The 144,179-nt window shown below is 42.9% G+C and overlaps 2 protein-coding genes across 2 annotated transcripts; both read left to right on the forward strand.

Annotated features, from left to right (window-relative positions):
- Positions 1 to 1,475: 1,475 nt before the first annotated feature.
- ascc3 (activating signal cointegrator 1 complex subunit 3) lies at positions 1,476 to 95,018 on the forward strand. The gene is made up of 42 exons (XM_028424792.1): positions 1,476 to 1,558; positions 2,641 to 2,783; positions 3,856 to 4,006; positions 6,509 to 7,074; positions 10,769 to 10,886; positions 17,525 to 17,729; positions 18,252 to 18,387; positions 19,136 to 19,261; positions 32,809 to 33,012; positions 34,373 to 34,513; positions 44,788 to 44,952; positions 54,778 to 54,954; positions 55,222 to 55,293; positions 58,700 to 58,834; positions 69,072 to 69,263; positions 69,917 to 70,141; positions 71,144 to 71,263; positions 71,386 to 71,550; positions 71,664 to 71,750; positions 71,925 to 72,101; positions 72,532 to 72,757; positions 72,870 to 73,024; positions 75,002 to 75,100; positions 75,179 to 75,347; positions 75,461 to 75,681; positions 76,048 to 76,133; positions 76,257 to 76,423; positions 76,502 to 76,647; positions 78,081 to 78,201; positions 78,363 to 78,505; positions 80,204 to 80,341; positions 80,420 to 80,540; positions 80,660 to 80,792; positions 82,043 to 82,168; positions 85,062 to 85,173; positions 85,249 to 85,383; positions 88,238 to 88,462; positions 91,847 to 91,998; positions 92,118 to 92,268; positions 93,471 to 93,677; positions 93,773 to 93,948; positions 94,628 to 95,018. The coding sequence occupies exons 2-42, from the start codon at positions 2,694 to 2,696 to the stop codon at positions 94,773 to 94,775; spliced, it is 6,609 nt and encodes a 2,202-aa protein (XP_028280593.1). The 5' UTR covers positions 1,476 to 1,558; positions 2,641 to 2,693; the 3' UTR covers positions 94,776 to 95,018.
- Positions 95,019 to 98,238: 3,220 nt separating this feature from the next.
- On the forward strand, positions 98,239 to 112,783 carry sim1a (SIM bHLH transcription factor 1a). Its single transcript, XM_028425457.1, has 12 exons — positions 98,239 to 98,377; positions 98,518 to 99,013; positions 101,905 to 101,987; positions 102,731 to 102,820; positions 102,904 to 103,012; positions 103,093 to 103,178; positions 103,849 to 104,048; positions 104,337 to 104,443; positions 104,634 to 104,781; positions 107,786 to 107,951; positions 109,104 to 109,509; positions 109,600 to 112,783. The coding sequence occupies exons 2-12, from the start codon at positions 98,839 to 98,841 to the stop codon at positions 110,289 to 110,291; spliced, it is 2,262 nt and encodes a 753-aa protein (XP_028281258.1). The 5' UTR covers positions 98,239 to 98,377; positions 98,518 to 98,838; the 3' UTR covers positions 110,292 to 112,783.
- The last annotated feature ends 31,396 nt before the right edge of the window (positions 112,784 to 144,179 follow it).

Consider the following 144,179-nt stretch of genomic DNA (forward strand, 5'->3'; position numbering starts at 1 on the left):
CCCCCCAAACCCCCCCCCCCCCCCCCCCCCCCCCCCACCAGTTTAAACCATACAAAACAAAAGGAAGCAATAACCTGGGCTTCACTGTAGATATGGAATTAAGGCAAAACAGCCTTATGAATAAATTCATACACTGGTCAAATCAAAGTGCTTTAAAAAGAGAGAAAGACACAGATTTACATGGAGGACAAAATAACATAAAAATAAAATAAAACACAGTATAAATTTAATTATTAAAATAGTGCAGGTAGAAAAGTTTAGAAGCCATTACTGAACAGTATAGGCAAGATTTTAACTCCGACTCGGGGAGTGTGGGGCCTGTTTGACATCATCTGGGAAGTTTTCTGGGTTTTTGCTGGAGCGCTGCTGCACCGTCTCTGGTTCTTGGGACAGCTAGCAGGCCTGTCCCACAGGTCCTCGGGGACTGAGAAGGCTGCCAAGAGGGTGCCTGGTACGATTAAGGTAGAAGGAGAAGAGTTATATAGCTCAGCTTACATGTCATGCAGTTTAACTCTTTAAAGTCATTGTGAATTCTTTCTGTGGAGGATACATCTGGTCATGTGACATTTATTGATATATTGTGAAATATTCAGACTATGGAGTAGACATATGTGTGTGAGTGCCGTGTGGGACTGCCACCACTTCACTTGATCACTAATGATAAAGTAACAAGTAATAATGTCTGTAAGACAAACTCTGTTTTGCAGTGCAGGGTTTTTAGAATATAAATAAACAGCCCATAAATTATGCTTTAATAAAGTGGCATAAATGTATTTTATGATTGTTTGCATATCATTATTCATATTAGATGTTAATCAGCAGTTTTGCAAAGCAGACTGATGCAAACAGTGGAGATATTTCTGCATGTGATTATTATCAGTGTTAGTTTGAACAACGAATCAAACTGCACATTAGGCTATAGTTTGTTTCTATTTTTATTCCTCATGACTGTATAATTATTATGTTTATTCAAGTTACTTATTCGCACTACACAAAAAACTGAAAGAACATAAAATAGTATATATTAAAATAAAATAAAATGTAAATAAATCTGGCTATTATTGATTATTATGTGAGTAATGCAGCATCAGAAGTGAAAGTTTCGTTTTATAATAAACCCTTACTGTGGTTCGCTCGTTATCCACACTGCTGTGTCCCCGGCTCGTGGAAGGAGTTTTAGCCGTGGGTTGTAAAACGCATCGAGGCAGCGAACAACCACACAACCCGGAAAAGTTGTGACAAACGGCGGATCTGTGTGTAAATGCTTCGATACTACAGGCTCCAACAAACCGTTATATTGGTTCCGTTACTGTCTCCACCTTTGCTGTGGTTCCGATGTGCGCCGGGTACATTTTGAAGCGTACCTATCATGGTGAAACTCCTTCCGTGTAGCTGGGTATTGTAGTTCTTTTCACCATACGCTTCCAGTTTCGTCTTTGGTTATGAAACTATAATACCCATAATTCCTTGCGTCACTTGTGTTGACATATGCCGGTAGAGTACACATCACGCACACACACACACCACACGCCTGTGACTTTATCAGGCGCTTTGGGAGGTACTGTAGTTAAAATGTACATGCATGTTGTGAATGTTGCTTCTTCACTTTGTCTTGTGGCGTCTTATATTCAGCGGGTAACGCATTAACCATGCTAACACGGCTAGGGAAGTGCAGTTTAGCCTGACAAGCTAGGACTAGCTAGCTAGCATCACACTCTACACGTCAGTTAATATTTTGTTTAAAACTCGTAAAAGTGGCGTGACATAGTAAAACGACTCTGAAATATAAAAGCTGTTTATAACACGTAGCTTCCGGTGCGTATCCTGTTTGTTTTATTGAGTGACAAGTTGGTTGAGGAGCTAAATACATATTTGTATGTCACTAGCAACACATTAAGAGTTAAACTAGCAGTAAAACCAATCTTCAGATCAATCTTCTGTTTCAGGGGACACTCTCCACCACCCGGGCATTACGTCCTTAAAAAGTTGATCTCACAGTTATCCCAGTTATTCTATTTTGCACTGTAAAACACAGTAAAACTGCAGTCAAACATTTGTTGACTTTCAGGATGTTCACTTTGGAGACAGGACATATTTCAATGTTTTAAAGTCATTGTCATCATTAAGTATGAATCAGTATCACTTGTGCGGTAGATATTTTGTGTTGAGTGTTTTCATATTTTGAATTCTTCAGTACTTTTACTTACTTTAAGTAAAGTCCCATTTTGTGAATAAATCAATATTGTCTTATTTATCTAAATATTTAAACAGTACTATTACTTTTAGTGTGGCTGCTCTCTGGCTATTAAAAAGTATAAACAGGAGAAAAGAAGACAAGACACCAATAGCATTAAATAAAACAAGTACCAGCCAAAGAGCAGCAGCATAAATAAAAAATGAAAACAGCATCAGAATCTAACTGTAATGTCAATATTGTATCATTAAGTAATTATTTTGTGAGACGTTCAGTTTTTCTGTGTGCTCACAGTTGCTATTCTGAAAGAGGGGAATGTTTGTAGTAGTTCTTCTTTATTTAAACAGTTTTTTAATAGTTTTTCTATTAACAGGAGAAGTGCTATCTGATTGAGAACCTTTCCTACCACGACTGTTGAGTTTACTGTTTTTATGTGTCCTTCACAGACGTCTGAAGAACCGCAGATCCAGCAGATCCAGGAGAGTGAAGGGGGAGGGCCATGTCTCCTCCTCGGCTCACCGGTGCACTGCGCTCCTTCTCTAATGTAACCAAGAAGGAAGACTATACTGAACAGGTCTATGATCTGAAGGTGAGGTGTGATTGTAAAGGATTCTCTGATTAGTCCAAATAGGAGGTGTAGCATAAGTACTGATCCACTAAAGCAAAACAAAAAACATCTCATGATCTGAGACATCACAACACACAACATGCCACAATAAAAGCCTTGATTCTGCATTATGGCACCAGGCTGTAAAAGTTTAGTTTTGTGTTTTAACATGACTCATGTTTTGCTGCCAGCCTAAAGTGGCCATCAGAGAAACTGTCGGCTCATGTGGCAGCACCACACGTTGCTGCTTGATGTCAGTGTGATGACAGCCAAAAAAACAAACAAACAAAAACACACGCACCAAATATTTATTATTCATTTTATTCTTAGTCTTCAAAACATTAATGAGCCTGGGGAGACGTGGGTGTAAACTTTACTGTATTACCTGTACTATTGATATATATCTATACATATTTCCTATATATACTGTTTTAGGGTTGGTATCTAAAAATAGCAAACACAAAAACACACCTATACACAGTAGAATGGTTTTAATAAGCTATTCTTTATTAAAGTCATTTTGTGTCTCACATCCATTTTGTTTTTCTGAGACCTAAAATAATATTTGGAGCAGCTTCCAAATGTTCACTCTTACCTGGCTCAGCTCTAGTTAAATCCTCTAAGCAGTGTTTCTGTAGGGAAAAGATGGCTGGAGTCACCACCATGAGATTATCTCTCTGCTGGAGTTTAAATGCTTAGTTTTAGAAGACACAGAGATGCTGATTGTAATGGATCATTGTGTTAATGCTTCTCCTGACCTCCGAGCCTGAACTGTCAGACCTGCTTAGATTTAATACCTCACTCCTCTAATGAGAAAGGCCTTTTGAAGACAAAAACGCCCACCAGCTCGACTTCTACAAAACTGCTGCGGATGCATGTGTGACTACAATGCTAAACGCACACGAGATTTACATCATTTCATCATCTGTGTTTTGACACATGTATCAAAGCCATCTAAAGTGGGAAATTAGAGCTCCTTGTCATTATTCTAGCAGCGAGTGGTGTTACTGTTGTCGTTAAAATGTAATTTTTTTCCCCTCATAATTCATGCTAGGCCAAGCGTTTGAAGAGACAGGAGTGGTTTGCCAGAGAGGGCCTGACATGGCAGAAGATTGTCCATTTCTGCTCCGAGCATCAGGACAAAGCGAAGCAGCAAGCTGCCAGTCAGGAACTGAAGGGCCTCCTCCTGGCAGCCAAACAGATTGGTAATTAACTCCTCAGCCATAAATCCTTTGTCGTGTTTTTCAATTTATTTTCATGTGTTTGTGTGTGTGTGTGTGTGTGTGTGGGGGGGGGGGGGTCGCACAGATTATGACATAATTATGATTATGACAATGTTTCTCATTTTCTGGCTTTTTAAAGATCACGATTCAAATTCAGCGTGAGTTTAAAGAAAAGAAAAAAAAAACCACTTTGTCTGGGTGTAATGAATAATCCGTTTAAAGGAGTGAATTTATGAGCAAAAAAAATTGGATGTTCTCTGTGCATCTGTCTTGTTTTGTAGTTACTGATGCACACATCTAAATTGTTGTGCTTCCTCTAGCACACCATAGCAAAGTCTGGATGCTTACAATTACATGCTGCTGCTAGGCTAACATCTGTATTTTCTTGTTGTCAAATCTAATTGCAAAGTATAATTTAATCTGCTCATCTAAATCCAATGCAGGCATAATTCCTGCTCATGAGGCCATGTGATTTTTTTTTTTAGTTTTGTTTTTAAAAGCGGGGCTTTAAACTCTCATGGAACATCCAATTGTTTTTCTTATAAATTGACATCTTTAAACTGTAAATCTGAATTACGGCTCGAGGGAAAAGCATGATGCATAATGAGGTGTAGGAAACGGCCCCAGCTATTCCAACCTGATGAGTCGATTATTAAGCGCTCTCATCTAAACCTCTGTTTAGTTTCCTTTTCAGTGTTTCTGCTTCTCATTCTCGTCTGTGTTTGTTGTTGTGATGCTCTCGCTGCCTCGTGTGTTGAACCTCCCCTCAACCTGTGTGACTGGATCCACATAAAAAAAAAGTTGCTGTTAAGCACACTCTGAAAGGATGAAAGCAACCATTCTGCTCGGCTACGTGCAGCCGCACGTCTGTGATGCTTTTAGACCATTTTAATTGGTTTAAATCCTTTTCATCTGTTTTCACTCCCCTCTCTCCAACCATCTTCACTCTATTCTCTTTCTGTCTCTGTCATTTTTTCCCCTCTAATTGGACTATTACTCTGTATTCCTTTTTTGTTAAGTGCAGGTCTGGTTAAGCATGAATTGTTTGGAATATTATTTAAATGAGGTGCAGGAAACTTACACAGTGAGCTTGTGATTTAGCCTTTACTGCTCAGAGAGTAGGCTGATTCTTTTCTGGAGCTATGAATTGTGCGGCGCTCAGATTTAATGGCCATATATAAAACAGCACTACTATCGAGGTACCACTAATGATAATAGAAAGGGTGAAGGTGATTGTTGCAGCAATCCTAATAATCATCGTCATTAAAAAGATGACCAGTACATCAATTTTAATTGTCCCTTTAGATGGAATTTCTCATTTCTGCTCCAATCAGGGCCAGAATCTGTCATTAAGCAGGGAGGGGTTCACAGCTATGAGGGCACCCAGTCACTGCAGGTTTATTCCATCTTTACTATGGCTTTTGACAATGTAATATTCATTATAATTCTTTTTTTATTCATGATATGGCCTGGAGGTTAACCCTACCCCATCTGAGTTATGGTGTGTGTGTGTGTGTTCTGTCATCGCCCATCTGTTATGTATGTATTAATTAATCGATTGCTTAATTAATGTCTTCAAACTTCAGAACCCCTCATCATAGGGTGTTCCATCTACCTTACTCCTGTGCATGGACTTTCTGAAAATGCATGCTAACATGTTAAGTTGGACCTCATTCATGTTTATATTTCCACAGAGGACTACAGAGTGTTGCCTCATTATTTTGCATGTTGTAGCAGTAATACATTCTTCTTCCTCTTCCTCCTCTTCTTCAACTTTCTTGTTTAATGGTAGCTAGCAGTTTTTAAGTGCTTTACTGCTACCTTTAGGGCTGCAAGGAGTAATCGAGTACTCGAGTAATATTGGAGGGTAAAATGCATCGACAACTAGTACTAGTACTCTAGTACTAGTACTCAATGACTCGTTAGTGATGTCATCGGGGATAATTCTCTCGTGGCGTAGCGGGATGATCAGCATTTTGGGCGCAAGAGGCCCTGGGTTCGAAACGCAGGTGAGCCGTTCACACACACACCGCACGGTTTTAGCACGGGCATGGAGGCGGTTGTGGGCTGAAGCAATGACACTGCAGCGGTCCAAAGCAGGTATCCACCTGCTGCTAGATTCAGCCGTATCTATGGAAAAACTATGACATTTACGTGTGATTCGAGTACTCGAGTAATCGCAAAAATAACCGGCGAGTATCAAGATACTCGTTTGTTGCAGCCCTAGCTACCTTGTGATGCTGCCGTATCACTTTTGAGACAAAATGGTCTTTTACTATTCGACATATATAATATAAAGTCATGACCCATCTCTTTTTGCGTCATATATCTTCCACACTGGTAAAAACGGTCCTGTAATTTACAGTAGTCATAGATTTATGTACTTGCCAACTTCCCACCAGTAAGCAAATCATCTAAATAGGCTTTGTGCATATTTTTGTATCATGACATGAAATTGTAAATGTGCTTTGTTTTCATTAACAGTGGGTGCTGAAGAAGGTCAGGAGGCCATCGAAAGCGCCGCCGTCTTTCTCTTTGAGACTTTCCACAACAAAGACCATGTGGGCACAGAGGAGACCCGTGCCATTAAACAGATGTTCGGCCCCTTCCCGTCGTCTGCAGCTGAAACTTCCTGTGCCTGTGTGTCTCGACTGGTGGCTCCTCTGGATAATGTACGAGTCGAAGACTTCATCCAGACCCAGAGCTCTCGTCACAACCCTCAAAAAGGCCCTACGTTCGGACGCAACATCGCCTTCTCATATGATTTCTACACACTAGACCCGCTGGAGGACCTGCCCTGCTCTGGCGTCCAAGATAAAAATGTGAACTTGTACTTAGTAAACTCTCTGAGTGGGAAGAAAGTCAGTAGTGAAGAGGATGTGCCCAGCTCAGAAAAATCTCTGAGCGCTGGTGATGGATCTGTCCTTCGAACTGAAGTAGAGCGGTATCTGAACAGAGGGAACCCCGTCCTCTCCAACCCAGAAGAGCTGTGCTCCTCCCTGTTTGAGATGTTGGCCTCGCACAGGAGCAACGATGAGCTGCAGAACGAGGTGTGTGTGGCAGATAATTAAAAATTAATGATGGCATTAATTAGAATCACCAAGCCAACAGTTTTAACTCTTTCCAGTCAGATAATCCCATTCTTAAAGACTCATTTGAACCTGTAGTATCTCATCAGCATTATGGTGTAGCTGTGACGTACAGATTGACCGGTCCCCATCAAAGATCTATGAGGAGCTATTGATTGGATAACCTTGACCTTCAAGAAGCCTTTGGTGTTTGTTCCTGATTCTGGGCTTATCATGTCCTGGCTGGGAGACCAAGTCACACTTGGCCTTTACCTCTAGACCTTTTTAGACATTTCCAACTTCCTGCATGGGCTTGACCTTCATTGGCAGTAAAGGCCCTTCGGAAATATTTGACATATTCTTTTATGGATGCAAGCTGAGTTGTTCATGTTCCCAAAGAACTAAGAGGTCGAACATTAATACCGATCCTTAAGAAACCTAATGAAATGGGGGCCTTCAGCATGAGTAGGGAGATGGATTAGAGTTCAGAGTGTCGGAGATGCCACACAAAGACAGAAGGTTACTCTGCCTCCACATCTTCCTGTGTGAAGCAGAGAAAGGATGTAAAGGTCTGGGTCAGAGTGTTCTCCAACACCTTTGTTGTCTCCCTACCCCTATAGATATTTGTCATTCTTTACATTATGAATCAGAAAAATGTTCCATCATTCTGTACCTCTGCATTCTCCTCCACATTCATTCTCCGTCTCGGTCTGGCTCTTGTCCTCTTGTCCATGTATCGCTGTCTTTCCCCTCTCTTTTCTATCAATTCACCACGGAGGCAGAGTTGTACAACTTCAGCTGGTTACAGTTGGTTCCAATGTTTCTCACGTAGTTGACATTTGGAAGCAAACTCTCCCACTGACATCTTTAGATGTAGAAAGCTGTGTGTGTGTGTGTGAGTGAGAGAGAGAGAATGGGAGAGAAAGGGAGAGAGGGCACCTGCAGGCTCTCTATGCACCTACCTCTGTGTGACTCCAAAGTCAACAGTAAAGTTTAAAGGCTCTGCACTCAGTGCCATTAAAGCTAACAATGGAGAGAACCTGCTACTTATTATTTCTCACAGGTGACCCTGGATTGCTGACATTTTCTGCTAGTTGCTAAGCCTGGGAGGGGAGCAGAGAAATAGAAAGCCATTTGGCTATACATCAGTTGGTTGTGAAGGTAGTTTTAACATTGTAGGTTCTGTAGTGTGATGGATTCCTTCCTTTTTATACAGATTTTTCCAGTAAGCATGCTAATTAGCTAGCCACAGCTCGTATCTTTGCATAGTACCACTTTGCAACACGAGGTCAGCAGTGTAACATCTATGTCACCCATATCCAGACTAGGATGGAAACTTTCCCGGCTATAAAAGGAGGGCGCTTCCACAAAAATGTAAAATTATCAGTACATAAACGGTGCAGGCAGACAGCAGCCAACTGTAAAAAGTTTGCAAAGTGTTGCCTTGTCCCAGGCCACTAATAGTCTTTCCTGCAATATGTTAAAAAGGCAATTAAAATCCAGTTTTGTGCTCAGATATCATTTACTCTGATGTGAATAATTATGTTTAATGCAGCAGAGTGGGTATTCATAATGTGAGGGATGTGTGCTGTTACGTCCTAAGACTTCAGCCCCATGGAAGTACATGGAGTTTTAGCAGTTTTATTCCTCACATGTCTCATAATGAAGTCAATTATTAGTGAGGATAATGGCTGCAGTGATAGCAGGACTCAGCCCCTGGAGGGGGGGGGGGCTGACGGGCACCTTGAAGAACTGTGTGGCATTTTTTTTAAAGCCTGAAACGGACAATGTAGCCCTGAAATGGGTTTTATTGGTTGTTGTTCTTATGTCAACTATTCTGACAATTGGATATCTGACATGCAGCAGGTCATAATTGCAGCAGAGACGTTTAATTTGACTTGAGAGGGAATATTTGGCACAGTGCCTCTCTGTCATTGCTTAGGCTAAAGTGCTCCCACTCAGCAAAGGTCTTCAAGGTACTTTAAAAATATGTAAACAAACTTACAAACAACAAGTTTTTCACATCAGGCCTGCAGTTAAATACAAATAAGAATAATTCTTAGTGGAGATTATTTAGATTTTTACAGAATCCTGTTACTGCAAACAATTAATTTTTGAAAGATTTTTTATATGTACATATGATGTATTGAATGCCATTCTTTATATTGTGTGCTAAAGTTAAAGGCTTAGGACATGTATTATTCCTGGTTAATACATGTACTGATGATCAGCACCCAGTGCCGACTCCTTTCCAGTAAAGCTTTAGATGTTCCATTTACCAGCTGAAAAATCGAGAAAGCAAGGCCGAACAGGAAGTAGTAAAGGACACAGTCATTTCCACCACGGACCTGTAGCCTTGCAGATGTTAGAGTTATTACACAGTTAATGCTTTAGAACCGGGCCTGCCTGTAGGATGGCCACTGCACAGAATCCATCTGAAGGAGAGGAGAGTCTGCCTCTCAGTCCCTGAGGAGCCCACACCTAATCAGTCAACTCCAAGGGCAGAATTCATGTGAGTTCATAAAAAAAAATCCCTTTGAGCAGGTGAAACCTCACTTCACCAACACCTCCCACTCACACTACACTTAACTCTAATAAAACACAGACATTCACAGGGACCAATAGAAGTTTAGAACTGATATAAAAGAGACCGCAGAGGGAAACAAAGTTGAAGTCGACAAAGATGATAGGTAACCCGACATCAAAGTGCATCTGTTGTTTTAGTTCCCTGCTGAGCTGACTATTGCCTTCCCCAGAGAGCAAAGACTGAAAGAGCACGTAGTCCCTCCATCCCGAAACTAATCCTTGAAGCAGAAGGGGGAAAGAATACTGCATTGTTTTACAGGATCAAATTGCATTCCCCGGGCCTCCCCGTCTGCTATTTTCCAATTAGAAAGCACAGCCTTTATCATCTCTTCTTCTTCACCCTCACAGTGATGACTGTCTGTGCTGCTTTTTTTCCCGGGCTATTCTTTTAATCTACCTTGAAGGAAACATGTTGCTGTTTTACATAATCCTTGACTGGAGGTAGAATTTTTGATGATATCGCTGGCATGCCCTGAAGGCCTTCTTTTCTTTGTGTTTTTTTATGTATTTATAACAGTTTATGTCTTAACTTGTGGAACAGTTTGCATGTGTTGCCATCTTGACCATGACAAGACTTTAGTTTTTTTATCTCCTGTGATGTTTCTATTGCTTTAGGTTTATTTTTCACTGCAGTATAAAGGTCCAGTACCTCTATATAAACACTGCAATCATGGCTGGATGCACATTTCTCCCCATGTTGCTGTTACCAGGAGTGGTGCAATGGTTGTAAGAGGAACATGGTGCATTCAAATGCCATCAGAAAGTCGGATTCTTTGTGCCAGTTTAACTAACCTGCCTGTAGGATTTTAGGTTTTGCTGGTTAGATAAAATAAAATAATGTACGCTCCTGCTGTGTACAGGATTCTGTTGTTTCTTTTCTTTCACCTGCTAAGTGCCAGGTGGCTATGATTAGGGGGGGCTAAGCGGCAGAGCGTATCCTGTACCAGGGGATGGTAATTACCAGGTGTTCAGTGTTGGCAGTAGCAGCAGTTTTGGGGAGCCATAGAACACGTATACAGGTTTAGGTATGTTTGCAGCTCTTCTTGGTGTTTGTAGCGACTTGATTTATCTTTTTGTCCTCTCCCTCTAGCTGTTTGAGCTGCTGGGCCCAGAGGGGCTAGAGATGAGCTCCACTCTCCTCCAGCGAAGGGCGTCCATCGTCGACTCCCTCCTCTCCATCCCGCCAGATAGGACTGGCTACCCACCAGGTGAGACAGCCCCCATGGCAACCAGGTCATCTCCATGGTAACACAGCCCACCCTCTACTGAGGGAGTGGAGTCACATCTGTCATGTCACATCAGACAAGAGCAGTTCATTCACCTGACAATTACAGTGTGTATCATCTGCTGGTGGGATGAGTGCAGGGTGTAATGATGAATCAGGGCTCATTAGAAGTCGACTGTTATTTTACCCTTCTCTCTGCCAATCCATTTTAAGATACTACCATGACCAAAACAAAGTCATCAAGAATCTTTATCTCAGCAGTGGTTTGATGTTGTAATCAGAAGACATTTTTCCACATCTGAAGAGCCTGGAGAAGATTACACTCCGCCCCCTCTGCTCTGGCTTTTCTAGATAAGACCTGCTGTTATTGTGTCTATGATTAGAGACTGTGATGAGTCAGATTTAATGCGGACACATGTGCTAAGATCATGTGCACATGAGATTGGATATTATCTGTCAGTGTCCTGTGATTTAACACAATCTATGCCAAGTGCTATGGTTGGTTATTTTTGATCAAATGTTCCCATGTATTTAATTGTTGGCATGCCAGAACCTTTCTCCTGTAGTTTGGTGGGGACAGATGTGGTCAGAAATACTATGTATTGCTATATCTTTGGACTGGCTAATTTGACACTTAACCCTTGAGAGCCCCCTCATTCTCTGGGGGCGCTGAGGGATAATTGTTGCTTCAGGTGTGAGAGGTCCAAGGTTCAGATCCCCGATGAGCGCCCATTTGTTGTGTTCCCATGACAACCATATTCAACACTTTGGTCAACACACTCCAGTTCCAATGGATAGAGCAACTGAAACACTATTACCTAAAGAGTGGCCCTTCACTTCAACTTAGGTCTTTATTACTTCTTTCATGTTGTCTACCAGGAAAGATGAAGACCAGGCCATAATCTCCTGCGTGCTATCAGAGAAATAATAGATTACCATCGCCACACTAATGGAGAAAATGCCTGACTTGGTCCTGCTTAAGGCCCCAGGCTACAGTGTGGAAGTGTGGACTAGACTTACACTGGGCTTTGCTGTAGTTATCTGGCTCTGCTGGCAGCTTAAACTTGAGTTCGTAGATTGTCTTTTAGGAGGCTTGGCAGTGAGCTGTAGTACTGCAGCCTTCTTAGGAAATGTACCTGCCTTCCATGCTGTGTTGTGGTCTCAACCACTTGCCGCCATTTCCCTCCTTAATGTGCAGGTTGGAGCTGTGTGTAGCTGAAGATGTCTGTATGGATAATTTATCACTGCCAAAGCTGTGTCCTGATCCATATGCAAGTTAGGCATCAAAGAGCAGCAGAAGATTAGAAGAGAGAGCTCCTGCTTTGTCAGTATAATCCCTGCGACTATTTTAAGTCAGGCAGACTCATCCTTTAAAGGCATCTCTTGGAGTCATTTGAAATTCACAGGTCCTAAATATAGATTTTAATGCTAGGTGTGACACAGTGTGTTAATTAATGCACACTAGTAACGCCATGTTTTCATTTAGCTGGTAAACTAATTGATGCATAAGTCTCATGCTGTATTAGACACTGTTAGAGAGTGGCTCCATTAAACACTGTCTAATATAGCAACTAAACTCCCAAATGTTGACAAATTAGTTGCTCAACAATAAGCTAATTATCTGGAATAATTTCTTCATCTACTGATCAAATACAATGTTCAATGGTTAATTCTCATTTGCATGCAAATAGCAGCTTCACAAACCAGACATGTTCAGCTTTTGTTTCCACGGCAACCTAACTTTGTCTTCTTTGTGAAGCTGCAGACCATCATAGTTTAGATTACTGACTGATTCATCACAGCGTCACAGAGTTGATAGTCACACAGTGACAGTCTCACTATATCAAATCTGAGTCTGGCCCACGTCGGCAAAGTTCTGCTCGATACGTGTCATCTTGCCGGGTTTATTTGGGCTACGTGCTCGTGGCTAAATAACAAAACTGGCCACACATTGTCACAGCTGAAGCTGCCTGCTTCTGGATATTAAATTAAACCAGCACATCAAATCATGTGATGTTTTTTAAATTGCTCAGCAAAACATGTTTCAGAAAATATAGGAGGTGAAAAATATGTGTTGGAATTTTTTAATTATATATATAATGGGATCTATGTGGTCCACCAGAAGGGATGTAACTTAAGCATGACCAGGAATCAGCTGGTAATCGAACCACCAACCTTATGATGGAGAATCAATTTGATTGGTTGATGTTATATTAGGATTAAGATTTACTTTATTAATCCCCGTGGGGAAATTAAGTTGTAGTAGCAGCAGCATGTCAAAGAACAATAAATACAATATACACAAGCAAAAACTCCTACACATACACGCACATGGTAGCAGAATATATACACACACATAGAAGAAGATCAAAGAGAGGATATAAACACAGTTAATGTAACTGAGCAGTTTGAAATGCACCTGTAATGATGCTTTACTCCAGGTTTGTGAGCACAGCTCTGACAGTCACAGTACAGGCGGACGGCAGGAATGACTTCCTGTACCGTTCCTTAGGGCAGCAGGAGTCTGTGGCTGAAGCTGCTTCTCAGTCTGTCCACAGTGTTGTGGAGAGGGTGGGAGGGGCTGTCCATGATGGACAGCAGTTTGGCCAGCACTCTTTCCCTCGCCACCTCCTCCAGGTTGGCGAGCTTAAAGCCAACAACAGACCCCGCCTTTTTGATGAGTTTGTCCACTCTGTTGGCGTCCTTTGCTTTAATGCCTGATCCCCAGCACACCGCAGCAAAGAAGATGGAGCTCTTTCAACAAGATTCATTTGGTCTTCACCTTTTAAACTATAAGAGTATTCCTTCGAGCAGACCAGTGTTTTGTGTTTTTACCTTTACATGTTTCGACTGCTTCCTGCAGTCTTCCTCAGAAGTCACGTGATGTTACCGGTGACGTGTCTGCCAGCTGATTTATGCAGGTTGTGGCGCCATTCTCCCACTACTCCAGGTAGTAGGGGAACAGCGCCACCTGTAGTCCGGCTTCTTCAGCACTGTGTCCCAGGTGTGGGACAGCAGTCTGGTCTCCTCAGTACAGTGTCCCAGGTGTGGGACAGTGTGAATGTCCCCTCGTCCCGCTCGTCACGTGACTTCTGAAGAAGACTGCAGGAAGCAGTCGAAACATGTAAAGGTAAAAACACAAAACACTGGTCTGATCGAAGGAATACTCTTATAGAAGATGGTGCTCGCCATGACAGACTGGTAGAACATGTAGAGCATCCTGCTGCAGACATTGGAGGACCTGAGTCTCCTCAGGAAGTACAGTCTGCTCATGCCCTTCCTGTAGACAGCTGTTGGACACCCAGAAACTTGTAAGATGAGACCACATGTCCACATCTTTCCCACTGATGCAGACTGGGGAGGGCGGGGGCTTACCCCTGCTGTAGTCCACCACCTTGTGATAATCTGATGATCCAATTACCTGCTAATAATTCACCCATAGATGTGGTTGAAGCTAACTCAAGTTTGAAATGATGTCTTTAAACTAGACAACTATCTTCCAGTAAATGTTTTGACAGCTGAGAGTAATAGATGAGCTTCTTGTAAATAAATGAATACAAACATTCGAACTAGTTGCTCTTGGATATAAGTGGAGAAATTAAAGTAGTTGTCATATATCATTGGATTAGTAATTCGATCTGACTCCTGCTTCTGTATTAGCTTCTTTCTAAAAGCATCATTAAAATCCTCTAACCTGGCACCATGCAGTTTAATGATCTGTTTCAGCATTCAGCATGAGATCACACCTCACCTGTTAACCGTGCAGAGTGTACCTAAACAATATATTTTTTTTTTTTACAATGGTCACACCCTTATGGTGTTTTTTCAATTGTTGAACTTGAGATCAGTGTCAAAAAAAGTCTCTTACCAGACAGCTTTGGAGATTAGTGTTGCCTTGACGACTGAGAGGAGAGTCAGGAGGGGTTAAAAAAAGGCTGATTAAATTTTCCACTATTTGCATGCCATCAGGAAGAGTGGGATTTAGTGGGAATGCCTGTCTCTTGCTGATTAGCTTTTTAAATTGCAGTTTGCAGCTTGGCACTTGCATGTTTATCAAAGAACAGATTCTCTTGGTGGCTCCTCTCCACGTTTCAAAGGCAGATAGAAGCACTGCTATGAAGTAGACAATTATAGAGACACACATCTGGAAAGTTTTTGGCAGATGTTAGATAAATCGGAGTAAATTTGAGGTGATTGAACAGTCACAGTTATATCTTTATGTGCTTTAATGCTTGGATTTAAATCTCATGTTTTGCTGTGCGTACATGGCAACACAAGTATGTAAACGTTTTTTTTTTTTTTGCACCAACTTATACATAACTTCTCTGTTTACTATAATGTCGCAGCTCTGTTGTAAAACTGTTGTCAAAATCAGAGCTATATCATCTAGCCTTCTCTAAAGCAGCATGGAGGCTAACCGTGAGGTGCTTGCTCAGTGGGACACTGACAGCTCCAACACTGTAGAAGTATCCTCCCATCGAGTTTGTTTTTGTGTGTACCGATGCCTTTGTCTGGGTCAGTAAGCATATTTATTTTTGTTAGGGCTGAGTAGGAAGCCGCTCCAAAATCAGATACGCAGACGGGGTGTACCTTAGCAGAAGGTTCTCTCATGAATTTTTTAAAAAAGGAAGATGATGCTAGTGTTTTCCTGGAGCCCACAATCCTAACAAAAGCTTTTTTTTCTGCTGTTCAGAGAGACAACTGTAGAAGACCACAGATGGTCTGACAAAAAGGCACTTTTTGACTGATTGACACATCATGACTGATTGACATTTGAACTAATATGTAAAGTATGTAAAGGCCTATGGAGCTGTGGAGCAGTGATTTATACATCGTTCATATTATATAATATTAATTTTTTTAATCTCAAAATCCCTGGTTTATTTCTTTTTTGTTATTTAACTTTTTGGAAAGAAAGAACAAAAAAATCAGAATACAGTACATGTTGCACTTTTTTGTACATATCTTAATGATAATCCAGATAATGTGGCAAAATAAAAGTAGACAATAAAATTATGTACATTTTTTTTATATAAAAGTCAAAGTATGGAAAGGAAAATAGAATTTATCATTTACAACATTATCTGACAGTCATTATATACTATGGTTATCAGAAAAAAGTATAAACAAGATGGATATGACCAAAAATATGAGTGAACACAGCGATAGAGATTAAAACACAATGGTGACAGATAACATAGATTGTAGATTGACATTTTGTGCATACAAGTATAGTTCGGAATGAGTTTTACCCTTTATTTTTTTATATGTTGCTATATAGGTCCCGGCCCATTTTTAGGAAAATATAAAATGTACATATTTGAAAAAGGCAGGTTCTTTAGTCCAGGTTATAACACTATAATCTGTGTTATAATCTCTTTCACTAGAACTCACCCAGAGGATGAGAGGTTAGCTGTTCTCATCTCGCTGCTTCAGCCAGCAGCTATACTAATAAAGACATATCATATCAGTATAAGTAAGATTAAAGGTCACTAAGTTAACTGTGAGACCTGCAAGTACTTCTCACATTATAATAAGATGAAACAACCTTACTGGATTCTTATAGTGAGAACACAGTGGCCTCCATAAATTCACTTTATGCATTTCTTCGTCCAAAACCGACAGGTAGAAATACACATACTGTCAATATATGAACACTTTTTTGGGATAAACATGTCATTAGTTAGTGCTAGTTGCCAGGTCTGTTACACATACATTGACAGTTCTACACATTCTGAAGGAGATGGTAAATATTTTCCATCTGTAGATGATACAGACGAGCATTGAGGGTGTTTCTGTGAATAGAGTCCTTATGAATCTTATAACGGTCACAAGGAGCTCAGTTTGAAGTGTGAAAACACCTTTAAACCATCTCGTAAACAAACACGATGTATCTTGGTGATGCCTCGCTGCAATTATAGCACCGCCATCGCTTGTGGAAATGAGAATCCTAAAGATTAGGAGGCAATCACTGTTAGAAACACATAACAAGGCATGATAGCTCCCAGAGAGAGGATGGGGGAATGGTTCAGACAGAGGAATTGGTGCATAGAGGGTGACAGGGAGTTAAAGGGGTTGGGAGTTAGAGAGGTAATGGGAGGCAGGTTAAGAGTGACAGGAAGAGGGGAGCTGTTAGAACGAAAGGGTGGCTGTGCAGCGGGCGGGTAGAGCCGCTGGACGAGATAAAGAAGAAATCATTCAGTCAATCAGCTCGGGCCACGGTGCAATCATCAGATCTCATCTGTTTTCAAGAGCAATTCTGCCTTTTATTGAGCTGTTGTGTCTCAACCAGGGAGACTGCAGTGGGGAACATTAACCCATGCAGCGCCACATGCACCTGACACCATTGAGCTTTCAATGAGTAAAGATGAATCAGTTTTACAACACGCTGCCGGATGTGATGGTGTTGTATTGTACTGAGATGCTTTGCATGATAGACATTTATATGTCAGCTGTTCTTGTAGGATCCTGCTGGAGTTAACCCCTTCAATTGTCAACAATTAAACACATGCTTTGTGTTAAAAAATACAAATGGCCTGACTTTTCAGTGGTACTTGAATGCATCATGTCTTATTAACAGTAAAGTATAATATAAGATCTTTGTGCCTGTATGTCTTGCAGATGCCGGCTGGAAAGTCAGCGGTGAAGCGACCAAGCCGGTCTATGGGTGCCAGGTGACCATCCAGTCAGAGCAGGAGAAGCAAATGATGAAGATGTACCGAAGGGAGGAGAAAAAAGAGAGGAAGAGAGGCAAAGGAGGAGATGACGGCGGCGACTCCTCAGATGCTGTCATAAACTTTGACCCCAGAGAGATGAGAGCCCAGCGGTACATCATCTCCTCCAACGTTCACTCTGTCCTTTCACGCTCGTTTTTTCCTTTGTTCTTTGTGTGTCTGTCTCCACCTGTGCTCTCAGGTGTCTACAGCAAAAACCAACAAGCTCCTGAATTTTTTATGACGATAAAAAAGAAAGTACAGCGGCTCTTCTGCAGCGTGTCACATCTTTTCTTTGTAAGAGATTCTTCTGAAAGTTTAATTTCAGAGGATCAGAGGATGAAAAAAAAGAGCAGCAACCTGTTTAATTAAAAAACTTAGCATGGCCAAATCCAGTGCAGTGTGAAGGGAAAGATTAGTGAAGAGGTAAGCCACTTTAGGAAGGAACATAATGCCTCTTCATTTGAATCACTCATCAATGGCTCTATTTATTTTTCAAGCAGAATTATGGAAGAAGATACAAATGGCTGCAGATGTGGCAGTTTTACTTTCTCATTACTTTTCTTTTTCCATCTTGAGTGCCCAGTTTTACTGGATAGACACCACTGTTCACTGTTATATTTCATGTTCTACAGAGAACAGGCCCTGCTGTATGCACAACGTGAACCTATACTGGCCAGAGAACGAGTGTACGAACGCATCCGATATCCTAACGTGTACGACAGCTACGCAGAAGCCACAAAGACACCAGCGTTTGTTGGAGGAGCCAGGGTAAGTCGATGGCGTAATGTGTCATGTCACATGCTTGGTTAATCATAGCAGTATAAAATAGAAGAAATATTGATGGCCACATGCTCTGACTTACTGAAAAATATGTCTGTGAGACAGAGGTAACAATCGCCACATAACTTTTATGTGTGGTGCAAGGAAATCTGGCCTGGAAACACTCTCTCACACACTCATTTGAATCATGCACTGCATACAGTGTGGAAGATCAATGATCTGATTATGAGTCTTTTATTCCACAAGTTAAACTGTAGGTGTTCCAGATATGTACATATTTGTTTAAAAAAGCTCAATTAGTTATGTACTGGCACCGTGGAAAGCAGACATTGATTGTAGAATTGGTTTTGAAGCTAAAACTTCTCTGAGTGTTTAAATGTAATTGTGCCATCAATCAGATCTGAGGTTTCAGGGGAAGTGCTTTGAATAGAATCTAAGGATGTAGAATAGCATAAATGTTTATGATTTGGTTTCAGAGCGAGTGAAGTTTGTGTTTAATGAACACAGTATTTACCCCAGGACAGCCCTTTGTGTGGTTGTGTAGTCTGTAGTTTTTTTCTTCTTCATCTTCCCACATTTGTTGTGTGTCCATTGAATTAAATAATCATAATAAAAAAAACTAAGGAGGTAAACAGTGATGGAACCCAGTTAAACTTTCCAGTTTGAGAAAAATAAAAAGTGAACAGGTTTTGGGTCTTTGTGATCATTTATGGGTTTGTGTATGTGTGACATTTAGATGCTGCTGCCTGAGGGAATCCGCAGAGAGAATACTAAGATGTATGAAGAAGTGGAGATCCCGCCCAATGAACCCATGCCTATCGGTTTCGAGGAGAAGCCTGTCTTCATCTCTGAGCTAGATGAGGTAGGAGCCACCGTGTTCTTGTCTTTGTTTCTGCTCTGTGTGTGTGTTTGTACACTAGAAACTGACATTCCCTGAATTAGGACAGGAAAACCTGATGGAAGAGATGCACAAAAAATGCTTCAGTGCCTCAAATTTGTGTCTGTAATTCAAATAACGTGCTTAAGGCTGAACGAGAAAATGTAAGGCACGGTCGAATCTCTGTCACGAGGTCATGATTTCATTGTTTCACAGCTATGTTTACGAATGAACACAATTTTCTCATTTGTATTATTGTTCTGTGGTTAAACAAACAAGGTAGTTACTATCATTTAATGTTGACAAGTACCTCAGGAGGCTGAACTTGTTGCTCATATCCTTAGTGTGGGTTCATTGTTCACGGCTGTATAGATAGATAGACGTACTTTATTGATCCCGCAGAGGAAAATTGTTAAATCACAGCAGCAAAGAACACAATAAATAAAGCATCAAGTCCTCCAGCTTCATAGAAAACCATAGAAAGTCATTGCTACGAGTAGAGAGGAGTCACCTTTCTTTGTGCTGTATCAACTAAATCATAAAAAAAAATCATTATTGATTTGACAATTTGAATCGTATTTGCATTTTGCAACAGAAAAATGGGAGCTCAGTGCACTATAGAGACTCTGAACATCAGCCTTCAGATCAGCCACTCAGTTGTGGTCATGACACTGGAGACGCGTGAATCTGATGTGGTTGTGCTGCGGCGTGCAGACTTTTAAATTAAGGTTTTTTATTTTTTTTTTAAATGACCCAGACGGTGTATTCAAACGTCAAAGCTCTAGTTTTCTGAGATCATTAATGTTGGGCACGTCTTCCTCCTCGCTGCCTCTACAACAGGTGCTCATTCAATATAAAGTGTCCTTGGAAGTTTGTTGAGTCTCAGCTTGTGCTTATCATGATCACAGATCTGTTTCAGGTTATTTGGTGTCCTTCCGATTTGTTCTTTTGTGTGATATAACCTCTGGCTCAGCTGTTGCCTCTGCCTCACCTCTCTGATCGACTTCTGATCAATTTTTCTGTTCAGTTCTGTGATTCTGTTATGTATCCACGTTGGGATACTCAGTCCTTTTAACATCAACAACTGTATCCAAGCAGCATTGATTGACCGATTGCTTTAAATGTCTGTAGGCTTTAGGCTGTTTTCTTTAAAGACAGTTAAGAGTTAGGAAAAGTCTTGCCCTGATGGTCTTCTCATTTGCCTTCTACATTTTGCTCGTAGAGACTAAAGAAGTTTACAGTTCCAGATTGAAGATTGTCTGTGTTTGGAGTATTGTGGAGTCTGCTTTCACATTTCAGTTACTTTCCTGGCAACATTTTAGTGTATCTGCAGGGATAACAGGAATTGTCTGCGTGTCTGTCAGCTGTCAGGAGACTGTGCTTCCTTGGATATTTATACAGTGGTCCCCGTTATCCTCCATCTGAGTGAATAGGAGAAGGACTGTGGCTCTAACGGCCAGTGAGTGATGTTCCTTCTTAATGGAAGTGCTGTAGCTCTCAGCTAGCTGTCAGCTGACACAATGACCCATCAGTCTGACTGACACCTCAAGCTGACAATCCCACACTCATACCGGTATGCACATTCCCCGCAGCCTCTGGGCAGGTTTTTACCCAGCCTCCATTGGGGCGTATTAGAAAGGAAGCAAGCTGGAAAACCACAAGTTCAGTTTGGGGCGGGCCCTTTGGGAGGAGGAGGACTCCAGCAGAGTCCACACACATCATTGTCTTTTAAAGCCTCTGCTCCCATGCTGTCTGCAGAAGTAGGCTTTGCAATCCATCATCACTGCATCACTAGTGAAGATGCAGCAGTGCAAAAGGTTACCCATTCCTCTCTCCGAGTTTGGCCTTTTGTTTATGAAGGCACTAAAGTACGACACCCGTAAACCTCAAAAGCAGTTTGTCACACTTCAGGAGATTTGTGTAACTGCTCACCTCCCTTAACCTTCCTGTCACTCATGCTAATAGACATCATAATAAACAGGATTCAGCTTTGGCGCATATGTGCGTGTAATTGAGTGTTTTTTGGATGAAAGTGTGTTAGAGCGTCTTGTGCCGTGACAAATTGATAAATGGATGGTTTAATCACATCTACACTGTTGCTCTTGTTGTTTTCACCGTTTATCAGACCGGCTCAGGTGTGTGTGTATGTTTGCACTCTGAGTGCCGGGGTCTTTTCGATGCCTGTCAATTTCAATCCTCATCAGGCTTGTCTTTGAGGATTTGACCATTAATCCTTCCATTAGCCACAGGGATGTGCCCACAGAGGCACAGTATTGTACAGTCACACACCACTTTGTAAATATGAACAGTGATGATTTGGTCCAGGTTGCTGTTTTTAGCTGTTTGAATGTTATGTTTTTCCCCGGGTAAGATGACTATAACTTTTTTATCAAGCATTTTCCTGTTTGTTTGTGGTCATTTATATTCATTAGTTAACAAAACAAAGACTTATCATTTAAGTATACTCCTATTAAGACTTAGGATAATTTCATTGGACACTCTTCTGTTTAAACCTTCATTAAGAGCATTCTTTGAGTCCTGGAAAACAGTAAGGACGTATTTCAGTCCTAGAAAATCTCAGGGAAAAGAGAAAAATAGTAAAATGACATAGAAAAAAAATACAATGATTTAACCTGCAAAGACATGTCAGAGAGCAACATGATGCAATTGTTATCCATGTGATCCTCATCTGTTAAAGCAGTATTATATCTTAGAATTGTCCCCTAAAATGATTCTCTGACAACAATGGGAACTGTGCTTAGGTTCCCTGGCCCCTTTTGCTGCATTGTTTGAGCCATTCACTGTCCTGTCAAATAAGATGCATGACCGCTCATCATCCTGTGGTAGTTACAAGTATGAGTAGTGATGGTTTAAGTTGGCCCATAATAGACAGATGCTTCATCACCTGCCATTCATTTTTGAAAGAAATCTGGCATTTCCAAACTATTTCCAATGATGGCTCCCCAGATGGTTGTGTTCATCAAACCATCTGGCACATCAGGTTAGATCTGAGGAGGAACTGTGGAAGAATTGTCATTCTGAATGAATTTCCATCTTAATTCATATTGGCATGTGGCTGCTGTGTATAAGAATAAAGATCCAGGATCCATGTAAACCAGTATCTTTAAGGAAGATTTGAATCTTCAGCCCCAGGACCCAGCTCTGCTGTTTATGTATTGTCGTTATCTCATTAATTCCATGGTGGTTTCCATTATTAAGGATGATTTAGGATGTATTAAGGAGATGTGTGCCTCTAGGCAGATTGTTTCCTGTAGACTGTGAACCTAAACATGTTAGCATCATTTACCTTTTTGAAGTAAGTTCCTGTCTTCCTGTCTTCTTCCTTAAAGGCTCATCTCTTGTTTTTCCTCCTCCCAGAGTTTCTCTCCTGCTTACTTGTCGTTGCTCCTTCATCTTTCAAAGTTCCTGTGTAACTGATACAGATTGATATGGAACCTTAATTAGCCTCCGTCAGACAGCAGCATCTCTATTCATTAGCTTAAGCCTGGGCAACTCTGGAACAAAGTGCCTCACTCCTCTTAAGCACCAGCGCACAATTCCTAATAAGTCTTTACGTACTATTAGGAGGGCTTTGAAAGGCAGGCTGAAAAGTCTGCCGCCCCTCTCTGTCTCTCCTCCTCCTCCTCCTCCTCCTCTGTACCGTTCACACTGAGTGCTGATTGTCATTTATTGAAAGCTGTAATAGTGAACAGGGATGTGCGATCCTCAGCGCGCCTTTAATAGCACTGCAAAACATTAAAAGTGGGGAATTTATTAGGATGCTTTTTAACTAATGAATCAGAGTCTGGGCATCCCGCACTCACCACAGTGGTAAAAGCCTTCCTAATTCATCCAAATAGATCTGTTACTGAGTGTGGTTTGAGTGCGAGCAAGTGCTTCTTTTTTTGTAGTACTGAGACGTCAAACAGGCGCAGAACTGCTTCTTGTACATGCTGATATATATTAAATAGTCCTAACAGCAGAAGAGACTTCTTCAGTATAGACAGTAGCAGTGACAGCATACACAACAGCACTTCCTGTGAGCTGGTGGACTAATTGATAGGGATCCACTCGGGCTGCTGACACACTCTGAGAAATGACACATTCCCACAGGAAAAACAGTCTGCAGAGGGAGGAGGATTAAGAAACACATAAAGCTTTGCTCTTTAGCAGATAGAAGAGACCCATACTGTGTGTGTGTGTGTATGTGGGTTGGTTAAAAGGCATAAGTAATGAATGACTCTTCACCCCCGCTTTGCTCTGTACATCATTCTGCTGCTTGACACTTAAACAGCTGCTATTATTGCTCTTCATGGAAGATGCCTCGTCATTAGAGACGGCCGGAGATGATATGTTTTTGGGTTGTCTGTTAGTTGTGTTTTTGTGGGTGTGTTGAGACAAATTTCCACGGTGGTAAATGGCCACATAAATTCACAAAACCCAGTATTTGACAGAAAAATGTAGTGGCCAAGGAAGGGTCAGCTGTCAAAGAGGGCTCCAAATGCAAGATGTTGGAAAGGACCCAGGCTAACCTCTGTGCAGCTAAAGGAGTCTTTCACACTGGCTAATGCTCATGAATCCACCATCAGGAGAGCAACCCCGGTGTGCAGAGCTGCAAGGAGAAAGTCATTGCTCTTCAAAAAGAACACTGCTGCCTGTCTGAAGAAGAGGAAGGCCAGAGGGGTTCTGGAAATATGTATCCTGGAGGGATGACAGCAAAATAGAATTGTTTGGTTTAAATAACAAGCACCAGTCCTTATCCCATCTGTGAGGCTTGCCGGTGGTAGTTTTATTGTTTGGGTCATATTTATGTAGAAAGAAGAGAAACATCCTCAAAGCTTCACAAAGTTTAAAGCAGCACTGTAAGACAGATTTGAGTAGTTCTACAACACACTGGGGAGCCATTGTCAAATTGAGTTCCTAAGAGCCACAGACCGACCGTACATACATACAGATGGAAGGTGTAGTTTCCCCCCCTAGCCATTATGCTTGTAAGTGCTGCCACGGCTTAAAAAGAAACCATTACTACTGTCTGCACAGTAGAGGTCAAGAGGTCGGCATCATTACTGCTATTACCCGCTGACCTCAGCGTGTTAGAGTTATAAAATGTAAAATGATTCGATACAAAGAATAGAATACAAAGCTTTTATTAATTGCATAGCTCTTCCTTTCCTGATCGGTTTAATACAACACACAGTGAGCAGCTACCGTGTCCTTCCATCCTCCATGTCCGCTCTGTCACCTACAACAGCCTACTCCTCGTGGGACCCGGTACCTTAAAGGTAGAGTAGGAGATTTTGAAAACTCAGTGAGAGTCAGCCAGATTTCCAAAGTAAACACACGGCCCTTTCTCTCGGAGCTCACCCCGAAGCCACGCCTCCCAATCACATGGACGCGCGTTACCTGAAGACGAGCTGCGGTCTGTGACTTCGGCCATCATGCACGTACCTCTCTGGTGTGCGCAGAGCAGGAAGAGAGTGACAACCAGCCAATACTCCGCGCAGGGTCCACCCGGAGGATTGGCTGATGTTTTTAGTGTTTTATAGCTTCCACAGATGATTCATATTCTTCATTTTGATGTGAAACTGCCGAACTAATCGGTTGCTATCGATTTGTAAAGAGAAGTTACACTAATTTAACAAAAAGTGCATCAGAATGAAATCTCCTACCCGACCTTTAATGCTCGACCGCCCGCGTCCCGCCTGAGGCAATGTTCATCTTGCATGTTCCCGCGAGATTTGCAGTTCCCGCCCACTGCAGGTCTCTACTGCAGAACCATCTTCACCAGCTTAGCATGTCTTGTGACGGTTAACACAAACCAATCTATATAAGAATGTAAATTTGCAAAGATGCAGCCGGACACGTCAGCTGAGGGTCTGCTCTCCTGTACTTCTACTCTCAGCTGTTGGTAGCAGGTGAGCAGCCAGCCCTGGTGCTGTTGTCACTCCTGTATGTTTTGCCAATGCTGCTCTCTCTCACTCAGCATCCTTTGATTCTCCACACTGTTGACAGCTTGCACTCTCCTTCCCTGTGCAGATACGAGCGTCTAAGTACAGTTCTACAAAGATGAGGCAGAACTGAACAACCCTCCATCCATAATTAATCCACCTTGATTGCATTTCCTAATCCAGTTTTGATGTGGTTCCCCCCACAGCACACACACACACACACACACACATGTGGCTCTCTTAGACTTGCTAAACAGTAACTGCCAGTCTTCAAAGCTTCTTCGGTGTGATGCAGTTACACCACCTAAACATCCTGTACCTTTTTTTTTTTTATCAGCCATTGTAACTTACATTGTGATTCTCTCAGTCTATGATTAAATTAGATCAAATTAGAATGTGTGTGCATGGTCTTAATGAGGAGCTTTGGCCTCCATTTAGCTAGCTGATTGTTGTTAGTCGCAGCCTAAGCAATAACATTTTATTTGAAAGAGCTATGATTAGCAGCCTTTTATCAAGTACCATTAAAGGTTTTGTTTTCCTTTTATATAATAGATAATAGAATAACCCGGTTGAAATGCATTTAAGTTATTTAAAATTTAAACGGTCCTGTCTTAAAAAAAATACAATTACTGTTTGTGCCTTGAGTGGTACTCAGGAGAGATTATTTTTCTCATATGAAAACAGAAATCTAGAGAATCATACCCAGTAATACAAAATACTCAGCCCAATTTAACCCATTCAACCCCACAGCTCCTATTTTTTCTGTTTTTGCATGCACCCAACAACAAAAACCATAAAACACTGCACTAACTATGTAAAAATATAATCATATTACATATCAAATTAAACAGGATAAACTCCACTACAAGCACATATAAGTCATATTTACACACATCATACATAACTCCAACACCATGCGAATCAATTATCAATCATCAAAATAAAACTCTCATATCAAAGTCGACCCTCTTGCCACATGGTTATTGCGAGCTCTGTGATACTTCAGGTCACACAAACAAACCAGGTGTCATATGAAAGCTGAGACTTCACCAATCGACACTGTTACATTTGTTTCGCTATATTATGAAGATTCGGCAATTTAAAATATAAAGAATATAAAATTAAAAAATTGCTTTTTACAGCGAGTAACAAAAAAATCTGTCTTCTGTAAATTTGAGATGAAAAGTCATATTGGAGATCAAGAAATGCTTGGTTCAGATCAACATGTCTGTGTTTATTCAAGACTAAAAACAACCACTGAATCACAGTCGGGTTTATGGTCAGTTATACACACATACAAGGATTTAGTTGCATGAATAACAGTAAAAGGTAAAGTAGCAGGAGTAAAAAAAAAAATTAAAACAAATATATAAACTAAATAAAATGTGCTTGTATATGACATTATGTTATCTCACAAGGTCATAGGATGTGATGGCGTCGCCTGCAGATTTAATTAGCCACTTATAATTAAGGTGCTAATTAAAACGAGTTAGCTGAGTTTTGAAAGAAATAAGCTCCACTGTGTCAGAAGGATGTTTGAAGTTTCTTCCATATGTAGGACTTGTGTGATTCTGGGCTCTACAGCTGGTAATTATACATAATATGATGGTCTGGGGTTATTTGCAATGTTATTTTGTGTTTGCTGTGAGATATCAGGAATTGGGTGATTAAAGTAAGATACAAGGATTTAGGCCTCACAAGGCTCTCTGCCACTTCAGCAGGTGCTCGTGGATGAAGTGATGGATTACCTCACTCTTTGCTATCTCCATCCCACTCCCAGCCCCACACCCCCCCTCTTCTTCTTCTTCCTGCTGCTGCTGCTGTTCTGTAGGGAAATGAATAGGTCTCCTGTTTGCTGCATCCGCATCTCACTCTGTAAAAACTCCACCGTGCATCTGGTGTGTGTGGAGCCATAGTCTCTAGGATTTATGGTGTGTTTGTGTGTTTGTGAATGTGTTTGGCCAGGTCATTTAGTACTCTGCGTGCAGGCTTGGAACAGGCTGATAAGTTGTTTGCAAAAACTGGCAATTAAAAGTTGATCAGGCTGTCAATTCAAATGGAATGAAATGGAACCAGAAAGTAATTAAAAGGATGGCATGAAAATGACAACAATTATATCTCTTAGCTTCCCATTACCGATGCACAGAGGAATTTAATTAGTTTAGAAGCTCATATAGTGATTCATACAGTAAACACACAATTATACAAAATAGTTGCCTCCTCACAATAAACACTGGTGGCTTTTTTTTGTCATTATACAGAGTGTGCCAGCTCAGTTTCACCATTAAACCCACACAGAAGAAGGCCAAAAGATATGGACAACACTATTGCTGTTGAATCATTAGTTGCAATCTACATGGGTCCAATTAGTGTGTTTTACGTGGCTGGTGGATTTGCGGGATATTCCCAGTTCTCCCAGTTTGCCCATATGGCTGTAGGCTGTGTATCCGCTGTGTTAATGAGCCTGTCACTTTCTATCCCACTCAGCATTGGACTAAGATGGGCAGATGGACACCTTCTTAAGCACAAACTACAGTATGTGCTGCTGAGAATGAATGGTTGTGCTTTATCGATAGCTCTGTGTACACACGCTTTCACTCTGGCAACACAAAGCTTGTTCGTTGCTGAAGGATCTTCATATTGCAGAATATCTTGAGCCAGCTGGGTTTTAAAGATTGGTTCTGCCTTGACTCATACAGCTCCTCTCATTAGAAACTTTATTTAACCCTCCTGCTGAAAGGTTGCCGACAGATGTTTATGGCTTCATATTAGCCAGCTGGGCTCTGCAGTGCTGCCTTTAAATGTCCGATCCTTGTTTTAAATGGGGTTTTAAAGTAGCCGGGGTCATTCATTTGCAATAATGCATGGTAGTTTAATGAAGCAGGAAGATGGTTGTTATGGTTCACTCTGTGAGGGCTGTATCTGGTGGAAAGAGAACAGGAGAGTGTGTTGGCTCCAGATGTATTTTTTTTAGGTCTTCTCAGCTTAATTAAGTTGCCATCTTTCCTGGTGATGTCAGCTTGACGGTCTGCCTTCTGTTTTTTTGTGACCTTATGTCACAGTGATGAGGTCTAGTCACTGATAATTTCACATTGTCCTGTATCAGGGAGTTTGCCAGAAGTCGTTATGGTGAAGGGATAATTTTTATGTCAGCCATCCACAAAAGCACCTCTGAGGAAAATATGTAATATAAACTTTATTAATGCAAAACTATTAAATACAACCTGGTTCGCTTGGTTTTTAAAGACAGAAGAAAACATATTTAATACAGTTTAAATCTGGTGTTGAGGTCGATAGGTATGGGGTTTCTATATATTCCCCATATTTGATGTTGATTTTATGTAGTTTGGCTGGTTTTCTTGACTTCCATATGAAAAAATATAAACATCACTAACTACAACACAAATTGGCTTAACTTGAACATTTATTGAACCTGTGTCTCTCCAGTGTGCGTCACATCTGGTAGACATGACACTGTTGCTTTAGTGAAATGCTGCTTTATGAATTAGTCTTATAGCAGTGTGAATACGCTACAGTGGTTAATGTGCTGTTGAGTCTGCCTATTAAATGGCTGCCCACAGATGTGCCCAGTCAATCTACTGACGAATAACTAATACAACTTTAGGTTCGTTTTTAAATGTATTTATTTTTTGTTAAAATAGGAAAATAAATGACATAATATGTAAATAATCTATTTCTTTTAACTTGACGTATGTTAAGATGAACTATATACACAGGGTATAAATGACATACCTGAAAATAATGAGCCTCACTAACATGTTCGTTGTAGGATGAGGAGAAAAAAAAAACAGCTGGACGCAGTTTTACATAAAGGCTCTGTGGCTGCTGAAATTCTTGATGAGCAAGTTTTCAGCAAAGCGGGACTGGTCCTATGTGTTAACAGCTGCATAATGCCCATTTCAGTACAGTAACTATCTCCCCACAACTCTGACATCACACCCTGGAGACAAGTTTTGGCAGGCACAGCTGGATCTCCAATTGGAAGATGTGTGTGCATACATTAACATAACAATGAAGCCGGAGAGTTTTTAAGGAGAGAATAAAACTGGAGATTTCCAAAGATCATTAAATGATGACACTTTTCTATTTACAACATGTATTCTTTACCTCAAGGTGAATTCTGGGGCAGGCATGCATTTGCATTAATTAGCATGTTTAAGAAGTGTGGGGACGCTGGATTTTCGTTACAAACAGACAAAGTCGATAAATCAAAATGAGGGCCGGCCGCTCCAGTGATTGTTGTGGCTCTCTGATCACCGCACAGATACGGGAATGAGTGTCAGGAGCTTCGCAAAACTGGGTGACGCTCAGTGGCCCATAATTCAAATATGAATATTTATAAGGAGGAGCTCAGTGGACTTAGCCTTTGGGGAAATGATTGGGCAGACAGCAGGAGACTGGGAGCACCATACTTCTACAGAGAGAGTAGAAGAAGCTCTAAATTCATTTTGATGTGCTTCCACACTGTACCTTCACTTGTTTTGTCATAGGAGGAGTGGAGTTAGTGGCAAAGCTGTATATGAAATTAATTATGTGTTCACACATGTAGCAGATGTATATTCCAGAGGTAAGGGAAGAGGTACAAACAGTTTGTGTCCTGGGTGGGTGGGGTCTGCAGCTATACGACCAGCCCTCCTTTGAATCTGGCTGTCGTATATGGAGTCCGGCTGTGGGAGAAGACTTCCCACAATCCCCTGTGCTGTCTTCACCACCCGGGCCAAGTCCTTTCTGTCCTTTGCAGTGCAGCTCCGGTACCACACTGTTGCACTCAGACAGAGGATGCTTTCTTTTGTGGCCCTGTAGAAGTTTGTCAGGAGCTGAGAGGAAGAAGAAAAAGAAGAGCCATTGTTGGGCCTTCTTCACCTGTTGGGACGTGTGCAGGGACCAAGACAGGTCAGATGCGATGTGGATGCCCAGGAACTTGATGTTGTCCACCCGCTCCACCTCCTCCCCATGAATGAGGAGAGGGGTGTGTTCCATCCTCCTGGATCTCCTAAAGTCCACAATGACCTCCTTGGTCTTGCTAGTGTTCAGGACAAGGTCCTGCCAGGTGCTGGATCTCCTCTTTGTAGTGAGTCTCATCATTGTCTGATATGAGACCCACTACGGTGGTGTCATCTGCAAACTTCACAACTATGTTAGTGGAATGAATGGCACAACAGTCATGTGGGAACAAGGCCTGATGTCCTCTGTCCTCTAAAAGTGTTCAGGCTAATGAGACAGCAACCTGTTATCAGCATAAAACTATGTTCCAGAATTGATACCCGGAGTAGTGTGTAGTCTGTAGGAGAAGCACTTGTTGGACTTGTTACCTGGTCTGCTGGGTTCTGCTTGTGCAGTTCTTCAGATACCTTCTGTGCCCAAACACAACACCTAACTAGCTGCAACCTGGGATGCCCTTCACTCCTTCCAGCTTAAGTGGACTCTAATAATAAAGTTGCTCTTCGGTGCATTAATAACCTCTTCCTCCCTACTGGGCTGTGGGGCCAACTTCCGAACAGCAACCCCCCCTCTGCCCCCCCCATCCTTGCCTGACATGCACTCTTTAATTATTTCTTTCTATGAGTGTTGGAGCGAAACGAGAGGAAGAGGAAAAGTGATGACATGCTTCTAATGAATCCTTGAATAAATAATACTGCTGTCTAAGCTTAAGGCATCCTGAAGCAGCCTGAGTCTGAGAAATCTGCAACATAGAGAACAGCAAAAAATAGACACATGGGCAGACAGTGTACTTGTTTTTGTATTTCCTCAGGTGGTCCCAAAGCTCATTTTGTTTTGGTCAGTTAAAAAGAAAGACCACCAGATTTCATTCTTTTGCTTGTATATATGCAGTTCTTCTCTTTTATTAAGCACAAAAGTATAAATAAATTCAGAGAAGTGTAAGAACCACAGAAGCCACTGGCAGGTTTCAAATGCATGCTATTAAAAACATCACCCTAAAAGTGAACAACAGGCAAAACAATCAGACTTTGTACTTTCCAATGTGTGCCATAATTGACTTAGATGACATTTTCGTCAGCATATATTTTGCCAAATGTTTTTCATTGAACAGTCGAAGGTGGATTACATGAAAGAAATGCTCACTCTCACCTGCTTTCAGTAGATGACAAGACTTTTCATTGTGTGCTCCATTTAATCCTAAAATGCTGACTCCACATTTGCCACTTATAATTTTAAATATTTAATTACTTAGAGAGACACTGGCTGATCATGTGGTGTGTTATCACGCGCTCATTTGCATTTTATAACTATGGTTTTTTTTTTGATGCTGAGGGGATTCTGTGCAGTGAGCGAACAGTGACTGAAACTATAAATACTTTGACAATGGGGAAAAAAAATCAAACCTTGTCACGATCTGAACTGTTTTATATGGACTCTAAGCTTTGAACTGTTCACAGGACACGTTTCACCTGCGTGTTTTCAGTCTACTGCATGTTTGTGTGTGTGTGTGTGTGTGGCACCAATTGTCCTTCACAGTGGCCGTCTCTCTGCTTATCGCAGCCAGTGTGAGATTGAGGGCCATCACCCACACTCTGTTGCCATAGCGAAGGCAGATGGAGGGCAGCTTGAGTGACAGATGATCCCGCCACACACATTTGTCCTCCCTCATGCTTTTTGATGCTAGACTCACACGCCGAGGCTCCGACTCCGACACCCACAGTAACTGATCACCTGTCTGCAGTATGTTACAGATTCTAAAGTGTAGTTTTTATCACAAAAAAAAGCTTAATACTCACGGGGGGCACTAAACAGTTTGACGTTTGCCTAAATCTAGTTGCCAAGGGAAACCAATACTGAGCTGTGTCAGTGACTCACTGGCCGATCAACAATGAAACTGATCCTGGGTTTTGTTTGTGCGAGTTGGAGCTCCTGAATCTGTGCATTCCTCCGTAGTTCACAGTTCTAATTAAATGAATTCAGATTGAAATGAGATTGTACAATTACTGTAATAAGATTTTACGGTTAGTGCTTGGAAAATAAGGGCTGCAGTAAAATGCTACAAATTGTTTAAAAGATTGCACAAACATCATCTTAACATAAAAAATACGGTTCAGATCTGGATTATCTTTACCAACAATGTGATTATTTGCACAAGCAAAATTAATCAAAATCAGCTTTTAATGCTTTTAATAGATTTATGGTGATGTTAGAGAAGCAGAGGTGGTTTGTGCAAAGGGTTATTGCCAGTGAAACCACATGTGCAATCCTCCAGCATGGCGACTGCACCTCTGTAATGACACTGCATGTAGCCGGAATGCTGATTGGATGAAAGGCTGGGTTTAATAGTGGCAGATGGAGCAGAGTTTAAAACACGCTAACACAAAGAAGCAGAGGAAAAAACACTCTTTACTTCAGTCTTTCTCACAGCATAGAGCATATGTTCCGTGTATGTTTGACTCTGTGGCAAAAAATAGCTACGACAGATTGATGTGTGTCTGCAAAATGGTGCACGGAGAATAAGCCATATTGTAATGTAATGAGTGCTGTAAATATTCCATATTCTTTTTTAAAGCTGACATTTCTTCGAGGTGTTGCATTCATTCTTTTCCTCTGCTTGTTCAGATCGGGCAGCTGGTGTTTAAAGGCATGAAGCGCCTGAACAGGATCCAGTCCATGGTGTTTGAGACGGCCTACAACACCAATGAAAACCTGCTCATCTGTGCTCCGACTGGTGCTGGAAAGACAAACATAGCCATGCTGACTGTTCTTCATGAGATCCGCCAGCACCTGCAGCCCGGTGGTGTCATCAAGAAGGACGAATTCAAGGTCTGATGCTGACACACACACAGACACACACACACACACACACACGCACACACACTCTCACACAGGGACTGGCTGTAAATATCTGTTACAGTCAGATTTAGGCGTTTCCCTGTGAGCTACTTGATGTTTGTTAGTCAGCTAAGTTTGTTCTTAACATGCCTCAGGGTGATTACATTTGCTGAAATTCACACACCCCATTTAGAGAATGTGATCGCTCAGATCATTGGCGATGCTTTAATGCGAACTTTCTGATTGTTTCCAGTTAAGGACAGCTGGATTTACTTGATTATGTTTCCTCTAGGAGATAGTTTGTTCTTTTTTCCAGCAACAACAATAATTTTTAACCATTTTTTTGGTGTAAAATTGATTAAACATGCCAGGCGTTGTGGTTTCAAGGTGTCCGTCAGTTCTCAGTAAGAACCAGGGCAGAGTCTTTGGTTGTAAAAGCTCCAAGATCTCTAAAAAATGTCCTGATTACATTTTATGTACCTGACAGTTAAAGGTCACGATATTCCTTTAAAGTCTGCATTATATATGAAGCTGGACAGACCTGAATGTCGACTGGTTGATTGGTCGATAAAGGCAAACAACTGGTACTTTATATTTTTATATTCTTTCATATATATAAAAACCACAACAAATGAGATAAATAAGTGCTCATCCATATATATTGCTTGAAGCTGCCAGTGTGTGTGTGTGTTCATGTATTCTTAATTAATCCTGATGAACTGATGTTTGACTACGTTTGACCTCAGTGGCTGTGGCAGGGACTGCCTTCAATGCAGCATTCAAAAGTAACATTCAGCCCGATCACAGTTTCACATTACAGCGTTCCTGTTTGTGTAATTATTTTTATTTTACATTTCTGAATGCTTGATGTTATATAAATATGAGAGATAAAAGTGGCTAAATACAGCAACTACAGTGAAATAAACACTCAGACCTGTTGGCCGCTTGGTCTGAAACCATCGGTGTGTCTTTCGAAATCCACAGTGTCAAACCCTAACAGTCAGATAAATAATTCAGACATCCAAAAGGCTTTGTTCTCTGTTATGAGGGCTCTAACACACACACACACACACACACCACACACATTCACTTCTTGCTGCACAGTACCAACAATAGTCACTTTTCATACATCACCATTAAACGTTACCCATGCAAGTGGCTGGCATAATATTTCTCAATAAATTGTGATTTGTGCTGGTTGCCAGAGAACAAATGATCCTGCCTCTGTTTGCTCATTTATCACCACGGTGTCCTTTCAGTCCCCCAAACCCCTACCTCCATCCTCTACCCTTCCTCACTCTGCTCTCTGTCCTATTTATTTCCATGCCCCCCCTCCCCTCTCTCTCTGTAGATCATATATGTGGCTCCAATGAAGGCCTTGGCAGCTGAGATGACTAATTACTTCAGTAAGCGATTGGAGCCGCTAGGCATCGCTGTGAAGGAGCTCACTGGAGACATGCAGCTAACCAAAGGAGAGATCCTCCGAACGCAGGTACTCACACACTGTCACACTCACGTTCGGGAGCTCCTATGTTTCCACAAATGTAGTTCAGCAAGTGAGGTGAGGAGACCTAAAGGAGGTTCTACACATGCATGTTCTCTAGCACCCCCAAGTGGTTTGGGTTGTGACATTTATTGGAGCCCCTTTTTTCAATAAAGTCTGCAGAGCACACCGGGAACATTGAATGTATACAGGAGTTGCCAAATAGATCATGTGTACATGCATGCCTCTGAGAGCTAACTAAATCAGGTATAAAAATAAAACTCTTACATCCTCAGAGCAGGTTGAAGCTCACGCTCTCATTACAATCACTGGCGCTCCATTAGAGATGAGCCCATTAAGCTCCATTGACTTTGTATTGAAGGAAGGTGCCTCCTTGTCATTTTGGTCATTTAGAGAAAGGACACTAGTGTCATGCATTCATTCTGCTGCTAAAATAATGTAAAGACACGAATAAAGTCATCACAAAGGCGCTGGTAACAGTGACTACATGCTGCATTCATTTGTTAATAAGGTGCTTTTGTAGTGTACAGAAATGGTTCTTTCTCCTATGTGTGGTTTTCTACATCCGGAGGTGTTTCCCAGCTCCTTTATTAAGATCTCAGTCTGCTCCTCAGGTTTGTTTTTCCCCTCGCTGACCACAGCAGTTTCTTATCTGCTGCTCCAGTTAGTTCTGTGACAGGACCTACAGAATGTGTTCTGCCAGCAGCACCACAGAGTCCACATGCTAATGATACAGCACGGCCTTCTTTTACTGAAAAGTGATCAGTCTCTCAGGGTGTCAAAGGTCAGCTGTCAGATATGTCTTCAGGGACTGAGAGAATTTCTTGACTTTAGTTTTGTGTCTGCAGTTAATAAATAATTAGAGGATCTGAGCAGTGTTGCACTGTTAGATTAATGAGCAGACTTGTGCAGTGAGTCATCTGTTTCCCCATGAAACCTTTTTCTCACTTTCTTTCTGTACACATATTGTGCCATATTCCTTCTTATTACTGCTTCCTGTGTGTGTGTGTCCCCTGAGAACCAGTAACTGTTGGTCCACTTAATCTTATAGATATTAGGCAATTTAATACATTTATTACAAGAAGAAAATGTAATCGTCAGTGAATTACTGGAGTTTATCAGGATTTAATGCACTGCATCCCAGAATACAACCTTCTGCACCTGCTACTGAATCATGAATGATGAAAGTCCATCATAAAAATGTTAAATTAATTCAGAAATGCCCGAGTCCACGTACCTCCTGGTGAAATAAGGAATAAGCAGGAGTGGGTGGGTGTGGTGTGTTTGCAGTCAGATATACACCAAACTGTAATACTAGCATGTAATATTGGTCAGAACCAGAATTGTGGATTCACATTACTAGGAATTTGCCTTAGTGATTGGTGCATACATAAAACGTATAATTATTAACATGAAATAAGATAAAACTAAGCTAAAAATAAGGTAAATAAGATAAAAAATAAGATAAATTAAGGTCATGTAAACAAGGTAAATAATGTAATCTAAGAGTAAAGCTATAAATTGACATGACATTACAGACATGCAATGAACAGAACAGGACATGAGTGGTGGTTGTAATTGCAAACATAGACCCTTGATATGAAAGAGTGTAACAGTGTGATAGGTACCACATGGATCGGTGAGGTGGTACTGGTGTGCAAAGTAGTGCACGATGGAAGTAAACCGTGCAGATAGTCATCATTGCGAGGTTATAGTCCAAAGTGTTCCTGAATGAATCCTTAATAAATGAAGGCTTCATATGATCTGACGCCGTGTGTAAATAAAGTACAGTCACAGATATGTTTATTCATCACTCTTTGTTCAAAGCAGCGCTTCGCCGTAGTTGCCATGGTTACAGTATAGTAAAGACAAAATAAAATATTCATTATTGATTAGAAGTTGTTTGTTTGTATCACAGCAGAAAAGAAAAGAAGAAAATCAGGCGCACACTAAGAATCTGTGCTGGTGGCAATTTGTTAAATTACACTCGCTTCAATATGGACATGAGAGATCTTCCACCTTCCCTGATGATTAAGGGAGAGGAGAAAGGAGGAGGTTTATGTTTGTTGTACCCCCTAATTGTTGACTATAAAAAGTAATGTTGACCAGTATTTCTATAAGAATCTCTCTAGAGTTGTGATACCACTCTGGGTAATGCAGTTGTGGTGTTATGTTTTTTAAGTGCAGTGCAACCATTCCCATCCCTGTCAGCTGTAGAAATTACTCTCTAATCTAATACATGTTTTATGATTAAATCTTCAGCAGTAGAATCCAGATACTAGATGAGACAGATGTAAATGAAACAAACTGCAGTTAAATAGCGCTGCACCCTTCCGCTGTAAAAGCAGCTGGATTCTCATGAGATTCATGAGATCACACATTAGCATAAATCAATTTTCAAACTACCAATGAGCCTGTAGCTGGACCACGGGTGGTCCTGACCACAATCGGTGATCTGTGCTGGTGCTGTTAGTCATAGCCCTCTTCATTAAATAGATTTTTCTTTCAGAGTTAGACAGAGATGGCCTATAGATGGTTTTAAAAATCCTCTGCAGCTCAGTGTATTTCCTCTTCTGTTACCTGAAAAAAATAAAAACAATAAAATAACATTAAAATGTTGGTTCTTCAGTCTAGACTATCACAACAGTCTATACTCTACAAGGTAGCATGCTGCTGCTATGCTTCTATTAGAAGACATCCCTAAACACATTTCTAATGCAGTTTATTTGTACAACCACAGGAGGGCGTGTGCTACATCAACACTTGTTCTCATCTCACATCGTCACAGTGATGCTGTGTTGAGTGGGGATTATGGAATTGATCATACTTTAACTATTGTTAGCTTGACATGAAGCATTAACTTGTGTTCTTGTGTCCTAGAGATGTGTACATTGTTAATGCGTTTTTTGTGAGGCGGGTATTTTAGCATTTTAATTCTATGTTTTATATGCTTGTGGAGGTACATAGTTTGGGGTTTACTGGTGGTACATTGTGCAGAGTGAGTTATTATAATGAGGCAGAAGCAAGTGTGAGTGTATGTGCCTCCTCCAGCTCAGGTGGAGGTTGGTGGATCTTGCCTGAAAGACAGGGACGGCTGGGAAGACGTGCATATCTGTTAAATCCAAAAAAGTTGGATTTCAGATATTGCACAGCTTAAAGTTTATAAGCCTTGTGGGGCTTATGAATACAGAAAAAAAGGAGGGTTGGGAGTTTGGTGTGTGTGTGTGTGTGAAATGAGGCCAATTCCAGCTAATCTGAAGGTGTTTTAAAGTTGCATTTCTCTCAGGTCATATGACAGGATTTCACAAAGAGAATGATTAGTCAGATTCTGTGCCGCACCCCCCACTCCCATCTCCCCTCCACGTAGCCTTGGTTACTTTCTCTCTCTGATCCCCGTGTTAGTTTTTCAGTCCATTTACACAAAGTGGTAGAGTGAACAGCAACAGTCCACATTTAGCAGGCCAGAGTGATGCCATGCTCCGTAACCTTGGTTGTCTTCTTTCTCCACCTCAAAGTCCTCGCTCTCGTTCTTTCATCATGGCCGTTTGATGTTCACAGTGGAGTGGGGCTGTGGCGTGGCTGCAGCAGTGTTGCATGCTGTGTGAGGACGGGAAAGTGATGAATACTCTAGCAGTACCTGTAGGAACCTTTTCATCGTGCTAGCCGTTAGCATTTTGTTGACGACCAATCAGATTCATGTACTTGGAGTGAGAGTATGAGAGACATCTCATCAGTAAAGATGTAGTTAGCATAGCATTTTTAGGGTAGCATAGCACATAGGATGCACACAAAGAAGTGCATCTTATGGAAATTTAAAACATCTAAGGAGGAGGTGAATGCACGTTTTTTTCTAGCTCAAGCCTAAAAATAGTGTTTTTCTTTGAATAAGAGGTTTTGTCTAGAGGTGGGGCCGATACGATCCAGTATAATATAATTAAAATGAGTGAACTATACAGCAATAAACCCCCTTTTAGTTGTCACTAAAATGGAACATATCAATATTTATTCCTGCTGTAAATTTGGACATTTTAACATAGATGTCTATGGAGACTGACTAACTTTTGGAGCCAGCCCCTAGGGGCCATGAGAGGAACTACAGGTTTAGACTTAATTTCTCAACCCCAGAGGTTGTTGCTTGGTTGTTTTTTTTCTGCAAGCTAATTTAATATCTGAAACAGCTAGCTGCTCTCTCTCTCTCTCTCTCATTCTTGTCTACCTGCGTGAGGCCATTGTTTTTTTTCTTTTTTGATCTCATATACAAAGCTCCAATTTGCTCAGTTGATTTTCTACCTGAGGAAATAAGCCAAAGAATGATGTACTACTTAATAAAGAGTTAGTTCTTTGTACATGCAGCCATGATCCTGCTTTATAGTAAAAATGTGGGTTTTATTCCTTCCTTTCTATCACCAATTTTTTTTTCCAAACAGAAGAAAAGAGCAGCTCTCATTGAACATAAGGACACACACACACAGTTGCACATGACAATGCAGCATTGAGGCTCTCATTACAGTTTGCCTTGACAGGCTGTAAGTTGTTAACATATGGCAATCCAGCAAATGTCTTTCTCTAACCTCCCCACTCCATCTTCCTCCCACCTACCTCATCCTCCCACATCCTTCTCTCTCCATGGCTGCGATAGTTACCATGGGAACAGAAAGGGTTTGGAGGAATGCTGCCATGTGGATGCCAGTAGGGGGGTGGGTGGCATCCTGGGACTTCCAGGCCGTCTTCTCACTCCGTCCAGAGAGGAGCTATCAGTTAATGACTTCCAAAGAGGCACAGCCAATGAGGCAGGGAGAACGGTGCGTCAGAATTTCCTGGTAAATCTCAGGTTATATGCAGGGAAAGTGGCTGCTGATGTTTTTCAGACACTTTTTACACAGTTGAGTGGTATAAAAAGAACAAAAAAGTTAAAGTGCATCACTTAAATGTAACTTAAAGTGAGTAATCGGTAGTTAAATGTTGGGAGGTGGCTGCACACAATGAGCACTGACTCTGACTGATTTAGAACCCATCAATGACTGATCAGACATGAATAAAATATGACAGCTCTGCCCTAAAAATTTATTATTATTTTTTTGCTAATCTAATCCAGACTGTAATAATAATAATATGAAGGAGAAATATTTTGTTGAATTGTTGAAACTGAATGCATGTTTTCTGAAAGAATATTTATTCCTAACAATAACCCAAATACTGATTGGTCTTAGAAAGTAAAGCCTAGAGCCACAAGGACTAATAAATGTCTCCATAGTGACACTGTCTCTCTCTACCTGGATGTTGCTGCACTGACAAAGGACTCGACAATAGAAGTCTGTTTCACCCAGCCGCACCTTTCTTCTCTCACAGTTTTGCTGCTGTAGTTTAAGCAGTTGGTAGTTGATGATAAAATACGGTTTCCACGTTTCAGAGTTAGACATTGTTAGGATGCAGCGTATCGATTTGTACGCTGCCTCTGCACACATCCAAGCTGACCTTACCAACTGAGGAAGAAGCTCATCACTCCTCTCACTACACTTATTAAATGGAAATAAATGATCAATACAAGGGCACATTTTTCTATCTGTGGAGAAGTGTTAGAATCAAACTCCACGTTTCTCCATTCAGTAACAAAACCAAAGTGCACTGGATCGATATTATCGTTCTCTATTCCCCTTTGACGAATTCTAGTTTCTAGTTTCCAATTATATTAAAAACATAAAAAGCACACTTGCTAGCTTGTTGCTAACGTTCAGAATGCTACTGACTGATGTCAGCATAGCACCTTTAGCTCCTGTTTTTGCTGTAAACAAAAAAGTGTGATGATAAATTTATTCACACTCATATGTCTGCAAGTAATCTGCCATGATAAATGCCTTACCTTAAAGTCTAGCCCCATAAAATATCTAACAAATCACATGGTAACAAGCCTTCTTAGAAATGCTGCAGGAAATGTCAGTGGTGTCTCTCATATGCTGAACAAGTCTCAGCCTAAGAATTAACAAGGGGGGAAGTAGACATTCATCTATACACCTGCCAGGCCCCGGCAGTGATGTAAAAAAAAATGTCTGACACAACTTAAATGTTTCCCACATCAACATAATGTAAAGACTGACAATATGTCTTCTTCATGAGGTTCATCCCTGAGACACCAGGAGATATTGACAAAAGTCTTATAAAACCCAGCTCAAAAAAAAAGTCGATGTTGTTTTAAAACCTCACACAGTCTCAGTACACCCATACCTCAGGCAGGTTCTCATATGCTAAAATTAAAAGGCCAGGATTGTGGTAATAAGCATATAAGTTGAGTTAAAGACATCTGTGCTTCCCCTTCCCAAACAAATGAATACTGATTCAACAGGTTTTCTTTGAGTTGACACTTTTGTAAGATTTCTGAATGAAAAACATTTTAGCTTTGCTGCTAGGTGCCTTTGAGTTGTGAGATGTCGGGTAGGACACAGGGGTTAATGTCAAGCGGCAACCTCCGGGCTCAGACTTGAAACCCATGTGGGAGTGTCAAAATTTGTAGTTCACGCCGCAACCACTGGGGGCTGGCTCCAGAAGCGTGTCATTTCCTATAGACTCCCATGTTAAAATGGCCGACTTCACAGCAGAAATGAACATGTTTACAGCCTGGTACAAAAAACCATTCTGGTCTCAAATGATAGGTTCTCTTCTAGTGCCAACTGTCCGGGAGGGTGAATTTTTTTTTACAACTCACTCGTTTTAATTATATTCAGACTTAAAATTACGCATAATTATGGGCGTTGCCGCTTTGAGTGACAGGCGGTTATCGTATCACAGCGCGAGTTTCCTGCTTCCACGATCGCCCGACCTCCTCAACTCCGCTCGTGCTCCCCCTCTTTGTCCATATTTGGAGTTTTGGTGGACTGTGACGCTGCCAACATGGCGGCGGTCAGAGTCAGTGTCCCGCCGAGCCTCAAAATGGCTCTTCAGAAACAAACGGGTGACGTCACAGTTCTGTCCATAGTTTTACTGTCAATGGTTATTGTATTACTCATGGTGTTGTTGCTAGAGACTGGTCTAAAGTTTCTCAATATATGATTTACCCATAAGTACCATATCAAAACATAGAAGCATACAATCTGAGGTTCTTTAAGGAGAATTTTAAGATAAGATAAGATAAGATAAGATAAGATAATCCTTTATTAGTCCCCCACAGGGGAAATTCACACATTCATTTTATGACCGACTTGATTTAAATTAAATTAATCTAAACTAAATCCAAGTCTAAACAAAACCAAAGATTGTAATTTTAATTCAGATTTAAAGTTTAAATGAAGAATTTAAAATTATGTTTAAACTTAGAATGTTGATTTAACTGATCACTGGTTTAGTGATGACTGAATGAATTTGAATTTTGACATTTCTTGCCTCTAGGCTTTATGGTTAATTGTATCAAAAATGGAATTTGTAGTGTCTGGCTGCAGTGTGAGTGATTACTAGTCTCGAAGTATGTTTGTATATTTAAAAGCTCATTGTCTGGCTCACTTCAATGAACAGTTGCAGGCTCCCACACTGATGCAGTGAATCCTAAATCTTGAGGGATGCTTTATAAAATAAGCACTCCTGTGCTTGTGTGACGCCCGCGTGCTCTGCTGTCCTCTTCATTTAATCATAAGCAGGTTTTACTGCGCCTGCTGCTCTTTAATTAAGCAATGAATTAATAAAAAGAGCAGTTTTTACAGGCTATTTAAGGCTTTTTTTATATGAAACTCATTCTCTATTATTTTCCCTGATATACTCAGAATCGGTGGTTTTTGGAGGATTGATTTCAGACCTGCTGCGATTATTTGATAAATAGGCTAAATAACATTATTCAGCCAAACAATGGTGTGCTTTCTCTGCACCTCCTTGTGTGTATTTGTGAAGCAATTAAAAAAGCACTTTGGCCTGTGCTCCATTTGCCAGAGCCTCCATTTAGATTAACCGGTAGCTCCAATTAGGAGCAGGCGCTTCTTTTTCTGTGAGCACGCCAGTCTCTAATGGCTGGATAGATTGATTTAAATGCAAACTAGAGGAGCTTTAATGAACTGCTTTTACTGGAAGAGTTTAATAGGAATGTGCACACCCCCGGACAGGTTGACAAACAGTTCACACACTATTAATTATGCATTGTGCGACTATTTTCTTGAAAAGAGGGGAATACAATTGCAGTATTATGGGCACTAAGCAACGTGTGTGCTGACATTTGCTACAGATAAATGTGTGATACTGTTGAATATAATTAGAGAGACACCAAAATAAAAGCACCACAGAATCAAATGCGATCGTTTCTGTTGAATAAATCGTGGACTGACACTGACTTACATCTGCTCCAGCGCTAATGTAACTTAGGACGCGAGATGTGAGTAATGTTCTACGTCTGTTATTATGGTGGTTATTATGGTGATTTGGGTGCTTCTATCTGCATTGTAATGAGCATAGCTACGGGCAATTGGGCATTGATGAGCCGTGAATCTAACATCATATTCCAGAGGGAGTTTGGTTGTGTTGCCCAGAGTTTTAAATTGTGTCTCATTCAGTTAAGTGAGCAGGAAATTGTTGAGAAAATTTGGCTCTGCAATAGTCTCCAAAGTAATGTTAATATTCTTGGAGTGACTGAGGAATCTTTACGTACTTCTGACGTACATAAATGTCTGAAACAAACAGTACAGTCACCATCCGTCCATCCATCCATCCATCCATCCATCCATCCATTCCTCCATCCGTCCATCCATCCAACCGTCCGTCCATCCATCCATCCATCCGTCCATTCCTCCATCCGTCCATCCATCCAACCGTCCGTCCATCCAACCGTCCGTCCATGCATCCATCCATCCGTCCGTCCATCCATCCATCCATCCATCCATGCATCCATCCGTCCGTCCGTCCATCCATCCATCCATCCATCCATCCATCCAACCATCTATCCACCCATCCATCCATCCATGCATCCATCCATTCAACCATCCATCCATCCATCCATTCAACCATCCATCCATCCGTCCAACCATCCATCCACCCATCCATCCATCCATCCATCCATCCGTCCGTCCAACCATCCATCATCCACCCATCCATCCCTCCATCCATCCATCCATCCGTCCGTCCAACCATCCATCATCCATCCATGCATCCATCCATTCAACCATCCATCCATCCATCCATTCAACCATCCATCCATCCATCCATCCATCCATCCGTCCAACCATCCATCCACCCATCCATCCATCCATCCATCCGTCCGTCCAACCATCCATCATCCACCCATCCATCTATCCCTCCATCCATCCATCCGTCCGTCCAACCATCCATCATCCACCCATCCATCCATCCATCCATCCATCTAATTTAGAGTTACTAAAAAGCTGCTTTAAGAACTGGATTATTGAGTTTTATAAAAATTTGGGTACTGTAAAGACAAAAGATGATTGTGCTCCGACACCAGTGCTGTTGACTTTTTTAAAAGACAACAAAGGCTCATTTTTTTTGTACAGACCTGTGTTCATAATCCTCTTCTTCTTTCTTTGATATTGTTACTTTTGTGAAGCACTCCTTGAGTTGGTGAGAGATGCTGCTGGGTGGGAGGAGAGGTTTGGAAAGTTTTGAAATCCAGAGAAGTACTGCAATCTTCTGAAATATCATTCCTTCCTGTTCCTTTAGTCATTCTATGCGCCTCCAACCAAAGTAATCAGACATACAGTTTAGACATTGTTAATGTGGTAAATGACTAAAGGCTGATTTTAATGGAACATATACAAAGGTATACAGAGGCCCTTTCCCAGCAGCCATCACTCCTGTGTTCTAATGGTACATTGTGTTAGCTAATTGTGTTAGAAAGGCTAATTGATGATTAGAAAACTCCTGTGAAATGATGTTAGCACAGCTGAACTGTTATGCTGATCAGAGAAGCTGTAGAACTGGCCTGGTGACCCCAAAATTTTGAACGGTAGTGTATGTCTTTCTGCCCAAACCCAGACTGATATAATGTTACCCTGGTTTTATGGAGCTGATCTCCAGGAATAACAACGGTTTGTTTTTGCAAAACTCCACCAGTCATATGTAACTGTATGACATCAAATATATAGCAGCACAACTCTTCAAATGAACCTAATTTCAAATTCTGCTTTGCATCATCTGATTTGATAAAAGATGTGATTTCACTTTCACCCACCAAGTGTACGGAATCAGAGTACTTAATCAGGACATTAAGTTATTAAGATTATCTGACCTCCTCCTTTGCTGTTATATATGTGACAGGACATTGTGTTTGTTTCCAGATGTTGGTGACGACTCCTGAGAAGTGGGATGTTGTGACCAGGAAAAGCGTCGGAGACGTGGCCCTCTCACAGATCGTGCGTCTTTTGATCCTGGATGAAGTTCACCTTCTACATGAAGACCGAGGGCCAGTACTGGAAAGTCTAGTGGCGAGGACCATCAGACAGGTCAGTCCCCCGTACTACTGCCTCTCTTACTTCACCGTGGAGCATGAAAGGAGCAGAATATAAATTAACCATGTTCAAAAAAAGGCCCAACATGTAAAATGACAAATATTCTATTGCCAAAGATGTCTACCGTTGTAGACCGAGTTCAGATGACACTCAGGTGGGTTTGATTGTCTCATCAGAGGCTTGTTCAAGTAAATCACCCATGTTCACCTGCTGTAAACATGACTCTGCCCCTGAGAGAAACACATTGAAAGTCAGGCTCAGCAAAGAGGCTTTCAGAGTCAAATCACGGACTGATGGATTCTGAAGGGGCAGTGAGTGGCACTTTAAAACACTTTGTGGAAACATGGATCCAAAAAGTGATCACACCACAAAAAGATAGAGCGATAGAAACACAACTTCATCACAGTTTCTGTTGATGGAGCCTGTACACAAAAGAAGCCAGTCTCAGAGGACAGGTGCTTAGTGTCTATGAACCACTTCTCATGAGGAAAAAACAAGGACAAAAAAAACAACATTTCACATGGATGATGTAAATGAGTTACAATTAAAGTGTTGAGAGTTGTGCCGGTAGCACAAGTGTGTATCTAAGAACACCAGCAGGAGAGAGAATTATCCACAAAGGCTTGGCCTAGGTCACATTGTTAAATGAGACAGTTTGTCCAACAGAAGATTTCCACGTTGCATCACCAGCTGTCATGAAGTTGCCTAGCAACCTGGACAGCCGCCATTGATGTTTTTAAATATGAATTCAGGCGTCACAGGCACGCAGTGAATCTTGGGAAGGTTTGGGTTGTGAAGAATTCACCTGCTGGATCCTTCAGTAGGAGGACATATCTGAGGTAGCCTTTGAAATGGGACAGTTTTGTCACGCTGCTGTGATGCAAGCGTGTTTAAATTTAGCCTTTAAAGGATGGACTGAGACTCAGCTGGTGTCAGACCCACAGTGAAAAGTGTCACATTGTGTTTATACCTCCCACAGCCCCCATAATTATATATATTATATTATGATAATAATTATATTCAATTATATTATTATTATTATACTGATCTTTATACTCTTCTAGTTTAAAATGGATGCTGACTTTTGGTAAATGATGCCTGCCACAAATACATTTTAGGACTTGTTTTTATGTGTCTGCTTGCAGTAGTGTACTGAAAATGGCTTATTTTTCAACACAACAAACAGACACAGAGCAGCTCACAGTTTTCTTTCTTCTCATCATCTCCCTGGTGCAGCAGTGCACATCAAATCCCGTATTTACCCGCATTTATCCACAAAATCGTCCTATAGGTCTTTATTAAACACTCTACAGAAGGCTGCAGAATGAGACACAAAGGGAGAGAGAGGAGAGACAGGGGTTTTTATTTAGAGGGGGAGGTGTGTGGTAGTTTAAAGAAGCAGGAGGAGAGAGCAGCTACACCTGAGAGTAATGTATAGTCGGCTTGTCAGAGTGTTGCTTTCATGTAGTGAGAGACTCAGCATCATGTCACTGTAATGGATTGTCATGTTTAAATGGGAAAATGTGTGATCCTCTTTAAAATAGTGACTATTTAAAAATAAATTGTCCTCCAACAAAATGCATTTATTTATTTCACTAAGGACTGATCAGTGACATAAAATAAGTCCACCCCCACATTTATGAGACTGTGGACGGCCATGAATAATAAAAAAAGTAAACAGTTTGTCCAGTACTGGCCAGCCAGAAAATTCAGCCAAAGACCAGACTGTCTGATGTGATAGAAACGTCCAGAATTTCATGAGGAAATAGTGATAACTCTGCAGCTGTTGGTGTCAAAGCAGATGTGTCTACAATCGGGAAGAGATTCCCTGACTTTGACATGCAAGTGGAGGTACGCCAGGAAGAGCAAACACACATGATAAGAACCAGAAATGACCAGGCTAGACTCGAGGCTAAAGCTACTGTGCTTGCTTGAATGTGATGGTCATGTGAGCCCATCTGTCTACGTTTACCCAGAAATACACCTATAGACACCCAGGAATCCCTCCAAAAAAGAACACATGGTTTACCAAAAAAGCTGGACTGTTTAGAGTTCTTTAAACCTGATGTTTCTGTGGGAGAAGAGAACTTCTTTCCTCATTGAAACACCAATTTATAGAGTATTGAGATCAAGAAAACTCCAATATCTGGCAACTTGTATGGGCATAAACATGGAGAGGGTGGTCAAACATTTCAGTGAGCTGATGTTGGCTGTCAGGATGTCAATACTAGCTACTCCTAACATGCTTAGTTTGTCCTCGTGGGAATTTTATGTCTTGGTCTTTTACAAAAAAAAAATCTGATGATGGTGATTTTTGGTTTTTGACCCTGACTGTATTGCGATGTGGTTGTAGTAACAGTCTCTGTGTCTCATTGGTTAATCATATATACGTGTTGTGGGGAAAAAGCAGGATACTCTTTACATGGACTGCATAAATCACATCCCACTGGCAGCATGAAGGAAAAAATAATCAGTGCTCTGTCTGCCGAGCTGATTTCCACTGATGATGACTGGCATGTGTCTGCGTAACCTGGACAATTCCCACATTAAAGTGATTATGTAAATTTAGACAGGCAAAGAGAGAGAGAGAGAGGACGAGCTGTAGTGTCCAATATCCCATCCTGATGAACTGCTGTCATGTCAGACGGTGCAGTCGAATCAATAGAGGAGATGCAAATGAATAATTTTAGAATGCACAGTCCACCGCTGACTGACTCAACGATGCATCATGCGCCGTGAATTACATTTTGATCCTGGAAATTCTTTCATAAATACAGTCCAATGTGTCCGTCCTTGGCACTGTGAATGATGTGACTCACTCTGCACCAGCAGCATAAAAGCCTTTTGGATGTGATGTTTTAAACACTAAAGAGTGTGTGCAGCACATGTAGGTTCATGAGTATAACCTACACGAAAATGTGCACACACAGATATATATGTGCGTTCTGCTTAACAAGCCGTAACACAACAATCAAAACAGGAACGATAGAGAGGTGCGCTTTATATAGATCACATCGGCAATAAGCAACCAGATTCTGCTGTTTATTGAGTGAATGACTCACCTGCATGACCTGTATACTGTTGTAGGCATTAAAATCTCACCATCAACTTAATGAAGATAAGAAATAAAGGTTTAGCTGCTGTATTGAAACTGTTTCACTATAAAGGATTAAATGAAATCAGGAAGCAAGAAGCAAACAACAACTGCAGGGAGACAAAGGAATAACTTCACTTAAAAAGTTTGACTGCGTGAAGCTAGAGGAGTGTAAAAATAAAACAATATGTTTGTGGTAGAATGTCCCACCTCAGTGTGATGAGAAAAAATACTTGGACAGCAGGTGTATACTCAGACCACACACAGGAAGGCTGAGTGAAACACAGAGGCGAGGATGAGCTGCTGTGCTGTGCAGCAGCTATAAGACCTCTTTGGCGAGGTTAACCGTAAGGTAATTGAAAACTGGTCTGTACATGTGACCGCTGTTTACTCGGTTCACAGCCCATTTATCTGCAGGTTTAGCTGATATTACTGAAGAAGGGCTGACTGGATGCTTTGTGTACCTTTACACCTCCAGAGGTTGTGCTGCACTGCACAAAATCTGAAGCTCCATGACTGGCTGTCAGTGTTCAGAACACAGCTGTAGAACTGGACCTATACATTAGCATATTGTAGTGGTTTCTGGGTGACATTCCAGTATAATGTAGGCACAGTCATGCCTGTTTAGACAGCACAAGATGATACGTTCCTATCCTTATGTCTCTTATGAGTTAAGTTTGCTGTATTCATAGTTTTTTCCCCTCATTGCTTGCTTTTTCAGTGAGGAGTGATGGATTACACAGGAGACCCCCACTTCCTTGAGATATTTAGAGTTGTGGGTCTAAGTGCACACATCTGTCCAGTGGTTTAATGTAGACTGTCATTTAATTTTGTAGAATTGGAGCTTTTCTTTTGATCTCCATGTCAGGTAAATGTCTTTACCTCTCTATGTAAAGCACAAAATCTGGTGTCTGCTCCTTATTTTTCTCAAATAAAATTCACAAGATCGACTTCACTTGTCCAAGCATGCAGCAAGTTAAAGTCATATGGATGAGCAGTCATTATATTTTGGATAAAAGGAGGTCTGTGTTAGATCACCCCTGTCTCCTGAAGCCAAGGGGAGCAGGGGTTACTTACACAAAGTTCACAAGGAGCCGTCGATTTGACAGACCTGCCTCCTCATCACGTGATCTTACATGAATAATAGATAATGATAGGTAACAGGTTACCACTCAATATGTGTTTTCAGTTAATAAGCATGAACCTGTGTATCAGTTTCTTTTCAGCAATGACCTGCTTGGTTAGCATCAGCTTTGAAACTGTACTGTAGGACCTGTCTGACTTCCTCACTCATTCAGTTCATATCACAAAAATCACAAAGCACATCAGTAATTAGTCATTGCCAGTACAATTACTTATTCGTTTGTCATACAAGCACTGTCTAAATTTGAACAATTTCATTAAACTGCGGATTAACTGCGTTATAAAATACATCAGCGAGTGTCAGTTTGATACGTTTTCAACTGCAAATCAGCGGTTTAATCCTTATTTTGACTGTAACTTAGTTATTTTATTTACAGATGAATATTTAAACCTCAGCTATAATTCAACTTTATCATCCAAACAGCAGTTTTTTTCAGGCCCAGGCTGACCATCATGACATCCCAATTCATGATTTATTTATTTTTTTCACTCAGTGTTTATCTAGTATCCAATTTACCTCCAGTGACCCCAGAGTGTTGGGATGTATTAAATCAGACATTTACCACCATTTATCACCAGTCAGAGCTGGTTAAAAAGAAGCAAACAGAAAAGCAGTCCACCTCTCTGCTCGGTAATACATGCAGGCAGGTTTGTGCTTTTCCTTTCACTGTGGCCTTGGTCTTTGGCACAGACGAGCATTGACAGCAAACACAGCAGAGAGGTGCGAGGAGGAGCGAAACGCTTTGATTGCATTAAAAATCACATTTTTCTGAGCTTTGAAGAGCCTTGGTTACACATTGATAACAAAAGAACAAAGTCAACAACAGCCTTCCTGTATTTATTAATAATAGAGATCGGTTAGAACTAGTGTGTAGAGAACAGGTTGAAAATGAATATGCGTCTTTATTGTAACAGCGCTGTGGGTGAAATGGGAGGACAAACGAAGGAACTGCGCCGAGGAAGGCACACAGAGACACAGAAAGTGAAACAAACAGGAGGAAAGTGTGAAGACGGAGCTATATATATGTGACAGCTGAATAAAGTAGAAAAATAGAGATTCCATTTAGAAAATAAATGGCTCAGTAAGTGCTTTTAAAAAGGAGACATCGGTGTAAATTAGAATCTCCAAAGCTTTGGTGCTGCATTAATTGCATGCATTAATGCATGGAAGGGATGATGTGATTATCATAATTTATTATGAAAGAATTTGGCATCAGTTGGGTGAAGTAGAAAGTAGTCTGACAGAAAAGTTCGACATGAAAGAGGAAATACTAATGTATTATATATTACTGGAAATAAATGACTTCATCTGGAGGTTTCTCAGTCGTCCTGTCTGCACGATCATTATGGCAGTACCTGCATGTACCACCAGGGTTAACGCAAGTTTCAAACTCTGGACTTTTAATAGCATGTGTGTGTGTGTGTGTGCATCCATCCAGTAGGCGAGATTGAATCACTCACATGGCTTTGTGTTGTTCTGACCATCAGTTGTTTTTTGGGTGTTTTTAGGTGAAAATTAGCCAAATATGTCGTTACTGTCTGAGGATGTCTGTCAATATGACTGCAGTCTGATTTCTCTGCTGGTTCATCATTTCAGCTGCATACTCTGTCAGGCCAGCATTACTCATTCTCATCTATGGCATTGTCTATTCTTGTGTAAAAGTTATGCCATTTATGCTTTTGGTAAATATAGTTAGAGTGTGAGATCCTGTCCATGACCACCTGTAGTCACAGGAGCTGTCACAGGATCCCAGAAGACCAGCAGAATGTGAAGCTCTAACCTGGAAAACTTTAAAATCAACTGTTATTAACACTGAAAGATTCTTTGCACTAGTGTGCCAAAGATTATTCTGACACAATGGCTGGTGTATTCAAAAGTCTTCCACTATTGATGATGGATATTATATCTCGGTTTGTTGCTTATTAGGCTTCATAGCTGCAGAGGATATGTCTTAACACTGTGTCTAAAGATCTATGAGCCTTTTTTATGTGCACACAGTACTTGTAAGGATCTTTTTAGTGTTGGTTTGGGTCTCTCTATTGGAAGAAGATAAATATATAATACCAATGCTCTGAGGTGCACTACATTGTAGCCTAGACTGTAAAATAAAATGTGGAAAAAGTATAGCAGGCAGCTCGGAACAAGCTGTAACAGAGGGTCAGTTAGTAACAACATAACATTTGAAACCACAGGATGGAATCAATCTGCAGAACTTAAATACAGCGTGTCTCTACAATGCATGCTTCCATCTATCTGTCTCTGTAAAAGTGTTTGTGTTTACAGCATATATAGTCACCCCTACAGAAGAAGAAGAAGCTGGCTGCCAGGCCAGCAGCATGCCTGGCAGACCCTCCTCCACCTCCTCCACCTGCTTCACCTCCTTCATATCTCTGCCCAATTATTGCCACACCTGACAGACAGCTATAATTGATTGTGCTGAAGGAATTACGGCGTCTGCTGCTGATGCGCTAGGTGCTTAAGTTCACATCCTCAGACGCATTAATATGGAAATCCTTGTAAACTAAATGATATTTGTCCCCCTTTTTATGCACATGTTTTAGAACCGAGCCAGTTATCACTTTGATGTTTTGCTTGGAAGAGCTTTGGTTTCACTGCATTTTCTTGGCTGGTGTACTGCTACCAATTACTGACTGTGTTCAAGACAAAAGTCCGCCTAACCTTTATGACAAAGCCTTTAATGGTGCTTTGTTGTAGGAGCCTCCTCTTCTTCTTACTTTGGTATTTAAGGAGCATTTCTGCTTCTCCCATAAGATTACAGGCATGTCTTTTTATAATTAGCTGCATTAGGTGATTGAGTATGCCCACAGTAGAATGCAGTTGGTTTATTGGTTAATCCAAAGAAGTATCATGTGAGCTGATGCAGTGACATCACATAGAGGATAAAGCATTCTCTCTCAGAACAAATGTGAATGTTTGGTTGGCTCAGCCACAGATTTAACAATTCTTTGTGAGTGTCTTGGCTTTTTGTTTTCATCCTGGTGAAATGGTGATCTTAACAGGACTACAGGAGCCACTGTTCAGTATTTCCACAGTAAGAGAACAAAAGGGGATTTCAGCAATAGCTAAGTTAGCTTGCAAATTCCTCATGCCTCAGCGGGACCATTGACAGTAAAAACTATGGACAGAGCTTTCGTGACTTCACCCGTTTGTTTCTGAAGAGCCGTTTTGAGGCTCCGGGTCCGCCAAAACTCCAAATGTGGACAAATAGGGGGAGCACGAGCGGAGTTTAGGGGGATGGGCGATCGTGAAAGCAGGAAACTCATGCTGTGATACGTCAACCGTCTGTTGCTCAAAGTGGCAATGCCCATAATTATGACTAGAATTATGCCACTAGAAGAAAACTTATCTTTTGAGACCAGAATGTTTTTTGTACCAGGCTGTAAACATGTTCATTTCTGCTGTGTAGACGGCCATTTTAACATGGGAGTCTATGGGAAATGACTCGCTTCTGGAACCAGCTCCCAGTGGTTGCAGCATGAACTACAAGTTCACTACAAGACACTTCCACATGGGCTTCAAGTCTGAGCCCTGAAGGTTGCTGCTTGAACTGGACACATGCCCATAATACAGGGATCAAAAACTGCTGGACCCAGGGGGCCACCTCTGATCCATGTTCTCCTCCTAAAACATATCATATCCTTTCATACAGATTTAAACTACCCACACTATATACACGATTAAGATCCAAAACCAAGACTGTCCAAGTGGTGTCAAATAATACAATTCAGTGCATACAGATAGAGTGACTGAAGTAACTTCAAGTGAAGTATTCCAAGCAAAATAAATATGTACTGGTTCCTTCAATACAAAACAAAATAAGTAACCTTCATACTTCACTGAAATAAAAACTGAGACTATCATTTCAATGTGTAGTACCTGTATTTCATAGCATCACACTGAATAGAGCGTTTTCCATGTTGATGGATGGCCTTGACCATTATTTCTTGGCAGTAAAGTAAGTCTGCAACTAGAGATAGTTGGAAACATTCAGTGAAAAGTGCTAAGTGAGAGAGTTAAGTCATCATTTTTCATTTTTAGGACCTTAGAACAATGCTCCTCCTCTGTAGTAAAGCAAGGTCAAAGAGTTGGCCCTCAAGATAATCGATGCAGGAGGGACCTTGAGTTAAAAGGCTGTTATTACATCCAACACGGCATCCATCATGAACTAATTCAAAAGGATTAAACATCTGACTTTACAAATGTAAATTAACCCTGCTCACTAAACAGAGTGGAAACAAGCCACAAGACAAAAAAGAGCCATGTGTGAATATTCGGGCACTTCATGTGTTAACAGGGGAACAGAAACCCACATCACAAACTCTGACTTATGCATGTATCGGCCTATTTTGGCAATACTTTATTGTTGAACTCATGGTAAATTCAGCCGTTCTACAGTGTTTTAACCCCCCTAACTTACCTGAACTTGAGGTTTTTTTTATCTCTTTGCACAGAGTGACTGTTAAATTAGTGTTGCTACTAGTTAAAGCTAACAAATAGTGCTTGAATCTCTGCATGATGAACATGATGCACACTGCAGCGTTGGTTTGAATGTGCAGCGAGGGTCTGGTCTGCCGGCAGGGATTGGTTAGGTGTTATCTTGATGGGATGCTTTGACAGGTACTGCATCACATTAAAGGCCTTACCAATCTTCCCTGTCACTTCCAGCAGGAGGCTCGCAGATAGCGCCGCTCGCCCTCTTCCCCCCAACACCCCCTCTAGTTTCTCTCCTCTCCCCCACATTGATACACAACATATTGAATTTTCTTGGAGTTTCAAAGACAATTTAAAGACAGTACAAGACTGAGCCAGACTGATCCCTCCAAAATGCAGCACTGAGCGCCGCAGGAGGTCATTCCTTCCTGTGGCCATCAAACTGTACAACCCCTGCCTCTGAGATCAGACAGTCGGATCTAACACTTTGTCTTATTAATGCTATCCATGTTGGATGTTGTTATAGTGCTGTTATATTTTACTTGCTTGCACTATTCCAGGTATATTATTTGTAACTACATTTTTCTTGACTGGAGTTTTTATTATTTATTGTATAATATTTTATTTACTTGCTAATTTACCTTACCTGATTAAATATATCTAACCTGTTATTATTTCTCATCATGCATGGAGCACCTGGAATGTACGCAGGTTCCCCCTGGGGTTCATAAAATATGTCTGATTCTGATTCAAATGAGCAAATGTTTTCTTCAAACTACTAGTGACCTATATATCCCAAATGTTCCGTCTGTAGGCAGACAGAGATGCTTAGTGCTCTGCTAATATGCTGCGTATCACACCTTCTGTGTAGAAACAGCAACAGCCCAGGCAGTGTCAAAGATACATGTAAAACATACAGTACATACATTAATCCCATAAATAGTTTTTAGGCATTTCTTTATTAGGTCAAAGCAATATTGTGATGTTAATGACCGGTGAACAGTGCTTTTATGGTTTTTTGGTTATCATCTAAACTCAGTCATGTAAAGAATAAGCAACTCCATCACTGATTTATTTTTAGCACAGAGTTTGGTCTAACAATTCATCACTGTTGTTTTCTGATGTTTAGGTGGAGTCCACCCAGAGCATGATCAGGATCGTGGGACTCTCAGCTACTCTGCCCAATTACCTGGATGTGGCCACCTTCCTCCATGTCAACCCCTACATTGGCCTCTTTTTCTTTGACAGTCGCTTCAGACCTGTGCCGCTGGGACAGACCTTCGTTGGCATCAAAAGCACTAACAAGGTAAAAGATCAATGGGATAAACCATTAGGATTATCATATGCAGAGTGTTGTTAGTTAGGTTGTTTCCCAAGAAGTTTGGGTTAAAGATCCAGAAGGGAATGCAAAGGAAGTAACAGCAGGTCAAACAGGGGAACCTTCACACTGACTGTAGTGTTAGTACCACTCAGAGAAACTTAACAATTGTACAAAGATAGAGGGGAGTCACAGGTTAATGCTTAAAATATCCATCGGTTAATCAAAATGTAAATGTAATTGTGTCTTACACAGGTCCAGCAGATGCATGACACGGAAGAGGTCTGTTACAACAAAGTTCTGGAACAGGTTAAAGCCGGACATCAGGTGAGAGCTTCTCTCTGTTTAAGCAGCCTTAATGAATGTATATGTTGTTCTTCCAAAGCTTGAGTTCTGGACTGTCAGTGTGCTCAGATTATTGGTAGATTCTGGTCAATCACACGTCGGTGTGTATTTTTACAGATTAGCATACGCAAAAAAATATTATTATTTTAAGCCGCTTTTATCCCCTTTACAATAAAGCAAAGGAGATTTTTTACCCCAAAAAAAACACATTAATCCCAAAGATGCCTGCTAGGTTCTACTATAATGACCTCATCTTTAAGAAAATCTGAGGTTTTTTGAAAAGACATACAAGCTACTTTCAAGCTGACCTTATGTCTTTAGTTAGCCGTGCTGAGCATTAGTGAACCTTCCTCTGATGTTAATATTCAGCTGTGAGTTGGTTGCTACTTTTCTGATGGCTTCTGGTGACCTGGATGAGCCTTAAAAGATTTCTTAAATATGCAAGAAGAGGCTCACAACCATGACTTAATGATAAAAGACAGGAATGACCTGCATGTAACAGCCAGTGTGTCCTCACATACTGTAGAGCCACAGAAGACAGGCAGCTAAGCAGCAATGTGACTGTAATGGCGCAACTTTGCAAATTCTTACTTCACATGATATTTTGGGATAATTTAGAGGAAAGTGAACAGTACATTCTGCTGCTCACTGATTTGGTAATTGTTAAAAAGGAGCAGCAAAAACGTCAAAACAGTAAATCTAGGTGGGAGCTCTCGGGTAGTAGTGCATCCTGACAGTGAGACTCAGATTGATTATTGCACTGTTTTAATTCTGATTAGCTAAACTCAACATTGTGACGTCTTTCTGCTCGAACTTGAAGGTAAACATAGACAATTGGCAGTGTTGTTACACTGATTTAAGGGTTAAATATGTGTGTTCTTGGCATACAAATGCAGTCTAATCCTGTAAAATGAGAGCAGGGCGGCCTAAAAGATGCAGAGATTCTACTCATTGTAACCCCGCCTCATTAAAGAGGGGCTTCAGTTCCCCTTGTTAGTTTTTCCTGAGCGTGGTAACAAACATGAACCAGACTGTGCTCAGTTTGATTGTTTCACTACCACCATACCTCTGTGAAATGTTCTCAGTACATCTATAACACAACATCTGTCTTCCTAGAAAATGATTTTTTGAACTTTTTTTTATGAATAGGAACTTCTGCAGTAAATATTTTTTTGTGTGAACCTTTCGGAATGAACACCTGCTATCTAACGTCTCTGAAGTCCTTATCTTCCCCACTGTTACCCTCCTGTTCCTTCCCCCTATCCTCCCGCCCACCCACTCACCCACCCACCGCTCATTCTGCTTCCCACTCTACAGCCTCAGAAGGCCTATTGGGAGAAGGAGAGCTGTGAATTCAGACTTTACCATTTAGCTCCCATCTGCTGCAGGAGTTGAGCTCCCTATTGAGAAATGTTGTTATCCCGTCTGCATCACTTTATTGCAAATGCGCACACACACACACACCTACACACCTTTTCTTGCTTTTTTTCTCCTCTCTTGCTTATTCTTTCCCTCAGAGACACACTTAATATGAGTCTTTCTGTAGCCCTTGAGAACTTGTAAGCCAACTTGATTCTGCACCACTGACAAGTTTTTTTTATTTTCTTTTTTTTTATCCGTGGTTGAAACGAGATGAGGCTTCAGTCCAGCTTGTAGGAGGAGGCCGTCGAGTCCACGGCTCAGCTCAGCTCAGCTCAGCTCAGGGAGGCCTCTCCTTCGCTCAATATTAAATTGTCAAGAAGTGGCTGTGACATATATTAATTTCAACTGGGAGGACGTGATGGATGAAATTTCCTTTATGATTTGCCCACCGCCCTCCTGGTGGGAAGCACGCTGCCAGAAAGAAGTTTAATAAGCTGAGAAGCCGGCGGTTACTGCCGACAACGTTTCCACACAGCTCAGTGGTGCTGATAAAACACCTTAGATAAATAACGCTTGCTGCAGTCGTCTCGGCGGACCCTGTGTGTTTTGCGCATATACACAGCTGGTTGCTGAATGCGCCTGCAGTCATGCAATACTGTTTGGTCTAATAATATTTTCCATAACAATGTTTTTAAAAAAAGGTAACTACTCAGGTCTTTTACTGCTATTTAAAGGAAATTATGGAATCCAAACAACTAAATGGTTTTTAAAATATACATACTACACTGTAGACTGGATACATTGGGTCACAGCAACATAAGCTTGTGTCAGAAGGTGCTGGAACTGTTGTTTATGCTCATCCTCTCCAGTACAGTATGCTTTTTTGCCAGTAAATGTAATCCCAAAGTCCAGCTCGACATCCTGCACCTTCTGGTGTGCCTGATTTTTCAGGTGACTGACTTCTGTTTATGCAGTTCAGCCTTCTTCTTGCCTCGTTGCGAAGTCATCCTGGTCCTTGGCCAGTCTTTGCTAGAAAGGGATTCCTCTTGTAGCCTTAATATTATGTGTTGAAACCACAAGAGAAGTCTCTCTCATGTTGACGCCATGTAACTGAATGAGTGAGAATTGTTTCCAGTGATATCTAGAGAAAGGTGGACAACTTTCAGTATCTCTGCATCTCGGTTGGGTGAAAGGTCCTTAGACAGCCGGCTCTTGCCTGGTGTCATGGCCCCCATCCTGGAAAAACATACTTTCTGAAAAATGGCTGTTGTCAAAGCATTCTAGGTCACAATGAAGCCAGATATTTACAACAGGTCACTAGGAGAAATGTCGACTACATGTGTGGGTGCCTGTCTTCTGCCAGTCCTCGACACTGGGCTTCACTCGGTTGTATGTAGGCAAACCTTTGGTCCGCAGCCTGACTGCTAGACTTATCCTCTCAAACATGGCTTTCTCTTTAAATGTCCACCACTCTCTGAAAAAAGGTCAGCCCACATACACATCTCCCAAAGTGTTGACAGCCCATATTCACTGACTAGAGGTGACTGTGTCATTAGATCTTAGCATAAATGACTCGCTGTGTTCCAGCTTGTTTTAAAGTTGTCTGCCTTTTATTCCAAAGTAGTTTCTTGTCTTGCTCCAAGTTTAGAGTTTGTCTTATAATTTCATATATTGAGCCTTGCACGGTCAGACGCCTGCATTCATCACTGTTATATTACCAACATATCACTCGAAAAACAAAAGGTGATTATCTATTCCTATAAACTCTACTGTTGTCTTTAAAAAGCGCCTGAAGACTCATTTATTCAGAGCGGCCTTTCTCTCACCTTTCTCAGATTGTGTTTGTAGTTTCTCTTGCTTGTATTGTATTGTATTATCCTTTTGTAAAGCCCCTTTGAGACTTTTCTTTGTGAAATCTGATAAATAGACTTTCTTAACTCATTGTTATTGTTCGCCCTGTTGTATTGTTATGAATTTTCATTATCATCAGAAGTGACCTTTTCACCCTCTGCCCTTTTTTTCTCAGGTGATGGTGTTCGTTCATGCTCGTAATGCCACGGTGAGGACGGCCATGGGGCTCATCGAGATGGCAAAGAACCATGGAGATTCATGCGTCTTTCAGCCAGACCAGGGTCCAGACTACGGCCAGTGTGAGAAACAGGTAAAGAAATCTTTCATCAAAGGCTGGTCTGGATGTGGAACGCTAACTTAGATTAGCGTGCTAGCTCTGATTGTTGCAGATTAGCTAGCACACATGCTTCAATGAGCATCAACAGATCAAATATTGACTCTGGTGATGAAGCCAGGCTTTACTTTATAGCCGCAGGTTTCAACCTTACATTTGGAGAGATTTTGAAAACTCAGTGAGAGTCAGCCAGAGTTCGAAAGTAAACACACGCCCCTTTCTCTCTGAGCTCACCCCGAAGCCACGCCTCCCAATCACATGGTCGCGCATTACCTGAAGACGAGCTACGGTCTGTGACTTCGGCCATCATGCACGTACCTCTCTGTGCGCGCTGAGCAGGAAGAGAGTGACAACCAGCCAATACTCCACGCAGGGTCCACCCGGAGGATTGGCTGATGTTTTTAGCGTTTTATAGCTTCCACAGATGATTCATATTCTTCGTTTTAATGCCAAACTGCCGAACTAATCGGTTGCTATCGGATTGTAAAGAGAAGTTACACTAATTTAACAAAAAGTGCATCAGAATGAAATCTCCTACCCTGCCTTTAACAGAGTTACCACCTCAAATAAACCTGCAATTTACTCCAGCATTTATGTAACAAACTATACACTTTCATCTCTGCAGGAGCATAAACTGCTCCACTAAAGGCATGGCAGGCAGCTTGAGAGACACTTAACTACATCTCTTGAATGTATTTTACTGTCGGAGACCTGGCTTGATTCAGTGGTGATCTGTAAGCGTAAAGTCATAAAGCTTTCAACCTCACATTGTAAATAATTTTTAAAGACAGTTTAATTTTTGGTAATTTATATACATTATATGTTTATTCAGATGTCTTTGGGTGTCGCTGACACAAAGTCTGTTTGGCAAAGACGGCATGTTTCATGATCCACAGCTCGTTATTGCTCCATGAAGGCAGTTTTGGTCCTATATTGCAAGTGTCGCAGGCATGAGAGCTGATAGCGAGTGTGCGTGTGTGTGTGTGTAATTAATGGTCTCCGCGCTGTGAGAGTACACAGAGGTGGAGCTATATTCTCCCTCAGAGGACGGTCAGTCAGGCTCCCAACTCCCATATTTAAATCTCCTGCAACAGAAGGCAGAGTGATAAATTTAGTAACCTTTTCCTCTGTTCCCTGGGGCTGAGCCAAGATTGATGCGCCTCTAATCTTCTCTCTATTTAAATGGGATATGTATACAAATCAGATCACTTTTCATGCTTTCTAAAACTGGAAATAGAGACGAGATTACGCTAAAAATGGTGCGTCGTGGCCTGGTTATTCTTTGAAACAGTACTTTTATAAGAGCAGTTGTTCCTGCAGTTTATGTATACATGAATGAATCTTCTTGTATATGCACTAACTGTAAATTAATTCACTGCCAGCTCTTCTGCCTGTGTCTCTACATAATGAGTATTATCCACTCCATTAGCTCATCTTTGAGTGTTTGTCAGTCCAGCCTGCTCCGGCAAAGGCAGGGGCATCAGGCTGACTCCACTCTAAGCCCACACAGAGATAATGCACTGCTTATTTGCACTCTGGAAATTGCCCCACATTAATATTTATAGGTGTTTTTTTAATCTCCAATATGCATATGCAGTGGAATAATGCCCCTTTAAGGTCAGTGATGTAATTTTGCTTTTATTTATCCAGCTTTAAAAGTCACTCTGTTTTTCTCACTCCTGTCCGTGCTATTAATTGGCTTTATCTTCCGAGTTGGAGAGGCTGTCAATCAAGCTTAGATATCTGAATACACCCCCACTAGAGTCAATTCTTGAGTCAAGTACAGTTTTTGGAGAGTCTGATTATAAAATGCACTTGAGTCTAAAATGAAAACATTTAGAAAAGAGGACATTTTACACAACAGCACTGCCTTTTAAACGGTGTAGGAAAACTGTGTGGGTGTGACGGAGGGACAGATGAATGAGATGCATAGGAAAGCCCCCTATGTTGTTTGTAATCCGTCTTTGCAATATATATATATATATATATATATATATATATACATATATATATATAGTTACAGCGTGCTAGGGTTATTACATATTTAAATATAAATGCTCGAAAGGGGTTTGATAACATAAAAGTGAGTGAAATCAAGCAGTTCCTGTATTAGATGTAGTTTAGATTTCCTCCATGGTTTACAGTTAATCCTCTAAAGCAACAACAATCCCATCTTTTCCCCTCCCTGTGGCATCTCATTTGTTTTATGGCTAAATTTAATTACGTAGATTTGCAAAGAATGCCTTCAATGTAAGGCTGTGCGGCCACTTTTTTTAGAGTCAGCCGCGCTGCCAGGCCGAGACACAGCACAAAAGTCTGTTTGGTCAGTTATCTAACTCGAGGAGTGTTCTGCCCGTCACTATACGTTGCTGCCTCAGACAAACAGAAGACAAATTTACAGTAAATGAATCATAATTTTCAGACTAATTAAGTGAAATTGGATAATTTCCCACAGCACACCTGATGATGTCTAACGGCACACTGGTTGGGAAACACTGCCTTAGCAGACAATCGGAATTTGTCTGTATACTGTTTCCATTTATAAGGATATTGCTGTAGAGTGGTTCAGCACAAGGCGAGAAAGTCCTGGTTCTGAACTTACCTATAGCACACAGTTGGTTGTTAGCTGTTCTGATGTTTGCCTGAATTCTTGTTCTTCAAGTGCAGTCTGACTGCTGCACTTGTGTGCTTCATACTAATGAAAGGAGTCATGTTGAGTTTTTCTAAAACCCTCTGATTCCTTTTGTTCCCTCAGTTTTTTATACATGGATATTCATATTTTAGTCACCACATAACACAGACTCTGAAGTGGTATATAGATTTCTTATGTGCTGCATCTTAACATATGACGAGGCACACACACTGTAACAGAGGTACTATTAAGCACAAGAACATTTGTTTGGGAAGATGCAGATTTGATTTATTTGCTATTGAGGGAATCCAGTTGTAATGAAAATAGGATGACATTTACAGTAATTGTAGTAAACTGCAGAGGCCTCCCTGCTGGGAGCCGATGGTGTGGAATTGCACGTTTGAATGTTAATCGTTTGTCTCATGCTTGAATATTTCCGTGTTTGACGAGGCGACAACAAAGAGCTTAAAAAAGAAAAGAAACAAACCTACAAACATACCGATAGTGACAGTGTTTATATAATCTTTTAAATGTTTTGATCAATTCTTTACCAATACGTTAAATGACAAATTAAGACATTTCATATAAGATATATTTTACCGTTGCAGCTGCAAACATACATTTTCCTACACAAATATATACTCTGTGTGAACCACAACATTATTATTGTTTTTCAGCCTTTCAGTGCTGCACATAAAGCGTACACATATTAAGTTTTATTCTTTAGTTTCAGTCTGTTCTTTATTTTGCTTTTAGTAGGGACTATTTTCCACAGCGGATTCATACACGTTAGATGCTGTAAGTGAGGGACTATGACTGTGTGGCCCTCTGATGTGCTTTAGTAGTTTGGGGAAAGTGATTTGATGAATACGTATAATGTAAATTTATCACGATTTGATACACAGAAGACATTTGGTGTCAGCTTGTAATTCTAGACTGTAAGAAAATCTAACTTTATGGCGTTCAGTCCTCACAGAGGTTCAGTTCCACTCCTGGCTCTTTGCTGCTGTTATTCCCAGTCTCTGTCTTTCTCCCTCTCTCCGGCCTTTCTCTACAGATCACCAATAAAGAGAAGGATATAAAATAATATGTATATATGTATCATAAATATATACATATATATGTATATGTATGTATATATGTATTATAAATCAGCTGAAATACATTGGCAGCCCTTTTACATACCTATTTTCTCAGCTACTCTCAGATGTGAGCGGTGTGACTGATAGTCGGGCGTCTGGCGTTTTGTCACTGTGTTTGTAATTCAGCTCTGTAGCATTAAAGAGGTTTTAAAACAACAGTCGTGTGTCGCGAAATGAAAATAAATGTGTGTTTGAGGCTGCAGATGTTTGTGATCTCTAACTAAAGCTAGGCACGGCGTAACCTCTGTGCAGGAAAGCTTCGCCTAAAGCTCTCACCTGAGAGTTTTGTATTCAAAAGGCTATTTGACTTTCATTTGCTCTGACAATCCAGCCTCTCCCTTCCTCATCCTCCTCCTCTTCTCCTCACCTCTCCCTCTGTTTTTAGAGCAGAGGAAAGGTAGATTAACTGAGATTTACTGTGGAGGATAAGAGACACCTTGTGGTCCCACAGGCACATTGCACAAAGCTTTTCACGGACTTGTCGTGTTTCATTGTGGAGCTGCACACCTCTGGCAGAATGTGAGAGGAGTGAAGGTAGTGATCGACAGTACAAATGTTCCGACGCACCTTCACTTTGCTTGCATGCACATCTTTTTCTGTAAACTCCTCATCTCTCTGGCCTTCTGATGTGCAGCTCTTGTGTCATTTTGTCTGACAAGATCTGCCAAATGCAGGCAACGCTGATGCCTCTGAGTGCGACGCCTCCAGGGACTCCACAGCAACACCAGACTAGGCTCATTAATGTCTCTGTTTTCTTTCATTTCTGAGCTATTTTTACATGTCTAGTCCACTGCAGGTCCTCTCATTGTGTCAAATCCATGACAGCAGCCTGTCACTGTGCCAAACCAGCTCCCCAGTGCACTGATCAACAACAATGAGCCACACCTCAAAGGCTGGTGGAAGCAGGAGTGACACAGTGGAGTGATAAACACGTAACACAGAAAAAAACAAAACACCTGCCTTAAATAGAAAGACAGCTTCGGAAAACAGTGGGGCAGTGTGAGGAAAGCTGCGTGGAGTGTGAAGTGCTTCTCCATCCAGTCTGGCTCTTCAGGTGCTACAGCTCATCTGCAGTCTCGTAGCCTCGGGGAGCAGCCTCGCATGTTATCATCATGGCGCTGCATAGCAAGTCCATTTCCCTCTTTAATTGCTTCTTCATCAGCATTAAAACAGCTGACTGAAGTGTTAACTCTTCGGCTTTGCCACCCACCACGTTCAAGAACAAAGGGCCAATATCACACACTTGATGGAAAGAGTGTGTCATTGTTGCTTCCTGAAAACTAGACAACAGAAACATGCCTTCTGTGTTTGACAGGGCTCATAGCTTCATCGCTTTCTGTATGCGTTTCAAATACACAGTCAATTTGTTTGTGAATCAGATGGGTTCATTATTTTTATAGCCTTGTCAGTGTCTTGTCTTTTGCATCTGTTGTTTTAGAATATTTGTGAGAAAATCACAACATCCTCTTCTCAGAATTATATTTGGCACAAACAAAATATTGAGTCACGACATTTATCCAAATTATGACTGTATGAGCAGGTTGTTACAGAAAGTATGACTAGGTGAATGCATTTAAATCTCTTAACATTATCACAAAGGACCAGCTTCAGTGGCCTCCTGCTCCACTGGTATTTTTCTACACAGCAGGCTCAGACTACTGCGGTATGATTAAAGCAGCTCATTAAATACAACTTTTTTTGTTGTTTCAGAGGTTTAAAACATTTAAGAGTTGGGCTGCACAGTCAGTATTAAGCACTGACACTGACTTGTACTGCATTCAGACTGCACTCCTTTGACACTGTACTTGTAAATAGACATCTTAATATGTAAATTACACCACAGGAAAGTCTGCATGATCTCTGGTGGAAGAAGTGTGTGTGTGTGTGTGTGTGTGTGCGTGTCTACTATTGCCCAAAAATGAGTTAATAAAACAATTCTGTCAAAACTGACTAATCTTTCCGTGTGAATAGAGTCCATTGCTGAGATGAGCAAAGCGGGCGTATGCTAATCATACAAACTCGTATCAGTGGTTTCAGGAAATGAGCCACTAAAATATAAAAATTGTGAAAATACTGAACAATTTTAGGCTTCATAGGTAGCGCTAAAATAAAATGGCATACTCAGAGAAAGAGGCAGATTGTAATGGAAAAGTGGATGAGAGTGGGTGTGAGTAGAATCTCACCCTCCTCCTCCTCTTCCTCTTCTCCTCTCCTGCCTACCCACCCAACATTAACAACACGCCTCTCAGAGGCTAACATTTCCAGTCGAGGGCCACTAAATGACATCAGCAATTAGACACTGTGGCTCATTTAAACCAAAAAATAAAATAAAAGTAAATGAATAGTGCAGAAACTAGAGTGGTTGTTAGTTGAAGTCATCCATGTTTGGCTCTTCAGGTATTATTTCCCCACATTTGTGGTGTGATTTCACTCTTTGAAATCTCAGCTTTGAAGCTGTAAGTGCTGCACAGGAACGCTGCTGCTTCTACAGTTCTAAAAATGTTTTTTGCTTCAGTCCTGTGTAGCATTTCTCAAAGGATGGGTGATATGGATAAGGCCCAATTGAGCTGTCAAAAATGTAAAAAGCAGTTAGTTCCACCAAGATGTATTTAGCGGTCTCTGAGAAGATTTGAACCTCTAGAATAATCTACTTTAGCTCTGCTGTTAGCTGATGATCTTTACAAAGTCACAACCACGACAGACGGTGAGTGGAGCTGGCAGCTGGCTGTCTGTGGGCCGAGTGAGCTCAGCAGCAGGAGCTGCGGTGAACAGCAGGGCCTAATGGGACCTGATCAGGAGCTTAGGTCACTGCCATCTCAAATACAGTCATGGCACAGCAGACATCAGCGCTAACTCACCTTAGATTAGAGGCTGGAAGCATGGCTGTAACACACCCTGACACCTCAAAGCAAAGCCTCAGCCGTAGCATTTCAATTACCTGCCCTCCCCTTGTTCACGTGGATCTCAGCAAGCACAGTGCACGAGCCGGTCCTGAAGACTCCCACCAGGCCAGAGTTTGCCCTGGTTTTCAGACACATGTGTCTTTATTCTGTGTAGCAGAAGAAGACTGCTCTTTTTACCGGCTGTGACAGTATGCTTTGTATTGCATTCAGATTGTGAGTGTGTGTGCGTGTGTGTGTGTGTGTGTGTGTGTGTGCTGAACAATTCACTCATGAATCTTTACAGGTGTGAAGGTCACGTCAAATTGAAGGCCGGGTTTGAAGATGGGTGCGGGGCGAGGACTCAGTTGCATGGTAGCTGGTGTTATGTTGCATCATTTTAATGGGATTTTTGTAAATCACATCACAAAGGATGGAACTGAAAGTAGAAGGGTACCTGCATAACAAATCGACTTCCATCCTCCTCTATCAGATGACAAGTGTTAAGAGATTATCCCACACATGTGTAAAAGATGCCAAAGTATACAGATTTAATTTTAATTATATAGCATTTATGACCTTTATGTGCCCTGAGCAACCAGGTATGGAAGGAAACCCTTAAATGAATGTTTCTTTTTAACCGTCTTAGTCTGACTTAATTCCATCTGAACGCCAGATGCTCCTGCACAAACAAGAGCCAAGTGTTCTTTAAGAAGGCAGACTTGGATATATGCTGAAATACATAAGGCAGATAGGTGGAGAGAATATTTAATTATCTGGGTATAAGGGACTTACCCACTGACATAACACCAGATTTATATTTCAAACTGCCAAGCAGCTGGTTAATGCTGTTCCTCCTGCTGTTCCAGTACAGTCATGTTACCTTGATTTAATAATAGACTCATTCAAAGATCTTATCCCTCCTATTCCACATAACCCTGAGCATCACCCACCACTGAAATACCTAAAGTCGTGTGTCCAGTGTGAGTCAGGTCTTTATGGCTGAAGGACTGCAAATAAACTGCTGAAAGAGGCAGATAAAGAAAAGAACTGTCCGGGCCTTAGTTCAAACTGACGGTGTCAGCAAAACACTGCAGACTCTCTAAGGGTCTAAAAAATCAAAGTCAGATATCAGATTGTGGCGACCTGCCATAAACATTCCATTGATATAAATGTTCAGACCCAGTCACAGCTTCCTTCATTCCCCTGTTGCCTTTTTTTAACAACATGTAGTGACACAAAACAAGATGGCTTCCTGAAATCTGTGCATGCACATACTTGGATTTTTGCTTTTTATTTGTTGGCGATCTCACAGTTGCTCAGTCCAAGTATGCAAAGAGTGGAACATAAACTGGGAGGCAGACCAGCAGACACGCAAGAGTAGCACATACAGAGCATCTGGAAAGTATTCACAGCACTTTACTTTTTCCACATTTTGTCATGTTACAGCTCTTATTCCAAATTGTATTAAATTAATATCTTACCTCAAAATTCTACACACAATACCCCATCAGGCAATGTTACAAAAAAATCACGTTTACATGAGTATTCACAGCCTTTGCTTAATACTTTGTTGATCCACCTTTGGCAGCAATTACAGCCTCAAGTCTTTTTGAATATGATGCCACAATCTTAGCACACCTATCTTCTTTGCCGTTCTCAAGCTCCATCAGGTTGGATGGGAGACAGGTCTCCCCAGAGATGTTCAATCGGATTCAAGTCTGGACTAGTCTGCCAGTTCCTGCTGCTGAAACACATCCCCATAGCATGATGCTGCCACCACCATGCTTCACTGTAGGGATGGTATTGGCCTGATTTCCTCCAAACATGACGCCTGGCATTCACACCAAAGAGTTCAATCTTTGTCTCATCAGACCAGAGAATTTTGTTTCTCATGGTCTGAGAGTCATTCAGGTGCCTTGTGGTAAATTCCAGACAGGCTGCCATGTTTGTTTTACTAAGGAGTGGCTTTCGTCTGGCCACTCTACCATACAGGCCTGATTGGTGGATTGCTGCAGAGATGGTTGTCCTTCTGGAAGGCTGTCCTCTCTCCACAGAAGAACGCTGGAGCTCTGACAGAGTGACCATCGGGTTCTTGGTCACCTCCCTGACTCAGGCCCTTCTCCCCCGATTGCTCAGTTTAGACAGCTGGCCAGCTCTAGGAGGAGTCCTGGTGGTTCCAGACGTCTTCCATTTATGAATAATGGAGGCCACTGTGCTCAGTGGGACCTTCAAAGCAGCAGAAGGTTTTCTGTGTCCTTCCCCAGATTTGTCCCTCAAGACAATCCTCGCAGGTCTATAGACAATTCCTTTGACTTCATGCTTGGTGTTTGTGCTCTGACATGCACAGTCAATGTGGGACCTTATATAGACAGGTGTGTGCCTTTCAATCATGTCCAATCAACTGAATTTACAGCAGGTGGACTCCAATTAAGCTGTAGAAACATCTCAAGGATGATCAGTGGTAAAAAGAATGCACCTGAGCTCAATTTGAGCTTCATTGCAAAGGCTGTGAATACTTATGTAAATGTGATTTCCTAGTTTTCTATTTTTAATAAATTCAAAAAATGTTGAAGAGATTCATTTAATACAATTTGGAATGAGGCTGTAACATGACAAAATGTGGAAAAAGTGAAGCTCTGTGAATACATTCCGGATACACTGTACTGGTGTGGACTAGAGGAGGAGAGGGGAGAAAGGAGGGAAGGAGGGAGCACATAAATGGGAGGAGACGAGGAGAGGAGCTTAGTGCAGGTGTGCAAGAGTGGCACATAAATGTGGGATAGGACCCGAGTAGGAGGAGAGGAGACGAGATGTTATGGCAGATAGCGGCTGAATTAAAGATCTTAAACATTGAAATTGTCAGACGGAGCTCTGCCGTCTCTCCAGATACAATAATGCAATCCTCTATGCAGATTTTAACCCACCTAAGATGGTTGGATTCAGAGCGGCACTGCAAAATGAAGGAGGAAGAAAAGCCAACAAATGCTAAAATACAGCATGTGTGTGTGTTTTTAGGCAAAAACAAACCTTCAGCAACAATTTAGCTGCTTGTCAGTCAGACAGCCGCAGACCTGCTGCGCATTTGAACACTTACGGTCTCAGTGCACTTTTCTCCACCAGGTTTGCATACAAATGCAGGCATTCATTGCAACCCAAACAGTCAGTGTGTGTGTGTGTGTGTGTGTGTGTGTGTGGCAGACAGCTGCTGGCTATAATGGGCTTTCTCTTTGCGGTGCAGAGGCCTGCTGGGTGCTGACCTCCATTTAGATGCCCAGAGAGAGAGATAAAGCCCTGTGATGAAGGCTCCCCCCAAGCCCGGCCAGGTCACGGGCCTGCTGTCAATCACAGCACACATCTCTATCTGACTGTGTGTGTGTGTGTGTGTGTGTGTGTGTGTGTGTGGTCTCTGTCTGCACCTCGCTAATGTCTGCTTCAATTCCTTTGGATGTTACCACATTATATTGTGTTGCTGGTCCTGTTTTTAATCATTGTTGGATCTGCATGTATTTCTTACTGTTAACATCTGAACCTAACATTCACCTCTGCTCTTCTTCCAGGTCCAGCGCTCCAGGAACAAGCAGATGAAGGAGATGTTCCCAGAGGGCTTCGGCATCCACCATGCTGGGATGCTGCGGTCTGACCGCAACCTGATGGAGAGCATGTTTTCCAAAGGCCACCTCAAGGTGCTGGTCTGCACCGCCACCCTGGCCTGGGGAGTCAACCTGCCAGCACACGCAGTTATCATCAAGGTCAGCATCTTTTCACTTTCTCTGCTTTGTTTTTTCTTTCTGGCATTTTGGTTTGTCACTCCAAAGACCCCAGTAACAGCTCAGTAAGCTCTTAACCAGCTGGATGTTGTTTTTAGCTACATTTAATCAGAGTGAACAGAGCAGGAGGAGTGTGTGTCCCTAAAAAAAGTCCAACAGTTAAATTAATGTGCAGTGTAAACAGCTTAAGTTTAAATATTTTGAATACAGTTCTGGAAAACATTAAAAGACTGCCTCTACTGACTGGTTTAGTTAGTGATTCAAAGGAAGAACGCTACTGTGGTTATGACTATCCTCTTGCTATGAAGTGAGCATGGAGAAGCTAGGGAGCACACCAAAGAAGGTGAAAATGAGGGTTTCAATCCTGAATTTGCTGGCATGCAGATACAGTTATAGAGTGAGCAGAATTTCCAGTGGTTCCTTAGAAAGAGGTTAAACAGCGGACACAGGACTGACGGGGGGCGAAGATGACTTTTCTCTGACAGGGATGGAGGCCAACTCGTTTGTGTGGGGATCCAGTTGAAAATAGAGCCTCCACAGAAAAACCAAAGATGTTACCAGTGTTCAGATATTTATTAATATGAATAAAATATTATATGAATATGACAAAATATTCTCTCACATTCTTCTCACAGGGGACCCAAATCTATGACGCTAAGCGCGGCACTCTGGTTGACCTGGGCATCCTGGACGTCATGCAGATTTTTGGCCGTGCAGGCCGTCCCCAGTTTGACAAGTACGGCGAGGGCACCATCATCACCACCCACGACAAGCTGAGCCACTACCTGACACTGCTCACACAGCAGAACCCCATCGAGAGTCAGTTCCTGGACAGCCTGGCCGACAACCTCAACGCTGAGGTGAGCCTCTGTCCAGAACCATGTTTCTTTATTTACTCTTCCAGGTCTGGAATTGCTCTTCCACTTTTTCTTCTTCTCTTTTGTGAGGAACATTTTGAATATGTAAAACTTTAAGTTTTGCTGCATCAGGAAGTGACAAAACAGTGGCAGGTTGCAGCAGGTTTCATCATCCCTCAGGATGTTGGAGGAAGCTTAATTACACACACAGATCCTTGTGTAACATTACACCTGTGTGGGTAACAACATGTCCGCCACTCTGCATCTGTGTTTGTGTACTATTTTATATTCCTGTTGAGTAAACTATTCTGCAATCTCCATATTCATATTCTAAGTGTTTTCAGCACATCCTGCAATTATGATCTCTTGTTCAGACCACATCATACCAACATGTGCTCAGACTTTTATTCACACAGAATGATTCAGTGGCAGCAGTTTCACTCTCATTTGGGAGACCTGCCGACTTCAGTGGTATGCAAAAAGCTGGTAATGAATGCTAATGAGTTTTTTTTCCAGTTGTGTGATACTTTATGCACACAAAATTCACCTGTTCCGATTTTATGTTGATTCCACTGCTCTGTATTTATAATGCAGCAGAACCAGCTTCAGTCAGTTGTTCTAACCTGAATGAGGGATACCACCACCGACCTTACAGTCACAGCTGCCCACTGCATCAATACAAAAGCACTAATCAGTCCATTTTATGTATATTTCAGAATCAGAATCAGAATTACTTTATTTATCCCCGAGGGGAAATTCTTGAAATTTAGATCAGTTTTCCATGTTGAAATGACATCTTCAAATCTGATGTCAACTAACCTTAATTAATAGAAAACACAACATTTAGAAAACAGTAAAGGCATTTCATCTGTTCTGATGTTGTTGTTGTTGGACTGATTGTAATATTATGACTGCACTTCTGATAAATGTCCACTAGATGGAGGCAGAGACCAGCCATGTTTTTAAGTGTCATTCAGGTGTTTCTCTCTCACTCTCCTGCTTCAGGTTGCTTTAGGGACAGTCACCAATGTGGAGGAGGCTGTGAAGTGGCTCAGTTACACTTACCTGTATGTCCGTATGAGGGCCAACCCACTGGCATATGGCATCAACCACAAGGCTTATCAGGTCGGTAACAGTCACATAAACAATATCCTTTTGCTGAGTACTTCCAAACCCCTGGATGCATTTGTATTGTGTGACATTTAAAAAATGCTGTTTTCATGTTCAAACCCTGGAATCTGTTTCAGATGGATCCAGGTTTGGAGCTGTACAGGAAGGAGCTGGTGATGGAGTCGGGTAGAAAGCTGGATAAGGCCAGGATGATCCGCTTTGAGGAGCGCACTGGATACTTCGCGTCCACTGACCTGGGAAGAACCGCCAGCCACTTCTATATCAGATACAACACCATAGAGGTAGACTCCGCCCCTAAATCACATGCAACACACATGCTGCATCATGTAGAGAGGAAGATAAATTACCACATGAGATTGAATCACTTTCTTTCTCCTTTCTTCTGTATGTGAAGACGTTCAATGAACTTTTCAACTCTCAGCGAACAGAAGCTGACATCCTCAACATTGTGTCTAAGTCCGAGGAGTTCGAGCAGCTCAAGGTGAGACATTATCAGACTTGTCTCGTCGCACTTGTCAAACCTCTCACGACTGTCTGAGGGCACTAAGATCTGCTTATCCCTGTTGATGGTTCTGATAATGTTTCAAAAAGGTTTGAAATGCCACTAAAATCAGTATGAAAACTGCTGAGTCTCACAGAGAGGATGTGTTGGCAGGTCCGTGAAGAGGAGATGGAGGAGTTGGAGCAGATGCTGTACAACTTCTGCGAGCTCCCGGCTGCAGGCGGCGTGGAGAATAGCTACGGCAAGGTCAACATTTTGCTGCAGACTTACATCGGCCGAGGCGAGGTGGACAGCTTCTCCCTCATCTCAGACCTGTCATACGTAGCACAGGTGAGCTTAACAGTGTCAGGCCTGTGTCCATCTCAGACCTCTCACTTGTCCCCCACCCAGAGAGCATGCACCAGACAATCAGAGTACATTAACACCTGACCAAATCAATCACATGCTGACCAGGCTTGAGCATCATCTGACCTCCCCTCCAGCACTGACTGGGCAATCCATCAGTGCGCAGCTGTGGCCAACCTGCACCCCTGAACTGCAGCAGACCTCCTCTTGATCACACATCATTAATCATCTGTACACAACATAAATGTACCATACAGCTGTGGCAGGTTTCCTCAGCCCCGTTACAAATGCCTTTTTGATTCCAGCTCTCATCACTTATTGTTAAAGCTGTCCGCAGATGCAGCAGCAGTGCGTGTAGTTCTGGAGTTGATGCTGATTCTGCTTATTTTTCTCCTGCTGCTGCTGCTTCTCACAGAATGCTGCTCGGATTGTGAGGGCTTTGTTTGAGATTGCACTGAGGAAACGCTGGCCGGCCATGACCTACCGACTGCTCACCCTCTGCAAGGTGATTGACAAGCGGCTTTGGGCCTTTGCCCACCCTCTCCGCCAGTTCCCCAACCTGAGCCATGTGGTGCTGAACCGCCTGGAGGAGAAGAAACTCACAGTGGACAAGCTGAAGGAAATGAGGAAGGATGAGATAGGTGAGAGCAGCAGAATCCTCCCTCACTGCTGTATCCAGGCTGTATGAACAACACTAAAACACACCTATAGAACAAATGTTTTAAATTTTTTTTTAATGACTGTTGTCCCCAGGTCACATGCTACACCATGTCAACATCGGGTTATCCGTCAAACAGTGCGCCCACCAGATTCCCTCACTCACCATGGAGGCCAGCATCCAGCCAATCACACGCACCGTCTTACGTGTGCGTCTGGCTATCACGCCCGATTTCCGCTGGAACGACCAGGTCAGTGAGAAATGCTGCGGTTTTCACTCAGCTGTGTTATTTTGTTCTTGCACACAACATCACCTCAATGTTGTTAGTTCTTACTTAAGTCTGGAAAAGCCCAATCCTGACCAACTTCACTCCTGTGCACAAAAAGCAAGACTCACCTTTGTGCACCTTTCGCCTTTGTGTGCATACCTTCTGCCTCGCTCAAACCTTCACATCTGTCTCAGTCACACACACAAGGATAAATCTTAGATTTTAAAACTTTTGTTTACATAAAAAACATGAAGCTGACGTCTATAAGGAGGCAAACATGATCTGAAAAATCTACACGTCTGGAAATTTGTGTCCGAAACTTTAAAATGGAAAATGTGTAGAAAACCTTTTGTGTCTCCTCTTTACAAAGTTTTATGGGATTTATACCCGATATGGGTTTCATATTTCAGCACTTGAACACGAGCATATGCGAGCCAAGCGGTGAAGCAGCCCTGTGTGAGCACACCTGTGTGGCCTTGAAAGCTTCAGCAGATGTGATCATGTGTTCGGTGTGGTGCAGCGTGTCTGCAGGGTGTCCTGTGCTCTACTGTGCTTATCCTCCAAAAAACCCTGACAGACCATGTCAAACCTGCAGCAGTACTTACTGTCCTAACATGTGTCAGTCAAGAAGTCACATAGTAAAGAGCAGAAAACCAAATTTAATTTTTCAAAAATTCAGTATTTCAGAACTAAAAAAATAAAAGTACATTCCAGTCTTGTCCTAAACTGTTTAGATAATAAAATATCCCAACACTGTGACTGAGGTCATAGAGTTGGTCACTGTTCATATTTGAAGCCATAGTGGTATCAGTAATGGTACTGCCAGGCATATTTATACCTAGGTGTAGCTAAAAGCGGCTGTACACTGCTATGCTAGTGCCTCATGATTCTGCTATAAGTATTAATAGGCATAGTACTGATTGTTTTGGACATACCTCAGCAGTGGAGGGGAGGATTACGCTGTGAATCCAAGCTGACTACAGCTGCTGCTCTGTAAAAAAACTAACAAAAAAAAAAGCGGCTGTGCACCTCCCACCGCCCATGTTCAGCCTATAGGGTGAGAGATATTTTTACACCAGATTATTTATCCGACTTGTGACACTTCTCAAAAGCAGCATATAGTCCAGAGAACTCAGCTGTGAACTCAGCTTCTTTCATCCCACATATTCTGTGCACCAAAACCACCCAAGCAGCCTCATTCACACGTTGGAGAAAAGAAGAGCTTCTGCTCCTACCTTATTCTTCCAGCCGTGGAATCTCCATCTGTCCTGGAGAGTTGAAATGCCTCCAGGACTCCCCAACATGTCCCACCTCAGCGGGCAGAGATGCCCTTTGGGATCTCTAGAAGCTTAGTCCAGAGTTTGTCATGGAATCTGAGTGGAATAGGAAGCTCATTGTAGCATGGCTGAATATGAAGATTAATGTTTATGTCCGATTAGCGATGCATGCTCCAATCATGGGAGAGTGGTAATGGAACACTAGCTGGCTTAGTTCTGATCCGGCTGCAGAGCCAGGACACATGTACCGACACATGAGCTGCCTCCCTGATGGCACCCAGGAAGCAGACCACACTGACTCTCTATGATACCAAGTGTCACAAGTATTATTCACTGTTCTTCTGTGCCAGGATTCAAATCTTTGGTGCTGATATTTAGCATACACTCTATCTTCTTTCCTAATGTTCACTGTTAATCAGCCAGAACTCGGCTGTAGTGATTAAAAATACACAATAAATTGGAAACGCGGAAAATCCAACAATAACTGTGCAAGCCCTGGAGACATTGCAGTGGTACTGTTGCCATTCTTTTGTTTTCTGCCACCTAGCCAAACGCAATTTGCTGTTTCAATAATGAACTGAAGAAGTGAGTCTAAATACAAAACTAATTTTATCATTGTCTTGTTGCGGATGTTAGTCCCAAGAAGCTGTAATTGTGTGTTTGTTTTTGTCTTGGTGTTAAGGTGCACGGCTCAGTGGGTGAACCTTGGTGGTTGTGGGTTGAAGATCCCATGAACGACCACATCTACCACTCCGAGTACTTCCTCCTGCAGAAGAAACAGGTGTGTTTTTGTATTTTGGGTTCCTTAGTCTTCCTCTGATGTGCTTCCTGACCTTTTGGACTGTGTTTCTCCCTCCAGGTGGTGACAGGAGAGCCTCAGTACATAGTCTTCACCATTCCCATATTCGAACCGCTGCCTTCTCAGTATTACATCAAGGTGGTGTCCGATCGCTGGCTTGGGGCTGAAGCTGTCTGCATCATCAACTTCCAGAACCTCATCTTACCAGAAAGACACCCGCCACACACTGGTACACACACACACACACACACACTGCAGGGATTTTGCTAACATTTAATTCAGCTTGTGGTTTACCTGTGAGGACAAGACAGTAAACCTTTTTCCATTACTCTCTCCTCTCAGAGCTGCTGGACCTGCAGCCGCTGCCTGTGACAGCTCTGGGTAACCGGGAGTATGAGAGTCTGTACAAGTTCACTCACTATAACCCCATCCAGACCCAGATCTTCCACACGCTGTACCACACCGACACCAACGTCCTGCTGGGGGCACCGACTGGCTCTGGAAAGACGATAGCAGCAGAGATGGCCATGTTCCGGGTCTTCAACCAGTATCCATCCTCTAAGGTCTGATTCCCTCTGTGCTACCATCGAATGTAAGGTGTTGGGTAAGAATAAACTAAAATGTAAGTGGGATTTGTAAAGACAGCTGAGTTACCATGGTAACTGACACTGCAGGTTAGCTATCGTTTGATTAGAAAATCCAGAGTTTCTTTCTTCTTTTTTTTTTGCCTACATATCGATTCCATTCGATTAAAAACTCACCATGTTCACCAGGTTAAGAAGGCGCCTTATAAACTGAGGCTTTATATGTTATCTCTCTTCACTGTCCACTCTATTAAAGGCATAAATGCCCCCAATAAAGACTCAGTAGGAATTCCCTGGCTCTGCGTCTTTCATGAAATGAGCTTTTATTCCTCTCGGTGTGTTCAGGTGGTGTACATCGCCCCTCTGAAAGCCCTGGTGAGAGAGAGGATTGAGGACTGGAAGATCAGGATTGAGGAGAAACTGGGAAAGAAGTGAGAACTCACAGTGGAAACATGTAGTCATGACTCTTTCATTCCTTTAACAATAAATGAAAGAGCTGGAGTCAAAGTCTAGAAATGATATGAAAGACTTTCCTTGTTCTTACGTGTGTGCAGGGTGGTGGAGCTGACGGGTGACGTGACCCCAGATATGAGAGCGATCGCGCAGGCCGACCTCATCGTCACCACACCAGAGAAGTGGGACGGAGTGAGCAGGAGCTGGCAGAACCGAAGCTACGTTCAGAAAGTAGCCATTCTCATCATTGATGAGATCCACCTGCTCGGTAAGAGGCCGGATAACTCCACTTCATCTGACTGATGACTGTGAGGACGCTGAAACAGCTGTCTGTGTTGATTTCCAGGTGAGGACAGAGGTCCAGTGTTGGAGGTCATTGTGTCCAGGACCAACTTCATCTCCTCTCACACTTCTAAGAGTGTCCGAGTAGTCGGTCTGTCCACGGCGCTGGCCAACGCTCGAGACCTCGCGGACTGGCTGGGAATCGGACAGGTCATACTCACTGTTTCTTCTACATGGCTTTGTCAGTGTGTCCTTGTTGCCTCCTGTCCCCCTTGTCCTTTAGAGCGTTTCCTCTCAACAAAGATCAAAGTGGCTTTGAACAGTGCTGCAGGAAGGCAGCCAGAAACCACAGTCTCTGTCTAACACTGTGTTTCTATGGTTTTCAGTGTCATCATATCAGATTTACTCTGCAAATTAATACTAATTGAGGAAAACAGATATGTTTGAGCTGGAGTTAAAGTGAATCTTCAGTCTCTTTGTGGATTGTTGAGCTGAAGGTGTAGAACATCAAAATGATGCATGATGTCATTGTTTACACACCTCTTTGCAGTATTTGTCAATTTTTCAACGTGAACTGTCCAAAAAAATGAAAAATTGGGCGAAATGTCCATATGTCACTTTGAATATTCCCATGGCCAATGGATGCATCACACTTCATATACCGTTCTATTAGAGAAAATAAACAAATCACAGTTGGATTTTGTTCTACAGGTTCTATTTAAAAAATCCTCAAAAAGAAAAAATGATCTCCAGATTTCTACAACAAAAAAATAGCACCTGATTCCAGTTTATTTACATTATTGTAGAACCAACAGTTAAAACTTCAAATGTTTTCTACTTTACTTTTTGACAGGAGGAAAAAAATGCCCTAAAACTGCTTGAGGTTCAGAAGATTAAGTTCATTTTATCAAGACTTTAAAAACAGACATAACACGGCCATCTTCCCACCAGTGATTACTCCTAAATGCTTTATTGTTTTTTCTCGTCCTGGCCTTTGCTGTTGGTAAATATATATTATGAAGGCATTGTTGTGTCTATTGAGATCAATCATATCTGCACATCACACTTGTCTGAATAGTGTTCCCTTATATTTGCTGTGCTGCAGAGAGAGAGAGAGAGAGAGAGAGAGAGAGAGAGAGAGAGAGTTCAGGCGCTCCAGATTGGCCGTCTGCCATCCATAAATCTGACTGCTGCTGGGACTGAGCTGCTAGATTTGTAGCAGTCCAATCCCTTATCCAGGCTTTTAAGATGTCTGTAGACAAGCAGCAGGCCTCAGCATGGTGACACACAACAATGGGACACACACTTTACAACACTTTCTATTGTTTTTTTTGTGTTTTTCAGAATATTTTTGATGTGTGCGCCAGTGGTTAAATTAAGTTTCACACAGTTTGAGTCCACTTGTGTTGACACAGTGGACCGTAACACCTTATCACTCTATAAACACAGTTGGCACACCACAGGCTACACAGGAGTCCGGCAGCGGCCTGCTGCCCTGTGTCTCCGTGACAGTGACAGACAGTTCACATTGCAGCCAGATGGGGCTTCATGTTGCCAGCTGCTCACATTAAATCTCTCTTTCTCCTCACTCCTTCTTTTCCTCTCCACCCTCCCCTCTCACCCTGCTTCTTTGTCTCTAACAGGTGGGATTGTTTAACTTCCGCCCGTCTGTTCGCCCTGTTCCACTCGAGGTTCACATCCACGGTTTCCCAGGGCAACACTACTGCCCCCGTATGGCCACTATGAACAAGCCCACCTTTCAAGGTACAGCTCCACATCCATGTTTAGACATTAATTGGGCAGTCACATTTGCACGTGTGCCACACAGTCTGGTACAGTTTAAGGTCAGATAGCGCTAGCTATTTTCTAAAACAAAAAAGAAAATGTAAAATGTTCAACAACCCTTTGTGTTTGACTCTTTGCAGCCATACGCAGTCACTCCCCGGCCAAGCCTGTGCTGATTTTTGTGTCGTCAAGAAGGCAGACCCGTCTGACCGCCCTGGACCTCATCGCCTACCTGGCTACAGAGGACAACCCCAAACAGTGGCTGCACCAGGACGAGAGAGAGGTACGCTAACACTGTGTCTGCACACAGAAGGAGGATGAGGCGTTCAGGGACGACACTGAGTGTGGGTCACTGATGTTTTTAGCACATAGAGCCCAAGTTAGGTGCGAGTATTACATCCTCACAGCACGAAAGGCCTGATGTGTCCTGTATTTCCTTCAACTCACAATCTGTTCCTTTTCTCATGGACACTGGTATAAGTATACTTACAGATGGCTTCCACCCAACCTGTGCCAGAAACGCCTGTTTCATCCTCCATTATATTGTCTGTGCATACCTTAGGTTTCAGATAGGGGCCTCAGAACGTTCAGAGAGGCTGACTCTGGCTTGTTGTTTTGTAGCTGCTTGTACAGGTAGGACATCAACATCTACTTAAAGCACCATTAGTAATTAGCTATCCATTTAAGTTTGAAATTACACAGCTGAAGCTGTTACAAAGTCCTGGATTTGCTTTCCTGAGCTTGGACTCAGTACAAATATGTAGTTTCTTATAACACAGGCCAAGTTCCTGTGTGTGTGCGCGCGCAGCGCCCCCAGACACTGTGTGTGTTCCGCTGATATATGCCGCTGCCTGCTGCTTCTCTGCACTGGCCCGTGTAGCGGCTCAGCCCCCTGCTGTTTGACTGACAGGCTTCTGGTGATAGCTGCTTAACTCTCGCCGGGGGTCACCCGCCGCCCCGTATCCCCTCTCTGACCTGACAGCTCTTTCTTCCCTCTGCTGCTGCTCAGTGACGCCCTCGGCGCCTTCTCTCACAGGGCTGGATTTTCAGCTCCCACTCTTTGTTATTACCTCATACACAGTGTTGTTTTTACACTCTTGGTTGTATATTAGGGTGTGTTTTTGTTCTTGATCTCTGAGCTTATCACTTCTTCTATGCAACTTTTTTGCTAAAAAACACATACAGTGATTATTTAGTTCTTTTATGTATTTTAAACACATACACAGAGATGACGTAGTCAGGTGCTCAAGCACATGAAAATATCACTTGGTATGTTTTGTGCATATTAACCCTTAAGAGACTCAGCCTATTCTGGCCCTTTCTGAATGCTTTTGATTTTGTCTTAATATCCCACATTGAAAATGTTTTCCATACATATGTTTGGTATCTTTTTTCTCAGCACAACCTCACCTATATGATCTGATTACTATTTTTTAACTTTAACCTACTCTATTAACATATTGGGCCCAAAAAAATACTGTTTATGACAATAATCACAAAAATGCTCAATGAACTGTTTTGGAACTTGAAAAAGTAACATATAGGTAGCAAATATGAACAAAGAAAGGTCAAATTGAAATTAGGTAAAAATATATACAAATATTTACCATATGTGTATTTACAGGCATTTTTACTGGGTCTATCAACATGCACTGTCCAATGATCAGCAGCACTACAGCTGGTGTAGTGTTTTTGTTGGAAATGTCAGGTGATCTTGTCACCGGCGTGATCAGGGACCCTTGTGAGTTAACAGATGGGTTTGAAAGCATTTATATAATAAATGTTTATTTGTTTCGCAGACAAATGTGGTGAACATTTTAAATCGTTGCTTCTCAAGTTTGTGTTGTGTATCAAAGGAATTCTATCTTTGTGAAGTCTTTTGCTAAAGAAGTCGTTCTGATATGTGCTGTAATATTGACTGAGAGGACATAAAGTGGCGTCACATGGACCCTACCGCTCACTGACGTGTCATTGTCTGCAGATTGAGGACATCATAGCAACAGTTCGGGACTCTAACCTGAAGCTGACGCTGGCCTTTGGGATCGGCATGCATCACGCAGGTCTGCATGAGAGAGACAGAAAGACGGTGGAGGAACTGTTTGTCAACTGTAAGATCCAGGTATGATCCCTTCTCCTGGACGCTCCTGTATACTCACTACAAACAAAGCTGCTCATAGATTGTGACTTGTGTTGACAGGTTTTGATCGCCACCAGCACTCTGGCCTGGGGCGTGAACTTCCCCGCTCACCTGGTGGTCGTCAAGGGAACTGAATACTATGACGGGAAGACCAGGCGCTATGTGGACTACCCTATAACAGGTACTCACACCACAGTAATTAGGAATCATTAACATAATTTTAAAACTGTTGCTATAAAGTTGCTGAATCATGCATGCCATGTAAAGGCAGTGATTTTTAATGGCGTGCTGTGCGTGTAGATGTCTTGCAGATGATGGGGCGAGCCGGCCGGCCTCAGTTTGACGACCAGGGCAAAGCTGTTATTCTGGTCCACGACATCAAGAAGGATTTCTACAAGAAGTTCCTCTATGAGCCGTTCCCTGTTGAGTCCAGGTAACAGACACCCATCTCAACTTTAAACTTAGATTACGCCACCATGTTTTTTTAGCTGCTTCTTCTCTTGACTAACCCTGTTTGCCAGCATCTTGGAGTGCTGAATGTGATGCCTTTAAACACCTTGCACATATGCATTAATGTTGTTGTAAAAGGTCATTAAGATTTTTCCCACTGTCTATTACATTAAAGGGCAAGACAAAGCTTTAAATCTGTACACCTGTGTGGACAAGGCAGTATGGATCTGTTCAGCCACATGTGAATAACAATGAATAACAATGAATCCCACCTGTTTGACATCTATGTGTTCCCTGAAGGAGTGTCCACCATATTGTGTAATACAGTAAACAGCATCCACTAGCACTGCTGGCACATGTACAGGAGGTTTATTGTAGGGAAAATAAAGACGTTTAAATGACTTCCTTCAAATTGTCCAGTATAAAACAGCACACAGAGAGAAGTAAGGATGTTGCAGCGGTGAAGAAAATGGTTAAAGAGTGACAAAAAAATAAGAAGAAGAAGAGTTCCAGATGATAGACAAGCAGTCACCATTGAAAGGATAATGAAGCTACTAATGCAGAATGAGTGTCATTAACAGGACAGAGTCATTTAGAACTCTTCACCTGTGGGCTTAATCTGCCCCATTAACCAAGCACTTTGTTTTGGATTATTCTATCTACGTTAAATGTCTCCAACCAAAACGTTCTCTAATGCCGCAGCAGCCCAGCTTCCATTTCAACCTGAGACTCTCTCTCCACCCTTCTTGTCTCTCTTCACTTTAAACAGTCAGATACAGGCAGAAATAAGGAAAAGATTGAAATCCAAAGGGACTCAAATCTAGGTTTCTCTCAGCTTTTTTGGAGTTTAACAAGGGTGAGATCCCTGCTGGTGAAGAGTGTTCCGACTGTTTCAAGTACACAGTTATTCAGGTCAATAATGTTTAACCTGAAGTTTGCTTCTGGAAAGAGAAATTATTGGAGATGTGCTTCAGCTGCACTCAGTGCAGATAATGCAATGTATATTTTAATATGAATAACCTGAAGGGGAGCCTTTTCAGTGATGCACACATGCTCATTTGTTGTCAACCTGGACTCCCTCTAACAGTAATTAAGAATTAAGAATACCTTTATTAGTCCCACAATGGGGAAATTGCGTAACAAGATCAAATGTGCTTGATGAGCTGGTGCGTCAATCTTCTTCTTCGATTACGTTTTATTTCATTTTGATTGTTTAATGTTTGTTTGTTTCAGCCTCCTCGGTGTCCTGTCAGACCATCTGAACGCTGAAATTGCTGCTGGGACCATCTCCTCCAAACAGGATGCCATGGACTACATCACCTGGACGTACTTCTTCAGACGGCTGATGATGAACCCCAGGTTAGAAAAGAAAAAACTGCACCACACTACATGTTATTACCAACTGTAACACACACTCACACACACACACACACCTGGCTCTACTTGCACAACCTGGGTAAAGCAGCGCCATGTCCTTCATTCAAACATCTGCTGTGTAGCCGGAGGCTTCCAGAACATTCCTGCCTGTTGGTATTTGCACGGCTGTCAGCCCACATTTACCATTGACTGACTGAGGCAGTGGGATTTACTAGCCTGTGAAACCTTACACTCATCATTTGGGATTCAAACCTGGATTTGGGTCATTGCCTGATCATCTTCACCAGAATAATGGCCCTTGAGGGGTGTACTGGCGGAACGCTTCAGGCAGCGTTTATCAGGCCATCTTTGGACACGATAAGTTGGAATATTTTCCTTCCTGTCTTGCTCTGGGTCTCCTCATGGTCTCCTCTAAGATTCATGGAAATCCTCCTCAGAGAACTGTCCTGTTCAGATGTCTGAGCTACCTCAGCTGGCGTCCTTTAAGGCATAGGAGTTCTACTCTAAACGCCCTCCATATGTTCCTCCAGCTCACCCCGTCTCCAAGGGACGAGCCCAGACAGCCCTGCAGACCAAGCCCAGGTCACTCACCAGAATCTGTGTGAGGGGTTGGAGCAGGCTTCGCCCCCTGTTCACCTCAGCAGGCAGGTGCTCCAAATTTGTAGCATCATAAGTTTTTTCTCTTCACTGATAATTAAATCAGTGTTGAGCATGAAACAAACTCCAACCACACAGTCTTCTAGAAAACAGGTTTCTGTCCAACTAAGACTCATGTACTGTATGATATTTGCAGCAGTGACATCGTAGGTTATGAACACACAGTGTGTTTGTATTTCCTCTCTTCTTTGAGATGTTTGATATTTGATATTCTAAAACCTTGAGACTTAACTCAGACTCAGCAAGATCAAACATGCTGGATCGACCACATCAGGCTCAACATTGGCTATCTAACATTAGCTTATTACTAGCTTTGTAGCTAAGGCATGTTGAGCTGATTATTAGTCATTACTCCTGTTAAGAAGTGTCCCATGTTCAAATCGATACAGCGGTTAGTAAGTAAATTAGCCCCTTTAGACTGATCCTGTACCAAACATCTGATCAATGCCGATACTGTAAACAAAAGAAACAGAGACATGAACATGTGTCCACCTCCAGAAGGCGTGAATGGAACCAGCAGCAGTCTTTGTATTACATGATGTGCACTTACAGCTGACAGTAAGTTAGACCCACAGGAGCTCCATTAAATCAAAACAATTTGGCTCCAGTATGACAAACATATTTGGCTGTTATTCCAGGCTCTTTAGCTGTAGATCATCGCTTTAAATTCAGTGTTGAATTACATGGGTTATGATGAGTTTATTTCCACGCAGCTGTGTTTTATATCTCCATCTATCACGGCAGCATTTGTGCTTTTGATTCTCCACAAACACACACGGCGGGGTCCCGTGGGAGTCATAAACAGCTGACATCAGAAAGCCTAATGGCGACGACGCTGATGGGCTGATTTAATCAGACAGGCTGTGTCACCGGGAAAGACCTGAGTGAAATGTGTTGGGTGATAAACACAGAACTGTGCGCTGTTAACATATGGAGCATGAAAGAAATATTTAACATTAAACACATCAAACAGACTGCTGCTTCCTGCCCCCCCCCCCCCCCCCCCCCCCCACTGCACCGTAAGCGACTGTGTATGATAATCCAGGAGATATCATTTGTTTGAATGTAGAGGAAGTGGGTGGTTTTATATGCATTATGCAGACAAAATGTAAAATGACCCTCATCTGATATCTGATCCTCCTCCACCTGATTCTTTAAGTGTCAACACAAAAGGCACAGGAGCTTCATATATTTATATCTACACACAATCACAGGAACAGATTTTTTCGTTAAGTATTTGTATTCGGTTTTATGTTTATATTACTCTTCTTCAATGGATTTGTCATTTATCATGAATATTAGTATTTAAGCACCTTTCCAGTCCCCATTTTACCACCCTGACTTCTGTGTCAGGGTGGTAAAATGTGCTCGGAAGGACATTTTTTCTCTGAATAACTGCAGACCTGTGTATTTTTTAGTACTTTATCACCGCCGATTTACAATAACCAGTTATTATTATTATCTATCCCAGTCTGTAAGAATGGCCATTTACAATGTATGACTTATTAATGTTCCGATGAAAGCATGAATTAATGATCACTGATTACCATGTGACAATAATGACCAGCTTGTGAACAGGCCTTTATGATTTTCAGCGTCTGTTTCCACCAGCCTGAATATTACCTTTTCACACACCATGCACAAACATTGAGCTAATGAAGATTGTCTATGATTACGCTTCTGCTGGGCGTCATGTGGTAGCTGTTACTTACTGTAGCGTGGTGTGTGGAGCATGGAACCCATTTCAGCCGCTGGTTGTCTTATTCCAGCTAATAATAGGGTAACCTGGGAATCATTTTCTGGCGCTGAATCTTTAGTGAGAGGGGACTTTGAGTCTGCAGCACCAAAGTATTGACAAAATTCTAACCGCTACAGTACGTAGCAGCAGCTGGACGGACCTGTCTGCACTAATGAGGCTCCATTGCATGTTTGTATCACTGCAGTAGTTGTACAGTGGAGCTTTTTTAGCACTTCTGTGGTGTATTATTAGTAAAGACTATTGTAAACATCTTTATTTCCAGTTTGGTGTGAAAGAACGTGCTGCTCCTGACCTCATCAGACTCAGAATATAAGACTCTTAACTAGCTGGCTGTCCACATATCTTTTTCCAAACAGAGTATGACCAACAGTATTGATTCTCTTAGTCTTCCTGTCCAATCGTTTTGATAAAGTCATCATGGAGCTGTCAAACTGTAACCACTCTTCGCTCTGTGTTCAGTTACTACAGCCTCGAAGACATCAGCAATGAGTCCATCAACAAATATCTGTCCCACTTGGTGGCGAAGAGTCTTCGGGACCTGGAGTGCTCTTACTGCATAGAGATACAAGAGGTCTGTGTGTGATATGTCTAAGAATGTCCCAGATGTCCCAGACGTGTTTAACAAGTTTTTTAACTTGCGCTTCAGGACGATCGAACCATCGAGCCGCTGACTCACGGACGCATCGCCTCCTATTACTACCTGAAGCACGAGACCGTCCGCATGTTCAAAGAGCGGCTGAAGGCGGAGCTGCCCATCCAGGAGCTGCTCTCTGTTCTGACGGTGAGTACCAACCTGCTGGTGCTGTGTCAGGCGCCTCTCCTTCTGTGTGACACCAGCCTGTGGGAGTTTAAGGACATTTTGTTTAAATACTTGTGGTAAATCTTTTAATTATGTGCATCTGCAGGTGAGTGTGTGTTATGTGGGAGTAAGGTAGGAATTAAACACTGCTCCCTGCGGTCACATGTGAAAATAGAATCTTATTAATTGCACCTATTTTATGTGGATGACTATAAATATTGATTTTTTTGTTGTAATTCTTTTTTGAACCAGTTCACACTTTGACAAACTTTGTTTTGTTTTCAGTTCTTTCTTCTGCATCTCTACCTTTAATATTTATGTGTGCTCATTGACACAGGATATAACACAGTGTTACATCCTTCTCCTTCTGTCTGAGTCTCATTAACTGTCCTGATTTTGATGGTTTTCATGAGACCTGACACCCGTTTTCTTTTTATTTGCTGCCCTCATGTGCGAGGTCATCCTCACCTTTGCTTCTGATTGGAGGGGTCAACTCATGACATGGTGGTTTTACACCTTTCAGTGAGGGAGGGGGGTGACATGTTGCTCTCCTCCATTGCTCTTAATGGGCCTATTTATACATTAGTAATCATTCGTAGTGGATTTGATCACCAAAAACATGTCAAACACTAAAAAAATCCACTACGTAGATGCTGATTGTTATAAATATTTCTATTCAAACAAAGGGACTATTTTCAGTGGCGGATTAATACACATTTAGTATAGAAGTAACTGGTTAAGATATTTATTTCCTGGTGTACCATCTACACACGGGGGAGTTACTTGTGTGTATTCAGGTTGGTTCTGTTCACCATGTAAGTCCAATAGTGGTCGAATAATGATGCTCACATATGGAGGGGAGGCTACTTTGAGACAGTTAACATCACTCTCCCTTACACACATGCAGCTGGAAGCAGACCAAAGCATGCTATGCCCCGCTGCCTCCCTCCCTCCCCAGCGAGCTGCGATACAATAGGCCAGTCACCCCGCCGCCCTCTCCACTCCCCTTCTGTTAGCTCCAAAGCACTGGCATGCTCCTTCAATTACCCCTAATTGCTGCAGCGTGGCCGCTAATGAGCGACACCCACACCATCACTTCCCACCCCCCCACCCCCCCACCCATCCCTCCTAACATGCGTATTTTCTCTCAGAGCTCTGCGGCACCGCTCAGCACGCCTTTGTCTCAGTTTCTCTCTGTATTTGTCCCCCGTTTTTTCTGAAGAGGGTTGTGTACTCACAGTGAAGACAAACTGCTGCAGTCACAAACTCCCAGAGCAGGGAGGTAAATGGCATCTCCAGGTGAAGTGTCGACATTTTGGGAATGTGATGCTAGATTGACATCTGACAAAGCAAAACCAGTGACAACAGAAGCGCTAGCTGGCAAACCTCTGTCAGTAGCAGAGGATAGAGGTGATTAAACGGTTATTTCATTTTTTAGTAATCCTCCCTTAAAATGACGTGCAGCTTTGATCTCATCCAGGCCCATTACCACCTTTCTCTTTCCCTTTCTCTACCACCCCTGGTTGTTTTCCATCTGCAGACTGTTTGAATCGATGGAAAATAATTATACATCGATTTGGAGAAGCATAGCTGGCATTGTAATCCTCTGTTACCGGTATTACCCGATCCTCTGACCTCTTTCCTTCTTGACCCCATTAACCTGTTGCTTTGCTCTCAGATCTAATCAATCATTTTTGAGTACATTACTATGTAAGTACAGTAGAATCCATGTTACAATAAAACAGAACTTTTTTAATCGTGAAACACAAAGCTAACTGACCCAGCCATGAGCTGTTATGGTTATGCTTAGGTGGAAAAATGACCTTTCCTTATTGATGAACTAACTATTGGGGCCTGTGCTTGCTAATTGATTGATTAAACGTGCAATTTAAACAGCAAACACCATATAGTTTAACTGTAAATCTTACACAAATGATGCTATAAAACCTGGTGGGTGCACACTGTCATAAAGCCAAACTTACCCAGCCTAGCTCAGGCTTTCTTTAACTGCAGGTGCCTGACTGTTTAACATGTTAACTACCTTCAATGTGTTCTTTTTCTAAACCATTCAGTCACAGTAAGTGTTATCCGTGTGTACACCTCCCTCCCCTTTGCCTCGCTTTGTGTTCCTGCTTCCAGTCTCCTCCTCCCCCCTCTGTCTCTGTGAATGTTAGGCAGTGTGTGGAGTTTTGTTCTTGTTAATGATGACTACTTAAAGATCTATAGTATTTCTCTCCTGCACATCCATTGCAGACACAATGGCACTAAAAGATAAATCACTCGGTGATGATCCCTGTTCCCATCCCTCACCCCCAGCCCCCCACACTCAGGTCCTAGCTCGAGAAACACTGGTGATGGATGGAGCCTTAACAAATGCCTCCAGCACAGCCTGTTGATGGGACTACATTAGCCAAAGTTGAGAGTGAATTAGAGTAGAGGAGCCATGCGTGTCCACGCATCTATCTGAACACTCACAAATAAAGCAGTGCACACAGCCGCAGCTAAAAAGAGGAGATTGATGGACCATCATCATCATCATCATCATCATCGTTTTACTCACCCAGAGGTCCACTGCATTTCGCTCTGGTTTTATTCAGCGTTTAAGAAATCTGGGTCAAGGAATTTGAAGAATTCCAAAGATCAATCAAACCCCTGGTTAGATTTTAAATGCAGGAATGTTTTTATCAGCAAGTCTGATGAAAAGATGTCTTTGTGGGGAGTGGAAAACCGAAGAAAAAAAGAAAAGCACAGGAGCTTCAGGCAGCTGTTGGAGTACAGATGCTTGGATTTAAGCGGCATGCTTCAGACTTCTTGTTTCACTTTTGATCTCTTTCAGGATGCGGAGGAGTACGCCGAGCTGCCAGTCAGACACAATGAAGACCAGCTGAACAGCCAGCTGGCTCAGCAGCTCCCCCTGCAGGTCAACCCCCACTCCTACGACAGCGCCCACACCAAGACCCACCTGCTGCTGCAGGCACACTTCAGCCACGCCCAGCTGCCCTGCAGCGACTACACCACGGACACCAAGACAGTGCTAGACAACGCCATCCGAATCTGTCAGGTACAGCAGAGTTATTACAAACATGACATAAAGGAACAGTGAGGGACGTTACATAAGATTAGCTTCCACGGCCTCTTTATGGCACATATTAGCCACAACATCAACAGACATGTGTGAGTGGTAGATAACTGCACTGATCTTCATTCTGCTTGTAAGCAGGTCATCCAGGTGTGGCTCTAAAATGAAAGAATGAGATGTACATTTTGCATTTTGTAAAAAGTGACGGGCAGCAGTGGCTCAGTGTATAGCATATATAGTGTATATTGGTGGTTGTGGTTCGATCCCAACTCCTCCCTAAGTCATTGTTGTGTGTCCTTGGGCAAGACACTTTACCCTTGCTGGTCATTGTATGACACTGCTTGGCAGCAGCCTTAAGCAATTTCCCTCTGGGATTATTAAAGTATCTAAAAAAAACCGGGGTGTGTCATTCAGTCTACTTGACACTATGTGGACACTCATCCAAGTTCTGGTTTCTTTTGCAGCCAGTTAAGCGTTTGTAAAGTCTGATGGAAAGGTGATGAGGTCCGGGGGACAGGCAGGTTATTTCACATCACACCAGGAAGATTTCCTGAAGTTTTTATAATGAAACAGGAAGCTGACAAACAAGGTTATCATCTAAATCCTCATTATCTGCTGCAACAATTTGGCAAAGAATGGAAACAGGAAGATTTTCAGGGTGTTTTCTACTGTTTATTTCTTTTTTATAAAACATTACAATACATCATGGACGATCAATAAACAATCATCACCTGCAGATCCAATAGATTGCAGAATTAGGAGATTTTAAAAACTCAGTGAGAGTCAGCCAGATTTTGAAAGTAAACACACGCCCCGTTCTCTCGCAGCTCACCCCGAAGCCACGCCTCCCAACCAGTCTGTGACTTCGGCCATCATGCACGTACCTCTCTGGTGCACGCAGAGCAGGAAGAGAGTGACAACCAGCCAATACTCCGCACAGGGTCCACCCGGAGGATTGGCTGATGTTTTTAGTGTTTTATAGCTTCCACAGATGATTCATATTCTTCGTTTTAAAGTGAAACTGCCGAACTAATTGGTTGCTATCGGATTGTAAAGAGAAGTTACACTAATTTAACAAAAAGTGCATCAGATTGAAATCTCCTACCCTACCTTTAAGATTTACAACTACACACAGACCAGCTGGAGTTACACATAGTGTATTTTAGTCAAGAATTGTCGCAGCAGTTAACTCTTCTTGTTCTCTTGTGCACTCTGTGTGGACAAGGAAACATCCAGTTGTGCTCTTATACACTAGCAGAGCTGAATTTTAAGTCCACACATAAGATCACTATTAATACTGTGTATTAAAGAGTTTTTATTGAAAGGAGTGTGCATGAAAATCCAGAATTCTGCCTGTTGTGTTGATGCCGAGTCTTTAGAGATGATACAGTGTAACTTATGTGCTGCACATGAAAAGAAAGCACACACTGTGAAGCTTTGCTGTGCCGTACCTAAAAGCAGAGGATAACGGGAATGTTAAACATTAGTAGGTGATTTGTAGTTGGACCTGCTGATCCATCCCATAAATAACAGGTTCAATCTAACAAGCAGGACTCTCCATAGACCGGCCGTCAGTGTTTATATGGAAAGAAGCTGGGTTTGAGCGGTGGAAAATTCAGCACCTGCTCAAAGTTATCACAGAGTCAGAATCATTGATAACAAACATTAGGAGTTCATGGATCAGGTTATTTAACCCTTGTGGTCGATGGTGTTTATTTAGCTCCTTCTTCTGTAAGCACTGTTTGAAGTCAGGACCATGTCTGAACGTCTGTAAGCCATTGTCCACAGCTCAGGAGGGCTGCCGGTGCGTCTCCATGTGTACATGTGCTTGTAATTTTCCATGCTGTGTATCTGGCAGCGATATTACATGGATCATGGATGTGGATACTTCTCCGGTGTCCTGCTGCTTCTATTTACTGGAATGGTTCTTGTCTTCAGTTTCTTTATGGCTGTTTTTATTGAACAAATGTACGGTTTTATTGATACTTATCGTTAACATGAAGCAAATGCCACAGGCTGACAGACAAGGCTACATTTTAATTGACAGGTTCTAATACTTGGTGGGTGACCTCAGCTTGGTGGGTGACGACGCTCCATTGTTTTGTGTGTATTTAGATTAGCTAGGACCCAGGTAGACTCATATGATGTTGAGGTGGTGATAGAGTCACCACCCTGATCTTCAACGGTGGAAGGTGTGGACATTTTGTAAAAAGTTTACAATTTGCAGGGTGCTTTATGTCTGTCAATAAGTTTGATTGATAACTAAAGAGTCGGATCTCAGAACAGTCAATGAAGCGTACTTGCACAGTGTTAAAATGTTTTCATATGAAAAATAAATGGATAAAATCCGAATAGAAACATACTAACAAGCTGTCACCCTCCTCACACCTCACACAAAGGGTGAGCCGAGCTTCAGTACAGACTAGATGCTACATCGGTTCAGTCAACCATCTAATGGTTAAAAGTGGCATAACAGCAGAGTGCTGTCTCACAGCTCTCTGCTCAAATTGAAAATTAATCACAAATTGCACTTTTTTAAGGAAAAACTGATAAATATAATAGTGGCAGAGTAATAGTTTAAAATCTTCAGTACACATCTTCTCCTCTGGGGGTCCCGTCTGTGAACCTTGAGTCCTTTGATTTGAGTTACATGCTGTGATTCTCATCAATTAGACCTGTTGCTGTTAGGCGCCAAGCGCCACTGCCATATTCTGTCATTCATTTGCTCAAGCAGCTACTGTGAAATGTAAATCACTCTGTTAATTTGTACTGCATTAGCATTTTGATTACCTCCACAAGGCCTCCTCTGTGCAGCCGGACTCCTTTTTTAGCCATAGTTACTCTCAGGAAATGACTTTTTAGATTAATGAAGTTTGAAACTCTGTTCAGCGAGGAGGGAATCACAAAGCAAGCAGGACCAGGGAGCTGGAGGCTGGCTACTGATGTTTTTATTCTAAAGCTGCTTTTTGTCCGGCGTCTATTTCTTCTTTTTATAGTTATGTCATGAATGTCAAGCCCTCCCTGCAAAGCTTGGGGCTCTTCATTTGAAATACTACCTCTGCTTGGCCTGCCATTCTGTTATCACTCTGAACCACTAGGTTGAATTTTGAGGATCTTTTAGTTCTGGAGGTGATATAAAGCTGCTGCAGGCCCCACAGCAAGGCCTTTACAAAGTGGACTAATCCTCAGGAACACATGACATCTGCATATGTTCAAAGTCTTGTGTCATGTGTTGGTTGGTCTCAGGTGAATCGATCACAGCGTCATCATTGCAATAAAATATGCAAAATATTGTTGGTTCATTAGGGTTGTTATTTTAGAAGCGTTGCTTTTCAGCCTGCTTCTTCTTCTCCTCCTCCTCCTCAGGCGATGCTGGATGTAGCTGCTAATGAAGGCTGGCTGGTTACGGCCATCAGTATCTGCAACCTGGTGCAGATGATCGTCCAGGGCCGCTGGCTGCACGACTCCTCCTTACTGACGCTGCCACATGTGGAACACCAAGACCTGTACCTGTTCAGGTAAGAAGCGCGAGTGCTGCTCATGTGTTCCAGTAGCAGATAGTAGTAGGTGGTGAAGCAAGCCGCCGATGAACTTCTTCTTCTTCTTCTTCTTCTTATTATTATTGTCCACACTGTAGGAAATGGGTCAACAAGAAGGGGAGGAGTGATGCAGGAGGCTTCAACCGACCCATCGAAGGACTTCCTGAGCTGATTGCTGCCTGCAATGGAAGAGAAAGTGTTTTCACTGCTATTGTCGGCCAAGAGCTTCAATCAAGTCAGATCGGCCAGGTAATAATACAGATACAAGATCAAAACCAGCAAATATTGATCTATTACAGAAATAATAGAAACAACAGGGACATAGATTACAAGCCCTTGAATTGTGTGGCTTTTATAAGAATTATCTTCTCACAGTTAGTGCATGCAGAACACACACATACACACACACGTCGTTATCAATGATGAGCCATGAGCAGCCTTGCCACTGTGGTCCCAGATACCTCCAGGATCCCCAATTACAGCTCCATAGATGGGGTTTACAGCTCCAATTTAAGTGCTAATTGCAGCAGTAATGAGAGTGTCCGGGCACTGCGACAGGCCCCGTGGCTTCACCCAATCAGTGTCCCTGCTTTCCCCCTTCCCCACCTTTACTCCCCCACAGTGTGGCGGCCTCTCTAATTAAATAATTAGATGTGCAGCAGTGTTCCTGTCTGACTTGCTCAGGGAGAGTAATCCTCACATAAATAGCTTTTGCTGGGTGAATCAGAGAGGCTTTTCTCTCCCCAGCCCCTCAATACACTGCTGCACAAACACACACCCTCTGCTACACCAGTGTGTGTGCGCTCTCTCTCTCTCTCTCTCTTTATCTGATGTTCTCCTCGTGGCGGGGCTATTACGTTGAACCAAATGTTAAATTCTTCATAAAAACTCTGAAGAAATGACTAAACCCAGAGAAGTGTGTCTGTCCATCTGAGATAAAACAGATATTTTTATCAGTCTCTCATTCATCCAGGTCATAGTCATGTCCAAGAGTTTAAATCGAGGCAGCTGGACTCAAGGATTGAAGATGTTTCGCCACATCTTTGAAACATCTTCAAGCTGTTTTTAATCCTGTATTCTAAATGGATTATTTGGCTTTTTTTTTAATTAAACGTTGTATAATAGACAGCATCCACTGGTGTCATAAGTATGTGCGACTGCATTACAACAAACAGTATAGTGTAATCAAATGTTGTATACATTTTGCATAAGTAAGGGTGTAATTGACTGTAATGACGAGTGGGTGTTTCGACCGCCACCCCAACCTCAGCTCCGCTCGTGTTCCAACTCTTTGTTTGTAGTTTGTTTAGACTGTGGTTCTTGGCTATAATCTATCATCAAACTTGCTGAGGTTCAACAACAGCTGCGACATGGCTTCCTTCCCAACAAATAGTTTTCAGGTTCTGTTATCTAAATTTGGGTTTGTCACCGTCGTCTTCCACCCTTATCAGGCGTGGTGCTTTCTGAGTCGTCTCCCGGTCCTGGAGATGGAGATGAGTGTGAAGGGCTGGTGGGAGGACAGCCAGGAGCAGACGGAGCGGCCTCTCCCTCCAACAGGTGCTAACCTGAGGGACCAGAGCAGCTGGCTGGATGTCCACGCCGACCAGGAGTACGTTCTTCAGGTGTCGCTGAAACGCATCAACATGGGCCAACAGAGGGTCAGTGTGCTCTTCACCGAGATGTCATCATTAAATAAACGTGACATATTGAATGTCTGCATAGCACAGCATGAAATGTGTGTCTGTCCTTTTAGAGGAAGCAGGACAGCAAGGCCCAGGCTCCCAGGTTCCCCAAGGCCAAAGATGAGGGCTGGTTCCTCATCATGGGGGAGGTGGACCGTCGGGAGCTGCTGGCGCTCAAACGGGTCGGATACGTGCGCAACCACACAGCTGTGTCCCTGGCCTTCTTCACACCGGAGAGGACTGGAAAGTAAGCTGCATGCAGAAGCAGACTCACTGACAGCAAACACACCTGAAGGCCAAACTGAAATGCAGCCTGAAACCCTGGATCACAAGCAGAGAGCAGTTCATGGGTGTAGCATACGTAACACAGTGGTGAGGCGGTGTACAGACAGGAACGCCATTTTCATGACTTCTCAGGGTGCAGTGACAGACATCTAGGTAAAAATGGACTGTGTAGCGTCTTAATGACTCGACTTAGTCGTCTTCTTTGTATCAATATAATTGATTGGTTGATATTAACCTTACAGCTGGTGATGTTTACTTGAGAAAAAGGAGCAGACATTTATTCTAACTGCCAAACACATGAATGGGAGTAAAACCCAGTCACTGAGAGGCTTTAGCCTCCAGAATAAAAAAAAAAAGATGAAGGAAAAATCTGGATTGTCTGCTCCAGAGAGAGAACATCAATATTGAGTCTGTTTCCGTGGTAACAAGACTAAAATTAAGAATTACTGATTGATTAATCAATAGTCATTGTTCACTGAGTGTCTATCCTGCTTGAAGTTGATACAGTCAAGATCTTTAAATGTATAAATTGATGTAATTAAAGTCTTCAGTTTACTGCACTTAAACTATCAGCAGCTAATTAGCTAATTAGCTTGGTTACCCTGTAGGTTTGACCCTCAGCTCCTGTCGTCTGCTTCCAGGTGTATCTACACACTCTACCTGTTGAGTGACAGCTACCTGGGCCTGGACCAGCAGTATGACATCCACCTGAACGTTAACCCCGCCAGCATCGCTGCCCAGGTCAACACCGAGGTGTCGGACTCCGTCAGTGACCCGCCCCTCCGCTGAGGAAGACTCAGCACCTTCAGGTTTACTGGTGTCGGCTTCCTCCTGGCTTATTTCTGGTTCAGTTCTTAGTTCTGAAAGTGGCCTTCGGTTCTTACTGCATCTCATTCTGGGCTGTTAAAGCTGCCAGAAAACTGTGCACCTCATTTTCCCAGGATTCACTCACTTGGCTCTTGGAAGATGGAAGGTTTTAGTTCACTCATTTTATTGATTTTTCCTGAATAAACCTCTTCAGTGCACCTCTTTCTGGGGCTGGAACTTTCTTTTCTTTGGTGTACCTGCTGAAGTCTCATTTCAGAGGGTGCAGTTCTGCTTCCTGAGACCAAATATGTTCTAACAGTCTAACAACACGGCTGCTCTGTTCCTCACGAGGCCATGAAATGAAGCTTTGTCCTGCCCGGGTTTGGAGGATCAGTTATTGCTCACATCTATTTAAGGATGCAGCCGTGAACTGGGACAATCTTTAATTTTTACCCCTCTGTAAACTGGGCTGCTCAGCATTTGCTCAAAAAAATCAATGCCAGTTCACATCCAGTGTGTGACAGAGGCTGATACAGTTATGTAAACAAGTTATAGACAGAGGAGCTCGGCTTTCCACAATATTTTTCTGACAGAGCCGAATCAATAAAAGTTGCTATAAGGAGCACGTTGAATCTCTTTGTAAAGTACAGACACACAGAGAGAGAAATTTGTCACATCTGTTTGGTCAGAATAAATCTTACCAGGAGAGAAATGTGTCAAAACAAACAAACCAAAAGCCCAAACTGCAGCATCCTCCACCTAAAACCGCTGTAAATCCATTCACTCAGTCCATTTGGGAAGATAGAAACAGAGACGGGAGCCAGTTTTGTAACGTGTGATTTGGTTGCCTTGAAGTGTGTAGATCAGTTTCAAAATAAAAGCATCATTTCACTGACGACCTGTCTGCACATGTGATTTTCACACTGTCCATCAATAATCAATCAATTGCACTTTACGCTTTCTAGCGCCTTTAAATTACCAAACTGAAAAGTCACCCCTCCCAAAAAACGAGGTAGCAGATAAGACGGGAACATAGAGAGTAAATAAATGAAAGCTTCACCAGAGAATCAAACATCAATAAGCTGATAAGTTAGTGGAACTTTCTTATCTACACCTGCAGCAGCTGGTTTACACCTGATGAATGCAATGAGTCCAATGTTCTCTTTGCTTTTCCAAGAAAGAAAAAACCTGCGCTCTAGCAGCTAAAAGTCTCCCTGTCTTCACCAACATGTCTGTCTGAACAAAAATAACTCCCCAAAAGAAACTTTTATCAAACATTTCCCATCATGACACACCTGCATCATATCTATCTATCTATCTATCTATCTATCTATCTATCTATCTATCTATCTATCTATCTATCTATCTATCTATCTAATCTACATCAGCTCTGTTGTATTGAGATGCTTCAGTGGGCCCTCACATGCACCCTGGCAGTCAGTCAAACGTGTATTTGGGTTTCAGCCATTATTCATGTATTTACACCTGTTTCAAGTCCAGATTGTGTCAGTGAAAAAGGCCTTTATTCAGCATAATGATAACTTTTAATGACTCCAACAATCCCGTCAAGCACTGACATGAAATGTTACATTTGAGCTGATTGTAACATTTCCCTGCATCAAACAGATGCAGGGAAAAGGCCAAGATGTCATTGTGATGTTTAAAACGGGCAACGTGTTAAAATAATAATGACAGAGTCATGGAGCAGCTGCAGGTCTTCATGTTGCCTCCTATAGATTCTTATATTTTAGAGGTGTAAATTTTAAATCAAATTATTACATGGGATCAAAGCAGTAATACATTTTTTTGTTTTTTTCTAAACATCTTTTCACCTCTTCTCATCAGCATGTATTGATCAGATTTAGAGTGCAGTGATCAGTTATTAATGGATCCTGTTTGATTTGATAGGCCTGGGTTAGTACCATAGAGTAAATGATGATTATTTATTTCTTCGATAAATGATTCCTTCTGGGAAATATGTCTGCCCAATCACGCGCCTCGTAAGCGCGCATTTATTTTTGGTTTATTCCAACCTGTTTGTGGGACGCCGGGGTCTTGTTGTGTGACAGACTGCGTGTTTATGTGGTCTCAGTCCGTCCAGGCTCCAGACTCCTTCCTATATGGAGTATTTTTGGTGCGCGCATTTTCCGCAGACGCAGCCTAATTATGCGTACATTTGGAGTTGAAGCGAAGGTTAAAGCAGCGTCAACCATTTCCGTGCGCCTCCAGCATCCCGGATGATTTCCCCACCGCAGGCTGGATCCCATTACCGAGCGGCCGCGCCGGCTCCAACCTCCAGCAGCAGCGCGCATGGAGCGAGTGCCCGCTCTGCCTCCACCACCACCTCCACCATCATCATCATCATCATCATCACTAGTATAGAATTTAAGCTCAGTTTGCAGCAGCATGAAAACTATGTAACACTCATATAATACTGTGAAGTCTAAAGATATATTCTCAGCACACTGAGGAAGATGAAGACTGCGCTTGTGTTGAATGAACTGGGCGCGTCACGCTGGCCCTCCGGCCCTTAATGTATCCAGCCTGCCGGCCTGTGCCGTGCCGTGCGCTCTGTGATCAGGATATATTCAGAGTTCTTCTATAATTGTTCTGTCGCTTTCTGGGATGCGCCTCATACAGATTGTAGCTTCATTTACTCCTGTGGCGCAGAATATGAAAATCCATCCTGCGTGATGCGTCACTTTCCCCTCTCCAAATCCCAGCCCTGATCACACCTACATTTAACACATTATTAAAAGATACCCCTGGATTAAAAATGTCATTTATATAAATGATATTTGTTATTTATCCTAAATGAATTATTAGGCGTAAACGACAGGATACATTCAGCAGACTACACCTTTATGTTGGCGGAGTCATTCATGCTGGAAGCTCACAGTTTAATACGTGCCAGATGAAATTAATTTATATAATTTCTGAGCACGCTTCATCTCAGATTATGACTTGATCTGACCCGAAAAAATACTCGAATTTAAAACAAATACATGGGTCAAATATTAAGACACCTTAAAGGCTTCTTGTTTTTATGCCGCTTACAACACAGCCTGAAATATGAATTGACTATAAACGAAAATAGAAAAAAAGTATAAAATATAATAATATACATGCCAAAATATTAAATAATTCAAAAAGTATTTTAAGCATTAAATTAGTAAATTATAATCTCTGACACAGACACGTTTTAAAGGAGTTCTGGTTACCGTTTTCTTCCGGAGGAGAGTGAAGCAGCAGTGCCGCGTTCTGACGGATTTTTCAGCCCAACTGGGGCCAGAGGTGAACAGCACCAGCAGCCAATCCCGTTCCTTCCGGAGCGGCGACCTTACACGGCCCAGCCAATAGCCATGCGTAAAGGGTTTCCGGTCGTCCAACAGGAGGCAGGGCTGCCGGCGGAGGGCGGGTCTTAGCGCCTGCAGCGAAAGGAGGCTCTAGACGCGCTGCTGTGATCCAGAAAATCACACAGGATGGCAGATAGCCTCCGTGAATGCTGGGCTCTGTGGAGGTTCTGCGTGGACACGGACACAGCCGGCGGGCACCAGAGAACTGAGCGGAACATCTGCGCCAAGGTGAGTGAAAGACGCGCAGGCTGCGTGGACCAGCCGCCAAATGTATGTAAGGCCAGTGTGTGTGTGTGTGTGTTTTATACATGTAAATGTGTGTATGTGTGGATAACCTAAACCCGCCCGGTGAATGTTTCATCCCTCAGGGCCTCCGTCTGCAGCGGTACCAAAGTCCAGTCCCCCAGCAGGTATATGTTGGATCCCAGGGCGCGGTGAGCCCTCCGCTGGGCTGACCCAAACCACTCCTAATCCCACAAATCCAGGAATTATCCGTGTGTTTGCCGCCAGCCGCCGGAACACCTGGGAATATGTGACAGTGTGGAGGCGGACAGCAGCTGTGGATTTTTCTTTTCAGGCCGAGCGGAAGGAGAAACGTGTACTTGGATGTTTGGAGAGCACCATGAGACACCTGGACAGGGACTGACGGGGTACACTGGACCAGAGGACCGGCACACGGAGGAGACAACATGAAGGAGAAGTCCAAGAATGCGGCCCGGACCCGGCGGGAAAAGGAGAATAGTGAGTTTTATGAACTGGCCAAACTGTTGCCGCTTCCCTCCGCCATCACCTCCCAGCTGGACAAAGCCTCCATCATCCGGCTGACGACGAGCTACCTGAAGATGCGGGTGGTGTTCCCTGAAGGTAGGAGGACTAAAAGCACGGAGGGCCCCATAATATGTGGTCTGTCAACACATAACCTGCAGCTAGTTACTAGTGTTTTATACTAATGTGTTTATCTTTTTAAAGCCTGTAGTATGAAGGTTATTTTATGTTATTTATTAGGGATTATTAGGATTAATTTATTGTTTTAATTTCCATAATTTTGCGCGTACATTTCCTTAATGTGCATTTTTTGTTTCGCTTAAAATACTTCCTAATTACTGACAGATTAATTTACATAAAATAAATTCTTTCGCGTTAGAACAGATTTTATTCACAGCGTCTTTTTTTTATTTTTGTTCGTTTATTGGAGCGAAAATAAAATTTAAAAAATGATCCACGTGGCCAAACGTGGACTCGTCAATCCGAAGCGTGTGCGCGCATTTTAAATCTTACATTTAGATTAAGGAATGATCAGAGAAAATCAGAGAACACTGTCCTGGGTCTGTGTGTGTGTGTGTGTGGAGCCTCCTGGGTGTGTGCGGGCCATCAGGGATGTGGGGTTCTCTCCGGGGCCCCTGGCGGCCCCTGCCAGCAGATTATAGCCGCGGTGAGGGCTCCATCCTGCGTGACTGCTGCAGAGCCGCGGATATTAGTATGATCTGCGCCTGATGCCTCAACATATGGAGCTCCTTGTAACAGTGAAGCAGGCTGCGGTGCTGGTGAAGGTGCCGCTGCTGAGGCTGCTTCCAGCCGAACACACTCACACTGAGGTCAGGTCAAAGTGCAGAATCACATCCACACACAGGTAGAATGAGGCCATGGTCACTGATACATCTGCCAGGGTCCACTCAGGATCCCTGAGGACTCTGTGAGAATGCTGAGTGTGAATAACAGAAAGAAAATGCAGGATATATTTGATAAGAAGTCTCCACAGCCAGCAGCACGTTAGGATTCTTCTTCCTTCCATAGTGTGGAGGTACAGGCCGCAGCACAGTACAGCAACACCAGCAGCAGTCTGCTGTCAGGGGCCGTCTGGCACACTCACCTACATCCATCCTGCCTGTCTGTGTGTCTGCCTGCCTGTCTGTCTGTCTGTCTGCCTGTCTGCCTGTCAGTCAGTCACACTGTGCCGTCTTACATGTGTAATGACAGGAGCAGGCGTGTGAGGCTCTGAATAATTGACGGGGCAGCGTGGCCCTCTGCTGTGAGCAGCAGTGGACCTCTTCACCCAGCCTTCGTTTTACTGACAGGACTCCATCATCCACTCCACCTGCAGCCACGTGTGATGATGCAGAAGGAGACGCGGTCTGAAAAGGCCTTTGCATAAGTGGAGAGGAGTTCTTAATCTTAATCGCTTTTAGTGCCGGGTTTTCTCCTCCTCTCCTTCTCTGTGCCTTGAGGAAGAGGCTTTTATTTATGGCAGGCTGAGTGGTCAGAGTGGTAGCATGACCTTTGACCCCAGCCATGTTATCCCTGTACTGGGTTAAATTACAGGACAGGACACACCACTGATATCTGAATTCTCTCCACTGGAAGAGATTAACAGGCGGGAATAAAAATCACTGCATTTAATTCATATTTTTTATTTTTAAAAAAACATATTTACACTTCTTTTAATGAATTTGTGTTGTTTGTTGTTTTTTTAAGTTACAGACCTAACAGGATTAAAAGAATGAATTTATTCAATTTGACATTTTAAATTTAGAGCCTTATTTGTGTTTTTATATAAACTCCATAAAAAATAATCTACATTTAAAATTCGTGTGAATTTAAATAATACGTCACTCGTTTTATTTATTGTATTTTGCTGATTTAACTGAGGACTTCTTTTCCTCTTACAGTAAATTAATGCGCGGCTCTTAATTATTATTATTATTATCATGATAATACGGCGCCGTTTCTTTCAGGATTGTATAAAACTGTTTAAACATAATTTCTTGAACGACTTTTTAATTTTTTTTAATTCTGTTGTTTTTTTATTCCGTGTGCGGAATGAAAGTGTCTCACAATGATACGAAACAACAACAATAAAATGTAAAAAATAAAATGTACATTTTGAATCTATTTTAAGCACTTTTCAGTCGAACGCGGACCAAATAAACCGTCTGGAAAACCATTAAATTCATAATGTATATATTTCTATGAGCTTGTTAGAGGGGTCACAGTAAATCTTAAATGTCTTTTCGTTCACAGGGCTTCATCGTAAGCAGAATAATAATTAGCACATCAACTCATTTACATGAAGCCTGCGCCTCTCAAACACGGTGACGCAATGACGCACTTGTTGCTCTCTGCGCTCTAAATGTGTCTGTCGGTGCGTCATATTATTATTATTATTATTATTATTATTATTATTATTATTATTATTATTATTTCTATGAGGAATCTTCTGGTTAAATCTTCCGGCGCTGTTTGCTGCTGTTTGCGCCTCCGTGTCTCTGCGGTCCGTGTTTTTGGCGTAATGTGATTGTGTCTTTTCGCGCAGACGTGGAGTCCATATTGGCTCCATATGAGGCGGCGCGGCGGCGGCGCGCTGTGATCGCTGCACGCCGCCTGTTTACTCTGCAGGCCCGGATTTACATGTTAATGCGCTGCTGCACAGAGCGCCTCTCTCTCTCTCTGGTGTGTGTGTGTGTGTGTGTGTGTGTGTGTGTGTGTATTTTCACGCTATTTTTACAGGGTTTGATAAAAAATATTATATGATAATAATATTAAATGTATACACTTTGCATTGTCACTAAAATATTATAATATTTTATATATATTATAAATGAACAAAAACAGTCAGTTTGTTTGTTACAGGAATCACATGTTTTTACTGAGGTGGTGAAATGTTGATTTTACAGCAGACATACAAACTAAACTGTAAAATCACATTAATGATATTTCTCCTCTGTGTGTGTGTGTGTGTGTGTTGACTTGTTTACCAGGCCTTGGGGAGTCCTGGGGTCATGTGAGCCGCAGCACATCTCTGGATGGAGTCAGCCAGGAATTAGGCTCTCACCTCCTACAGGTATTATTATTATTATTATTATTATTATTATTATTATTATTATTATTATTATTATTATTATTATTATTATTATTATAGCCGCCCAGTCAGAGCAGGTACAGGCTGTGTGTGCTGTAGTAGCTGCCTCCATCTGCCTCCTGCTGCCTTCATTCTTGTGCTTCGGGAGTGAAATGAGCTGAACACATTCCTGGTCACGCACAGCGCCTCAGTCAGTCCTGCAGCCCCTCTCACACCAGCAGACACACAATGGAGCGCGGCTGCAGGGCTGCAGGGCTGCAGGAAGGAGGGCGGCTGGTGCCTGCTGGACAGACGCGCCGGCACAATTCATGTCATTATAATAACCTCACAGGACAAGATCAGAAGCTGCATGCTAAGGAGCTAAGGAAACTAGCTGTTTGCTAAATAAGCACTTTCTTTAGTGGTTATTTAATAACATTTATTATTATTATTATTATTATTATTAATACAATTCTCAGCCTTCCTAAATGACCCCCAAGTGTATCATTATTATATAATTTGAGGTGGAGGACCCTGACTACTAGCTCAGTGTTTAACACACTTCTCTTCTATAAAGTACAATATTTATATGTATATTTTTAATGTATTTCATACTTTCCTTTTATTCCATCTGTTAATCTGTCTTCTTTTATCACAGCTCTACAGTTAAATAAGACACTGTTGGTGTTCAGCTCCAGATGAGATTATTTCTTGATGAAAATGGTCTTTTTACTTTTTTCTTTCAGGCTTTAGACGGCTTCATTTTCGTGGTGGCTCCTGATGGGAAAATAATGTACATCTCTGAAACGGCCTCGGTCCACCTGGGCCTGTCGCAGGTCGGTGTGTGACAGAGCTGACGTGAGCTCCCTCGTGGCTTCGACGCATCACATTTCTGAGCTGTCTGTGTTCATTTCAACAGGTAGAGCTGACGGGAAACAGCATCTATGAATACATCCACCCAGCTGACCACGATGAAATGACAGCCGTCCTCACAGCACACCAGCCCTACCACTCACACTTTGTTCAAGGTAATCAGACCCTCTCTGTTCCACGGTGACCTGCGCTCAGCCCCGCAGCCTGAGTAAAGTCCTTCTCTTTCCCTCTGCAGAATTTGAGATGGAGCGCTCCTTCTTTCTCAGAATGAAGTGCGTCCTCGCTAAAAGAAACGCCGGCCTCACCTGTGGAGGCTACAAGGTAACACAGCGGAGCTGTTTTTAACCCGTTAACTGACATGTTGGTAAAATCATCAGTTTATTTTTAACTCACATTAGAAGTGTTTTTGACACACTGCAGGTCAACAAGCAGAAGGTTTCTTGGTTTGGCCTTGAGATCATTTTGAAAATGTTCGGATCGTTCTTAGTGTCAAATTAAATGTCATCTTGTGTGCAAAATTCAATAAAAGAGTTGAAGCTGTGGATCATCCTCCTGGCATGAATGTCAAGACAACAAGCGGAATCAATGTGGAAAAATGTCTCATGTAATGAAATGTGATTATGTTACCAGAGTAATTATGTTTTATCATCTTCAGACTATGAATATCCAGCTGACATCATGTCAGTCTGTGTTTTGCTGTGTATCAGATGTAAACCATGATACTCACAGATTAGATTAGATCCTAGTAAATGCTGCCTGCGGCTTGCAGTCTTCATGGATCCATAGATGTTGCTGCTGATGTTGATGCTCTTCAAGGATCTGAGCTACTGAGCTGTTCATGTGTTGATAAAGATGATATAATTAAGTAGGTCAGCCTGGAGTTCAGTTGGTCATGTCAACCTCAAGCTGAAACCATCTGATGAGCATGCACACATCTCATTCTGATTCCTGCGGATTGACACTTTAACCCCCTCTCACCCTCGTGTCTCAGGTGATTCACTGCAGCGGCTACCTGAAGATCCGTCAGTACAGCCTGGACATGTCTCCGTTCGACGGCTGCTACCAGAACGTGGGCCTGGTGGCCGTCGGCCACTCGCTGCCTCCCAGCGCTGTCACTGAGATCAAGCTGCACAGCAACATGTTCATGTTCAGAGCCAGCCTGGACATGAAGCTCATCTTCCTCGACTCACGGTGCGTCCTCCACGCAACGCATGTCTGCATGAAGTCATGTGGCTGTGAGACAATTTGTTACACCTCAGTGACCCCTGATGGGGTGTGTGTGTGTGTGTGCCTTTGTATTGATATGTGGAGGCAACTTAAGGGTTAAAGGGACAGGTCCACTGAATTCAGTTATGAACTGTGGCTTCGAGACTTGGTTGTAGGGTTTAAGTTAGCCACTACAAAATGCATGCATGTTGAGTTCTCTGAATTAATAAACGTGTGTGTGTGTGTGTGTGTGTGTGTGTGTGTGTTACTCAGGGTTGCAGAGCTGACCGGCTACGAGCCTCAGGACCTGATAGAGAAGACTCTCTATCATCATGTCCACAGCTGTGACTCCTTCCATCTGCGCTGTGCTCATCACTTGTGTGAGTTAGGTTTGTTTTACCTTCCTACAAATTCTCTCTTTCTCCCCACACACACACACACACACACACACGCTATGTTGAATAATCCAGTCTGAATCCTGTGTATGTTATTTTACATGTAATATATCTGAGGTGCTTCTCCACAGTAATCTTTTGCCATTGTTTTCTTCTCGTCTCCTGGTCTCTGCAGTGCTGGTGAAGGGTCAGGTCACCACAAAGTACTACCGTTTCCTGGCCAAGCAAGGCGGCTGGGTCTGGGTTCAGAGTTATGCAACCATCGTACACAACAGCCGCTCATCCCGACCTCACTGCATCGTCAGCGTCAACTACGTTCTCACGTGAGTATTCGAAAATGCACAATCTGGTCTCCCATTGTGAGACCTTCAGTTTAAGAACATCCTTTCTTTTTCATGGTTGCTATGCACTCCTGGATGGAGGACAGTTGTGAGTAAATTAGAGAATCATCTGCGTGATATTCTAAAACGAGCCAAAGCCTGGTGTGCCTCCTTCTTTTGTGTGTTAAACAGAACATTTGATCTGCTGCTGTACAGATGTGTGGTGGTATAACTGGGCTGGAGGTGGGTTTTGGTGTGAGATGACGGACGTGTACAGCGGCAGAGAGCTACCGCTGATCTCTGCTGTGCTGTCATCGTGTGCTTTGATAAGATAATGAGTGTTGGTACTGGAGGTTTCTACAAACAGTCTCTGCGAAGCAATTAAAGTAGAGGTTAATTGGAAATATGACACGTGTTTGTGGAAGCCTGCTCTGCAGAATCTGGCTCTCTAACAGAAGTTCTGGCAGCAGACATTCCTGTACTATCAGCACGTCTGCTCACTGTGTGCTCGTTATGTCAGAACGTCTGAGCTCCTTCATAGTAAGTTTGCTAAGTGTGCTCATGTGGTGGCTGTAGGCTGCAGCAGCCCTCTGTGGTGGCGTCAGTCTCCTGCTGGGGTTTATTTAAGATAGTGTACAGTCTGTCAGGAGAGGGATTGCAAATCAGGGTTTTTGTTGGCCTAAAATAAGGCAACAAAAATCACAGAGGAGCAAACACACCTTCAGTCAGTGCTCGTTACCGGGGATGAGCGTGTCTGTGCTTCACTTCTGAAGTGTGTGGTTGTTACAAAGCAGCTCTGCATATGTTAAAGGACAGGAATCACTTACATGAATGCGAGCATGCAGTTGCTCCCAGTCACACATGGTGTGATTCACTCTGATTTCCAAAATAGTGTTTTTAACAACATTGCAGTTATGGAGATGGCAGAGAAGCTTGTTGCAGATGGATTTTACATGTGTTTTAACCCAAACCACATTATTTTACTAAACCTAACCAGAGTCATCTTAATGCATTAATTCATCTGTGGTCTTTGATGACATGTGTCCCTGTGTGCGTCAGACCCACAGCCAGATTTGTTGTTCTGGGAATCTGGTTTAAATAGGTGTTCGTGTTGTGTTGGTGTTGGTGAAAATCATCTTATTTTGCACGAGGCTGTGTTGGTTCAGTGTGACTTTAGGTGTGGCACAAAAAAGAAAAGGAAAAGAAAGGCCGACTACTTGGCTTCACTTCCTTCTGAGAGGTTCAACCTGCATCAGCTTCACTCTTATCAGGGAGTGAGGGGTAGCATATACTTGCCTGTCATCCTATTATCTTATTACCTCTGATTGTGTGTATTTGACAGAGTGTGTGTGAATGAATAGCTCCTATAAAACCCTCCATTAAGCAGCACGGCTGGCTGCATGCAGAGGCAGAGAACAGCTTGACACACATTTCCTCCACCTCCTACATCAAATCCAGCTCCGTGTTTATGGCCTTTTAATTGATAGGCTGTAAACGTGATGAGTGTTTATGGGCTCCAGTCTGCTATGAAGCCTCTTTTTTTCCTCCTGTTCTGCTTTGTCTGGATCTAGAACACTGCATGGAGCGAGCAGTGGAAATGATGCAGCGAGCTCCTTTTGTTGAGTAACAGGCAGGAGGGACGTTTATCAGTCCAGCACTGAGTCGCTTTGAATCAGTAGCTTTAGTGTTTACAGGCACGGATAACACAGGTGATGGGGGCACTTCACCTGCATGTGAACTGCCACTGTGTGTTCAGCTCTGATAACCTCTGCACCTCCCGTGGACCTGACAGAGATTTAGCAACCTTTGAATGGAGGAATGTCTGCAGCAGAAGCACGTAAACCACATCTCACTCTCACAAGCTGCGTTTAATCAGCAGTGCTGCACTCTGGGCGGGGTTAGAACAAACTCATCACTGCTGCCACACACACACACACACACACACACACACACTCTCTCTCTCTCTCTCTCTCTCTCTCTCTCTCTTCGGACGCTTTCTGTTCGTTTTGAGCCTTTTGGTGAGCAGCACAGTTTGCCAGTACTATTTTGATTGTTGAGTGTGAAATTGTACATCATTCGCTCATTTACAAACTTTAAATGAGGCCTGTGTCATGCTTTCAAAGCACAGCTAATGCTTTTTCTGCCTCTGATTCTCCCTCGGCAGCACTGAAAGGCTCTGCTGTATTTCTCTTTGTTTGCTGTCTCTTTGTGTTTGGATTTTTTTTCATTCTAGTTCTTGCTAATTAATACACATAAAGAGCACCTTGGCATTTAAACCAGTGTAAGCTTTAAAGGCTGCAGATCTTTGGGTTCCAGGCGTCACGCTTTGTGCAGCAGCACTTTTACAAATTCATTTTTAGGATCTTTCTAATGTATCTGATGCAAATCCGTGAGCTGTGTCTGCCTGTATGTAAACATTTGTGACTGTGTGGAGAGAGATTGAGACAGAGGGGAGCTGCATGTGGAGGATGGATCACTGTTTGTCCAAAGTAAACCCTGTCCAGGTTTTCTGTTGTCTCAAACTTGATTCATCATCCATGGTGAGAACGCTTTAGCGAGAAATCAATTCCCATTTCCCAGCAGTGAGACATCCAAGCTTCTCCTATGGGCCTTATTTAGCCAGACATAGCCTTTAATCTCCTGGCGTATTTGATTGGACAGCTTTGCCTCTGTAGAGTGTTTGTTGAAGGTCTTGCTGCAATCCTTCTGGTAAAACAAGCGTCCCAACAGCCGTTGCGGCCGCCGAAGCACGCCCCACCCCTCCCTGTCTCACATAAACACACACGGCTCCATGTGCAGGCCCTCTCAGCGCCATGATGAAGCTCTAATTGCTAAGCAGATGTTAATGGCTTTTTTTCACCTGGAGAAAACCAAACATGCAGGTACACATGAGCTGTTTGTGCTCTTTAATGATCAGCCTGGGGTGTGTAGTCATGGACCATGTATGAAATCTTGTGCCTTGCAAATGTGAAGCATCATCACTGTTTGTTTATTTGTGTGTCTTCAGGGAGGCAGAATACAAAGGCCTCCAGCTCTCTTTGGACCAGGCAGCAACCAAGACCTCCTTCCCCTACAGCAGCAGCTCCGCCAGCAGCCTCACAGAGACCTGCAGAACCCCTAAAAGCAGAGTGTGCCGGCCCAAGACCAAAGCTCGACTCTCGCCGTACACACAGGTGAGGAATCCACATGTTACCCAGCTGTCATTCAGGCGTCAGGTGGTAGATGAGTCAATGAATGGCACATGTTTGGCCAGAGGTTTGTCAGGGAAGCTGGGGTGAGTAGAACTGTGGCCATTTTTAGCCATTCAGAGTCAGTTATGGAGGTCTGGACGTCTAGACTGGATCTTACAAACTAGATGATGTTGCCTGGAGGAAGTCTGCTGGGCTGAGCATGCTTCCTCTGCAAGTATCGTTAATAACTGCTCATTTCACAGCAGAAATATGTGCACAAATGGTGAATCGGACGTCCCATTAGACGAGTGGTTAAGCTACAAACCACATGATGTCAGCTTTACATTTTCTGTCTGCTTCTATTGTAACAGTCTAAAAAAATGAAAATCAAAGTATGTGTGAAATCTGTAATAGATGCTTTCAAATGATTTTTTTTACTGATACAGTTAGCTAACATGTTTTCCTTCATGTGATCCTGCATTCTCAGATCTCAGTTGTTTTATATTTCACTGACAGATCTTAGTGAAAACAGCTTTTCATTTCTGAGGCTTCCTTCAAAACGTTTGTAGGTCATGCAGGTCCTTGCAGCCATGTTTCTCACACAGTAATCCCTCAGCGACCCCTGCTCTACATCTGTTCTCTGTGTACACTGAATCAATCATATTGTAAGGTGGCTGCTCCAAGTCTTGATCAATGGATTCTCCTGGAGTATCATTTCTCAGTGTCTTCCCTCCCTTGTTTTTTTAATCATTTAGCAAAAATTAAAATTCAATACATGCACTTGATGAATGTACATACATGTACAATCAGCTGTCCACAGAGCAGAGTCTGCCTCTGTGTTGATCGCCTGCTCGAGTCTGTCCTGGAGCTTCAGCCCCAGCTTGAATCAGGTGTAAGGAGCCGGGATGAGCAGGTTGTTATTATAATAAGCAGCACACCTGCAAGTGTCTAACAATTTAAATTCATTGTCTGTGATACAGAAAGTTTGCTCTTTCTACACACACATACTCTACTTCAGTGGGAAGCACTGCTAAGGAGCGAAGCATGTCCTGGTGTGATGCTAAGCTAACATTATAAAACAGAAAGGTATGAAGTTCTTAGCTTACCTTGAAGGCCTTTTTTTTCTTGTCCCCTTATCCGCGCTGCTCGCTGCAGTATCCCAGCTTCCAGACAGAGCGTTCAGAGTCTGATCAGGACAGCCCGTGGGGCAGCAGCCCCCTCACCGACTCGGCCTCCCCTCAGCTGCTGGAGCACAGTGAAGGTCTGGAGGCCTCCTGCGTGTACAGGCAGTTCACTGATCCACGCACACTTTGCTACAACCTGTCAGAAGAGCAGCATCATCCCACCACTGACGGCCTCACGCACCACCACGTGCACGCTCACGGTCAGAGTTGCGAGCGTGGTCGATGTGAGGCCGGCCGGTATTTTCTAGGAGCACCTCCGCCGAGCAGGGACGCGTGGTGGGGCACAGCCAGGTCCATCCTGAGCAAGAGCTCCTTGGAGAACCATGAAGGATATGACAGCAGCATGTCACACATCACAGCCATCCACAGCTACCACGGTGAGGACCAGAGCGCTGCCTCCTGTAGACCTGCTAGTATTAATGTTGTCCTTTGCACTTTCCTGTTTCACTGTGTCCTCCCTTCTGCAGGCCGGGGCCACTGGGACGAGGACGTGGTCAGCTCCCCAGATGGAGGCTCAGCCAGTGACTCAGGAGATCGCTTCCGCTGCAGCCCACAGGAACCCAGCAAGATCGAGACTCTGATCCGAGCCACACAGCAGATGATTAAGGAAGAAGAAAGCAGACTGGAGTTGCGTAAGGGCCCCCAGGATGTCCCACTAGGCCCAGCCAATGTACTGGCCAAGGGCCCTGGTTCATGCTTTACTCCAGATTATACTCAAGGGCCCCTGCCTCTACAGACCGTGGTGTGCCGAGGTCTGAGTCAGGTGATCAGCCCTGCGCCTAGCCCCGTCCCTTTATCCAGGCTCAGCAGCCCGGGTTCTGAGCATCTCCACAAGCCCAAAGACTACCTCCAGACAGACCTGCCCCACCTGTCTTTGCAATTACACCATCCTTTTGGTCGGCCGGGTGCGTGTTCAGCCTCCCCTACATCGGCTCCGGCCCTTTATCCTTCCCACACCCACACGCGGCCCTACTTGGACAAGCATACGGCGTACTCCCTGACGGGCTACGCTCTGGAGCACCTGTACGACCCAGAAAGTCTCAGGGGCTACTGCAACTCTGCCAGCACAGGCCCCGCCCACTACGATCACTTCCACATACCGGCAGAGCAGACCCCCGGACACAAAGGCACCTCTGTCATTATAACTAATGGTAGCTAACACACACACAGTGGGACTGCATACACAGCCTGAGCTGTTTAGTTCCCGTACAACTGTAAGCCGTTTTTGCTCTGACCTGATTTTTTTTCCACCATACATGATCTAAATCTCATTTTGACCTGGGAGGTCATGGAAGGAAAGAGTCACTCCTTATCATAGCCTACCCTCAACCAATCACGTCAATGAAGAAGAGTGTCTATGAAAACGAGCATGTATCACTTCTCACTGTCATCAGCCAGGGTCTACAACTGCCAGTATTTCCTCACAAGACCCCGACTGGTTAAAACCATCCATGGTTCATCACTTGAAGCCTGACGAGATTTCAAGTTGTGATCTCAGAAATCCTTCCAGAATCCAAAGAACGTGTTGATCATGCTAAATGTTTTGGATGAGACACATACATTTAATTTAGCATGCTAACCTGCTAGCCACGCCGTATTAATTGCATACCACTGTAGCTGCTACTCTGCCCTTGGGGCTGCTGAAGGAGCTGCAACAATGGTTGAAGTTTGTGGTAGAGTGCAGGATTAATCAGAGGGTCAACTGTCAAAGTTCAGTTTTAGCCTAGCGCTGATGTCTTGGCCTCAGGTAGTTTATCAATCAGAAAAATACTGCTGAATGGTTTTGAGTGACAGAAACTCAGAAGATCATGTGCCATAATTACAGACAGCCTTAAGAATAACCGGGGGAAGAGTCATGCAATAATAACCACTAGGGATGTCCCGATCAGGTTTTTTTGCCCTTGAGTCCGAGTCCAAATCATTTGATTTTTGAGTCCCGATCCGATACTTTTAGGGTTCTCTACAAAGGCAAATAGCAAGTCACTCCTTTGTGCCATATAAATGATGACTTTGCCTGTTGTCGCAAGCAACTTTGTGTGCTTTTGTGTGTCCCCACAGCGCTTTGCGCTGATTGTTCATCACTGTCACATCGACTGTGGATTTCCACATTTGCGCTGCTTCGGCAAACTGCCCGCAACACGTTACCGCCAACTTTAGATGCTTCAGCCTTCCCAAGGACATTTCACACACGCAGTGGCTCATCAAGGTCTTGGCAACTGTCATACCCCTACACTAAGACACAGAGCCACCCTGCACCGAAGGCGTTAACTTTGACAGCCCTGATAAGTATATATCCGAGTCCTGATCGGGAGGTAATGTCCGATTCCGATCGAGTCTGAAATCACGTAATCGGGCCCGATTTCCGATCACGTGATCGGATCGGGACATCCCTAATAACCACCAGGTCAGGATTTTGCATCAAGTATCTCATCATATCAGTGCTAATAAATTACATTGAAATAAAAAAAATAACAACTGCTAAATGTATGGTGGAAAAAAAGAAACAAGGCCGGGCTGAAAATGGTTGGACTTTAAGGTCTGTTCCTGTTTGTGTCTCTCACACACTGATCCATTACTGAGCTGTGTAACCTTTGCACTATGGGAGATGGAGTTTATGAGAAGAACTCTCCTGCTTTGTCCTTTAGGCTGGCTACACACTGGAGGATTTTCCCATCTTATCCAATGTTAAAAAACATGGGAGACCACAGACGTCAGGACAATTTTATTTTTAACATCCTTTAGAACGCACACGCTACGAGATAATTTGCCGAGACTGTGAGACCACACAGCTGCACTTTGCAATAATGACTTCAAACCTGTGTGACTTATGATCCACTTTGTCAGCTGTCTGTTATGACACACCTAGCTCAGTGTATGGTGAGTTTGTTGTAGGCGACTGGCTAATGTAGGCTAATGCAGAAACCAATGCTTATACACTACTTTTCAAGATGCATTCTGGGATACATTGGTGCACTATATAGGGTTTAATGATCCTGCTCTCAGAGAAAAGGCGTTCATGTTGTTTTCTTTTTCTGTGTGCCAACATCACAATAATCACACTGACACCACACAGATATTTTGGACAGAAAGCGAGCGTGAAATCCTGCAGTGTGTAGCCAGTGTGCGGCGAGGACACATGACAGTGGTCGTGGCTGTGGTGGATTTTTTTGTGGAGTGTGCATATGATTTTAAACTTCACAGACTTAATATGCAAAGCCATTCTCTGTGTGTCTTTGGGTGTGTGATGCGCTCATGTGTCCACTGATTCTACACGTTATATATTTGAGCTGGGACGTTTTCCACTGCAAATCACGGGGCTCATAGAAGTAAGTATATTTTCCATCCTGGTATTTTCAGTAATTATAAGCAACTGTGGGAGGACGGACACTTGTGAGCATATGCAATTCATGGGGACGCCAGGTCAGGCAGCTTAATTGCATTCACTACGACGGATCCCTGAAGCAACTGTTAATTAATGTGGGCATGACTGTGCAGCAGGTTTCCTCTCGGATGTCCTTCATGTCCTCTTCGGTCCTTAGATGAACCTATATTTATACAAGTTTGGATTTTTTTGGATGTTTTGTCAAAGCCTGAAATGTGCTTCATTTCTTAAAGTTATTTATGGTGTACTGTAAATATGCTTGGAAAGAAAATCCCACCACATGTTAGCACTGTATTTATTGAGTAAAGGGTTCTTTATGAGTTTGAAGTATAACTGCAATCAGATCCAGTCTAACTGCTTGTTTACTGAGTGTGTTTTTGACTGAAGCAAATTCTAAAGGAAGACAGAATAAAATCCTTTTGCAGAGATGAGTTGTGTTACTTTTTGTGCGGCCTCAGTCTTCTCACCTGCCTCCCATCAGTGTGCGGTGTGTATAAATAAACCCTGGCTTCTTTTTGCACTCACAGCAGGTCATCACCCACCTGTTGTCAACTTTACATTTGATATCACATAGAAAATGATTCTATATATTATTATGTTTTTAAACTTTTATGCAATAGAAAACAATAAATGTTTGACCAAAAATGGCCTTGAATGTTTACGTAGAGAAGATTGAAGCAAGGCGTCTGGACTTGTAGAGTCTGGACTCTACAAGTCCAGGCCTACAAGTTATGACCTGGATGACTGAGAATCTTCATCAACACTTGAATGTTTAATATTCAGTGAGAGAAGCGAATTTTAATCACATTTAATCAATATTTCATCATGCAAAATATATATATTCATGTATATTTTTCAATATAAATAATTGTCAAAATATATACATCTATACAGGCTGATGTATCATCATCGTCATCATCATTCCTCTTCATCCCTGATAGGACATAAGGCTTCAGTGAGGTCTCTCCTCAGCAGTCCTTGGCAGCATGTTGTTTAGACCTCCAAATGGAACAGAGTTAGGAGGAGGCACCCTGAAGTGTTGATGTGAAGTCCCATCTGTCATATTCTGGCTTATTTGTTGAGTCCGTCAGTTTTTGGTTGCATGTTGGAGTGGTTTGTTAAAAGGAGAGCAGGATCGTCTGCAAAGTCAAGGTCTTCCTGCTGAGATGACAGGTCCACTAGGTGTCTCTGGGTTTAGCTGCTGTTGTGTTGGTTGTGATCCAGTCTATTGCAAGTAGGAAGGGGATGTGGAAGATGATGCACCCTTGTCTCACTCCGGACTGTACTGGGAACCAGTCAGTAAGAGTAGAAAGGTGTTCCATTCCAAACCCTGCTCTAGGATGTTCTGGTCCATGCACCCTTTCTTCCCTTCTTGCGGCCTGGTGTCAACGGCTGGCTCTATCCTGATGAGAAGGACTCGGCAGAACACTTTGATTGGCTGATTCCTCCCCAGTTATCACCTTTCTTTGGGATTCTGACTGTAGGTGATGCTAAGATGTCCGCCTTCAGCATCTTTGCATGGATAGCATCCAGGCCACATGCCTTGGTGGACTTTAGGGATAGGATAACGGTTTCCATCCATCCATCCATCTTCTACCGCTTATCCGGGGCCGGGTCGCGGGGGCAGCAGTCTAAGCAGGGACACCCAAACTTCCCTCTCACCAGACACTTCTTCCAGCTCCTCTGGGGGAATCCCGAGGCGTTCCCAGGCCAGCCGAGAGACATAGTCTCTCCACCGCGTCCTGGGTCTTCCCCGGGGCCTCCTCCCAGTGGGACATGCCCGGAACACCTCCCCAGGGAGGCGTCCAGGAGGCATCCGAACCAGATGCCCGAGCCACCTCAGCTGGCTCCTCTCGATGTGGAGGAGCAGCGGCTCTACTCCGAGCTCCTCTCGGGTGACTGAGCTTCTCACCCTATCTCTAAGGGAGCGCCCAGCCACCCTTCGAAGGAAACTCATTTCGGCCGCCTGTATTCGCGATCTCATTCTTTCGGTCACTACCCAAAGCTCATGACCATAGGTGAGGGTAGGAACGTAGATTGACCGGTAAATCGAGAGCTTCGCCTTCCGGCTCAGCTCCTTCTTCACCACAACAGACCGGTACAGCGACCGCATTACTGCGGAAGCTGCACCGATCCGTCTGTCAATCTCCCGCTCCATTTTCCCCTCACTCGTGAACGAGACCCCGAGATACACAAACTCCTCCACTTGGGGCAGGAACTCTCCTCCGACCCAGAGAGGACAGACTACCTTTTTCCGGTCGAGAACCATGGCCTCAGACTTGGAGGTGCTGATTCTCATCCCAGCCGCTTCACACTCGGCTGCAAACCGTCCCAGTGCACACTGGAGGTCCCGGCTCGATGAAGCCAACAGGACAACATCATCTGCAAAAAGCAGAGATGAAATCCTATGGTTCCCGAACCAGATCCCCTCCGGTCCCTCGCTGCGCCTAGAAATTCTGTCCATAAAAATTATGAACAGAACCGGTGACAAAGGGCAGCCCTGCCGGAGTCCAACATGCACTGGGAACAGGTCTGACTTACTGCCGGCAATACGAACCAAACTCCTGCTCCGGCCATACAGGGACCTAACGGCCCTCAGCAGAGGGCCACGGACCCCATACTCCCAGAGCACCTCCCACAAGATGCCGCGAGGGACACGGTCGAACGCCTTCTCCAAGTCCACAAAACACATGTGGACTGGTTGGGCGAACTCCCATGAACCCTCCAGCACCCTGCGGAGGGTATAGAGCTGGTCCAGTGTTCCGCGGCCAGGACGAAAACCACATTGCTCCTCCTTAATCCGAGGTTCGACTATAGGCCTAATTCTCCTCTCCAGTACCCTGGCGTAGACCTTCCCAGGGAGGCTGAGGAGTGTGATCCCCCTGTAGTTGGAGCACACCCTCCGGTCCCCCTTTTTAAAAAGAGGGACCACCACCCCGGTCTGCCAGTCCAGCGGCACTGCCCCCGATTGCCACGCGATGTTGCAGAGGCGTGTCAACCAAGACAGCCCCACAACATCCAGAGACTTAAGGTACCCAGGGCGAATCTCATCCACCCCCGGTGCCTTGCCGCCGGGGAGCTTTTTGACTACCTCGGCAACTTCAGCACAGGTGATGAACGAGTCCACCACTGAGTCATCAGCCTCCGCTTCCATAATGGAAGGCGTGTTGGTGGGATTGAGGAGGCCCTCAAAGTACTCTTTCCACCGTCCAACCACCCCCTCAGTCGAGGTCAACAGCTCCCCACCTCCACTGAATACAGTGTTGGCAGAGTACTGCTTCCCCCTCCTGAGGCGCCGGACGGTTTGCCAGAATCTCTTTGAGGCTGACCGATAGTCCTCCTCCATGGCCTCCCCGAACTCCTCCCAGGCCCGAGTTTTTGCCTCTACAACTGCCCTTGCTGCAGCACGCTTGGCCTGCCGATACCCATCAGCTGCTTCAGGAGTCCCACAAGCCAACCAGGCCCGATAGGACTCCTTCTTCAGCTTGACGGCATCCCTGACCTCCGGTGTCCACCACCGGGTCCGGGGATTGCCGCCACGACAGGCACCAGAGGCCTTGCGGCCGCAGCTTCGGACAGCTGCATCAACAATGGAGGTGGAAAACATAGTCCACTCCGACTCAATGTCTCCAGCCTCCCTCGGAATCTGGGTGAAGCTCTCCCGGAGGTGGGAGTTGAAGATCTCCCTAGCGGAGGGTTCGGCCAAACGCTCCCAGCAGACCCGCACAGTACGTTTGGGCCTGCCGGGCCCGTCCAGCCTCTTCCCCCGCCAACGGATCCAACTCACCACCAGGTAGTGATCAGTTGACAGCTCAGCCCCTCTCTTCACCCGAGTGTCCAAAACACAAGGTCGAAGGTCGGCTGACACGATTACAAAATCGATCATCGACCTCCGGCCTAGGGTGTCCTGGTGCCAGGTGCACCGATGGACAACCTTGTGCTCGAACATGGTGTTCGTTATGGACAAACCATGCCCAGCACAGAAGTCCAATAACAAAACACCACTCGGGTTCAGATCGGGGAGGCCGTTCCTCCCAATCACGCCTCTCCAGGTGTTACTGTCACTGCCCACGTGGGCGTTGAAGTCACCCAGCAAGATGACAGAGTCCCCGGTTGGGGTGCCATCCAGCACCCCTCCCAGAGACTGTAAGAAGGTCAAGTACTCTACACTGCTGTTCGGCGCATACGCCGAAACCACAGTGAGAGACCTCTCCCCAACCCGGAGGCGCAGGGAGGCGACCCTCTCACATACTGGGGAAAACTCCAACACATGGCAGCTAAGCTGTGGGGCTATAAGCAAGCCCACACCAGCCCGCCGCCTCTCACCATGGGCAACTCCAGAATAGAAGAGAGTCCAACCCCTCTCAAGGAGTTGAGTTCCAGAACCCAAGCTGCGAGTGGAGGCGAGCCCGACTATATCTAGTCGGTACCGCTCGGCCTCCCGCACAAGCTCAGGCTCCTTCCCCCCCAGCGAGGTGACATTCCATGTCCCCAGAGCCAGTTTCTGTGTCCGGTGATCAGGTCGCCGAGGCCCCCGCCTTCGACTGCCACCCAATCCACTCTGCACCGGCCCCTTACGGTTCCTCCCACCGGTGGTGGGCCCATGGGAGGTCGGCCCCACGTCGCTGCTTCGGGCTAAGCCCGGCCGGGCCCCGTGGGGAAAGGCCCGGCCACCAGGCGCTCGCATTCGAGCCCCAACCCCGGGCCTGGCTCCAGGGTGGGGCCCCGGCTGCGCCATACCGGGCGACGTCACGGTCCTTGGTTTTACTTGCCTCATAAGGGGGTTTTTGGACCGCTCTTAGTCTGGCCCATCACCCAGGACCTGTTTGCCTTGGGAGACCCTGCTGGGGGCATTAAGCCCCCGACAACATAGCTCCTAGGATCATCTGGGCACTCAAACCCCTCCACCACAGTAAGGTGGCGGTCCATGGAGGGGGATAACGGTTTTCACCTTGGCAATGTTGGGAGTGGTGTTGATATCCAGGATGTCATCTGTCATTATGATGTTGGCATGTTGTTGTGGTTCATGGTGGTTCTAGCTGCTTGCTCACGTTCTGATGAACAGATGTTTCCATTCTTATCCCTGATACGGACGCTTTGGCTTGTGTGATTTCCACAGTCATGCGGTGACCTGATGAACCGTCCCCAGGTTCATACATTGTACAAAAATGAATTCATGTAATGTAAATTGACATTAAATACACATTAGAGCAGAAATCAACCATGATTTCATATGAAGTGTTTTTGTGTGAATTCACATGATCTATAAGTGACGGTAGCCTGTTATGGTGGTTGTATGAATTTCCATGATGACTCTAGGCTGATGACTTTTCGTGTGTGTTTTTCTGGCCGTCAGCACACTCAGATTTGCACAGGTCACGTGTGGCTGCGCTGGCAAATACAGACTGCTGATGGAAATCAATACGGCCAAATCTCAAATTAAGCCTGTAGATTTGTGGGCGTGTAGGGGTCATAGATGAGGGCCTGCCTCCTCTCCAGCCTGATAGACATTTATTGTTTGCTTTAGTCATCTCATTCCGCTCTGCGGCTGGCTTTCACAGGCCTCTGCCTCACCTATTACCTCCATATTAAATGCCTTTCATCCAGCTAGTTATTCTTCACTTTAGCGGCTTCAGCTCATGTAACTCTGCCTTATTAGACATTGCCAACGATGATCCGCAGTGAGACGAGCAGTGAAGGACAGTTTAATGTGCTGCTGTTGTCAGTCTATAATAGATTGAACTCAGATAACCACTGGGCTACACGCGTGTGTGATAGCCAGATTTGAAAATATGTCTGAACGCATCCAGCTTAAAGGCGATCTGGATTCAATCCTACTCTAGCTGGATTGACATTCTCCAGTGTGAACAGGGCCTTAGGGTGACTGTTTGACAGTGGATAGGTAGGTAGGTATTGGTCCAGGCTAAAATCGAATAATCAGATCTTTTTTGTATTATTTGAATTAAATGTTATTTTATTTTTGTTATATACATATTATAGTATTGTGTATTGTGCCCAGATATATGTCGTCATGTTTCTTTTATTTTAGTCAAACAGCCTGTTTAAGTGTTGTTAGGAACAAGTGACGACTTCTCCTCACTCGTTCGTGTAACCAGCACTTGGTGACAACAGTCGGTTGTTCTAATCTGATTATTGTGTCCAAGTGTTTCCTGAACGTGACAGAAACTCAGCCGCTGTGTCGCCTGCCTCCCGCCTGCAGTTAGAGGAAGCAGAGCATGTCTAATTGAGGCTCCATGAGGTTAACTTCTGTGCTCATTTGTTTTGTGAGCTTTTCTCCGCAGCTCTCCATTCATGGCCGCCGTACACACACACACACACACTCCGGACATCTCACTGACAAATCATTTACAGATGCCTTTCAGCTCTACACACTCACCTACCTAACAGGCATGTAACAGCAGCCAGCCTCAGGAAACGAAATGAGCACGATGTCTTAAAATGCAAACACTTTCCTCCAGCAGGGCTGGATTAGACAGCCGGGCAGCGCTCGGCCTTCCAAATGGCCGAGTGGAAAGTAAAAGTGGAGCCTGGGTGGGGTGATGGACACATACTTCTGCCGTGAACTCTGCTGACCTGAATTCAACCCCCGGACTCAAAGCAGGGTGGTCGCTCTCAGCAAATATTTCTCTCCTTCAAACATGGAATAAAGCAAAGTTCAAACGCTCTGAAGAGAAAATGTCACGTGATTTACAATCTATTGTTGCCTTTTTTTGTGAAGTAGTCTCGAGTGAGAAGTCAATGAATGGTTTCGTGTAGTCTAACACTGATGGTGTTGATGACAGGCAGCAGGATCTGTCCTGATAGCTTTACATGACAGTGAGGGGGAAATATAGCACTGAAAAACTATTTCATCTAACAAGATCAAACCTGAGCAATATACACAAATCTAAAGACAAATTAAAAAACAGGATGTATCCTTGAATTGCTTCAAAGAGAGTTGACAGGTGTGCAGCAGTCCAGACCGCCAGCTGTTCGTCAGTTCTGCTTCCAACCTCAGCTCTGTTCAGACAGCTTTATCAGAGTAATATCATGCAGTAGAGACTAAATAACATTTTTAATGACATTTCATCTGCGTTAACTGTATGTTAAGTTGTCCTTGTGTTGTTTTCATGCTGTGTTTCTGGCCCATAAGGAACATTTGTGATATTTTGGACTTTCATCTTGATGTCCATGGTTCACGTCTCTGTCACATATCTGCTTTAAACACGGCGGACTGTTTAGTTTTCACTTGCTGTTAAGCTTCAGTTTGTCTTCTAGAAAAGTTTGGTCTTCACTCTCAGTTGGAGTTAGAAGTAGAGATCAGGGTTTTGGCTTCAACCAACCACTTTGCAAATAAATCATCTTCTCTTTGAACTTCTGCTTTTAAGATCTCATCTCTAGATGTCTATGATGACCTTGTGATGATCTCATCTGTAATTCATAACTTAACAACCAGTAAGGATCTAGTATTGTATCTCTGAGCTGTAAGAGACGCCTATAGGATCCTGTATCAAATCCCCAAATCCTCTCTAAAACCCTCAGAATTAACAAATACTCCAGCATCGCTTCTGCTGAGGACGTCGAGCGAACTCCCTGTTCAGACCAGCAGGAAGTAAATGTGTTCTGTTGCTGCTTGTTTCTAACATATTATATTGATTTTCTGCTAATACGAGGAGAGGTGAGCACAGTGCACGATGTGTCTGAGCAGCCAGCAGATGAGTTAGATTTGAGGCGTGTCAGAGTTAAACCTTCTTTGTGTCTGCATCTACCTGGAGCTCAGCTGTGGAAAAAAGCAGCATGTCTGTGCTATTGATCCCTGAAAAGCAGACAACAGACTTCACTGTTAGTTTTTGGGATTATCTCTGTTCTCGCTCCATCCGAGGTATTCCCATCCCATTTGAGATGTGCGGCCATATGCTCAAATGTCAGAAAATGTCACCGCAATCAACACAGTGGAGCTTCATGTGGCCTGCTGAGGAAAAGAGGTTAAACAACACAAACAGTGCAATGTTGACCAGACCGCAGCGCCTCGGAGGACGCACCTGCAGGTACATTACGTCTGGATGCAGAAACACACAACATAAACATGAGATGAGCTGCAAACAGTGATGATTGTAAGAGGCAACATTTGCAGAGCAATAAAGGGCCAAAACGGAAAGCAAGCTTTCAGGAGATCCTTGTTTGTCTCTTGGATTTGGAGCTTAATAGGAGCTTTTCAGCAGCTCGCTCTCATCGGCAGCACTGTGCTGTCATAAAACAGAGGCTCAGTGTTGATGCACTCGGTTACATTAACAGGCTTCATGCAGGCAGATAAGCTAATTACATAAAACATGTATGGGTAACAGGTATGACAGACATTGTTTCATCATCCAAAAACTATTGAAAGATCCTCAGGGAATTTTTGATTTTTCTTTTTTTAGCATCCTCCCCTTCTCCACCTCGTCCTTTGTTTCCCCCTTTAATGATTAATAATTGATTAAGAAAGGAAAATATAGAAAAATCATTTAAAGCCTTCATGAGGTTATAACAGGACACAGAACCTCCACATGGTGTCGACGCTGCCGTCACACTTGATGCTGTGTCTGTTTTTCTCATTACCATCATGAAGTAAGAGGAGATGGTCTCTATCCATCTTACACACACACACACACACAGCAGAGACCTTTAAAGCAGCGTGCTGTCCCACACAGACATACCTCTGTGAAGTGGTTTTGGGGGTGGGGAGTGGGCACTAATGCTCTTTTTACAGTCCCATTAATCCCTCTGTTCACAATTTCACGCACAGCTTGGGCCTCGGTGTTATTTTCACAACCTTTCACCACTAATGCCTGTGAATCCTGAAACAGAACACCTTCCCTTGTTCCTCCTTTCTGCCGCGTGTGAGTCTCTGTTTTCTCCCGGCAAAGACAGCTTCATCTCTAAATTCTCCTCGCCAAAGCCGGGCTGAAGGCTCAGAGGAGAGGAATGGGTGCTGCATGGCGGGATTCTTTACGAGGCCGCCGGCGCGTTCATGACGTGCTAACGTCTGGCTCTGCCGGGTTTTCAGCGGTCAACACAGGAAGTGTGTTTACACTGGGGGAGACAGTAGATTTTATGTTGGAACGACTCACAGCTGACCCGTCATTAATGAAGCAGCTGATGTGAATGAGCCAAAGCAAGCTGGGCTTCCTGAAACTGAGCACAGCCGAGGTGTCGCTAAGAACATCCCACCGTGGAGGCGAACTGTGAATGATGTGTGCGTCTGGCTGCCCATTCAAGCACTAAACATCGTAATGCTCACATTGCTGCTAATATTACTGTTACTTTGGTTTGTGTGGTGGACTGAACGTGCACAAGTACGCTGCTATAGTTCAAGGTTTCTTGGCCCTCAGGAGGTCCTGGCCAGCCTGGGGCCCCGAGCACTTGTTGCCTGCCAGCAGTGCCTTTGATTCTGAGGCTCTACTAGTCCACTGTCTGCTAAATATTAACATCAGTTCACAGGGAGCTAACATACTAAAATCTATTCAACAGATCAGACAATGAGACACAACTGTTGCTAATTAGAGGACAAATTCATCAGTAGTTATTACCAGCAGCAGTCTATTAAGTCATAGGTCTGGTGATTAACTCCATGTATACTCTGTGGTTATCCATTTCAGACAAGAAAGAAGTGTGTGTGTGTGTGAGGGCTCTTGGCCATCTGTCTGATGCTGGGACCACCATGGCAGTGTGTAACAGCAGTGTAACACAACAAGTTGTGTGTTTAAGCAGATAATGGGGAACAAAAGAGAGGCCGCCGTGCCTCATGCTCCATTCTGACCTCTGACCTCTACATGTACCCATCCCACACTCTCCTTCCCCCTGCACCTCTATCAAAAAAAGGCTTCATACCCCCTCTGTGTCTCGCCACATGGTGCCCCATCAAAACACCACCACTCACCCCGCCGGCAGACTGCCGCTGATGGAGACCACATAGGACCTCGGTGTCCTACTACAAGCGGCCCTTTCTGCCTCCAGCATCCTTCTTTAACATACAAATTGGCTGTTTTGTGCAGCTGAATTGGAGATTAATTGCATGCACCATTTGGTGGCTCTTGTTCAAAACACTGTGTCCTATTTTTTTTTTTTCAACAGTGTGTCTGTGATTGAGGTTAGAGATTAGGCGCTGGAGATTACTCCACACCGCGCTCTTTGTCAGAGTGTGGAGAGGCAGGCTGGATTACACTTTAACATCCTCTGAAGCAGGTGGTTCTCATGGGGACGAGCCAAGCAGCCACTCTATCCTTTTACTCTGCACACAATCGCACACATGCAACTCTTGCAGTGACAACAATGAGCAACAAGTCTAAGTGTGCGTGTCAGTAATCCACTTACTGCTCCTGATACGTTCCACACATACAAACTCATCCAGTGTGTGCTGAGATATTTCACTTTTCAGTGGAGATGCTTGCTCAGTTCATTGGTTGTTGTTGCTTTAAATGTATCTGCATGTCTCATATAGCATGGGCTGGGGCCTGTCTGTGTTGAGTTTGCACCCATGCCTGTGTGGGTTTTATCCGCGTGTCTCCGGGTAGCAAAGACGGGCATCGTAGTTTAATTAAGGACTGATTAAGGTCCAACCAGTAGTCACTAATGAGGTTTAATTAGTAAGTGTACTGTTATTGAGTATAAGTCCTTTAAAAATTTCCCAAGGGTTTGACCCTGAACCAGCTGCTTTATTCATATTTTGACACGTTTTACATTATATTTGGACTAAATTTCCATTTGTCAGTCTACAATTGGTCCAAGCAATTTATTTAAAATCTACTAAATAATAATAATTTAATACCCTGACACACAAGAAAGAAGATAAAGTAAGAGTCGGAGTTCTGAGAGCTTCTGAGTTTTCCGTCATGTTTTACAGACATATGTATTATTCATCCGTCTGATGTCACATCACATTTCACACAACACGAGACTGTTGTCTGCACACAACAATAATCAGGGCTGGAATGTTGTGTGTGTGTGTTTCTGCAGAAAGGCAAATAACTTAAGGTTTTAAGTCAATTAAAGGTTTTTAGCAGAGCCTTTCCAGATGTGAGGGCAGCTGTTTGCTCTGCATCGAAAACATGTGTAAAGAGACACAGAAGGTGTCACAGCTGAAGATGGAGGAGAGGTGGAGGAAGAAAAGGCAGCGCTGCAGGGCTGCAGACAGGAGGACAAATCAAACACACATGCACACACTAGTCCAGGATGTCACATTCATCTTAGATATTCTGCACGAATTTAAAGCCAAATCCAGGATCTGACCTTAACACGTGTCAGTCATCAAACTCTAAATGCCAAACAACTGTTTACAAGCACAGAAAACAGACAGGATCACTCTGAGGCGGCAAACAAAACATTTCTGCTCAGACAGGAAAAGTTCATGTTACACTTCCACCAGCCCACGGTGTCATTAGATGTGTGATTGAAGCTTTTTTTGCAAAGAGTGAAAGTGTTTTGAAATGCACTTTGAGGGAGTGTGGTAGTCAAACATTTTCTTTCTGATTTTGGACAAACAAACTTTTTAAAGGATTAAAACAGAACTGACTGATGGAACAGGCTGCAGCCGTCTGCCGGTCTGCTGTCCTCATTTTTAAATATTCATAATTGAATAGTTTTGATATGTCACATGTGTGCACGCGTGTTAAAATAGCTGCTCTTCCACTGCTGTGCAATGACAAAGCTATTAATAAACATGCACATATCATACAGTGCAGACTCCATTTGCCCGAAAATGTAAAACGAGACAAGAATAGACGCAGAAATAAAAGGTATCAGATAAAAATGAAGTCCTATTACCTTTGATAAGAGAGTGTATGAACACTAAAATATATTCAAGCTTGTGCAAAAAGATGAGTTTCCCTGTGAAAGAGGACACATGTGCAGCAGATGAAGTGGCGCCGAAGTGGTTAAGAGCATCATGAGAGCATTTAGTGTTGATCCCAAGTGTGATGGGAAGACACTTGAATATCGAAGCAATCTGTCGGGTGCAGATTCAGTCAACATTTCAGCAATATAAGAAGCAGCCAGACCCTTTAGAGATTAAAAAAAACAGTGGAGAGTATTTGTAGTTTGTTTAACTGGGAGCCAGAGGTCAATGATGTGATTATGCTTTTTTGTAACAAGGCTAATGCTGTTAGCATCCTAGCTTTAGTAGAAAAGCTAACGCCTGGGTTACTTTTTAAATTTGTTGCGTAAAGCTCAGCAAAAAGGTGTTAACTTTAAAGATGCAGCAGTCAATGGTGCATTTTAACCCTAACAGTTCATCACCCATACAATCCAGTGGCTGCTATGTAGGGTGCTGGCCTGGGGGCATGTTAGAGGGGCCGAACTTTAGTTGCTGTGATTAATGGACAACCTCCTTTACGACCTGAGCTGATGTTTGTCACATAAGCTAATTTACATTGGTAAATATATTCATGAAGACTGTGTTTACATACACACAGGAAAGTACCTGCATTAGTCAGATAAATTAGGCAACAATGTAATATCATAAAATTGTGTAAAGGGTTAACTCTCAGCGGTTTGCTGGTGTGTTTGCTTCATTCTGTTGAGGTGTAACCTGCGTTAGACCTCAGGCAGTGTGGTCAGTAGCGGCGCTGTTCTGTGGCTGTAAACATGTCCGTCCTGGCAGAGGTGCAGGTTACACATGGACGCCCTCCCCTGGCAGATTTATGTGCCGTCTGACAGCAGGGGCTTCCACCTGCACAAACACTGTCCCTGACTGCTGCTCATTGTGCTAACAAGACCTGCAGCACACACAACTGCAGGTTGTGACTCACTACACAACACCGGCAGACTCGCCCACACTTCTTTCATTACTTTTATCTTAAAACCATTACTGCATGCATCCAGACAGCAGTTCAGTCAAGGAGGATCCGTCTTCACTAAACGTTGCATGTTTCTACAAATCAGAACACTGATGACTGCACCAGCTTATGATGGACTCATGCCTGTTCTCCTCTTTTGCCTACTTGGTAACACTTCACTGCTGATTGTGGGTACCAGGGCATTTACAGGAGAGAGGAGGGTATAGAGATCATTTGTTTTTTTTAATGAGATCATCATTTGGGCCTTTAGCATCCACTTCAGGCCTTCTCTTATGTCTCCCTCTTTATCAAACGTGCCTTTCTTAGACCCCGTTCAGACTGGGGAAAGTCAGTCCAACCTGAGCAGGATTGAATCTGGACAGTTTTTAAGCTGGATCTGTTCAGACTTAAACCCTGTTCACCCCTGGAAATCAATCTGGCTAGAGCGGAATTTGGGCTGTATCCGGATATATCCAGATAGTTTTTTTTCTGAGTCTGAACATCGCAAATCCGGATATATCCAGCTTGATTTCTATCCACCTCTCGGAGGTGGATCTAGCCGGATTGGCTCAAATGTGGCTCAGGTCTGAACGCAGGCCTGAACAGACGCTGTATATTATGAGGCACCACCTAGTGGTTTGGAGGACAACAAACAAGCCAGATTAAGCCAGATTGAGCCAGATTGAGCGTGGACACGCATGTGTGATAGCCAGATTTGAAAATAGGTCTGAACATATCCAGCATAATGGCTGGATTTCAGGGTTCGTGCTGTTCAGATTGAGAACAAATCAATCCAGCTAGAGCAAGATACAGTGAACAGATCAGTCCACATATTCTTTAAAAGAATCCCGGCAGCTCATACTTGTGTGGTGATGTTCAGGCTGATCATCATGGAGTAAAGCTGTGTATGTTCACAGACTGCTGGTAATCTTTGGTTGTTTGATTACGTCTAAATATTTAAAATCTGCATGAAACTGTAGAAACATGAGACCCAGCTGATGGATGCAGATTTGCCATCACTAAGATTACTTCCGCCACTTGCTGTGTAGATCATGCTCTGGCACACTGTCAAAAGTGACTTTTGGCCGGATGCCTGCAGGGGGTCCCCGAGGTGTTAAAAAGGTCAAGGGCCCCTGACACGGGACGCAGGGCCGCCGTTAGTCTGCCAGTCTGCATTACTTGGACTGTGGAGCGAGTGGTTAGGAGCCAGGAGCCATTCGGATTGACGCACAAATACACACATCATGCAAGCGTACACTTGTACACCTGCTGCATTTCAACATAACAAACATGCATGCATATGGGAACAGTGGGGAGGCACGGGGAGCATGCAGTTGGTGTGTGGAAGAAGTATTTGAATAATAACTTTGAGAGTAAATAAAGGTGTGGAGGGAAATGAGATTCACACACTCCATTAGTCTTTGCCCTCTCTGCCCCCCTGGTATAAATGACTTAGCAGCTGTGAAAGTGTGTGTGTGCAGGAAGACTGACAGGGAAACGGTGCGTCCTGCATGCTGCTCCGTGTTCTTTTTTTTTCGGGTGATGAACCGTTGTGAATTCTTGGCCGTGGATAGAGACGTCGCTCTCTGTCATTGACACCTCACTTATCTGCCCTCTCACAAGGTATCCCAGCAGGCCGCGGCGGCGTCATCTGCCCTTCAAGAATCAACAACAGCTCTCTCAGTCTCATAGCTGCCTCTCCTCAGCTCCCTGTCAGGCCTGCCACCACTGTCACTGCCAATTTCTTGTCAATTTGCCACCCGCAGAGTTGGCTGCTAAAATCTTACTGTCTGGCAAAGTCAGTGATGTACAGTAAAAAAAAAATACATCACTGATGATCCAGCTCAGACTGACTTGTGTCCAGCCTGTGGTCTCCAGAAAACATGAGGTTGATATTTCAGTCCTTGAAAACAGAACATTTCTTACTGTGTGTTTACTATGTGAGGGCAGGACCTGTCACCTTGGTAACCAAAAATAGCAACCACCGGGACCTCCTGGACCCCTGAGTGAAGGCACCTGTATCTCCAACCTACCTCCTAAAGCAGACCTTTGCAGGTGTATCAGTCACACAGTTGGATGATGATGGGCAATAGGATCATAATGTTCTATTTTGGCCACCCAGCATAAAAGTAACCATGTGTTGTAGATGGGGGGAGGTATTATTGACCAAATGTGGCATCATGTTTGTGAGGATGTGTTGTTGGTGCTCCACTGGGGAGAGTCAGACGTGCTCTTCAGAAGTTGGTGGGTGACAGTGCAGCAGGTTCATTTACAGTCAGCACACACCGACCAGCCTGACTGACTTTTCCCATGCATTAGACATTTATGGCATATTTACCAACACAGAGGGAAGAAAAGGTGCAAACTTTGTTGTGAAATATGAAGCCTGTCCTTCATCAGTTAAGAATAAACACGTAGTAATAGTGTGTAATGATTCCAGTTCCCACTACTGGATTAAAACATGAAATCAGGTTTGTTTATATGGGATAATCGTGTCTAATGATAAAATAATGATAAAAACTACACTGTGCTCAAAAGTTTCAGTGCAGTTAATTAGCTTCACATGTGTAATACTCTTTCAGTGGAATACTGATATTGTACGAACATTTCCAAATGCATGCTAATGCATATTGGACCAAATACCATGTACGACTTATGAATTAATAGGACCTAACGTACTGAGGTGTGTATGTAGATATGCATTCACTCTCATTATAACTTCTTTCTTCAAAATGCTCACTCACTGCTGAACATAAATATTATATGGTGACATTTTATTTAATCCTCAGGACTGAGAGCCTAACATTTAATGTCAGTCTCCACACAGCACACAGCACTCTAACTCCAAACACATCCATCTAATTTAGGCTCAGGTCCAACTGTATCAATCACACCCCCACCTTCCTGATTCCTTTCACCAATGGTCCGCTTCAGCCTGCGTCAGTTTTCTCCCACGAAACTGAAGCTCTGCTTTGAGCTACGGTTTCTGATTAATTGGCATTCTGGTGAGGGAAATACCTGTCTGGATGTCATATTTGTCTTTTCGGAGTGGGCATTGTAAGCCGATATTTCACCTTCAGGCGTGGTTATTTCTCCCTGGCCTCAGGTTACCAGAGGGCAGGGGATGCCAGAGGGTGAGGAGATTGACACATGCGGTGTTTGGATGGTCAGGTGGAGAAAGGAGACACTAATTCAGCACCACCGGGAGTCTATTCTAGGCCTGCTGAGATTGCATTTCTCCTGCACTGTCACACTCCAAACCATCTGTCATTGTATCGATGCTGTGTTTACATGCACACGCTCGTCTCTTCTGAACACGGCTTGTTTGGAACAAACTCCAAGGCTTGGTTAGGAATAAGGATATTTAAATAAAGCCTACATGCTGTCATTCTCCATCATGATAGTCACTGGGGTCAGTTTTGACAATTGAAGTTTTAGGAGAGTAACTTCTGCACTATGATCCCATTTTATGTGTGATTTACAGCCGAGAGCATAGAACCGTCTCTAACTGCAGTTCCTCAAATAGCCACTTGAGGCTGGCTTCAAAAGTGAGTCAAACCCCGCAGGCTGCTCACAGCCTCAAGTTCCTCATTCACAATAACTGTGCAATGAGATCTTTATGTAACTAATCTGTCTTGAATGTATTAAAGCTTCAGGTTTGAGGCATCATTAAGGCTGAAATCTCTCTGACCGGCTGCTGTCTCACCACACATACGGCCGTCCATCTTTATTGACTGCGATGATTCATTGTTTTTACTATGGAGAGTTGGAAGGCGTTGACCCTTAGAACAGAGCTTCCTTTTGGCAGAGTCTGGTGCTAAGACTTCACACTCGCTACTCTTAACACTCAGTCAGCTGCAACAACCAGTGAATGTGTGTTAGCAGCAGCTCATCCACGCTTGATGAACAGGTTCTATCAAACGATGTTTAGCTCATTTCTTTTAAAAGCTTGATTTATACTTCCGCATCATATCCAGGTTATCTGCACCACAGCAAATTACTCTGTAAAGTAACCAGATTACTGCCTTTCAAAGTAATCAAAGTACTTTACTGATTACCTCTGTGCAGGTAGGCAGCAACATCTTTCTCGGTGGCAGCCTGCTGTAGTGTTGTGTGCGTTTTTTCTTGTTTTGGTCATTAGCTGCTGCTGGACAGTAGCATACATACTGTAGCAGTCGCTCATTTTCCGGCAGTGAATCATGTTTTAAAGCCTGGTGATTGTAGCCATGGCAACTAAAAACTAAACTAATGTTGTAAATAGGGCTGCAAAAAATGAGTATTTTGATACTTAGATACTGGCCAATTATTTTCACAATTACTTGAATACTCGGATCACGCGTAAATCTCTGTGTCTGTGTCCGATCTGCAAACGGCTCACCCGCGTTTCAAACCCAGGGCCTCTTGCGCCCAAAATGCTGATCATCCCGCTGCGCCACTAGAGAATCATTCTCTGTCACGTCACTAACGAGTCATCGAATACTAAATTAGTTGTCGATGCATTTTGCCCTCCAATCTTACTCGAGTACTCGAGTAATCGTTGTAGCCCTAGTTGTAAATATTAAATTACATTAGCTGCAGGTGATATGAAGAGTGATATAAAGTCTGGAGGGGCGTGGTCGAACAAGTTAGGATTGTCCACAGCCAGTGTCTCAGGTTGTCAGTAGAAATAAAAATTGGCTTTAAATGTCGGTGACGTTGCAGCAGGTGCCCGGCAGGAAACCAACTAACTGTGAATGATTCTGCGTGTTGCCAGTAAACCAAGCTGTGTTGTGTCAGGCGCACCGTGGCTGCACAGATGTGAAGTTTAAGGCCTGGAGATATTAAAATCATAGCCCTCATTAAACCCAGTTATTTATGTTCATCATACCCCCCCATGCAGCAGCGCTGTCCGGTCAGATCAAATCTCCCTGGCGGTGTGGTGGTCGTGAATTGTCGTCTAAATAACAGCAGCTGTGAGAGCCTGTCGAGTCGGGCTGACTGATGTCTTGGCTAAGGATGCTCCCGGATCACAATAAAACTGTCACAGACATTTTATCATGTGCATTCCCCCGCTCAGGACATTTCCACACATCTTAAATTTCCATGAGACGAGCAGCAAGATGGACACATTCTCATCTTGTCAGCTTGCATTCTGGTGCCAACGTGTATCCTCTCACACGTACTTCACTCCACAGACTTACAGCGATGGCAAGAAGTCGAGTCTTAAATAAAATCCCGTTCAACATGTTCACACACTTTATGTGGAAAGACCAAACAGAGCACGCAGCATGAGCGCTACTGTACCACGGTGACAAACTGCTGTAAAATGTGGTGTTCATGGTCCCCAGAGGATACACATCGATGGGTAAGTGCTCATGATAATGACCTTCCTGTTGCACGTGCTTGTTACCGTTCTCCTAATTCTGTGATACAACGCTATTTAAATGTAATTAATTGTAGTCTTTAAAACTACTTGGTTAGGTATAAAAGTTTATTTTACTTGGTTGTTTGTGACCACAAGTGGGCACCAAACGCCAAACTGGTGACCTCAAAGGCCTCTTTTAATATCCTCGGGGTGAATGTTACACTCATAGACTGTATGAGGCGACATGACAGCTCCCTTACATTAAGACCAAAACATCTGTCTTTGCCCCCAGTATAGGTCATAAACCCCGCCTCCTCCATCTTAGTGGATGGGACCCAAAATCTTAAAGTACTTTTTCCAAAGATGGTTTAAGGCTTGTTAGCTTGTTTTTATCACACTTTTTCATATGTATACATTAGCTAATGTCAGCCAAAAAGGAGGAAGTACCATTACTGTCAGCAACCAATTAGGAGCCAGAAGTTTGAGCTTCACCTCTCACAGCCTTTTGTACAATGGGTGGAGGAAGAGCAACATCATCCATCCTTTTATAAAGTCTATGGTTACACTTAGTTAGTTAAGAGGCCATGATGTTGTTTGCTCTTTCCACTTCAGATATTATAGACTCAGTAATGAGTTCCAGTTGTTCTGCCCGTTCCCACAAAGGAAAAGCACCTCCTGTGACATGATACCCGGAACATGGATAAACCTGTGGTCATCCATCCCATTGATATGGGTACTGTGTAATGTGGATGTTTCCCCGTCTGTGGGCCAGCACGGAGTGGATGTAGCCACAGCTCCGTACAGTCTGCGGCCGTCCTGGGTGGGCGAGGCGGCCGTGGCTTAACAGGATAATCTCCAGGACAGGCCCAGGCCTTTGTTCCTCTTCAAAAGATCTTTCAAAGGGAAATGTCCACCTTAGGTTTTACAGCCAGAGTTAACCCTGCAGACAGAACAGACAGTCCCCCTCAACAGAGACCAGTATCCACAGCCCATTAAAGACGGCCGGATGGCTGAGCTGCTTTTGTTTTTGGATTTTTTTGTTTTCCACTTGTGCCTTTGATGCATGACTCAGGCAGTTCTGTAGCTCTCTGTGTGTGTGTGTGTGTGTGTGTGAAGATTTTCTGTCATATTCACACACACACACACACACCTTCCTTGCCAGCACACAGGACAGGAATCAATAAGAGCAAGAGTGGTCATTCACCACTCGATCTATAAGGAATAAGGTGGGAGTGAAAAAACATTGTGACACATTTCAGATAATAAATCATACAATAAATTAAATGTAGCCATTAAAATGAACACAATGTGTATAGTTGATTAACAATTTATAAAATGAATCATTATCCATAAATATTAAATGTCCTGGTAGGAATATATAAATACATTTTATTAATATAGAAAAACTTACTTTAACGTTTATTTTATTTTTATTTTAAAGTTTTTATTTTTTACACAAACCAAAATCCTTCTTCCTTCGAATTTAATTTCTATTTAAAGTACAGGAGAGATAATGAATTTCATTTTTTTTGTACTTTTAAAGAAGTATTATAGATTAGAAAAATATTTAATTATTTATGTCTAGAAATAATAATAATAATAATCTAATAGAAGAAATTTTACATATTATACTTGATGCAGATACATGAAACTTGAACTTCTAACTATTAATTAATTTTATTTTAGTTTTATATTATTATATTTTAATTAATTAATTTTAATTAATTAATTATTAATACATTCTCTAAGTTTATTTTTATTAATATGAAAAATAATTATAATAATTTTCTTTTTTAATTTATTAGTGTTGGGAACCCTCTGCTCTGTTCAGTGTGTGACAAACAGTCAAACACAGAGGAAGAATAGGGATCTTTTTCTATCTCACCTTTAAATATTTAAATATTAAAAAGCATTTAATTATGACAAAAACAACATAACTACAACATCAACAATTTATCATGGTATTATATTTACTATTATAGTTAATAGTTCCTTTAAAAGTGTTGAATAACAATGCTTCATACACCCGGCCTAAAAATATGAGACAACAGAATACACGTGTAACCTCATAAATATACTGTAGTATTACAGTATAGTATAGTATAGTATAGTATAGTATAGAATAGTATAGTATAGAATAGTATATACTATATTATACTGCTCAGTTGTTCATTCCTGTGCTGGATGTGTGCTACATGTGGTGTATAGGTTGACATGCACGCTGGTTGAACAGTAACCCCCACCCTCACCCCCACCCCCACCCCCACACCCTCCTCCGGCTGGCCCACCAGAGGCAAGGCTACATGTCACCATGACACGCAGACTAATGCAGGAACAAGCAGGGCGTGGATTAGGCAAAAATCCTACACGAGATTCCGTCATGCTGCTGCGCTCATGATGGGGGACGGACAGGTGTGCTGCAACAATGAGGGCTTTCAGACAGAGAAGTGTGTGTGTGTGTGTGTGACATTAGGGTAACAGTTAATGGGTGAGGAGGACACTTGAGGTTGACGTAGATCTCTGCTAACCGACTTCGCTCAAATGAATAAAATGCTCCAAAGAATCCATGAAAATAAATAAATAAATAAATCCTGTAAAAAAACTTTATTGTTCACAGGCAGCTTCACAGGTCTGTGTTTATTTGGCTTTGTTCTCATTGTGATCCTTGGTTTTCTTGGTCATTCTGGTGCAGCTGTGTTTATCCTGGCTTACTTTGCCCCGTTTTGGTTGTTTCCTGTTTTATTTTGAAAGTCTTGTTTTCCTTGTGTTTTACTTCCTTCTGTGTTCCCTCCTTTGTGATTACCTGCCATGCCCTGAGTGTGTTCACCTGTGTCTTCTTACTCCCCCCCCTGTCCTTGTCCCTCAGTGCTGTGTCCTCCCATGTTCCTGTTGCTCCTGTGTGTCTTCCACCTCCCTGGTCTCTCCATGGATCACCTGTCCCCTTGTTTGGTTTGTTTCAGTTTTTGTTCTTGGACTCTTTTGTTTGTACTTTATTTTTGGGTTTACTTTTTACATGTGTTTTTTTTTTAATTTCAGTAAAGCTCACCTTCCGTTGGATACCTTGGTTTTTGGTCTGTGCTCGGGCCCTACCTGAACCCTAACAGTTCCCAGGTTGCCCAAAGGGCTGCAACAGCAGGAGGTAAACCCAGATTTGATTGTTGCCATCGTACCATCGTAGTTTTGGACTTATTTATTTTTTAACCTCGCTGTTCACCCTTTACAGTCAAATAATACTTGTTATGGGTTTTGGTGTCCTCAGTCATCATGTCGGTTGCTAGGCAACAGGAGCATCACTTCATGATAAACAGAAAGTCTTCCACAGACTAGACCTGCAAACATTTATCCATCCATGACTGTGCTGTTGCCATAGAGGTGCAGGTCTTTAGAATTAACCCTCGATGATGCAGAAGGAACACTTTCTGTGGAGTTATGTTTAGTTGTAACAATCTAGACAGGTTCTGATAGACTTTCTTAAAGCTACATGACAGAATAACAAGTTAGGCTTCATATAATCTAAGAGAAATAATGATGTATTGTTCTAATCTCTCCACGGGTAGTGTGCCTACACCAAACTTTTTACAGCCACCTTCAGCCTATACTGCTATTCGCCGTCAGAAACCCAGAACGGTCAGACCTCATCGTAAATTACCGCCAGACAGTAAAGACCACACAAACGAAGAGGTGATGAGAGCAGCTACCTGTGGAGAGAAAGTCACTGAGGAAGGATAAAGATTTGAGTAGGGCTGCTGTTAGGTTGTTGTTGGGTTTGGGGGTGGTGCACTCTGTACACTTTGACCTCCTGCTCCGCTACATCTTTATTTCACGGCTGACAAAGTGAATGCCAACGTGGCGTAAGGAATTCTGCCTCCATGTCGGATTTATGGTCCTCAGCTGCCGTCAGCCACCAGCTGACCTTCGGGTAGGCCTCAGACAGGCAAGCAAGAGCAAAGGGAGAGTGGAGACAGTGAGGGCAAGATGCAGAAATCATCACAGAGAAGTCAGCCAGACCTACAAGTCACCAGCAAGTCTCCCTTTATTAAAACCTGGTGCCTACATTACCCACAATGCAAATCTACCCCTAACATTTTGGTGTTAATAGCCTTCATCAGGCTTCCTCCTAACAAAGAGTGTCTCTAAAATCAAACACATCCTCATACAAATGTGAGGAAGAAATGTTGGAGGAGGGGAGATGAGGAAGAGGAGGAAGGGGGGCGTCTTCTCTGAGCTCTTTAAGAAAGTCATCTGAATTCAGGCCTCATTCCCTCCATTGATCCGGCTGTTGAGAGGGAAACCAAAATGTTTGGATTATTTTAGCCAATTAAGCCGCCAGAGAGCCAATTGTGGATGTGCTATTATTGAGCATCTCTGTGCTCAAAGTGCTTAATGTCGGGCTGCTTACAGAAGGATCAATGGCAGGCTCTGTGATCGGATTAGCTGGCTAATCAATGCCAGTTGCTAATATATTAACAAGGCAATTACAGTGCTGTGGAGGAGCCCAGCTGCAACAAACGTAACACCCCGAGATGTCTCAGATATTAAAGAGTTGGAGAGAGAGAGAGAACGACAAAACACCACACCCCCATCCCCACCCCCACCCCCACCCCACAAAGCCATCACATAATTTCCCTCTCACTCTTTTCTGTGTTACACACACAAATTACACACACACTCGCACAAATCGCTGCCCTCCACTGCCCCTGTGGAGGTGTTAATGACATTACTAATGATAACACTTCACACTCGCGCCATAAAGATGGGACCAGGGCCCAGACTCTTAAATCTCACACAGTAACTCGCAGCAATTATTCTTACACATAAACACACACACACACCCACACACACACTCTGCCATATTTACATTCCATTAAGGATAGATTTAACTTGAAATCCAATTACTTTAGAAGGCTACACGTGCAGGTGCTGTCACTTTTTATGGAAGGAAAAACTGTAAATGATGTCATTATAAGCATGTTCACAGACGTATTTTACAAAGGTGCAAAGATACAATATAATAAATGCAATAGTGGTCAATGGGGTATTTATGTAGTTATAATAATTCTACAAGCTGCCTCTCCACTGTCAGATAATAATAAGTCACACTGAGATCAAATGGATGTCAAAGAGAATAATAAATGCAACATATAAAGTCACAATTAATCATTATGAGACTTTTTTTATTTTTCTGTACTACCTGTATAATTACAATGGAAGTCAATGGGGCTCCATCATTTTCATATATTGTTTTTTTTTTTTTCCAGAATTGTTTTATTTTTAAATTGAAATTATTTTTTGTTACAGACATACAAGATTCCAACCAAGAATCTAAAAGAAACATAATTTAGAAACATAATTTATACAGCTTTACATGGTAGAGCATGATATACAGGAACATACAGGAACAGGTATGTGTTACCCAGCGCCTGTGTGACTGTTACAGGTCAGAGTTCAGTAGTTTAATTGCGACAGGCAGGAATGACTTCCTGTGTCTCTCAGCGGTGCAGCGTGGGAGTCGGAGTCTGTTGCTGAACGTGCTCCTGTAGCTGGTCAGCACAGTGTGGAGCGGGTGAGAGGGAATGTTTTTTATCTTTATTTTTTAGAACAATTAATTGTAAAGTAAACATACTGAATTTTAGTAATGATTGTATGACAGCGACTAATTGGATCATGTGCTGAGTTATAAATACAGAATAGAAGTCAATGGGCCTCAGTAGCCTGACAATGCAATATATAATTGTAAATATTTGCCTAACAAATGCAGTGGATCACTGTAAGACAGTGTTTTATATTCCGAGGCTACTACAATGCATTTTTTATTTTTTTAAATCACAATAAAAAGTGCAAAGAGTCACAATACATTTTAGTCACAATAGTAAATTTTATAAATATAAAATGGTGGTCAATGGGCTTCCATTCATTTCAGTGCAATTCTTAAATGTAGGTTACAGTAATGTGAATAACTACATTATGAATTGTAGTGATGACTGTGTGACAGTGACTAGAATTTGGGATTTAATACTCTAGCTTAAATATGAAAACAATAGAAGAGAGGACTGGTACTGACATGCCATAGGTGTAACTCTAATTCCTGGTTAATCCAAATACAGGGTAGTAAAAGGGTGGAGTGCAGGTGGAGCTGAGCTGGGTGGAAGAGCTCACGGCTCAAAGGCCTCATAAAGCACCAAACTTTGTTTTCTTCTGCAGTAAAGGGCGACATTTGAACATGAAGAGTCAGCCCCTAGAGGCTAAGCAGGGAACTGCAGTTTTTGATCATTTTGATGATGCCTGTGTGTAACTCATACAGTTTAAAATTGACTCCATGTTGCTTCTGCATGTAAAAACTCATAAGCTAAATGACAAAAAGTTTAAAAATATAATAAAAGTCAGTCACTAAAAATGTGTTATGTGACTATTAAATGCATTAATCTGTAAGAGAATAGCACCAAAGCTGTCCTTAAAAACAATAAGGTTTCTTTCTTTTCTTTTCTCTTTTAAGGAAAATCCTGAATGAGAAATTTGCATAAGTAGAAAAAAAGAAAAGAAAATGACACTAAGCTGAGAATCTGGTCGATTCCTGCGTTTGATGTCAGCGAGCTGGAGTGTGGGAGATCTTGAGGGCTTTGGTGGTAGAAAGTATTCTCAAACACTGTCACGTTTAAAAGTGTTGGCTGCTGTTTAACTGTTTAAAGGCTCCGGAGCTGCTTTGAAGAGTTGTCTCTTTGTCTAGTGGATGGGGACGGGGGACGGTGGACGAGGGGGGCTTAGCGGAGCTGCTTGGTATTCCCCCCCTGGGCTTTGTGCCTTTGGCTGCCATATGGGATAGACAAAACAGCCATATAAGTACTTAAGCAAAGTTTATATTTACTCAGGAATTTTCTCAGCTTTGCTTTACTTTAGTGGAAAAACAATAACCAGGCTGAATCAACGCTACCATTATAAGCACTTATGCAAAGTTCATATTAGCAATGGAAATTTCAACCTTGGCAGGAACATCCAGGCTGTACATAATGCTTCTGCTGCCGCATAAACCTGCTTTTCTCTCAGCTCTGAGGAAGGCAGCGTGGTGAGAAAACACGCAGCTAAATTACTGTTTTACTTTTTCCTTCTTTCTTCTCTCTCCTAGTAAACAAGTTTTTCCTCCAGTTAATCAAGGAGTCTTCATTAAAACTTGAAGAGTTCTGCAAGAGGCAAGCCGACAGTGCACAAACATTCAAAAGCATTTAATTAAATGTGTGTGTGTAATTGTGGTGTTTAAAATAATTTCATAGATCCAAGTTGCTTTATTTATTTATAAAATTAAATTAAAAGCTTTATTGTATTGGTATGAATCCTTCTGATTTAATAATTCATTTAATATCCTCCCGTGCTCTATACCGCACTGTATGCCGGTGAAGCATCTTAAATTTTTATTAGTAGCATAAACATAAAAATATATTTGATTTTTTTCCCAGCAGTATTAAGAATTTAGTGAAAGTATCAGACTTTCCACTGCTGAGGAGGAGGAGGAAGTTACAGGCTCCACTTGTTGGATGCTATTGATATATTTGCCTGGATTGCAACATAGCAGAACATATGAGAGCTGTTTACCAAATAACTCCCAGCAAAGCCGTCCATCTGGAGAACTGAGCATCAGCCCAGTGCATGCTGGGAGATTAGACTGAGCCTGCTTGTCTAAATTCAATATTTACAAAAGGAGGTTGCTGTCAACACTTGTGTGTTACTGTTAGCATGTGGGCCTGTGTGCATGTGCTCTTTATATATGGAAAATGTTGTTATATTTTAAATGTCGTTATTTAATGCTAATAATTAATGATAAGTGTTTCAGTGTGAGGCTGTGTTTTTTTGTAGTAAGGTAAACAGTTAACTGTGATTCTACGAATCGAGCAAACTGTAAGGGAGCATCAGCACACATCTGAAAGTCATCTTCACAGAGAAGGTTCCTCAAGGGAGCCTTTGTTGGTGGAGTGGCATGTTAACACACCGCACAACAACACAACAACAAAGGGACATCACGATAAAGAAGCTGCACAGTTTCTAAAGGTTTTCCCAAATTGTCTGTTAAAAATTATTTTCTGCAACTCTCAAAAAAATCTAGAAATACACCGCACGACATCATCATATCATTACCACATGAGGACTAATGTTACTTTAGGCCTCCTCCCGGATCATGCTAAAATCATACACACAAACAAACTAAAGTGCCGATTGATTGATAAGTTGATCAGTTTAGAGTTTGTTGAGGATAACTGCATTGATGCTTCTTCCAGTTTAAAAAAAAAAGTTAAAAGTAATTCGTTTTCTAATAAATGCTAACACGCTCCTTACATCACTGCATTAATTTACTAAGATAGTGGCACATTATTAAAGAATAAAGATTCAGTGGAAAAAAGGCAAGAAGACAATTTTATTAGAGGAATAAATTGTTGAAGTTTAGTTCATTTGCAGCTACAGAGAGGCTTATTTGAATGTTTGCAAATGAATGCATGCAAAACAGAGACAAACTGACACACAGACAGCAGTGCACAGGTAGCATGTGAAATGTCATTAAAGTTGCATGTTAATTACATGTCAAGCCATGGTATCATGTTGTTTAGACATATTTTAGTGAAAATAGCTCGTTATATGTGTCTCAGCAGAGATCCTGTGCGTCATCCATCCATCCATATATACCGTTAATGTTCTCCAATAACACAATCTGCTGATTCCTGGCTGTCACTCTCATGTGTGAGTGTGCAGTATGCACTTGAACTGATCAGGGTCCGGCTTCAGCTAACACATAAAACACATGATGTTGTAATAAACTTCCATTTTTTCCAGTAAACTTGGCAGAAGGCAGTGATGAAAACGTGCATCTGCACTCACAAAGAGCCGGCGGGTCTTATTTACAAAATCTCCCACTTTCTCCTGTTTATTTATTAGGGTGGACAGTCTCTGAACTTCAGACAAATGTTTGTTGTCTGAACCATCTGTCTGGCAGCGGAGCAGAGAGAATGAGGAGAGAGAGGGCAGAGAGAGAGAGGGACGGAGCAGAGGAGTGTAAGAGAAGAGGTGACGTACCCAAGAAAAGACACAGAGAAGAGACAGTGAGGGAGGCGAGGGAGGCTGAGGGGTGGGGGGTCTGAGATGTTCACGGCCAGCACACTCTCTATTCATGAAGCTTAACCAGGCATGAGATAGGCCTGGAATACCAAACACAGATACCTCCTCCTCCTCCTCCTCCTCCTCCTCCTCCCCCTGGGTGCTCCCTACCTCCCCACGTCCGCCCTCCTCATCTCCACTAAACAGGTTTCCAAGGCAACACCACAGGAGGTCAGGGGTCAGGTGTGGTGTAGGGTGGGTGTCTGAATGTGGGTCCATCTGGATGAGTGACCTGACATAATCAGATATCAATCCTACACTACAAGTGGGGAGAGAGTGAGAGAATGCTGAGCTGAGGAGTAAAGCATGAGTTTGTTATTGATGTGTGTGTGTGTGTGTGTGTGTGTGTGTGTGGGAGGGGGTGACTGAAATCATCTGTTAACCCTCCTTGATATTGACATTTACAGTGCTGAGCAGAGGATGGGCTTGTGGATGAAGAAGAGGAGCGTTTTCTCTGAAAGTCGCCAGATGGTTCGTTTGGCGTTCTGCCACTAAAGAGTTAAATACTGAAATACAGGTGCTGGAAACCAGCGTTAGAGAATTCTGTTTTATTTTAATGTGACCATTTATAATGTGTAAAAAAATATATCACAAATGATATATCCTGTTTCTGGAAACAATGCCACTCCCACACGTGATCTTCTTATGGTTAAATGAAATCAAATTTACCTGAATGTGAATTAAAAAAATAATTTGTAAACAATCTGGTGCCACTATCAGGTCCATAGTTTACTTTGTTTGAAACCCAATAGTCCAGTTATAGTGTGAAGTTTAGTAAATGTCAGAACCTGCCTGACATCAGCACGCTCCCAGTGCCCAGTGTCAGTTCATCACTGTCACAGCGCGTTTTTTAAAACTTATTGTAATGCTAATATTTGCTAATGCTGCTAAGTGCCTTTTTGTGAGGGGACAGCTCTGGAAGTCCTCTGGAGGTGTTCTAATGTTTTCCGTACACATTTTCATTAAGGGATGATAGTCCAACATGCACTTCCATGAGGTCTCCTTTGCGCGGCTCTGAAGAGCTGATCTAAGGCCACGTCATCCAATTTGCTGACCTCTGAGGCCATGTTTGCGCTGCTTGTGTCGGCTCTCGTGGCGGCCATTGTGAATCAGTGCGACAGGAGTTTTTGTATTGTGATGTGCCTATAGTTCACATTTATAGTTCTGCAAATAAGGAGCACTTACATCAAGCTGCTGGTAGATATAACACAGGGCGCTACTCGGCCAAACCTCCGCTTTTAGTTTAGTTGACATAAATAGTTTGAAATAATGGCGTCATTGGTGTAAAAAAAAGTTGCAGTTAAAGGTTTTTTGATGTGTAGCTGCAAAAAAAATATGCCATTTATTCCAAGTATTATTAGCATTATTGGCCGGTATACAGGAAGACTAGTGAGTGTTATTGGATTAGCAAAGACATATCTTTGTTATGTTATATACACAATATGTTGCCCAACTTCAGACATCTGGTGTCGCACTTGAACTATTTTAATGGAGCGAACAGACACTTTTTTTGTATTTTCATATAAAGACACAGAAGTGTCAGATCAGCAACTTCAGAGTCTGGAGCAGTCCTCTGAGTCATGGCTGCACTGGGAACATTTCATATATATATATATATATATATATATATATATATATATATATATATATATATATATATATATATATATATATATCCTGCTGAACATTTGGTGCCAGTTGAGGCATTTAATTATGAAAAAATGTTCATAAATAGCACCCTGTGATGGTTTTTTTTTGCCCTACAATTCCCATAGATCGCACTCTGTGCCAACTCCCCACATCAGTTTATCCCAGACGAACCAGACGCCTAAATTGGTGTGTGGGCTGAAGGCTTTGCATGAAAGAGCCACTGGATGTCTGGCCCACTGAACAGATAAAGGCTGTATAACATCAGTATGATCAGTAATAAAACAGGCAGCTTTTTACAGAATCATGATTTATCGTGGAAATAAAATATGTTGAGAACCGACCACGTCTTTTCCAGCTTGTGGAGAAGTTAGGAAGTGGGAGTGGAGCAGATGGGAATGTACAGCACGTGGGTGATTTCAAGTGAAATAAGCTCTAATTATGCTGTGAAACACAGCCAGAGGCAGCGCAGAACAATGCAGGACCTACGGACTTAAACACTATCAGCTGTGCTCACACTGTCAGCTCATTCAGTCTCTATTTACACCCCGAATCTGGCCTCTCTCTCTCTCTCTCTCTCCCCCCCTCTCTCTTTAAGTCATTATCAGTCTCTCTGCCCCCCCTCCTGCTCCTTTATCTGTGCCTGAGATAGTGAGGTGTGGGAGAGTACATATTTACCTTCGAAAGGTGGGAAATTTCTCCACTGCTTGTTGGTAAATACAAACCTCGCTGTCATCAGAGGCAAATACAAGACATTACTCAGAAAAAGTGCAACAAAGAAGCGTCTGATTTTTTTTTTTTTAATTTTTTATAATGTCTTATTTTATTTTATTTACTTATTTTACCTTATTTTATATTTCTAACCTGTGTTCTGATCATGCATGGAGCACTGTAAGCAATTTCCCCCTTGAGATTGATTGATTCAGATTCTGATAAGGGATAATGCCCAAATAGGAATCAATACATGCCCTCTGAGGCTGAGACATGCAGCAAGCAGAAGTGCTAAAAACTGCAGTTCCTCAAGTGTCCATTAGACCCTGGCTCCAAAATTAAGTCAATCCACATAGATGTCATGTTAAAATTTCCAGTAAAAGATAAACACATTTACAGCCTGAACACACACACACACACACACACACACACACACACACACACACACACTAATCTTTATGTCTTTATAGGACTCTATAAATTCACAAATTAAGGTCATCGTGTGCTCAAAGGCGGAGCTTTAAGAGTGATGCTAGTACTAGTCGATGCATTTGCTACTTGTTGACTGGACTGTTGTAATTCCTTATCATCCAGACGAACAAATAATTCTCTGAAAAGTGAACTCAACAGAAACGGATCAGATTTCTCTTCTGGCTTCTCTTCGCTGGCTTTCTAGCCGGGCCAGCCGATCCCACTCACCCAAAAATGCTCTCCATAAAATAGATCTGGAATCCCCCCCTTTACAGCCACGTCCACTCAGTACAGACCCTGCTGTAACCATTTATCTGAAACAGGGCGGGCTCCATGTGACGACCTGCTGCGTGACTTGTTAATAACACCTTGGACTTCTACACCATTCACACTCACACCTATGGCCGATTAGACTCCCCAATTAACCTGCCTTTGATATGTGGGAGGAGAAAACCCAGGCACGTACAAACTCCACACTGGAAGGTCCCGACCAGCCTGCAGGCTTGACTCGGGGACCCTCTTTGCTGTGAGGCAGCAGTGCTAGCCACTGCATCACCCTTTTTCCATGAATATTACCATTTATCAAGTTAAACAAGTTAATAAGAAACTTTTGCTTTCTGAACCTCTGACCTCGATTGAACCGAGCAGACTTATTCCATGTGAAATTCAACTCTTTACCTGTCTAACAGTGATTACACCGTCTGACCTCACCTCCTGAAGCCGCCTGCGATAACATCAGCGCCCAGGAGGAGTAATTAATAAACCCTCTTTTATTTTATTAGGACTGTCAGCAACAAGGCACGAAGCAATTAGTAAGAGCATGCTACTTCCATTAATTACAAGTGCAGAACATTTAAGAAGCTATCAGAGTTCACACTCATTACAGAGGACAGCATGTAGCGTCAGCTCCATTGTCTGCTGCTGTAGACGAAAAAAAACCCAGTGGTATTAAAGTATTTATAAAGACAGGTGATCTGACGGGGGACCTGACAGGACGAGCGGAGAAACAAGATCACTTCAAAGTGTTTACTTACCTCTAAATCCAATTTTCTGTGTCAGTGCAAAGACTCTGGGAGGAATATTAATAATCATAGTGTGCCAATTGTTTTGTCACAAAAGAGACACAGAGCTGTCTGTCCCATTGCTGTGGACGAGACGTAAAGGACGGGGAGGGAACAAATGAGCATGAGGTAATGACACAATTCTACAAACTGGTTCCACAAAAGTCCACTCAGTCCTCCATGTGTGCAACATTTGGCTGCTAGCCTCTGTGAGCTGCTATAGCTGGGATCCTGTGTTGGTGTAGGATTGTAAAGAATATAGACGAAGAGGGAAAAGGTTCCATCTTGGAGCCGGAGTCTGCAGAGCAGAGGTCTGTTACTGTCTTCCTGTAGTCGGTGTCTTTTGGTCAGTGTGGACGATATGAAGATGATGTACATGCAGGTCCTGTGTTTACAGAAAGAAATGATGAGGTAAACATTAAGAAAGCAGCCGGGCATGTGTAGTCAGTGCTGCCCTCAAACTCTGAGTTCTGTTTTTATGAAT

The sequence above is a fragment of the Parambassis ranga genome, chromosome 16 (assembly GCF_900634625.1).
Source record: "Parambassis ranga chromosome 16, fParRan2.1, whole genome shotgun sequence".
NCBI classification, from domain to species: domain Eukaryota; kingdom Metazoa; phylum Chordata; class Actinopteri; family Ambassidae; genus Parambassis; species Parambassis ranga.

What these genes read in the sequence shown, in the direction of transcription:
- sim1a (XM_028425457.1), top strand. Translation starts at nt 98,839, where the DNA reads ATGAAGGAGAAGTCCAAGAATGCGGCCCGGACCCGGCGGGAAAAGGAG. An exon ending in TCACCTGTGGAGGCTACAAG is followed by an intron (nt 103,179 to 103,848) that starts GTAACACAGCGG and finishes CTCGTGTCTCAG; the next exon opens with GTGATTCACTGCAGCGGCTA. An exon ending in GCGCTGTGCTCATCACTTGT is followed by an intron (nt 104,444 to 104,633) that starts GTGAGTTAGGTT and finishes TGGTCTCTGCAG; the next exon opens with TGCTGGTGAAGGGTCAGGTC.
- ascc3 (XM_028424792.1), top strand. Translation starts at nt 2,694, where the DNA reads ATGTCTCCTCCTCGGCTCACCGGTGCACTGCGCTCCTTCTCTAATGTA. An exon ending in AGGTTAAAGCCGGACATCAG is followed by an intron (nt 55,294 to 58,699) that starts GTGAGAGCTTCT and finishes TTTTTTTCTCAG; the next exon opens with GTGATGGTGTTCGTTCATGC. An exon ending in ACCTGTCATACGTAGCACAG is followed by an intron (nt 72,102 to 72,531) that starts GTGAGCTTAACA and finishes TGCTTCTCACAG; the next exon opens with AATGCTGCTCGGATTGTGAG.